At 44.9% G+C, this 144,179-nt stretch overlaps 2 protein-coding genes across 2 annotated transcripts in view; both read right to left on the bottom strand.

Annotated features, from left to right (window-relative positions):
• LOC134585806 (amine sulfotransferase-like) overlaps window positions 1–28,072 on the bottom strand; it is a 117,277-nt gene extending 89,205 nt beyond the window's left edge. Inside the window, exons 1-2 of the mRNA XM_063441275.1 lie at window positions 28,031–28,072; window positions 27,767–27,938 (exon numbers count right to left, since the gene is read on the bottom strand). Coding sequence (XP_063297345.1) covers window positions 27,767–27,926 — 160 coding nt within the window. The 5' untranslated portion in view covers window positions 27,927–27,938; window positions 28,031–28,072. The remainder of the gene's footprint in view (window positions 1–27,766; window positions 27,939–28,030) is intronic.
• A 37,605-nt stretch (window positions 28,073–65,677) lies between these two features.
• Window positions 65,678–124,185, bottom strand: LOC134587237 (amine sulfotransferase-like). Its single transcript, XM_063443495.1, has 6 exons — window positions 124,021–124,185; window positions 113,174–113,382; window positions 95,966–96,092; window positions 82,238–82,332; window positions 81,018–81,198; window positions 65,678–65,904 (listed from the first exon to the last, which is right to left on the bottom strand). The coding sequence occupies exons 1-6, from the start codon at window positions 124,178–124,180 to the stop codon at window positions 65,780–65,782; spliced, it is 897 nt and encodes a 298-aa protein (XP_063299565.1). The 5' UTR covers window positions 124,181–124,185; the 3' UTR covers window positions 65,678–65,779.
• Between the last annotated feature and the right edge of the window lie 19,994 nt (window positions 124,186–144,179).

Here is a 144,179-nt window from a genome sequence, read left to right as displayed (position 1 = left end):
TGCTCCATTGCTTTGCCAGGCAAAGCTTCCCACGAGGCATGGGCGTCCGCAGGAATTTTTCCGGGGGGGAGGAGGGGGAGGGGGGCATAATTGTGACATGACATCCATGCTTGGTCCCTTTTTCACAGTGTTCCCTGATCTGTAGGTTGCTACACTATGCCTCACTTCCCTGATCTATAGGCTCTCTCTGCACCCCCAATGTCTCACTTACCTGATCTGTAGGCTCTCTGCCCCCCCGCCTCACTTACCTGATCTGTAGGCTCTCTCTGCCCTCACCCATGCCTCACTTACTTGATCTGTAGGCTCTCTCTGCCCTCCCCCATGCCTCACTTACTTGATCTGTAGGCTGTCTCTGCCCCCCCTGCCTCACTTCGCTGATCTATAGGCTCTCTCCTCCATGCCTCACTTACCTGATCTGTAGGCTGTCTCTGGCTGCATGTGCTGTTCCTCTGCGGATTCAGTCAGTAGAGAGAAGCTGGGATAATATGTAGCTTCCTATCCCTGTCTCTCTACACACAACACCACCTACTGGCCGGTGCTTATATTGCCATGTATTTTCAATCTCACACGAAAAATAGCAGAACAAGCTGAAAAATTCAGGGGAGGGCAAGTGCCCCCCCCTTGACCCTCCTGCGGATGCCCATGCCGCGAGGTGGGCCTTTTGGACATGGCACGGGGCACTGCTTACATGTGCTGATCTGGCCCGCTGGGCTTGCACTTGAAGCAGAAAAATAGGGATAAGATCCTCCTGCCACTGGAGGAAGATCCCCCTCCCCCTCTCTTGGTCGGAAAGGACAGTAAGGAGTCCGAGAAGGACAGGGAGGAATTCCGCTATCGGAAAATTCCTGAGATGTTTGGAAATTGGTTACAGGTGTTTTTTCTATCCTGGCTAGCATCGTTGGGGTGAAGTCTCCCCAGTAATGCTCTGCGTTGTTCTGCTATCAGGACACTATTTGGAATGCTTGTCGTAACTATGAAGGGCTGGGTTGGTGGAGGTACGACAAACAATATCGCCGGCAGCTGGCGGTGCAACCCTTGTTGTCCTGGGACCAGATGGACATCGGCCTCTGGCTTTCAATCATGACTCACCAGGCGCCTCTGCAGGGCGCTTTTTCATCTTTCGACGTGGCGGTTCACATGGTACGGGCTGCGGGCCTGGTGGGGCCTTGCTGGCAAAGGCGGATGTGGAATCGGCTTTCTGGCTGCTTCCGGTGCACCCGAATGGTCCCCATCTCCTGGGTTGTACCTTTGACGGACAGTTTTCTGTGGATATGTGCCTTCGTATGGGTTGCTCCCTATCCTGTTTCATTTGAGTTCTTTAGCACTTTCCTGGAGTGGGTGGTGCAGGGGTCGGTTCCCTTCTGCACTGCCTAGATGGCTTCTTGTGTGTGGGGTCGGCGGATTCGCACATCTGCGCTCTGCTGCTGCGGGTTCTGGGGGACGTGTTTCAGTGTTTCGGTGTTCTGTTGGCACATGAGAAAACCGTGGGTCCAGTTACCTGCCTTAGTTTCCTTGGCATTGGGCTATCTTCCGTGGCTGGGGAATGTCCGTTACCCCTGACTAGGGTTCAAGACCTCCGGTGGGAAGTGTTGCTGGCTTTGGGGCAACGTGCGATTCAGCTGTACTGATTTGACCATGGGGCTGTTGGGGATTCCTTCTTGGCCTCCTATAATAGTAGAATGTACTGACAGGCCATGGAGGCCACTAACACTGACTTCCGCCTGTTTACCGTTGCATCAGGCTCAGGAGGTTTTGAGACCATTTGGGCTCTCATTGGTGGGCTGACTCTTGGCTAGTAGACTGGCAACCGGCAGGGCACTCTCGGATTCTGGCTGTCCTGGATCTCATACCCATTCTGGTGGCATTGGAGGCGTGGGGTCAACAGGTGGGTAGTTTTCCATTGCAACAATCTGACGGTGGTGCGGGCTGTCAATCAATTGACCGCATCCTCTGCCCTGGTGGTACGCATGCTGCAGTGCCTAGTTCTGCTCTGTTTGAATCTTAATGTGTCTGGTAGGGCGGGGCATATCACAGGGGTTCACGTTGTAATGTCCGATGCTCTCTCTCGTTTGCAATGGAATGTACTTCAGGCAGTGGCTCCGCAGGCCGAATTGGAGGGCATCACATGCCCGGTGGAGATGTTGTTATTTGGTCTGGTGGACTGCTGGAGCTAGTCTGTGGGTCGGTCACTGCGGCCACGTGGGCCCGCTACATTAAGGTGTGGAGTGATGGGTAGGAGCGTTCCCTCGTTTCCATGTTTCGTCCGCTTGCCTACAGAGTTTGTTACATCTCTTAAGGGCGTGGAAGTCTGCGGGATTGTCCCCCTCTGCAATTTCTTTGCGTTTTGCAAGGCTCAGCTTCCTGTTCAAGTTACGGTTGTCAGCCGGTGGGGAAGTGCTTTTTAGGATGTTGTTGGCTGAGCAGGCCGGATTTACATCAGGATTCGCCGCTCAAAGATTGTTTTCTTTGGGTAAGGGTAAGTGGGTCTGATTGGGGGCGGCTCCGGCATTTGTCCCATTTTTTCCTTCTGTTCCTTCAGCCCAGCTTTTTTTTTGGTCCAAGAGGATGGAAGCTTACTCTGCCATTTCCAACTCATAAGGGTGTTCCACTTGGGGCTCAAATTCCTGGGTATTGATAGCAGGGAGTTCGGTGGGCATTCATTCCGTATTGGGGCGGCTACGGAGGCCTCTAGGCTTGGCATGCCGGTGCAAGTGATTCTGAGATTCGTGAGGTGAGTCAGGGCGTTATGTTCCTTATGTTTGCCCTGTTGTTTTCTCTCCGCAGATTCGGTTCTACCCCCAGAATATGGATCATGGGATGGATATTGGGCCAGGAGGCGTGCGGCGGTCCAGCCTAGGGGGCGAGTGTTTGGGTCTTACGCCTTCTGCAGCGGAGGTTCGGTGGTTTGGCACCAGAGGCATGAGGTGGTTGCGGCTCCTCCCCAACCTGGTTCAGCTGTCCTGCCTCCTGGGGGGTTCCAAGTGTCCTTGTCATCCATCTGGGGGGGATGACCTGAGTTCGTTGCCCGTTTGGGATTTAGTGTTGGCCGTTAAATGGAACATGGCATGCATTCTAGTTTTCTTCCCAGATGTCGGCCTGGTCTGGTCCAAAGTTATCGCCTGTTATTTCAGGCAGCGCACTCAGCAATCTGAGTGCCATGGTGCGCTGCCGTCGGAAACAGGAGGGTTTTTAGATTTGTTTTAGGTGTTCGGGGGATTCCAATTCGCCATTGGGTTTTTGAGTGGGATGCTTCAAATCTATTTTGGGGGATGAGGTGCGCTTGGCGGTGGTCAGGCTCGACCTTTTTAATCTCGCCCTGCAGAAAGCGGTGGTACAGGCCGTGGGTGGTTTTGGTCGGGTCCCCCGCTGATTTTAGGCGTAAAACAGCGGGGTTGTGGCCGGGGCTATGTCCATGCCAATAAAATTTGAGGCGGTTATGTCAATATGTGGAATGAGGTGGTCAAGTTTCAGGTCTCAACCTCCCCTGCTCTAAAGGGTTAACCTTAGGTTACCTGTTATGACGTGCCCACCGAGCGAAGAAAAGGTTGGCTGGTGGTAAGCATTGGAAGGAAAAGGAGTTTATGCCGAGAGGGAAAGTGAGAAGAAGTGGTGCATAGGCTCATGGTCAGAATATCGGCAAGGACGGTTGGGTTATACTGTATGACTCTATGTGTTAACTTATTTGTAAATTATGGTTATTTATGTTTGGCTTATATCAAGTAAAGCTAAAGATTAAAATTAATTATGGATGTGTTATACAGTGTTTGTCATATGTTATAATAAATGCTGTGGGGCCTGTCTCATTCATACTATGTTGTCTGTCATTATTTGGGTGGTAATTGGGTTAGTTCTATGTTGGTATGCTGCATCACGATTCCCCACTACGTACATACATGGCAACTTTATACATTTTTGGTTTAGTGGTAGTGTGATTATACTAGTTCAGCTTAGTTGTAGTTTTATTTGGCCTTTTTTGGGGCTGAAAAAAGAAGATTTTAGAAGAAAAAAAGACATCAAATGGTAAGTTTTTCTTTTTCTTTTTAAAGGTATCTAGCTTATGGTCCCCCTTCATTATTTTTAGGATGAGGGGGGTAGGTAGGGGTTATTTTTTGGGGGAGAGGGTGGTGATGGGTTAAATGTTTATTTAGGTCCCCTCCCTCATTCTTATTTAGGGCCCCCACCCACTGCTTAGTCTTATTTAGGGACCCCACCCACCACTCAGGGGTGGGGACCGGGGGGGGGTTGGACAGTAGGTACCCCCCCATTGTTATGTAGGGCCCCCACTCGCCGTTTAGGGGTGGAGGACGGGGGGAGGACAGTAGGTTCCCGTCCCCCCCGTCATTGTTATTTAAGGCCCCCTAACTGAGTACTGCCATTTCCATTATCCCTGCTCTGAACTGAGTACTACCGTTCCCATTATCCCTGCACTGACTGAGTACTACCATTACCATTATCCCTGCACTGAGTACTACCACTCCCATTATCCCTGCACTGAGTACTGCCATTCCCATTATCCCTGCTCTGCACTGAGTACTACCATTCCCATTATCCCTGCACTGACTGAGTACTACCCCTCCCATTATCCCTACACTGACTAAGTACTACCACTCCCATTATCCCTGCCATTCCCATTATCCCTGCTCTGCACGGAGTACTACCATTCCCATTATCCCTGCACTGACTGAGTACTACCATTCCCATTAGCCCTGCACTAACCGAGTACTGCCATTCCCATTATCCCTGCTCTGCACTGAGTACTACCATTCCCATTATCCCTGCACTGACTGAGTACTACCACTCCCATTATCCCTGCACTTACTAAGTACTACCACTCCCATTATCCCTGCACTGAGTACTGCCATTCCCATTATCCCTGCTCTGCACGGAGTATTACTGTGGTGGAATCTCGGTAAAAATAAATTTAGTAGGCCGAGATTACCACGTGGCATGTGTACGTGCATATGCTGACGTATCGATCAGTTGGTTGCACGAGGCAAGATACGATCAGTAGTGTACGGAGCATGTGCAAGAATACAGGATGTAGTATTCCCCTCCTCCATTGTGCTGGACAAGCCATGCGGTCAAGCAGGAAGTTAATTCTTATTTGTATTGATTGGTCAAGAGAATGTGCGGGTGGAGCTTAATATGGGAGGAGTTATGTGCCTATATAAGGAGCCTGCACTATTGTCCGGGGCTCAGAACTTGCTGTATTTTGGTGACGTTAGTCCCTCTGAGTCCCGATCGGTGATCCAATAAAGAATCTCTTCCTTCCTGAAGAAACCTGTGTCCATCTCTCTGTGCTTCGCTTCCGTCACTTTCTCCGGTATCATTTGGTGCATTGGCCGGGAAGCTCATCGTTCAACGGTAGCTGAGAGGCAGAGGCGTGAGACGGTCTATCTTTGCCCACGTTCTCTACGGCTGCACCCCTGAACTTCTGCGTGGACCTCCCTTCGTCTCGGCGCCACTGGTCTGTTGTCCAGGAGATCATCGGCCTCTACGTAAGAAGTGCTGGGGTGTCCCCGTCGATGAGTGTGAACTCAGGTTCAGGAACGAGGAGGTAAGACAACTGCTGTTTTAGACGGCAGACCCACTAGGGGTATACCGATTGTGCGGTAGGCCCATAAGGGGTTATTTGTGTATGGAATCTGCCCCCTCTGTCGGAGGGAAGGAGCGAAGGCGCACCGCTCAATCGAACGCTCTTTAGTAAGACCGTTTGATTTGGTTAGTCAGGCGGGGTCCTGTGTAAATAGCCCTAGCCGGACACCGGTGTCTTGTCTAGACTAGCGTTCTAGGGTGTATATTACGTTCGCTAGGTCGGAGGGACCGGGAGACTAAGCGGCGCCTGTGTAAATTCGGTTCGCTAGCTCTCAACCTATCTTGGCTAAGTGGGAAGGCGTGTAAATTTGGAACCCACTAGATTTTTGATAGTAATCGACTAAGAGGCGCCTGTGTAAATTCGGTCCTCTAGCTCGCTATATGTGGTGCTTGGGCAGTGTGGCTAACCAAAACGGGTGTACATAGTTTTAGGTAGTCCATTCAAGGTACTGGCCAATAGTTTAGTTGGGAATTGTAAATGTGATAAAGATTGTTAGTAAAGTGTATATCTTGTTAGATAGCGCGAGCTCAGCCGTCTAGCGAGAGTGTTAATAGTGTGTTGCTGTATCATAGTGCACGGTACCATAACCCTGTATATTTACTGACACTGTATATAAGTACTAATCATTGTCGTCTATTGCATGTTTAACACCATAACCACTAATAATTGTATTGTGACCTTAAATTGTGCTTTGACCTATGCTAACCGTACTGTAACCGCTATTTGTAAAAGACGATGTTACTGGGGTGTGTTATAGACGGGTAATTCGTATATAGAGAATTATAGCGTGGGTGACTGTATAGTTTCGCCAAAGGGCATAATATTGATTATCTAGTGACTGGTGTAACAGCTGTGTGTGTACGGGAATTCCCTGAGTGTTTATTGTGTTATTGTGTACGTTTCACTTGGTAACCGTACCACGTGGTGCTGTTGCCAGAGGAAACGGGTGTGACTGTTGAATAGTACGCGTGCATAGTATTCGTTGTCAACGACGTTCCATTGATAAGTATGGGCGCGTCACAGTCAACGATTCCGGATCCCTTAGGTTGTATGGTGAAGAATTTTAAAAAGGGATTCAAAACATGTGATTTTGGGGTTAAAATGTCTCCTGTACGTTTGGTCACTTTGTGTACTAGGGAGTGGCCTACTTTGGTTGCGGCATGGCCGCCACGTGGCAGTTTGGATCCAACTCTGGTACAGCGCTTACACGTGGCTGTATCGGGTAGGCCTGAACTTTACGGGCAGTTTCCTTATATTGATTGTTGGAGACAGGCCGTAAATGACTCGCCAAAATGGATTCAGACATGCCACGAGGAGCAATGTCGCCTCATGGTGGCTAGGACTTGTTTGTCCACTAGGACTGGTGTTAGGCCCATTTTGGACACGCCCCCTGAGTCCGAGATCCCTTTGCCGCCCCCTTACTTTCCTTTAAGAGGAAGTGACGCAAATGCAGGAAGTCCTGCACCCCTTCCCTCATTGCCCTCATCCACTTCCGCTTCCTCCTCCAGTACAGAATCCACCCCCTCTCGTACTAAATCTCCCCTTCCGGAACCAGAGCCAACCCCCATTAGATCCGAATATCCTGATTTGGCGCCACTTCAGACTTCCGGTCAAGCTTCTTCTAGCTCGGCTCGAAGTGTTTTATTTACTAATTTTTCCCAAAACCAAGCTCCCACATCCTCATGTTTTATTACCCCCCGACTGGAACCTCTAACTGACGCCCCTCCATGTAGCCCCATACTAACCCGACAACTGACCGGTACCCAACAATTAAAACATTATCAGATGCCTCTTCGTCTGAATCCCGGGTCAGCCTATATTGATGCCGCAGGTCAAATGGCACATGCTGACCCAGTCTTCGTATATGTCCCGTTCACGACAACCGATCTCTTGAATTGGAAGACCCACAATTCCTCGTATACTGAGAAACCACAAGCTATGACTGATCTGTTCACCTCGATAGTTCAGACACATAACCCGACATGGGCTGATTGCCAGCAGTTATTAATGACTTTGTTTAACAATGAGGAAAGGACAAGGATTAACCAAGCGGCCATTAAAGCGCTAGAGGATAAAACCCGTGCTTTGAATCAAGCCAATCCATCAGCATGGGCCGCGACACATTAACCTAACACCGATCCCGACTGGAATGTTAATGGCGCAGATATGGTCCAACTTAAAGCCTATAGAGACGCTATAATTGCTGGCATGAAAGCTGGAGGAAAGAAAGCCATTAATATGTCGAAGACAGTTGAGGTGATTCAGAAAAGTGATGAAGCGCCCAGTGTCTTTTATGACCGATTATTGGAGGCATACCGCTTGTATACCCCCTTTAATCCGGAAGACGCAGATAATTCCCGAATGGTGAACTCCGCCTTTGTCAGCCAAGCTTACGGAGATATTAAGCGCAAGCTACAGAAGTTAGAAGGGTTTGCAGGTATGTCTATTACCCAACTAATGGAGGTAGCGAATAAAGTATACATGAACAGGGAAACAGAAAGTAAGAAAGAGGAAGAGCGCAAGATGCGTAGAAAGGCAGATATGCTAGCGGTAGCAATCGCAGGCGTAGATAGACGGGGCCCAGATAGAGGCGATAGTAGATGGAATAGGGAGCCTTTGAGTAGGAATCAGTGCGCGTATTGCAAGGAAGAAGGGCATTGGAGGAACGAGTGTCCACAAAGAGAGCAGTACGAGAGAGACCAACCCAGGGCAGGTTATGGAAACTTTAGAGGCAGAGCGAGAGGTAGAGGAGACCCCGGAGGGAGTAATGGTAATAGAGGGAGCAATGGGAACAGAGGAAGTGTTAGGGAAGATAGGTATTTCCCAGCAGCGCAAAGGTCCCGCGATAGAGAAGGCAGGGACTTTGTAGGATTGGCTGACACGGTCATGGAGGACTATTGATACCGACCGGGCTCCATCCCCCTTGGTCGAGCGGAGCCTATGGTCGATGTATCAATAGGGGGAAAAAGGAGTGCGTTCATGATCGACACTGGTGCTGAACATTCAGTGGTGACTAATCTAGTTGCTCCTCCATCTGGAAGGACTATTACTGTAATAGGAGCAACTGGAAGAAGTGCTGAAAAAACGGTTCTTAAAAGTCGACTCTGTACATTGGGAGGCCACGTAGTAAAACATCAATTCCTTTATATGCCTGAATGTCCAGTCCAATTGCTGGGACGTGATATGCTATCTAAATTACAAGCGCAGATTACGTTCCTACCAAATGGAACAACATCCTTAAAGTTTAATGGACCTTCAGGTATTATGACATTATCCGTACCAAAGGAAGAAGAGTGGCGACTCTATACAGCGTTGACTAGCCAAAACCCTAGGAGTGATGAGTCCTTATTCAACATACCAGGAGTTTGGGCAGAGAACAACCCACCAGGACTGGCCCGCAATATTCCACCTATTAAAATCGAACTAAAACTTGGGGTTTATCCAGTGAGCCTAAGACAATATCACATCCCGCAGAAGGCTAAGAAGAACATCCAATCTTATCTGGATAAGTTCATACGGTATGGTATCCTAAAATTCTGTACTTCCCCCTGGAACACCCCATTGCTGCCTGTTCAAAAGCCCGGTACAGATGAGTATCGACCTGTGCAGGACTTGAGAGCAGTCAATGATGCGGTTGTTAGTATACATCCAGTTGTGCCCAATCCATATAACCTGCTTGCTTTAATTCCGGGCGGGGCTACTTACTTTACAGTCTTAGACCTCAAAGATGCCTTCTTTTGCCTCCGAATTGCCGCAGAAAGTCAATGTATTTTCGCTTTCCAATGGGAGAACGCTGTAACGGGCTCAAAACGCCAAATGACCTGGACAAGACTGCCCCAAGGGTTTAAAAATTCACCTACCCTATTTGGTTCAGCTCTAAGTCAAGATCTACTGGATTTCGAGTCCATCCCAGGAGAGTGTGTATTGTTACAATATGTAGATGACTTGTTGATAGCAGCAGTTACAAAAGAAATATGTCAGCAAGCAACGCACGATCTACTACACATTCTCTGGAAGGCAGGATACAAGGTGTCTAGAAAGAAGGCTCAGTTGTGTTTGCCAACTGTCAAATATCTGGGATTCCATATCTCTGAAGGTCAAAGAATTATGGGGCCAGAGAGAAAAGAAGCTGTGTGCCAAATACCGATACCCAAGAATAGAAGACAAGTGCGAGAATTCTTGGGGGCAGCAGGCTTCTGTAGGATATGGATTCCCAGCTACGCGATACTGGCAAAACCTCTGTATGCAGCTATCAAAGGTACAGAGCACGACCCCTTCTTATGGACTCAAGAACAGCAAACGGCATTTGAAGATGTGAAGAAGGCTTTGATGAGTGCCCCAGCATTAGGTCTACCTGATCACACACGACCATTCTACCTGTATGTACATGAGCAAAGAAGAATGGCTGTGGGAGTATTGACACAGTACTTGGGATCATGGCAAAGACCTGTTGCCTACATGTCTAAGCAACTGGATGCAGTGGCCAGCGGACTTCCACCTTGTCTAAGAGCCGTAGCTAGAAAAGCAGACCTGGTGGGTCAAGGAAAGTAGGGCGCCCCCTAGTGAATATCTGTACATATATACAAGGAATAAAATATAACTTTTAATAGTTGCTGCATAAAAAATGCTAATGGTAGGGACCCAGATACAAAACAAAAATAATAATGATTACAAAAAAAGTGAACACAATACACCAATTAACAGAAACAAAACAAAAGAAAATAGTTTGGGAGGATATCAATCGATGTGAGAGCGTTCAGGATGGGGATGAAGTATCCTAAGGTGATGACCTAAGGGTTACTGGGCGAATGAAACGCTCCCCCAAACCTACTAAATATCTCACGAATTTGAAACAACGGGGACCCTACTTATATGCTAATACCCCACTTTGAACTGGTACCCCCTTAGTGTCATCGGACGAACCCCCCTGTGCCCCAGCCGGGATTGTATCCCACGGTTGGCACTCCATGCATCCGAAGCAGTCCCCTCTTAATAGAGGACCTGTTTGACAGGAGGTTTATCTCAGGTCCCTAATACCCCGATTTTTTTCGGGTCCGTACTCTTAAACTTACCAAGGCACTGTCACCTGGTAGTAGCCCTTAGTTCGATGTATATACAAGTGGATTCTCCACATGTATGGTTAATACACACATGCTAAGGGCATAGAAGGGGTTAATAGGGTCCGGCGAATCTCATTAGCATAACACGTCATCAAGGGGCGTGATTGGCCCGTTCTCGATCCGTCTGGGCGCAAAATTGTGGAACACGCCCACTTCTGTGACGTAGTTTTGTGGGGATACTTAAGGAGCTCCCGTTGCTCATTTCTCGTTTAGCCTCAGAAGAAGGCGCTAGCATTGGCGCCGAAACACGTGTCAGGCAGGCAGTTAGGGAGGATATGTGACGAGTCTATTCGTATGGATGATTAGTTAGCAAGTTAAGCAATACTGATTAGGTCTTCTATAGAGATACAGAGGTTTTCTCTCGACAAAGAGGGGTGGCGTCAGGGGGACTGAGGGGGTGCATTGAGCGAGTGGTGATTACTAGTCCAAAGATCCAGCAGGTCGGCTAGTCTATACCTGGTCTACTATAGCACTGCAGGCCAACCATTGAGTGCTCTCTGCACACCGAGCCTTGTTCCCGTAGCCATTTTCTCATTATTTGTATCATCTCCAGACAGAGGGGTGACGATGGGGGGACGGTTGAGGGGTATTGAGTAATTTTTTCTAAGACACAACTGCACGGCTGTTAGTTAATGCCTTCTAGCGCTGTTTGCATAATTGTGGCTGCTCTCTCCTCACTTAATCCGTTCCCTTAACCCCAGTGGTATTGCTCTCATAACTGTATCATTTTTTCGATACACTGGTATCATCCAGAATAGGACTAACTATATGATACACTAATCTCTTATGTTACCTTTTTTTGTTGCCAAGTTCCCTTTTTTCATGGACAAATTACAGTTTGCCACGATAAACGCAGGGTTAACAACACGATTAAACAGAGAGTAACCAGTGTATTCGTGAGATATTTAGTAGGTTTGGGGGAGCGTTTCATTCGCCCAGTAACCCTTAGGTCATCACCTTAGGATACTTCATCCCCATCCTGAACGCTCTCACATCGATTGATATCCTCCCAAACTATTTTCTTTTTGTTTTGTTTCTGTTAATTGGTGTATTGTGTTCACTTTTTTTGTAATCATTATTATTTTTGTTTTGTATCTGGGTCCCTACCATTAGCATTTTTTATGCAGCAACTATTAAAAGTTATATTTTATTCCTTGTATATATGTACAGATATTCACTAGGGGGCGCCCTACTTTCCTTGACCCACCAGGTCTGCTTTTCTATTTATACAATTTTGTAAGGGTTAACCCCTAATTTGGTCGCCCCAGGACACACTACTAGTTGCTTCCCAGTTTGGGTATCCAACTTACTTTTTCTTTATTACCCACAAGGTTTCAATACCTACCTGTGTCCTATAATATAATTTAACTCAGATCTTGGTGTGTGTGGTTCTCTTAAGTAATGGCTAACTTTTTGAACCAACTTAAAGATCCAAACCAATGGTGCCTTGACGCCGAAAATGTTTTTACAGATAAAGAGAGTGTTTTTCTCTCCCAGGACACTAGCATTGAATCTAAATTCAGACTTGTATCCAATGCTTGTAAACAGCAAATTAGACTGGGTTGGGAAATTTCCTCTATCCACAACTATCTTAACAAATCTATGATTCCCAGAGGTCTTAGAGTCCAAGTCCTGCCTAATATGCAAATGGAGGATGCTGCCCTCCTAAAGGAATGGGAGGATGCAGCTAATCTATGCTCCCGTACTTTCATGAACATTATCTGTAGATTTGAGAGCCAAAGATTGGAACTCATAAATAACAATGTTAAGGAAGCAGTTGAGGCTGTACAAAAACACAAAGATGATCCAACCTTTGACTCACAAGAATTAAAACTACAGCAGAATTTGAATAAGTACAAAGACACTATTAAAAATCGGAAGCATAAAAAGTTCATAAGGGACAATCTAGACTATAAGAATGGTAGAGTCTACAGAAAATTTAACAGAAAGAACATACGTACAGACTCAGACCAGTACTCAACATCAGAGTACGAGACTTCTGACACAGACACTGACGGCTCAAACACGAGTTCTACACCCTCCAATGTCACTCAAACAAGAGGCATCCTAAAAAAAGGGGTGGCTTTTTTAGGCCAAAACCCCCGAGAGGGGGAACCCCAAGCACAGTACAGACAAACCCGATACAGGGGGAGGTCACGCAAACGCTATTAAACTCCAGTAATAAAGTCATCAATTTCTCAGATGAGGCACTCACTGAAACCCAGGTCCAGGTTCTCACAAAGGGGTTATCCTTTGTCCCGGTTCCTCTATTCAACAAGTTTGAATGGATAAAGGATATCCACCTCTTTGGGCGGAGATTGGCCCTCCACAAATTTTTCTTTATCGAAAAAGAGAAAAAAGCCAGAGACCTGGGTTTTAGTATGAGGGAATATCAGTGCCTCAGTGATCTAGTATCTTTACTAGATGAGAATGATGGCCCTGAGTTGCTACCTTATACCGACCTACGAACCAAGAGTAAATTCACCCCGAACATTAGGGACTATAAGAACATTGACATGTTCGTCGAGTCGACTTGTAAAATGATACAAGACTTAAAATTGGATACCCTCCAACTTCGACCACACAGCAACCTTTCAAGACGTGAATGGCAAGCCCTCTGTGAACTACAGGCAAATGACGACATCGTCATCAAGCCGGCAGACAAGGGGGGAAATATAGTGGTACAAAACAAAACACAGTATGTACAAATGGCCCAAAATATACTTAAGGACAGTACCACCTATAAACACCTACCCTCTGACCCTTCGGCCAAATTTCTATTAACACTCAAAAATCTCCTGGATAAGGCATTCGATGATGGAATCCTAGGAAAAGATGAATATTCGTATATATACGTAAAGTGCCCCACTGTGTCCACCTTTTACTGTCTACCGAAGGTGCATAAACAATATGAAGTCTTGTCTGCTAGACCCATTGTGTCGGGATCTAACAACCTAACATGTAAAGCTAGTGTCTATATAGACAAGATCCTTCGCCCCTTTGTAGAAAAACTACCCTCCCATCTCAGGGACACTAAGGACACCTTGAAATGTCTAGCCTCCACCAGCCTTCCAGAGAATGCCATCCTATGCAGCCTGGACGTAGAGGCACTCTATTCATCTATCCCCCATTCCTTAGGGTTAAGACACACCAAGCACTACTTGGAAACACGCGGTCCTAGACACCAGGGCCACACCTCCTTTGTAATAGACCTGCTACAGTTTGTCCTGACCCATAACTTTTTCCTGTTCAATGGTCAATACTACCACCAGGTGCAGGGCACAGCTATGGGGACATCTTGTGCCCCATCGTATGCCAACCTGCACCTGGGGTGGTGGGAGGAGTATATGGTCTTTAATAACTCAAATATAGAGCACACTAAGTTCATCTTTATGTGGAAACGCTATATAGATGACGTGCTAGTGGTATGGACAGGCACGAGGGAACAGTTCACGGCCTTCGTAGAGACCTTGAACTCCAATGACCTTAACCTGAAGTTTACGATGGAGATAGGTGGGTCCTCCTTGAACTTCCTCGATTGCACGTTCACAACCACATCAAAACAAACCATTGAGACGACTCTGTTCAGGAAACCCACCTCAACTAACACTATGTTGAGGTGGGAGAGCCATCACCCTACCACTGAAGAGAGGCATCCCTACGGGACAGTACCTCCGGCTCAGGAGAAATTGTTCTAACGTGGAGGAATTTACCATCCAAGCCAAACTCCTCAAACAAAGATTTAAAGAAAGAGGCTATCCCAACCGTTGTCTAAAGCAAGCGTATCAAAGGGCCTTGAATAGTGATAGACTGGAACTCCTTAACGACAAATTGACACCTGCCGCACAAACGCCAATTCGTTGCATCGCGAATTTCGATTCAGGTTGGAACCAGGCCAAAAAGATACTAGGCAGGTTCTGGCCACTCATATCACAGGACCCCCACTTCAAAGGGATAGTCACCCCCTACGTATCCCTAACAGCACGTAGAGGCAGAAATCTAAAAGAGACATTAGTGCCCAGCCATCTATCCTCCAAGAAATCTGGACATAACTGGCTTTCTCTACAGGGTACCTACAAGTGTGGCAAATGTGTAGCATGCAACTACATTTGCAAAGACTCCAAACACCTTATGGACGCAAATGATCAGGTGGTCTGTAACATTAAACAATTTTTTAATTGCAGCACCAAAGGCATAGTTTACCTCCTGACCTGTGAACAGAGGCGGCTCTCTAATTAGGCGGTTTAGGCGACCGCCTAAGGCCTCGCGCTGGCGGGGGCCTCGCGGCCGCCTAAACCGCCTGTTGTCAGAGTGTGTCAGGTCCTCAGTCAGTGACCGAGGACCTGACACCAGGAGGGGGCCCGGCGGCTTGCCCCCCCCTCCTGGCTGCCAGGCCGGCCACCGCAGACACTGGTCTGCAGCTCCGCAGTGTGCAGAGCTGCAGACCATGTGACTCGCGAGAATTGGCCAATCAGAGCGTTGCCGCGGGTTACCACGGCAACGCTCTGAAATCTCGCGAGATTACACGGTCTGCAGCTCTGCGGAGCTGCAGACCAGGAGCAGTGGTCACCGGACCACCAGGGAGCCCACTGGACCACCAGGGAAAGGTAGGCTCTCCCTCCCCATCACCCCCCACCACACTTAGGCTCACCCCCACCACCATCACCCCACCCTCACCATCACCCCCCACCACCCTCAGCCTCACCCCCCACCACCATCACCCACCATCACCACCCACCACCATCACCCCCCACCACCCTCAGCTTCACCCCCCACCACCATCACCCCTACCAGCCTCACCCCCAACCACCCTCACCCCCACCACCATCACCCTCAGCCTCACCCCCACCACCATCACCCCCACCACCCTCAGCATTACCCCCACCACCCTCAGCCTCACCCCCACCACCCTCAGCCTCACCCCCACCACCCCCACCACCCTCAGCCTCACCCCCACCACCATCACCCCCACCACCCTCAGCCTCACCCCCACCACCATCACCCCCACCACCCTCAGCCTCACCCCCACCACCATCACCCCCACCACCCTCAGCCTCACCCCCATGACCATCACCCCCACCACCCTCAGCCTCACCCCACCACCATCACCCCCACCACCCTCAGCTTCACCCCCACCACCATCACCCCCACCACCCTCAGCTTCACCCCCCACCACCATCACCCCCACTACCCTCAGCTTCACCCCCACCACCATCACCCCTCCCCTCCCCACCCTCACCATCACCCCCCACCACCTTCAGCCTCACCCCCCACCACCTTCACCCACCATCACCACCCACCACCATCACCCCCCACCACCCTCACCATCACCCCTCCCCACCATCACCCCCACCACCCTCAGCCTCACCCCCACCACCCTCAGCTACACCCACCACCACCATCAGCTTCACCCCCCCACCACCGTCACCATCACCCCCCACCACCCTCAGCCTCACCCCCCACCACCATCACCCACCATCACCATCACCACCCTCAGCCTCACCCCCCACCACCCTCAGCCTCACCCACCACCACCGTCACCATCACCCCCCACCACCGTCACCATCACCCCCACCACCCTCACCATCACGCCTCACCTCCACCACCCTCACCACTACCCCTTCACCCTCAGCCTCACCCCCACCACCCTCAGCCTCACCATCCCCCATAGCCCCCCACCACCCTCAGCCTCACCTCCCACCACCCTCAGCTTCACCCCTTACCACCCTCAGCTTCACCACCCACCTCCCACCACCCTCAACATCACCCCCCTCAGCCTCACCCCTCACCACCCTCAGCATTACCCCCCACCACCCTCAGCATCACCACCCTCAGCATAACCCTCCGTCACCACCCTCAGCCTCCCCCACTCACCATCACCCCCTCCTTCTCACATCACCCCCCTCTCACTCTCACATTACCCCCTCTCACTCTCACATCACCCCCTCTCACTCTCACATTACCCCCCTCTCACTCTCACATTACCCCCTCTCACTCTCACATTACCCCCTCTCACTCTCACATTAGCCCCCCCACTCTCACATTAGCCCCCCTCACTCTCACATTACCCCCTCACTCTCACATTAACCCCCCTCACTCTCGCATTACCCCCCTCACTCTCACATTAACCCCTCACTCTCACATTAACCCCCTCACTCTCACATTACCCCCTCACTCTCACATTAACCCCCTCACTCTCACATTACCCCCCTCACTCTCACATTACCCCCTCTCACTCTCACATTAACCCCTCACTCTCACATTAACCCCCTCACTCTCACATTACCCCCTCACTCTCACATTAACCCCCTCACTCTCACATTACCCCCCTCACTCTCACATTACCCCCTCTCACTCTCACATTACTATCACCCCCCGCTCCCTCTCACATTACCATCACCCCCCGCTCCCTCTCACATTAACATCACCCCCCGCTCCCTCTCACATTAACATCACCCCCCGCTCCCTCTCACATTAACATCACCCCCCGCTCCCTCTCACATTAACATCACCCCCCCGATCCCTCTCACATTACCATCACCCCCCGCTCCCTCTCACATTAACATCAACCCCCCGCTCCCTTTCACCCTCACCCCCCGCTCCCTCTCACCATCACACCCCCCGCTCCCTCTCACCATCAGCTACCCCATACACATAGGGTCTCAGACAAAAACGCAAACATGCTCACAGAGACATACATTCGCACACACAAGGATACTCTCTGTCAGACACACTCTCAGGCACATACACAGGTAGACAGTGCATCAATGTGTATATGTGACACTTTTTAGTTAGTGGGGCCTCATGTTTGCGTTTCGCCTAAGGCCTCATAAAGTCTAGAGCCGCCTCTGCCTGTGAATGTGGCCTAAAATATGTGGGCAAAACGATCCGCCCATTTAAAAGGCGTATTATGGAGCACATTCATTCTGTGAAAAATATGAGGGATACACCCGTGTCGAGACACATCAGGAACCAACATTCGGGAGACCCTAAGGGAGTTAGGTTCGCTGGGATTGAGCGAGTGACTTTAGGTCATAGAGGCGGTGATTTGGACAATACTCTACTTAAAAGAGAGTGTTATTGGATCTACAGGTTTAAAACCTTGGCCCCTAACGGTCTAAATGAGGGATTTACATTCACTCCCTTCATTGAGAAATAATCACACCAAGATTCTAAAAATATGATTATATTACATATGTACATAATTTCCTTAGGGACTGTATATACTTTCGTTACTCCTCACCCTATTTATCCTAGTTCATTTCTCCGTTTATTCATTTAATTTTATTTTATTTTATCTTAATTTATTTATTTCACTCATTATTATTATTTGTTTCATCCCACTTTATTCTCCTAATTGGTGTCACTGTCATTTATTATTTTTTTCATGTCTAATTTGCAACAACGGGGACCCTACTTATATGCTAATACCCCACTTTGAACTGGTACCCCCTTAGTGTCATCGGACGAACCCCCCTGTGCCCCAGCCGGGATTGTATCCCACGGTTGGCACTCCATGCATCCGAAGCAGTCCCCTCTTAATAGAGGACCTGTTTGACAGGAGGTTTATCTCAGGTCCCTAATACCCCGATTTTTTTTGGGTCCGTACTCTTAAACTTACCAAGGCACTGTCACCTGGTAGTAGCCCTTAGTTCGATGTATATACAAGTGGATTCTCCACATGTATGGTTAATACACACATGCTAAGGGCATAGAAGGGGTTAATAGGGTCCGGCGAATCTCATTAGCATAACACGTCATCAAGGGGCGTGATTGGCCCGTTCTCGATCAGTCTGGGCGCAAAATTGTGGAACACGCCCACTTCTGTGACGTAGTTTTGTGGGGATACTTAAGGAGCTCCCGTTGCTCATTTCTCGTTTAGCCTCAGAAGAAGGCGCTAGCATTGGCGCCGAAACACGTGTCAGGCAGGCAGTTAGGGAGGATATGTGACGAGTCTATTCGTATGGATGATTAGTTAGCAAGTTAAGCAATACTGATTAGGTCTTCTATAGAGATACAGAGGTTTTCTCTCGACAAAGAGGGGTGGCGTCAGGGGGACTGAGGGGGTGCATTGAGCGAGTGGTGATTACTAGTCCAAAGATCCAGCAGGTCGGCTAGTCTATACCTGGTCTACTATAGCACTGCAGGCCAACCATTGAGTGCTCTCTGCACACCGAGCCTTGTTCCCGTAGCCATTTTCTCATTATTTGTATCATCTCCAGACAGAGGGGTGACGATGGGGGGACGGTTGAGGGGTATTGAGTAATTTTTTCTAAGACACAACTGCACGGCTGTTAGTTAATGCCTTCTAGCGCTGTTTGCATAATTGTGGCTGCTCTCTCCTCACTTAATCCGTTCCCTTAACCCCAGTGGTATTGCTCTCATAACTGTATCATTTTTTCGATACACTGGTATCATCCAGAATAGGACTAACTATATGATACACTAATCTCTTATGTTACCTTTTTTTGTTGCCAAGTTCCCTTTTTTCATGGACAAATTACAGTTTGCCACGATAAACGCATGGTTAACAACACGATTAAACAGAGAGTAACCAGTGTATTCGTGAGATATTTAGTAGGTTTGGGGGAGCGTTTCATTCGCCCAGTAACCCTTAGGTCATCACCTTAGGATACTTCATCCCCATCCTGAACGCTCTCACATCGATTGATATCCTCCCAAACTATTTTCTTTTTGTTTTGTTTCTGTTAATTGGTGTATTGTGTTCACTTTTTTTGTAATCATTATTATTTTTGTTTTGTATCTGGGTCCCTACCATTAGCATTTTTTATGCAGCAACTATTAAAAGTTATATTTTATTCCTTGTATATATGTACAGATATTCACTAGGGGGCGCCCTACTTTCCTTGACCCACCAGGTCTGCTTTTCTATTTATACAATTTTGTAAGGGTTAACCCCTAATTTGGTCGCCCCAGGACACACTACTAGTTGCTTCCCAGTTTGGGTATCCAACTTACTTTTTCTTTAAGAGCCGTAGCTGCAGCCGCCCTGCTAGTAGCTGAAGCCGATAAACTCACTCTGGGTCAAGAACTTTATGTACGAGTCCCACATGCAGTACAGACGTTGTTGGATTACAAAGGAAATCATTGGTTTAGTAACAGCCGTATGACCAAGTATCAAGCAATGTTGTGTGAAAACCCAAGAGTGCATTTAGAGACTGTAAACACCTTAAATCCAGCTACCCTTTTGCCACAACCTACTGAAAGTCAACATGATTGTTTGGAAGTAATGGATGAAGTATTTTCAAGTAGACCAGATCTTCGTGATTTTCCCATCCAGAACCCCGATGTTCAATATTATACCGACGGCAGTAGTTATGTGAAAGAAGGGATCCGCTATGCAGGATATGCAGTAACAACAATAGACAAGGTGATAGAAGCTCGGCCACTGGCGAAAGGAACATCAGCACAAAAGGCAGAATTGATAGCACTGACACGAGCGTTACAATTGGCTGAAGGTTTAAGAGTGAACATCTACACGGACTCCAAGTATGCGTTTTTAACCACTCATGCCCACGGAGCTTTGTATAAAGAAAGAGGACTATTGAATTCAGAAGGCAAAGAAATCAAGTACGCAGCTGAAATCCTACAACTATTGGAAGCAGTGTGGGAGCCGAAAGAAGTCGGTATCATACATTGTCGAGCGCATCTGAGAGGAGATGGTGATGTAACCAAAGGAAATCGGATGGCAGTTAGTGCAGCTAAGCGTGCCGCTGAATCGGGAAGACAGGAGTATGTGGGGCATATAGCTGCTCTTATACCAACTCCAGTCTCAATGGACTCCAGTTTATACAGCTCAAGAAGAGGAGTGGTTAAAGACTGAACCTGGAAAGTATTTGGAGAACAAATGGTATCAGTTAGAAGATGGAAGAATAGTCATTCCAGCATCACTAGCGGTAGAAATTGTCCAAAACTATCACAACGGGACACATTCTGGGAGAGACAGCACAGAAGAATCTCTCAGAAAACATTTCTACATACCAAGATTGTCCAACTTGACTCAGGCCATTGTACGAAGATGTGTAACGTGTGCTAAAAATAATGCAAGACAAGGACCAGTAAAGCCACCAGGAGTCCAGTTTATGGGGGACTCCCCATGTCCGATTTACAAATTGACTATACAGTGATGCCTAAATCGGGTGGACATCGTTACCTGTTGGTAATTGTGTGCACCTATTCAGGCTGGGTAGAAGCATGTCCTACTCGTACAGAGAAAGCAGGAGAAGTTGTGAGATTCCTGTTACGAGAAATAATACCCCGATATGGACTACCCTGCTCTATAGGATCGGACAATGGTCCAGCTTTTGTTCATCAGTGCCTACAACAACTGACTCATATGCTTGGTATAAAGTGGAGGCTTCATACGGCATATAGACCCCAGAGTTCTGGTAAGGTAGAGAGAATGAATAGAACTATTAAGAATCAGTTGGCTAAAATGTGTCAGGAAACCCAACTTAAGTGGAACGTTCTCTTACCCATAGCTCTATTGCGAATCCGCAGTACCCCTACCAGAAGGATGGGCCTCTCTCCTTTTGAAATCATGTATGGGCGACCACCTCCCGTACTTGGTAACTTAAGGGGGGACTTGAGTCAGTTGGGAGAAGGAATTACCCGGCAGCAGGTTGTAGAGTTGGGTAAGACTATGGAGGAGGTACAGAAATGGGTACAAGATAGATTACCTGTGAATATTTATCCCCCAGTTCATAGTTACCACCCAGGAGACCAAGTGTGGATTAAAGAGTGGAATAATGTACCGTTAGGGCCCAAGTGGAGAGGTCCTTATGTTGTTCTTTTGTCTACCCCTACAGCGATAAAAGTAGCCGAAGTGACTCCGTGGATACATCACTCCAGGGTTAAACCAGCAGCAGTCGATTCTTGGCAAGTTACAGCAGATCCAGAGAATCCCTGCAAGATCCGGTTAAAACGCACGACTCAGTCGGAGTAACGAGGAACTTTGTGGATTACAAAATTTTATTGTTTCAGGGATTTGGTGCGTGAGTGAGAGGGCCATAATAAAGCCTGTCCGCCCACCGACGTATAGTATATAAGCCAGGGAAAGTCTCGAAGGGACTCCTGTGAAGACGAGCAGAACTCCATTCCCTGCAGCCCTTACATCCTGGAAGCTGAGGTGCCTTCGCACGGACGAAGACTGAGGATGACGACGAAAGATGTGTTCTTGATAATGTTTATTTATGTGTATTTTTATATTCAGGAAGGTAGAGGTACCGACACTCCTAGCTGTGAGGTATGCATTAAGACTACAAGAACAGGTAACCATATTTCCCAAACCCTAATTTGGCATTCACAATACGAGTGTAAAGGAGATGTATCAAGATGTAGATACCTAAATATAGAATATAGTGTGTGCCATTTAGGAGTAGGAGAACCTAAGTGCTTCAGTCCGGAGTATCAACCTCGTACAATTTGGTTGACTCTCAGGAATGGAGATCCTCAGGGGACCCTAATTAACAAGACAGTATTAGAATCCGTACATTCTTCGGGTGTTCTGCTATTTGATGCGTGTAAGGCGATATCAAGTGGTAGAAAGCCGTGGAATGTATGTGGGGATCTTAGATGGGAGAGGACGTATGGGTCTAACGATAAATATATTTGTCCCAGTAGTAAAAATAAATATGTGAGTCCTAGATGCCCAAATAGAGATTATAACTTTTGCCCATATTGGTCTTGTGTGGGGTGGGCAACTTGGGGACAGACAGTAGACAAGGACATGATAGTGACTAAGTTGCCTACCAGCCCATATTGTAAGTCTATGGAATGCAATCCAGTCCATATACTTATAAATAACCCCGACAAGTTCTTAGACAAGTATGGTAATTTATTTGGGTTTCAAATATATGGGACGGGTTTAGATCCTGGGACAGTATTGTTTATAGGGATAGAGACTGATACGGTATCCTCCCAAACTCATCAAGTATACCATTCCTTTTACGAAGAGATGAGCATAGATAATAAGATCCCCCATAATGCTAAAAACCTGTTCATTGATTTAGCCGAAAGTATTGCCGGTAGTCTTAATGTTACCAACTGCTATGTGTGTGGAGGTACTAACATGGGAGACCAATGGCCTTGGGAAGCAAAGGAGGTAATGTCCGGTTCTGAGGCAGTTGACCAATTAATATCTACACAAGCCGATTATCATATGAGTGTTAGAGGTAAATCTGAGTGGAGATTAAAGACCTCCATCATAGGTTATGTTTGCATAGCAAGGAAAGGAATGATGTATAATACTTCTGTAGGAGAATTAACTTGTCTAGGGCAAAAAGCTTATGATGATGATACAAAGAATACAACTTGGTGGTCGGCTTCAAATGTCTCAGAACCATCTAACCCGTTTGCTAGATACGCCAATTTAAAGGATGTGTGGTTTGATCTATCCATCACATCTACCTAGAGAGCCCCAGCAAATTTGTACTGGATCTGTGGTAAGAAAGCCTATTCGGAGTTGCCACAGGACTGGGAAGGGGCATGTGTGTTGGGTATGCTCAAACCATCCTTCTTCTTGTTACCTATTGAAACAGGTGAGACTTTAGGTGTTAAAGTGTATGATGTGAATCATAGAAAGAAAAGGGGACCCATAGAGATAGGCGCCTGGGAAGATCATGAATGGCCTCCCCAGCGTATTATAGATTATTATGGGCCAGCCACGTGGGCAGAAGATGGTACCTTTGGTTATAGAACCCCTATTTATATGCTCAACCGTATTATAAGATTACAGGCGGTGGTTGAGATTATTACTAATGAGACATCACAAGCGCTCAATCTTCTAGCGAAGCATAATACCAGGATGAGGACAGCAGTCTACCAAAATAGATTAGCCTTGGATTACCTTTTGGCAGTAGAGGGAGGTGTATGTGGGAAGTTTAACCTGAGCAATTGCTGTCTTCAAATAGATGACGAAGGGCAAGCAATAGCTGAGCTTACTAGCTATATGGTTAAACTAGCGCATGTGCCTACTCAGGTATGGAAAGGGTATAATCCAAGCAGTTGGTTTGGTAGCTGGTATGAGTGGTTTGGAGGGCTTAAGGCAGTGGTAGGTGGAGTCTGATTTTAATGTTGTGTCTACTCCTGCCGTGTCTTATACCCTTGGTAGTTAGGTCTGTGCAAAGCCTGATAGAAAATATAGCAGAGAGGAAGGCTGCTGCACAGATAATGGCAATTTATAAATATGAGGCTCTAGATCAGGGAGAACCAATGCAGGAAGATGAGTGTTATAGATTCACATCATAAGTTAAGTCTGGTTTGGTTCAAGGTAACTTGCGGTGTATGCAAACTAAGGTTAAGTGATGCCTCAAGTAATTGTGAAATATCAAGAGGCATCAAAGGGGGGAATGTGGTGGAATCTCTGTAAAAATAAATTTAGTAGGCCGAGATTACCACGTGGCATGTGTACGTGCATATGCTGACGTATCGATCAGTTGGTTGCACGAGGCAAGATACGATCAGTAGTGTACGGAGCATGTGCAAGAATACAGGATGTAGTATTCCCCTCCTCCATTGTGCTGGACAAGCCATGCGGTCAAGCAGGAAGTTAATTCTTATTTGTATTGATTGGTCAAGAGAATGTGCGGGTGGAGCTTAATATGTTATGTGCCTATATAAGGAGCCTGCACTATTGTCCGGGGCTCAGAACTTGCTGTATTTTGGTGACGTTAGTCCCTCTGAGTCCCGATCGGTGATCCAATAAAGAATCTCTTCCTTCCTGAAGAAACCTGTGTCCATCTCTCTGTGCTTCGCTTCCATCAGTTTCTCCGGTATCACTACCATTCCCATTATCCCTGCACTGACTGAGTACTACCATTCCCATTATCCCTGCACTAACCGAGTACTGCCATTCCCATTATCCCTGCTCTGCACTGAGTACTACCATTCCCATTATCCCTGCACTGACTGAGTACTACCATTCCCATTATCCCTGCACTGACTGAGTACTGCCAGTCCCATTATTTCTCGCCGCTCAGCAGTCAATGCGGCATCTATGTATACTATGTCTATGGCTCACGTGCTGCACTGGCCAATCATTAGTAGGTGTAATGGCTACCCAGGGTAGTGAGGGGTATCTGCCATTGGCGACGTCCTTCCTCCGGGCAAGATGCTGGGCTGTAGGAGAGAGGTGAAATCCCATCCGCTGGATCCCTGGAGCATTAGAAAGGCAGAGCTCTGAAAAGAGCTATTGATTAAGCTACAAATTCCCTTTCAACAACGAGACAAGACTACGTGTTGAGGGTCAAGAAGAACTGTCTAAAACTTTATTTTCCTTGGGACTAGTCCATATGGTCATTACATTAACATTGCTGTGAAAACTCAATAAAATTACAAACAGTCAAATCATAGCAGGCAACATACAGTGACTTATTATAACACAATGGCATATTTTCAAAGAGGTGAGGGAGACAATAATTAACAGAACATATCTCACATGCCTGCAGAATTAGCAATATGCAAATGAACCAGTCTTGCTATTCAGGTAGTGCATATTGCTGTTGCTACCAACAGAAGGCACTAGACAAGCTCCATAGCCAAATCCACCTAGTTGGTAGCAAACCTCAGCAGTACAGGAGAGCAGGCAATACATCCCAGGGCCCATAGTCACATGGCAGGAGGCTGGCAATCAGTCTTCTTCAATGCCCAGTGGCGAGGCTGGTTCTGCCACAGTAGGCATGGCTGTGATGGCTTCTAAGGGCACACGAGCCAAACGCTTGTTGATTGGCTGCCCTTCAGCCTTTTAAAACGTGCCATTAAATCGGCGAACACCGAACTCCAACCCGAAAATACACTGAAATGTCCGTGTTCGGGTCCAGGGTCCAAAAAACATAATGTTTGGTACGAACCCGAATTTTTCAGTTCGGGTTCACTCAACTCTAGTAGACGGTAGTAGGTTACTGTAGCTGGTATTCTTTATTGCTAATCTGTCTGCTGTTTTTCCTGAACAAAATTATATATAATAAGTGTGGGTGAAAGAGGTGAATTATGATTGAAGAGGCATATAGCTCAAATTCTAGGTTTTGTAGTGGTTTTATTTTGGTCACAATTTGTACAGTTGCTTTCATCCTTAATGGGTTAAACATGTGGTGAAATGCACAAGTACAATAATAAATACTACACAGTTGAGAAAACAGATAATAAACAACATAATAATAACGCAATGAACTATTCATACAAGAGTTTGGGAAGACAAACACTAGCAGGAACATGTCTTGTACCTGCATAAGCCACAATATGCAAATTAAGGAGTCTTGCTATTAAGTCAAGGCACGTAACTGTTGCAACCAACAGGCGGCACTGCACACAAATGTTGCAGACTAATTTAAAAGCAGCAGGTGGCACTGCACAAGCCCAACAGCCAGACACAAGATAACACATGACATTCCCCATATAATATTGCAATATTATAAAGTGTCAGAGATATGATTCCAGTGATGGTGACTACTGTCACATTTCATATACTATGTTTTTTAGTGGATCACTTCTCTTGAAGCTTGGCTTTCAGAGCACTCTGATTGGTGGGGTTACTAGCCAGCAAATCAGAGCACTCTTACTAAAATTACATTGGACATTTTCCCACAAAATGGGACAGCTGACATAGCGTTGGAAAGCCTATATAAAGGCTTTCCCCACTATAAAATCTCACTGCGACAAGCTCTTGTGGGGCATAGATGGATTAATATTATTGCATCAGGTTTTTTTTTTGTTGTTGTTTTTTTTTATTCATTAGTTGCATGAATTATGCATTTTAATTTGGCCTTTTTGGGGTCTGAAGAACAGAAGAAGAAAGAATACTTTTAATGGTAAGTAGGGTAGGGACATTTATTTTTATGGGGCTGGCAAGGGGATTGCGGATTCTTCAGACACTTAGGAGGGGAAGGGTGTGGAGGGTGGAGCCACTTGTTTAATAATAAGAGCCTCCATTCACCACCCATGGGGGGATTGGAGGTCACTAGCACCTCCCACAAATATAATTACTAGGGCCACAACCTGTCATCCACCAATCAATGGGGGACATTAAGCACTCCACCTGAATATTATGATTAAGGCCACCACCCACTGTCTCTAGGTCCCCCATGTATATTATAATAGCCCGCACCAACTGACCATGGGTGGGGGTAGGGTAGGACATAAGTATGTCTCCCCATTTTTTTTTAAAAGTATTTCCCACTCGCCAGACACAGGTGGGGTGGGGGTGGACAGTGATCTGTCCACCCCTATTATTTATTTTTAAACCCTCCCACCCAATGCCCACCGAGGGGACAATGGCTCTCCAGTTGCTAGTTTTAAATATTTTAAATGTTTTAAAGTAATCTGGTTGTCTCAGTAATCCCCATAGTCATTCAATTAATTAATTTATGTATTTTTTTTTAATGTAGTGCTTGCTAGCCAGCCATCACATAATTAACCATTGCATTGCCAAGGGTTATTTACTTATTTTCCCGATGCTGGTGCTGTCAGTGGGCAAGTAGTACTTTAAATGATCATTTGCCTTCATGAAAGTAAGTGTACGATAATTTGCAAGTGTGCATTCTGCTGGATGCATTCGGCTATGAATTCCATTAAAACCAATGTTTTGTGAATCTTCCAAATCCTATACAAGTATAGCACCAATTTTAATATGGACACCAAGGCAAACACTATTTTTGAGTCAAAATGCTAACTGTTCCCAACTACTGACAAAACAATTTTTATGTTCTCACTCGGCATCTCTGTGGGATAGATGTCAGACTTTGACAATTTAAATAACAATGCGAGCAAATTATGGACTCATATGGTTGAAAAGATATGCAGTTAGTAATACATACAAATATATACATACATACAAACACACACTTACATATCCTAATATAAATATATAATAGATATTTACAAATTCAACACACACACACACACACATATATATATATATATACACACACACATATATATACATTAATAATTACATTATCAGCTGTAATCACAAGGGTCCTGATGTCAGTACATTTCATTTTGTATGTCTGTCTGACTTTGGATATATATTTACCTGACTTTGGAAAAGTCACCAAGAAAACATCGCTGTCTCTGATTTCAAGATGCTCCAGAGAATCTATCATTTCAGGTGTTGTATATTCATTGTGAAAATATATTCCCTTATATTGAAATACATTGGGATTAGCATAATCATTAAGCTCTTCCAGGGACATTTTCTAGCACACCTTAAAAGAAAGAAAAACAATCAAATTTAACAACAATTTATGTTGAATAGTTTTGAATAAACATGAGAATTATTAAAATTTTCATGGAGTACCTCTTTTCTACAATTCCTGTTCTGAATATAAGCAGGTCAGAGCAATTTCAATTTGACATCAGGAAAAGCACAAGGGCTTTTTATATGTAAAGAAAACCTGTGCCAATATCTGTGCCAAACATTGTGTAGCTTCTGGGTTTTGGACTATGCACTTTGGATATCATGACTATTATTTTATAGACTTAGCTGAACTTTTGTTTAGTAAAAGATCTGTGAAATGAATCACACTTAGATGTCCATTTATGCCAAGGTCATACATGTTGCTGGGGGTATTAGGGCCAGAAGCCCCAAATGTTTTATTGTTATTTTTAAATATATTTCAGACGTGTACCTGCCTGGTATTTTTTTGAATTTTTTTTCTTGTGCCTCTGTGATTCAGGCCTTGGTACTCTTGTCATCATGAATATCTCCTGAAATGTACTAAGTGTATCTATATTTCTTATGAAACTCCCCGTGTCTAATTTCAATTCTGTTATTTGATATATTGCATTGATTACATCTTCACAGAATTTGTTTATGGGTGTGTATTGCCACCATAAATTGATCAAATTGCCTTCATTAACTTTGAATTTCCAGCATCTATCTGATGATTCAGAAAAAAAATTCTTTAGACGTTACAGTGTTAGGTACCATCTATTTGAGAGTTTGAATTGTGTTTCAGCAAGGTTTAGACTATGGGTCATCAACCTGGTCCCTACCGCCCACTAGTGGGTGTTTCAGGATTCCAGGTGGGCGGTAGGGATTTCGGCGGCTAAATCCAAATCCTCTTTTTGAGAGGATTTCTCCTTTTTAGAGTGGGCGGGCGCAAGCGACTTGGGGGCGCAAAATTTCAGTGACTTTCAAGCACTCCCTCCTGCCAGGCCACCTTCTGGACCCCCCGGCATGGCAGAGTTTTAATCCGAGGCTGCGAGGGAGCTCTAACCTCTCTGCTCTGCTCACTCGCACAATGTTTGCTGATGCCGTGGGAGCCGGAATATGACGTCATATTCCGGCTCCTGGCATCAGCAGACAGCCCGCGAGGGAGCAGGGCAGAGAGGTTAGAGCTCCCTCACCACCTCGGATTAGAACTCTGCCGCCCACCGAAGTGAAGCCCCACTAGACCCCAGGGACAGATCCACACCAGCTCTCCAAGTAGGGAGGCTGGGTGGACATTTAATATTAATAAATGTCTGTAAATGTATGTGTGAGTGTGTTTGTCTGTGAGTGTGTGTGTGTCTGTAAGTGTATGTGTGAGTGTGTGTTTGTGAGCAGAGTACTTGTAGAATAGAATAAAGAAGGAGCAGAGTATTTGTAGAATAGGAGAAAGAAGGAGCAGAGTATTTGTAGAATAGGAGAAAGTAGGAGTAGAGTACTTGTAAAAAAAGGTGAAAGATGGAAAAGGAGAGAATTGTTGTTGGCTAATAATAGTAAGTGGGCTACCTAGCTCAGCCTTCCTACTGGGAATTGCTAAAGGTGGGGAGGGTAATTGAGGAGGGAGAGGAGGGGAGCTGATGCACAGATGAGAAATCATATTATGAGCAAACAGAGACATCATCTGAATATCACCGAAAGAGGAGACCTTCATTTGTTCCTTACAAAAATCGAACCAGATATCAAATATTTAGTCTCGCAGCATCAACCTCAAGGATCTCATTAATCACTAGTAAAGGTGATTTCAATTTACTTTTTACTGTTTTCTCATTAAACTTTATAAAGTTAAAAACATTATAAACATGCATAAAGTAGAAATAAAAAGAAAAATGTACGTACATTTATTTTTTTTAAAACACCCTCCTTTCTAAAAAATATTCTGCACTTGCGCGAAAACTGGTGGGCGGTAAGGACATTTTTCCCATCAAGAAAGATGCATTAGTGGGCGGTAGGTAGAAAAAGGTTGACTACCACTGTTGTAAACTGTACATACTTATAGTATACTATTAATACAAAACTGCTGATAAAAAGATATTAAACTCTCTCTCAATCTCTTTGAAATTGGTATACCCCAGATCCTATAGAGTAAGATTCTTGACGTTGTGATGACTTGCGACACATTGAAGTTTATGAAGTAAGATTCCCCAAAAATAATTATCTAAGAAGATTATATATAGAATATATTTAAATACTCCATTCTCAAAGGCGGCCATATGGGGCCACTTTAATGATGAATTAGATTTTAAGTGACTACATTCCTTGAAGGAAAACATATTATTTGCCCTTTAAGTATCGTAAAAGGTTGAATACTGATTATCAGAAAAATATGGCTTAATGATATATAGGATAATTAAACTTAGGATATAGAATTCTCTAAATATGCACCTTCACAACATTTTATTGTTTTATATCTAAAATTAAACTTAATTTAAATTCTAAGTAAGTTAGAACTAGAGTTGAGCAGACACCTGGATGTTCGGGTCCGGCGGATTCGGCCGAAGTTCGAAAAAAAGTCCGGGTTCGGGATCGAACTTGACCCCGAATTTGACCCCGAACCCCATTGAACTCAATGGAGACCCAAACTTTTGGGCACAAAAAATGAATCTAAAAAAGTCCTGGAAAGGGCTAGAGAGCTGCAAAAGGAAGTAAAATGGGGGTAAGAGTAGGACAAGTGCCCTGTAAACAAAATTAAAAATACAGGTGAGCCATGAAATAGCACTAGACGGAATCTTTGATTTTAGCTTTGGAAGAACATAAATCAGAATTATCCATTTGAGAGAGGGTTGGAGTGCAGAGTATTCTCTTTCATTGTTCAAACTGAGCTCAACTCCTGATGCATGGAGAAAATGCCTTCACAAGCCTTTGCTATTGTGTACATAGTTTATAAGTGACCCATAGGTTGAGGAGGCGGTGACCGTGGAGGTGTAGGTGGAAGCGGCGGTGGAGGAGGAGGTAGCCAACTCTGTTTTTTTTTGTTTTTTTTATTGGGGTAACCCCCAAAATATTGGGACATATAAAAAAAGAAACATTTGCGGCCTGCGGTGCATTTCTTGCAGTCCTGATGCATGGAGAAATGCTCAACTCCTGATGCATGGAGAAAAGGGCTTCACAAGCCTCTGCTATTGCGTACATAGTTTATACTAAGTGACCCATAGGTTGAGGAGGAGGTGACCGTGGTGGTGTAGGTGGAAGCGGCGGTGGAGGAGGAGATAGCCAACACTGTTTTTTATTTTTTTGTTTTTTTTATTGGGGTAGCCCCCAAAAATATATATGGGTAGTTTTTCAGGAATTTCTGCACCACCAAATTCAGCACATGCGCCAGTCAAGGGATGTGCGTCAAACAGGCTAGGCACAGAGCTGCTACGAGATTTTGCCCATTATCGCACACCACCAGGCTTGAGAATCAGTTGCAACAACCACGCATCGGTCGGTTGTTCCATGCCCGTCCACAGCTCCTGCGCGTTGTGGGGTTTTCCTCCCAAACCTATGAGTTTTAAAACAGCTTGCTGTTTCCCCCTGGCTGTGCTGAAGTTGGTGGTGAAGGTGTTACGCTGACCGGATGAGGAGGAGGAAGCGGAGCAGGAGGCAACAGGAGGCAAAGCTGTGTACTCAAATAAAGATTGTCAAACGTTGTATCCTGGAACTGTGTCCCATCCAGTTACTAGGGAAATGGGTCTGACCTATTCTAATCAAAGGGGATAACCATCGGTTACCCAGGTCCCGCTTCAATTGGTGGCAAGCGGCAGGATTCCATGTCCCTACAGCGCTCTAAAGCGACCTACACTGCAGGACTTGTGTGTAGTCAGAGGAATAATGCCTGGTGGGTGTAACAAGGCCGAATTGACTGCTGCGCTCATGGAGGACGACCAGGCACGCAGTGCGACAACGAACCCCAGCCAGGGGCCGGGGATGAGGAGGAAGTGTGCAAGGAGGTGGAACGGCGCCTGGCATATTACCGAGAGCCACCCTCAGAGGATTGTCAGCAGGATTGTCAGCAGAACGTTTTTGGAGGTGCAAGCCTATGTCCTTGCCAATAGACAGAGGGCGACCTCCATGAACCCAGATGAAGGAAGAAGGGAGCAGAGGGTCCTGGGAAGCACAACCGCCCTGGCCCACAAGCTACCATACAATGCCTTCAAAGAGTTAAAGGAAGAAGAAGAAGGCATCGATGACTTTTTACAAGACTTTGAGTGCCAGTGCCTACTCCAAGACGTGGACCCCAGCGACTTGGTCACCATCCTGGCCAGCAAACTAGTGGGGAAGGCAGCAGATATTTACCGGGCTGTACCAGAAGAGAAGATCAGAAACTATCCCTTTATTACACAAATCCTCCTGGCCCAGTATGCGGTCACCCCCGAGCAATACCGCAGAAAGTTTAGGGAGATCCGGAAAGGGGAAAAGGACTCCCATGTGGTGTGGGCATGCCGCATCACAAGGGCCACCCAGAACTGGCTCAACTCCCATCAAGCCAAGTTCCCGGAGGAGATCACCCAGCTCGTCATGTTAGAGCACTTTTTCAATGGACTCCCCAACGACATGGCTGGTGAGAGACCGCCAGCCCCAGACCCATTAAGTATTGGTAAGAGCTGCTGAAGCTAGCTCACGATATCCCCTTGGCAGGGCCAAACAGCGTCTCGGCTCACTCACAGCTTCTTCTGGCCAGGCATCTCTCAGGATCTGAGGCAGTACTGCCAGATGTCTGCCAGAGAGTGGGGAAGAGAAGGGACCGGCACAGGGCCCCCCTCCATCCCCTACCTATTAGTGAAGATCCGTTCGGCAGAGTAGCTATCGACATTATAGTTGCGCAGGCACTTTGGTGACTCTAGAGAATCTCGGGCCAATCGCACGTCCCCGTAACGGCGACTTTGCATTTGGATGTCTGCCCTATCAACTTTCAATGCCACTTTCTGCGCCTACCATGGTGACCATGGGTAACTGGGAATCAGGGATCGATTCCGGCGAGGCAACCTGAGAAACGGCTACCACATCCAAGGAAGGCAGCAGGCGTGCAAATTACCCACTCCCGACGAGGGGAGGTAGTGACGACAAATAACAATACAGGACTCTTTAGAGGCCCTGTAATTGTAATGAGTCAACTTGAAATCCTTTAACTATGATCAATTGGAGGGCAAGTGTGGTGCAGAGCGACTGACCCATGCGTACTGCAGCTGAAACTCCACTATCGCCTGCTGCTCGCACAGTCTCTCAAGCATGTGCAAGGTGGAGTTCCACCTTGTGGGCACGTCGCATATGAGGCGGTGAGTGGGAAGGCCGAAGTTACGCTGCAGCGCAGACAGGCGAGCAGCAGCAGGGTGAGAACGCCGAAAGCGCGCACAGCCGCTACAGTGAATGTCACATCCTGTTCCAAGTTGTGGAACAGTCGGGTGATGGTTTCTGGTCGTCCGACTGCCGCCCAGACAGTGTCTGGGTCCCGGTCACCGGACTGCGAAACTTCAAATGGCTTGTTAAATCTGGTAAGAACCCGAACTCTGCAGCTCGGGTTCGCTCAACTCTATTATGGATCCTTTGATCGCTCCATCTGTTACTTGGATAACTGGTAATTCTCGAGCTAATACATGCCGACGAGCGCTAGGGGACGGCCGCTCCGCTTTTGCACACTGCTCACTCTTAAGCTGTGCTGGTGCCTCTGTGCGACCAGCGCCTCTTCCTCCAAACTGCACATGTCACTCGCATTACCTTGAGTCCATGTGGGGTCTAGGACTTAATCATCCTCCACATCATCTTCCACCCACTCCTCAACCCTGCCCTCCTTGCCGGTCTGCACACTTCAGAAAGCCAAAGCAGTTGGCACCTGTGTTTTTCCAGCATGTAAACTCTGCAAAGGACATATGGGAATTGTTTTAGAATTGTATCCAGGCAACAGTTTTCCATATAAACTGACCTCTCAGTTTGACTTGTGAGGGTATTGCCCCCAAATTACAATATTGTTATATTGGTATTTGACGGTTCTATTTGACTGTCAGATATGAAGTGCAGGTCGCAAATGTATATTTAGCACCCAAAAATGTTTTAATTGATCAAACAACGCTGTAACCACAGTATTTGACAGTTCTATTCGACTGTCAGATATAAAGTGCACCGCAGGACGCAAATGTACTATTTAGCATTAGCACCCAAAACAATTTGAATTTTTAAAAGTGCGCTGTAAGCACAGTATTTGACAGTTCTATGTAACTCTCAGATATGAAGTGCATATCCCAAATGTATTTTTTATCACCCAAAACTATAAGACTTTTTCAAAGTGCGCTGTAAGCAGGGCCGGCGCGTCCATAAGGCGTGCCAGAGGAGGGGGGCGCAAAAATCCAAATCCCCTGCCTCTGGCTGGAGACTCGGATTTGTAATCTCACCTCTCTCCCTGCAGCCAGCACACAGGAGCAGGGCAGTGAAGTCAGCCGTCCTCCTCTGATGATGTCAGAAGGGGGCAGGACTTCTACTGCTCCCAGACTCCCCAGCGGTCCTGACTGCAGCTCCAGCCTCCAGTGCAGCCCGTCCCAGCTGACCAGCAGGGGTAAGGCTCTCCCCTCCCTGGCCCAAGGTAAGCCCCTGGGAGGGGGAGGGGGAGGGGGAGGGGTAGGGGGTGGGGGAAGAACTTTTAGTATTTTTATTTTTTTTAAATCAAAACTTTTTTTGCAGCCCTTTTCTACAGCCCCTGCCCCACCATACTCCCCCTGCCCCCACCATACTCCCCTGCCACCTCTATAGCACCTGCCCCCACCATACTACCCCTGCCACCTCTATAGCCCCTGCCCCACCATACTGCCCCTGCCCCCTCTACAGCCCCTGCCCCTCCAAACTGCCCCACCATACTACCCCTGCCCCCTTTACAGCCCCTCTATAGCGCCTGCCCCACCATAGTGCCCCTGCCCCCTCTACTGCCCCATGTGCCCCTCTACAGCACTTCTATTTCCCTCTATAGCCCTTGCCCCCACAATACTGCCCCCTTTACAGCCCCTCTATAGCCCCTACCCCACCATACTGCCCCTGCCCCCTCTATGCCCCTGCCCCACCATAATTCCCCTGCCCCCTCTACAGCCCCTCTATGCCCCTGCCCCACCGTATAGCCCCTGCCCCACCATACTACCCCTGCCCCCTCTACAGCCCCTGCCCCACCAAACTGCCCCACCATACTACCCCTGCCCCTTAACAGCCCCTCTAAAGCCTCTGCCCCACCATACTGCCCATGCGCCCCCTATACAGCCCATGCCCCCCTCTACAGCCCCTGTCCCCACTATACTGCCCATGCCCCCCCTCTATTGCTTTTGTGCCCCCCTCTTTATCCCCTGTGCCTCCTCTATTTCCCTCTACAGACCCTGCCCCCTGCCTCTGCCCCCCTTTCACACGCCTCTACTGCCCCTGTCTCCCCCTCTACTTCCCCTACCCGCCTCAACAGCCCCTGTCCCCCCCTCTACTTCCCATTTACCCCCTACCATACTGTCCCTGTAACACCACTTTATTGCCTCAGTGTCCCTCGTTACAGCCTGTGCCCACACCATACTGCCCCTGTGTCCCCCGCTACTGCCCCTGTTTCCCACCATACTGCCCGTTTCCAACCACATTGCCCCTTTGCTCCCACCACAGCCCCTATACTCCCTTCTACAGCCCCTAACTCCCTTACTTCACATCCCTTCCACTCCCTTTTACACCCCATAACTCCAGTACAGCCCCTATTCCCTTACTACAGTCCTTACCCCCACTACAGCCCCTCTCTCCCAATTGCTGCCCATATCCTCCACACTACAGCCCCTGTTCCCACTTGCAGCCATCAACCTACTTCAGTCCCTAACCCCCTACTACAGCCCCAATTCCCCACTACATTTCATAAGCCCCCAATTACAGCCCCTAACTCTCAACTACAGCCCCTGTCCCCCTACTACAGCCCCTAACTCCTCAATTAGAGCCCCTATTACCCCACTAAAACTCACTACCACCCCCCACCCAAGATTAGGTTCTGGATCTGCCCCTGCTCTGTATACCTGTATACCTGTCTGCATGTCTCTGTATGACTATGTCTGTCTGTGTATGAAAGTGTATGTATGTCTGTGTCTGTATGTCTCTATATGACTGTGTCCGTGTGTTTCTGAATGTCACTGTATGTCTGTGTCTGTAGGTCTCTGTATGACCGTATCCATATGCCTCTGTATTCCTTGTTCTGTATATCTTTGTGTGACTGTCTGTGTATATATGTCCCTGCATGCCTGTGTAAGTATGTCTCTGCATGCCTGTATGTATCTGTATGCCTTGTTCTGTATGTCTCTATATGCCTGCATCTTCATGTCTCTGGATGTCTGTGTTTGTATAACTGTGTCTTTATTTATCTATATGCCAGTGTCTGTATGTCTCTGTGTGTGTGTCTGTATGACTGTATGTCTGTGTACCTGTATGTGTTGATTGTATGACTGTGTGCCTGTATGGCTGTGTTTGTTTGATTGTGTGCCTGCATATTTCTGTGACTATGTGCCTGTATGTGTGTGTAGCTATATATCTATGTCTATATGGCTTGGGAGGGAAAAGTTACACAAAGGAGCCTGAGGGGAAGAGGGACACACAATAAAAACAGGCTGAGGGGAGAGACCAACAGAAAAGGGCTGTGGGAAAGAAAGACAGACAAAGGGGCTGGGGGGGGCTAACCCCTGTCACTAACCCCTGTCACTACCCCTCTAACCCCCTAACCCCTGTCACTACCCTCTAACCCCTGTCACTACCCCTCTAACCCCTGCCACTACCCCTCTAACCCCTGTCACTACCCCCCAACCCCTGTCACTACCCCCTAACCCCTGTCACTACCCCCTAACCCCTGTCACTACCCCCTTAATCCCTGTCACTACCCCTCTAACCCCTTTCACTCGCCCTCTAACCCCTTTCACTACCCCTCTAAACCCTTTCACTACCCCTCTAACCCCTTTCACTACCCCTCTAACCCCTGTCACTACCCCTCTACCTCCCTAACCCCTGTCACTACCCCTCTAACCCCCTAACCCCTGTCACTACCCCCCTAACCCCCGTCACTACCCCCTAACCCCCGTCACTACCCCCCTAACCCCATCACTACCCCCTCTACCCCGTCACTACCCCCCTTAACCCCTGTCCCCTGTCCCCTGTCACACCACTCTACCCCCCTAACCCCTGTCACTGCCCCTTTACCCCCCTAACCCATGTCACTGCCTCTCCAACCCCCTTAACCCCTGTTACTGCCCATCCACTCCCCCACCCCCTGTCACTGCCCCTCTACCCCAACCCCTGTCATTACCCCTCTATCCCCCTAACCCGTCACTACCCCTCTACCACCCCTAACCCCTGTTACTACCCCCTAACCCCTGTCACTAACCGTCTACCCCCGCTACCTCCTGTCACTGCCCCTCCACCCCCCCACCTCCTGTCCCTCTACCCCCCCAACCCCTGTTGCTGCCCCTCCACCCTCCTAACCCCTGTCGCCCACACAGTGCACCCCTCACAATCATACACACTGTACCCCACACAAACTGAATCCCTCACAATTACACAAACTGTACCCCTTACAATTACATACACTGTACCCCTCACAATCACACACACTGCACCCTTCACAATTACACCACACTGTACCCCTCGCAATCACGCACCCCTTACACGCTGCACCGCTCACAATCACACACACTGCACAGCTCAGCTCACAATCATACATACACTGCACCTACGTATACTTGTATTTGTGTGTGTGTATGTATATGTGTGTGTGTGTGTGTATATAAAAATACATATACACGCGGCGTGTGTGTTTGTGCTTTAGGGTGCACACCCTAATGCAACAGGCTGCGCACGCCTATGAGCCTAATGCTTGCTCTTATGAGATTAATCCACTTACTTGGGAAATACATCCTTCCTGGGACTCTCTGCAAGTCAAGGCTAAATAGGGCCCTGGAATGAGGCACCTGTGACAGGGAGGGGTGCAAAACCAAGGAGTTGGCCAGGACTCCAAAATATATAAACAAATCCAAGAGGGCTGCACTCACCTGAACACAGGGTGCTGCTGGGGCCAAAATATACAAAATACAGAATCCAGCGCACTCGCTTATTCACTAAACAATGATTTCAAATCTTAGAGAGTGTAGTAGTTTTATTTAAAAACACCTCACCTAGGCAAAAAATAATGGGGGTTTAGTATATATATATATATACACACTCCTTGCTATTTGTGTACCATATAATGATCTATCTCCCCTTCCCGCCATCCGGCCTGACCCATGTGGTGGAAGCAGGGATTTGTTGAGATAATGACATTATATCTCAGCTGGAATGTTGTGAGAATATTTTTTTTTCTTTCCTGTTTATGAAGCCATTGAGGGGATCTGAGGATCTAAGGATGCACAGCTTGATATACGATAGAAATGTCAAATAAAATTGTCACAATGAATTTCAGAGGTCTAAATACCCCCCAAAAGAGAGGCTGCCTATATAAACTTTTAACAGAACACATTGGGTTCTTAAATGGAAGAAACTCTGGAACTTTTACAAATACCCTAATGTTTATTCAGCCAATCTAGTTGGACAAAAAAAAAGAGGGGTGGACATTGTGGTTTCAGATAAAGTTAAAGTGGAGGTGGTCCATCAAGTCCTAGATGATAATGTTTGTTTTTTTCAGATTGTAATTGTTAACCTAAATGATATCTTATACACACTAGTGAATATTTATGCCCCAAACAAATCACCACTGAAATTTCTTAAAATTTCTGAAAAAAAGATAAAGTGGATTCTATAAATTGTGGCAGATGGATTATTGGCGGGGATCTTAACTCTGTAGTCAATACTAAGTTAGATAGAAATAGTAACTAAAAAACACCCAATAAGGATACAACTAGCCATTCAGAGATGGAGATTTATGAGTTTTTTGAAAAAAAATTCTCTTTTTGATTGTTGGTGAGTAGTGATGTCCCGAACGGTTCGCTGGCGAATAGTTCCTGGTGAACATAGCGTGTTCGCTTTCGCCACGGATGGCGAACATATGCGATGTTCGGTCCGCCCCCTATTCGTCATCATTGAGTAAACTTTGACCCTGTACCTCACAGTCAGCAGACACATTCCAGCCAATCAGCAGCAGACCCTCCCTCCCAGACCCTCCCACCTCCTAGACAGCATACAATTTAGATTAACTCTGAAGCTGCATTCATTTTCTTTTTTTTTTATTATTATTATTTTTTTTTGTGTGTGTTTATTATACATTATCCTCCATAGCCAGTAACCTGTGTTTATTATACATTATCCCCCCATAGCCAGTAACCTGTGTTTATTATACATTATCCCCCCATAGCCAGTAACCTGTGTTTATTATACATTATCCTCCCATAGCCAGTGGCAGTGGCAGATGGATTATTGGCGGGGATCTTAACTCTGTAGTCAATACTAAGTTAGATAGAAATAGTAACTAAAAAACACCCAATAAGGATACAACTAGCCATTCAGAGATGGAGATTTATGAGTTTTTTGAAAAAAAATTCTCTTTTTGATTGTTGGTGAGTAGTGATGTCCCGAACGGTTCGCTGGCGAATAGTTCCTGGTGAACATAGCGTGTTCGCTTTCGCCACGGATGGCGAACATATGCGATGTTCGGTCCGCCCCCTATTCGTCATCATTGAGTAAACTTTGACCCTGTACCTCACAGTCAGCAGACACATTCCAGCCAATCAGCAGCAGACCCTCCCTCCCAGACCCTCCCACCTCCTAGACAGCATACAATTTAGATTAACTCTGAAGCTGCATTCATTTTCTTTTTTTTCTTTTTTTTTATTATTATTATTTTTTTTTGTGTGTGTTTATTATACATTATCCTCCATAGCCAGTAACCTGTGTTTATTATACATTATCCCCCCATAGCCAGTAACCTGTGTTTATTATACATTATCCCCCCATAGCCAGTAACCTGTGTTTATTATACATTATCCCCCCATAGCCAGTAACCTTTGTTTATTATACATTATCCCCCATAGCCAGTAACCTGTGTTAATTATACATTATCCCTCCATAGCCAGTAACCTGTGTTTATTATACATTATCCCCTCATAGCCAGTAACCTGTGCTTATTATACATTATCCTCCCATAGCCAGTAACCTGTGTTTCTTATACATTATCCCCCCATAGCCAGTAACCTGTGTTTATTATACATTATCCTCCCATAGCCAGTAACCTGTGTTTATTATACATTATCCCCCATAGCCAGTAACCTGTGCTTATTATACATTATCTCCCCCATAGCCAGTAACCTGTGTTTATTATACATTATCCCTCCATATCCAGTAACCTGTGCGTATTATACATTATCCTCCCATAGCCAGTAACCTGTGTTTCTTATACATTATCCCCCATAGCCAGTAACCTGTGCTTATTATACATTATCCTCCCATAGCCAGTAACCTGTGTTTATTATACATTATCCCTCCCATAGCCAGTAACCTGTGTTTATTATACATTATCCCCCCATAGCCAGTAACCTGTGTTTATTATACATTATCCCCCATAGCCAGTAACCTGTGTTTATTATACATTATCCTCCCCATAGCCAGTAACCTGTGTTTATTATACATTATCCTCCCATAGCCAGTAACCTGTGTTTATTATACATTATCCTCCCATAGCCAGGATCCTGTGTTTATTATACATTATACTCCCATAGCCAGTAACTTGTGTTTATTATACATTATCCTCCCATAGCCAGTAACCTGTGTTTATTATACATTATCCTCCCATAGCCAGTAACCTGTGTTTATTATACATTATCCTCCCATAGCCAGTAACCTGTGCTTATTATACATTATCCTCCCATAGCCAGTAACCTGTGTTTATTATACATTATCCCCCATAGTCATTTATCGTTGGACCCAGGGCCGGCGTGTCTATCAGGAGGGAAGCTCTCCCTTCTGCCGGCCACCATCTGGACCCCAGCGCGGCAGTGCTGTGATAAGGCGCGGCGAGGGAGCTCTAATCTCGCCGCTCTGCTCCCTCACGCACTGTCTGCTGATGACGCGGGAGCCGGAATATGACGTCATATTCCGGCTCCCGCGGTTTCAGCAGACAGCCCGCGAGGGAGCAGAGCGGTGAGATTAGAGCTCCCTCGCCGCGCCTGATCACAGCACTGCTGCACGCTGCCCAGCAGCCCCACTGGACCACAGGGAATGTAGGGAGGCTTGGTGGAAATTTTTTTATTTATTAAAATAATTAGTGAATGTATGTCATGTGTCTGTCTGTGTGTGAGTGTCTGTATCTGTGAGTGACAGTGTGTGTGTCTGTGAGTGACAGCGTGTGTGTCTGTGAGTGACAGAGTCTGTCTGTGAGTGACTGAGTGTGTGTGTGAGTGAGTGCGTCTGTGTGTGTCTGTGAGTGATTGTATGAGTGTGTGTGCATGTGAGTGTATGAGTGTGTCTGTCAGTGTATGATGAGTGTGTGTCTGTCAAATCAGTGAGAGTATGTTTGTCATTGAGTCTGTGTGTCTGTCAATGAGTGTCAATCAGTGTGGGTCTGTCAGTGTCAATGAATGAGTGTGTGTCAGATCAATGAGTCTGTGTCTGTCAGTGACGTCTGTGTGTTTGTCATTGAGTGTGTGACTGTCAGTGTGTACAGAGTGTAGCGGAGCGGAGCGCGGTACAGGAGCTTCTGTTTCCTGAACCTGGCCAGACTGACAGGAGGTGCTCACAGAGAGAGCACTCCCTGTCAGTCCGGCCGGGTACAGAAAACTGAACCTCCTTTAGGGGATCTGCTCTGCTCGGCAATGCAACAATAGAGGTAGGAGGCACACCAGGAAGAGGAGTGTGACCACTAAAGGGGTGTGGGGTGCACCAAGGGACAGGGAGGGAATGGGAGAGAAACACCAAGAGACAGGGAAAAGAGGGGGGAGAGGAGAAGAACACTAAGGGACAGGGAAGGGACCACTAATGGTCGGGGAGGGGAGAGGGGCTGGTTAAGAGGCACATAGGTGAAGATTTTTTTTTGGGGGGGGGGGGGGCGGAAAAATGCATCTTCGCCTATGTACCTAAAAATCCAAGCACCGGCCCTGGTTGGACCTAGGCAGCATGATGTCTTAGGCTGGCCCAGAGAGTGAGTGAGTAAATAATAAATCATATTATTCACCTACAGAAATTGCTGAAGTCTTTTCTAACTATTATAAGAAACTTTATAATCTTAAAAATAACGAGCCTCCCAAAGATAACATTAGAAACTATCTGAACAATCTAGTAATTCCTAAAGTTAATAATGAAGATCTTCAGAGATGAAATGAACCCTTTCTGAATGTGAAATTAAAAACATAATTTTAAACCTGAAACCATCCTGGCCCTGACGGTTACTCTGCTTTATTTTATAAAAAAAAATTCAGGACATTATAACTCCTCTTTTATTAAAGACATTTAAAAATGTCACCACTAAAGGCATTCCAGATAAGATGCTACAAGCCTTTATTTCCCCTCTTAAAAAACGGAAAAGATCCTTCCATACCTTGCAATTATAGACCTATATCGTTGATCAATCCCAAAATTATAGCCAACAGATGAAAATCAATAATCCCCAAAATTATTCATACTGACCAATCTGGATTCTTCATGGACAGAAATCCGATAGACAATACCCGTAAGATTATAAACATACTGCATAGATCTGGTCAACTCAAAGATGGAATTGCGTTATTAGTCTTAGATGCCAAAAAGGCATTTGACAGAGTCAGCTGGAACTTCTTAGATTTGGTTCTAGATAGCTTTGGTCTGACTGGCTCTGTCAACAATAGCATAATGTCCTTATACACTAATACAACTGCCAAGGTGGTCGGACCCCTTTTTGAATCAAATTGGTTTACAATTTCCAATGGGACTCGTCAGGATTGCCCTTTGGCAATGAGATACAGGGTATTCAATCTGGGTACTTTGTAAAATTTGTAAAATCTGGGAAATTGTAAAATATCTTTATATGCGGATGATGTCATCCTTTCCATGACAAATCCTTCCCGCTCTGTTGGGGCCCTGCTATTAACAATCGATTCTTTTAGAAAATATTCCAACTATAAAATGAATATCACAAAATCTCAAATTATGACTAAAGGACTAACTAATGAAGCTTTGGCCGATTTAAAAACACATTTCCAATTTGACTGGAATAAGCCCTATATTGATTATATCTATCCTATATTAAAATTACTCAACAATTATATGATATGGTTGATATAAATTACTTAGACATGCTTAAAACACTCTCAAATTATCTTACTTCTCGTAAAGGACTAGAAATATCATGGCTTGGCCATATCAGTGTTTTAAATGCCTATGTACTACCTAAAATTCTGTATTTATTTAGAACTATCCCTTTCAGGGTGGATTATAAAATATTGGCCAAATACATAAAGATGTTTGGGGAATATGTTTGGATGGGTAAAAAACCCAGAATAGCATATAATATTCTCAGCAAAAACAAAAAAGAAGGAGGGGTATCCAATCCAGATATATACCTCCTTCACGAGGCCTCAATGCTAGCTCACTGTCAGGGTACCTGTAGTATCTACCTCAGAGGAGGTGAGAGACTTAGACGTTTATCCTCCCAGAGGGGTTGTTTCTTCCGTTCCTCGCGGTTCTCTCGGCCATTTACAAGCCGACCGCGAGGGATCCACTTCCTTATATGACGCGACGCTCAGTAGTCGACGTCATGACGCCAACCCGGGTCGACCTGTCAGTCAAGTCCCGAGCACTAATCAGGACTCGTCGGGGGCGTGATTACCCACTAGAATCAAGGTATAAAGTAAGGCTTTCGGCATCTGCTCATTGCCCTGTCGTGGTTCTAGCCTGTCTAGTCACTCAGTGCTCTTGTATTCTAGTTGTCTCTTTGGTTCTGACCCGGCTTGTTTGTACTACCCTGTTTATCTCTGTTACCCTTTGACTCGGCTTGTCTCTCGCTTACCTGTCCTCTCGTTCCCTCGACCTCGGCTTGTTCCTAGACCATTCTCTACTTACTCCTTACGTTAAGTCCGGCCATTCTAAGGTCCGGTATACGTACCTACCACCTGTTTGTACTCTGCGTGTTGGATCCCTGTCCCGATCCTGACATTACGACAGGGCCAATGGATCCTGCAGGTACAAACACTCAGGTTGGTCCTTCTGACTCTAGGTTCGACGCCATGGATCACAGAATGGACCAGATGGCTCTAGCACTACAGGCGTTACTATCTCGTTCTGGTAATCAACCAGAGGAGATGTGTAATACTTCTATCTCTCCTGTGAGTTCAGGTCTAGAGGTAGCCACTGTAGGTGCTTCTTCCCGTATCACTCCACCTGTACGTTATGGTGGCTCTCCAGAGAAGTGTCGTGGTTTCTTAAACCAAATAGGTATCCATTTCGAATTACAACCCCGCTCCTATCCTACAGATAGGGCGAAGGTTGGATTTATTATCACATTACTTGTTGAGAAAGCTTTGAGATGGGCCAATCCATTGTGGGAAAATGATAATCCGTTAGTATATAATTATAATGCCTTTGTAGCTGCTTTCAGAAGAACTTTTGACCCTCCAGGTAGAAAGGTCAATGCAGCTAGATTACTGTTGCGCCTTAGACAAGAAAACCGAACACTTGTGGATTATGCACTAGAGTTCAGGTCCTTGGCGGCAGAGGTTAAGTGGAATGAACAGGCTTATATAGATGTATTTTTAAACGGGTTATCAGACATAATCCTTGACGAGGTTGCTACTAGAGAGCTTCCTGAAAATTTGGAGGATTTAATTTATTTTATTTCTCGCATTGACGAACGTTTAAGAGAGAGGCAGAACACTCGAGAGAGAAACCGTAGACCTTCCTTTAAACTAGCTCCTTCATTTCAAAGTTCTGAATCCACAACCTCACTTTTTCCAGAACCTATGCAGATAGGCAATACTCGCCTCTCAGAAGAGGAGAGACAGTACAGGAGAAGGGAGGGGTTGTGTATGTACTGTGGAGTCAGAGGTCATTTACGCCTAAATTGTCCTAATCGCTCGGGAAACGCTCGCACCTAAGTTTCTCTAGAGGACAGGCCTTGGGTGTTTCTATTTTGTCCTCTAATCTTAATTATAAAGATCACAGGCTTCTGCTACCCGTTTCTTTAACTTGGGAGAAGGGAGTACTAGAGACTATGGCATTGATAGATTCCGGAGCTGCTGAGAGCTTTATCGACCAAGTTTTTGTTACCAAACACGCTATCCCATCCCAGTTAAGGGAGACACCCTTGGCCGTTGAGGCCATAGATGGTAGACCTTTAGTTGAGCCTGTTATTTTCCATGAAACCATACCCGTTAAATTAACTGTTGGTATCTTACACGAGGAAGACATATCTTTATTGCTTATTTCTTCTCCTTCTGTTCCCATAGTCCTGGGGTACCCTTGGTTAAAAAAACATAACCCTATTATTGATTGGGAATTAGGGGAGATAATCTCATGGGGTCAGGGTTGTCAGGACAGGTGCTTACGGACAGTGTCACCGCTTTGCGCAGTTAACACACCGATTAATTCTACCTACTCTACAGAGGTACAAATACCGCCCCTGTACCTGGATTTAAAGGCAGTATTTGACAAAAAGAATGCTGATACTTTACCTCCACACAGGTCTTTTGATTGTAAGATTAATCTACTACCTGGTACTATGCCCCCCAGGGGTAATGTATATCCTTTGTCCACTAAAGAGAACTTAGTCTTAGAGGAGTATATTCGTGAGAACCTTGAAAAAGGATTCATTAGGAGATCCTCCTCTCCTGCCTGGTCTGGGTTTTTTTTTTGTTAAAAAGAAGGATGGTACACTAAGACCTTAGTAAAGAAAATGTTACTTGCGCTTTCTCCTTAATCCCTATGTATATTTAGACAAATGGAGGTCATTTAGTTGCTCCAATGGCCATTGGAGGTAAGGCCCGCCTGCCAACGTCAAGGCAGACCCCCCTAAGCGGGTCCTAACACTGACCCTTCAGCCTGCTTCCTTGAGCTTCTGGCAAAAATATCTCTAATGAGACAGAAAGGGGTATTTTTTATATACACCCCTATACTTATTAACCCTTAATAGGGAACACATGGGATGGGCATCAGCATTGTAACCAGGCTGTGTGATACAAAGTAAATACAAATACAAAAAGAGAAGTCCTGCGCTTAGTCCCATGCTGGACCAGCTGCAATGACTACAATACACATCAGCCCCAATATATAGTAAAAACCAAAGTAAAGAAAATGTTACTTGCGCTTTCTCCTTAATCCCTATGTATATTTAGACAAATGGAGGTCATTTAGTTGCTCCAATGGCCATTGGAGGTAAGGCCCGCCTGCCAACGTCAAGGCAGACCCCCCTAAGCGGGTCCTAACACTGACCCTTCAGCCTGCTTCCTTGAGCTTCTGGCAAAAATATCTCTAATGAGACAGAAAGGGGTATTTTTTATATACACCCCTATACTTATTAACCCTTAATAGGGAACACATGGGATGGGCAGCAGCATTGTAACCAGGCTGTGTGATACAAAGTAAATACAAATACAAAAAGAGAAGTCCTGCGCTTAGTCCCATGCTGGACCAGCTGCAATGACTACAATACACATCAGCCCCAATATATAGTAAAAACCAAAGTAAAGAAAATGTTACTTGCGCTTTCTCCTTAATCCCTATGTATATTTAGACAAATGGAGGTCATTTAGTTGCTCCAATGGCCATTGGAGGTAAGGCCCGCCTGCCAACGTCAAGGCAGACCCCCCTAAGCGGGTCCTAACACTGACCCTTCAGCCTGCTTCCTTGAGCTTCTGGCAAAAATATCTCTAATGAGACAGAAAGGGGTATTTTTTATATACACCCCTATACTTATTAACCCTTAATAGGGAACACATGGGATGGGCAGCAGCATTGTAACCAGGCTGTGTGATACAAAGTAAATACAAATACAAAAAGAGAAGTCCTGCGCTTAGTCCCATGCTGGACCAGCTGCAATGACTACAATACACATCAGCCCCAATATATAGTAAAAACCAAAGTAAAGAAAATGTTACTTGCGCTTTCTCCTTAATCCCTATGTATATTTAGACAAATGGAGGTCATTTAGTTGCTCCAATGGCCAGGACTTCTCTTTTTGTATTTGTATTTACTTTGTATCACACAGCCTGGTTACAATGCTGCTGCCCATCCCATGTGTTCCCTATTAAGGGTTAATAAGTATAGGGGTGTATATAAAAAATACCCCTTTCTGTCTCATTAGAGATATTTTTGCCAGAAGCTCAAGGAAGCAGGCTGAAGGGTCAGTGTTAGGACCCGCTTAGGGGGGTCTGCCTTGACGTTGGCAGGCGGGCCTTACCTCCAATGGCCATTGGAGCAACTAAATGACCTCCATTTGTCTAAATATACATAGGGATTAAGGAGAAAGCGCAAGTAACATTTTCTTTACTTTGGTTTTTACTATATATTGGGGCTGATGTGTATTGTAGTCATTGCAGCTGGTCCAGCATGACACTAAGACCTTGCATTGATTATCGAGGTTTGAACAAAATAACCATTAGAAATGCCTACCCAATTCCTTTGATTACCGAGCTCTTTGATCGTCTAAAAGGCTCCAAGATTTTCACCAAGTTAGATCTCAGAGGGGCGTATAACTTGGTGAGAATTCAGCAGGGACACGAGTGGATGACGGCGTTCAATACCCGTTATGGGCACTATGAATACACAGTAATGCCTTTTGGCCTCTGTAATGCACCGGCAGTATTTCAGGACCTGATCAATGAAGTTCTTAGGGAATTTCAACATGACTGCGTTATTGTATATCTGGATGATATACTTATACACTCTAGAGAGATTGAGACTCACCACAGACAAGTCAGAAGGGTATTGCGCAAGCTTCTTCAACATGGCCTGTACTGCAAATTGGAGAAATGCAGCTTTGACCAATCCCAGATAAACTTTCTTGGTTATGTGATTTCTGGGGAAGGGTTTAAGATGGACCCGGATAAGCTCCAGTCCATTTTGGATTGGCCTTTACCCAGGGGCCTCAAGGCCATTCAGAGGTTTATTGGATTCTCCAACTATTATAGGCGCTTCATTAAGGGTTACTCTTCAATTATAGCTCCTATTACCAATATGACCAGACAGGGGGCTGACACTAAGAACTGGTCTACTGAAGCCCTTCTTGCCTTCAAAACACTCAAGGAACTGTTTGCTTCTGCACCAATTTTAGTTCACCCTGATACGACTCTGCCTTTCCTACTCGAGGTAGACGCCTCAGAGACAGGTATAGGTGCTATCCTGTCCCAAAGGTTAGGTGTGGATAAGCCCTTACATCCATGTGTTTTTGTTTCCAAGAAACTATCAGGTCCTGAGAGCAGATATGACATTGGTGACAGGGAACTACTAGCAGTTATCATGGCTTTAAAGGAGTGGAGACATTTATTGGAGGGCACCTTACATCCTGTTACTATTTTGACAGACCACAAGAACCTGTCCTATATTGGGGAGGCCAAGCGCTTGTCCTCCAGGCAAGCTCGTTGGTCTTTATTCCTCACGCATTTCAATTACGTGCTCACTTATAGACCTGGTTCTAAGAATTCTAAAGCCGATGCTTTGTCTCGACAATATGAACCTTCTGCGATATCTGAGCCGGTTTTGTCTTCTATAGTACCCAGGTGCAATATTATCGCCAACACGAGTCTTAAGATTCACTCTCCGTTGCTTGGTCAGATCATGAAGTTGCAGCATCTGGCGCCTAGACAGACTCCTGGGGCAAGGCATTTCGTTCCTCCTGAACTCCAACTGGAACTCTTACAGTGTTTTCACAACAGTAAGGCGGCTGGGCTTCCGGGTATTCGCAAGACATGTTCCTTGATCTCTAAATATTTCTGGTGGCCTTCTTTACGGAAGGATATTAGGGATTTCATCGGAGCATGTGAGGTCTGTATGAAGACTAAGCAACCTCATACACTTCCATGTGGGTTGTTACATCCCTTGAACATTCCAGAGAGACCATGGTCCTGTTTGGCTATGGACTTCATTGTAGATTTGCCTGTTTCTAAAAAACAGACTGTGATCCTCACGGTGGTTGATAGGTTTACTAAGATGGCTCATTTCGTGCCCTTAACTAAACTCCCGACTTCTCCTGAATTGGCGGAGATATTCGCGAGAGAGATTTTTCGCTTACATGGGATACCTTCCGAAATTGTTTCCGATAGAGGTTCCCAATTTGTTTCACGTTTTTGGAGATCCTTCTGTTCTCAACTAGGCATCAAATTGAATTTTTCTTCTGCCTATCACCCTCAGTCTAACGGAGCTGCTGAACGTACCAATCAAAAGATTGAACAATATTTGCGTTGTTTTGTTTCTGAACACCAGGACGATTGGGTCGGTTTGATTCCTTGGGCGGAGTTTGCCCACAATAATCTCGTTTGTGATTCTACTCGTTCCAGTCCCTTCTCCATGAATTATGGCTTTCATCCTTCCATTCTTCCCTCGGTTTCTCCTTCCCAAGGGGTACCGTCGGTTGATGTTCATGTTGCAAATTTGAGGAAGTTGTGGGATCAGACTCGACAAATTCTCCTACATAATTCCATGTTGTTCAAGAAACACGCTGATAAGCACAGAAGGGCGGCTCCGGTTTTTGTTCCAGGTGATAGGGTATGGTTGAGTACTAGAAACATTCGTTTGAAGGTTCCTTCTATGAAATTCGCTCCTCGTTACATTGGCCCTTACAGGGTTCTGACTCGAATTAACCCAGTTGCGTATCGTCTAGCTCTTCCAGCTGCCTTACGCATTCCTAACTCCTTTCATGTTTCTTTACTGAAACCGCTAGTCTGTAACAGATTTTCCTCCACTATATCCTCTCCTCGCTCTGTTCAGGTTGAGGGTCAGGAGGAGTATGAAATCAACTCCATCATCAATTCTCGAATCTCCCGGGGGAAGTTACAATATCTTATTGACTGGAAGGGATATGGTCCTGAGGAGAGGACTTGGGTACCTCAGGAGGATGTACATGCTCCTCGCCTCCGCAGGGCTTTTCACTCCCGTTTTCCATCTCGTCCCGGTTCCTTCCGCCCGGTGGGCGTTTCTGAGAGGGGGGGTACTGTCAGGGTACCTGTAGTCTCTACCTCAGAGGAGGTGAGAGACTTAGACGTTTATCCTCCCAGAGGGGTTGTTTCTTCCGTTCCTCGCGGTTCTCTCGGCCATTTACAAGCCGACCGCGAGGGATCCACTTCCTTATATGACGCGACGCTCAGTAGTCGACGTCATGACGCCAACCCGGGTCGACCTGTCAGTCAAGTCCCGAGCACTAATCAGGACTCGTCGGGGACGTGATTACCCTCTAGAATCAAGGTATAAAGTAAGGCTTTCGGCATCTGCTCATTGCCCTGTCGTGGTTCTAGCCTGTCTAGTCACTAAGTGCTCTTGTATTCTAGTTGTCTCTTTGGTTCTGACCCGGCTTGTTTGTACTACCCTGTTTATCTCTGTTACCCTTTGACTCGGCTTGTCTCTCGCTTACCTGTCCTCTCGTTCCCTCGACCTCGGCTTGTTCCTAGACCATTCTCTACTTACTCCTTACGTTAAGTCCAGCCATTCTAAGGTCCGGTATATGTACCTACCACCTGTTTGTACTCTGCGTGTTGGATCCCTGTCCCGATCCTGACACTCACAATATTTCCTATCTAAACTCAATTTCAAAACTTACTGATTTGTATCTTTTTGAAAAAACAGAGATGAGATTATATAACATACTTCATATATTTTGGACGAACCTCCTTTTGATTACATTTAAAATTTCTGAGAACCTGATCGTGAAGATATAGCAGTTACACTGATAAAACTAGAGAAAAGATTTGGTCTAATTAACAGTATATCCTTAGGAGCCCCAATTGAGATACTTTCCTACGATATAATTGACTTAAATATTATACAATGGAATCTAGGGCTATCCTTATTAGACATAGTAGTGGACGGAGCTGTCATTCCCTTTGCACAATTACAAGGAAAGTTCGGTCTTCCTAATAACGAGGTTTTCTCTTCTTAAGAATGAAAAATTACTTGATAAGTTGGAGTATTATTCCGACCCATTGGTTCGATGACCTTTTTAAAAATTACATTGTTAAAAAAAAGAAGTTAACATCTTAGATTCTGAAATGTTTTCATTCACACTTCCGTGGAGAAGGATAAGGCACTCCCCATAATAAAAAGGGAATCTGACTTAGACTCCCACTTTCCCTGGGAAGTATGGCTGTCTGGGATTAAAAGCCTCTCTCAAAATATTCATTGTACCTCTATCTTAGAATTACATTACAAAATCATCTACATATGGTATTTAGTTCCCACTGGACTTAAATTTTTTTGTAAACAATGCCTCTGATATGTGTTGGAGATGCCAAGCGGAGCAAGGAAATATTTTACATATATGGTGGGAATGTACTAACCTAGATCTGCTTAAATCTCAAATAAATTCATGTTTGCTGTCTTTTTTTTTGTATACAAAACTTTCTCCACATATGTTCTTATGGTATATTGATTACCCCAATTGTCAAAAAAGCCATGACTACTTAATAATACACATACTGTTCGCAAAAAAATTGGCGTTAGCACGTAATTGGAAATCATCCTTCTTAAATTGAGGAAATATATGTAATCAAATCACATACCAATATATACCAATATGAAATGGAACAAAGTTTTTATTTTGAGGTAGACTCAATTGAGAAATTTGAAGAATGGTGGCACCCCTGGAAGAAATATTTGGACCACCTAAAGTTGACAACAGACTGATCGCTTTTGGTTGGACCCAAGCCTTTGCCCCACAATGGCTTCATACCCATCTATTTATTTATTAAAACATTTTTTGTAAGACTGGGATGTAAGAATGAATGTTTCTATATTTGTACACCCAAGGCATAAATATCATAAACAATTGTGCTTCTGATACTATATTGTATACCTTTAAATTTCTGTATTTGAAATCTGTCCTTAGAAGGGTAATTATTAAGAAATTGTAAACGATGAAATTTCCAATAGAAAACAAAAAAAAAGAAGAAAAAAAAATACATTTAAACACACAAAATCCCCACAAAAGTTACATCCCCTGATAGCCCCAATCTGGATGACCAATATATCCAAAAATCACCCAGATCGGTTCAGGGGTTCAGGAATTTGCTGGAAGTCCTAATTTAACCAACCGCACGCATGGTTCTATGCCCAATAATAGTTTCACAGTTTCAGAGGTAGCGGTTGGTTTATTTAGGAAGTCTAAAAACCTGTAACGCTCAATTGTTGATAAGATGGAAACAACTGCAGATTTCTGAGTTTGATAACGTTTATTACTTTAAATAAAAAGATAATCAAAATGAACTGTCTCTTTAATTCCTGGCAGGTTATAACCAGCAGCGGTGTTTGAAGTTGTTTTAGGATAAGGTAATTTTAACACAACCAGCGAGAAGTTCCAAAGTAGGATGCAGATAAGTAGGTGTTGGAATTAAGATTATGAGTTGATGTGGAGCAGATAGCGAACCACTTAGATTTAGGATGGTTATATATTAAGGTTGAGCCAATCTGGTTTACTTAACTTATGAAGGAGTGATGATCCAAATTGGTGATGGAGATTCCAGAGAGAATCGAGGTTGCAGCAGGCAAGAGAATATCCAAAAACAGTCCGAGGTCGTAGGAGAGGAGAAGGAGGGTAAATGATTAAACAGTCCGGGTCCGATACACAGTAGAAGTAATTATTCAGTTTGAAGTTCGCGGGAGCTTTCGAGTTGATCAAGCACTGTGGTGTTGACGCGGACTCTCTATGAACCCTGGGAACGACCACGTCATAGGAGGGGGAGTGGCCGCGCTCCGAGAACCCGGAAGTCCACGGTTAGCGAATGCCGGAAGGTCTGACAGAACCCCCCTCATAAGAAGCAGCCACCGGATGCTGTCAACGAGGTCTGGATGGGTAGCGAGCATGGTACGCGTTGATAAGTCGACGAGCGTGCACCGCGGAGGACGACACCCATGAGTCTTCGTCAACTCCGTAGCCCTTCCACCGGACAAGATATTGTAAGGAACCACGATGGATTCGTGAATCGAGAATCCTCTGAACCTCGTATTCCTCTTCACCTTGTACCAGAATGGGATCAGGAGTGGTATGAACATCCCTCATGAAAGGGTCGGAGTGGTGTGGTTTAAGCAACGACACATGGAAGACTGGATGCAGCTTCATGGTAGGTGGAAGTTTCAATCTAACCACGTTTTCGTTGATGAGTGACAATATACGAAAAGGCCCAAGGAAGAGTGAACTTAGTTTCTTTGAGGGACGGTTGGTAACAATGTTTTTTGAAGAGAGCCATACTAGATCACCAACCTTGTAAGTAGGGGAAGGTCGTCTACCAGTATCGAAAAACTTTTTCTGAGCAGATGATGCATTTTTAAGGTTATCACGTAACCTGAGGAAGAGGGCAGACATGAACGAGTTATGGTTGGAGACGTATGGATTAGAAGAAGGAAGTCCTTGATCGGGGAATGAAGAAGGATGGAATCCAAAATTTGAGAAGAATGGAGTCATTTTGCTACTAGAGTGTACCGAGTTGTTGTATGAGAACTCTGCCATTGGTAACCACGTGATCCAATCATCTTGTAAATGAGAGCAATAACATCGCAAGTATTGTTCAAGACATTGGTTAACTCTCTCTGTTTGTCCGTTGGTTTGAGGATGATAGGCTGAAGATAATTTACGTTGAATGTTGAGGGAGGAACACATCTCATTCCAGAATTTGGAGGTGAACTGTGTTCCTCTGTCTGATATGATTTCTTCAGGAAGACCATGAAGTTTCACGATGTTGTTGATGAATACTTTTGCAAGTTCAGATGAAGAGGGTAATTTCTTTAAAGGAATAAAATGGGACATCTTGGTGAAACGGTCTACCACTACCAGAATGGTGGTATGATGTTGCGAAGGAGGGAGTTCTACCAAGAAATCCATTGAGATGGACTGCCAAGGTCTTTCTGGAACAGGTAGGCTCAGTAATTGACCGAATGGTGGATGATGGTCAGATTTTGATCTCAGACAGGTTGGACAGTTTTTGACATAAGATTCTATGGTTCTGTCCTGGCGAGGCCACCAGTAATATCTTTTAGACAGCTCAAGTGTTTTTCTTGTACCAGGATGACCAGCCAGAGGGGAATCATGAATCAAGGAGAGTATTTTATTCCTAAACAAGGGAGGAATGTATAACCTGTCTTTGAAGTAGTACAAACCGTCCTTTTTTGATAGATTGCCTTGTTTGGGAAGTTCAAGATCTTCTTCCTTGAGATGTTTAATATCATCAGTTAATGACGAAATAATACCTATGATTTTAGGAGGTTGAGTTTCGTTTGCAGGAAGATCTTGGTGAATTCTGGACAGGGCATCTGCCTTTTTATTTCTGGATCCAGGTCTGTAGATGATTTGAAAATTGAAACGGGAAAAGAAAAGATTCCAGCGTACTTGTCTGGCAGAGAGTGTTTTGTTGGAATGAAGATATTCAAGGTTCCTATGGTCGGTATAAACAATTACAGGAGTGCGTGTGTCTTCAAGTATGTGACGCCAGTTTTCGAATGCAGCTTTAATACTTAATAATTCTTTTTCTCCTACAGGATAATTTCGTTCAGCAGGAGACAAGGATCGTGAAAAAAAAGCTACTGGATGGAGAGGATCTTGAGGCGTTTGGTGTTGAGAGAGGACAGCCCCGATAGCTGTATCAGAAGCATCCGTTTCCATGACGTAGAGAAAAGCAGGATTAGGTAGTTGAAGAATGGGTGCACTTGTGAATCTCCGTTTTAATTCATCAAAGGCTGCTTGAGCCTCTTCGTTCCAAGCAAAGGACCGTTTACTGCTATTGAGCAGGTTGAGGGGATGAGCAACCTTGGAGTAGTTTTTAATGAACTTCCTATAGAAGTTGGCAAATCCCAGAAAACGTTGTAAGTCTTTAGTATTAGTAGGAGTAGACCAGTTGACAATGCAATCTATTTTGGAGGTATCCATACTTATTGAATGAGGGGAGATAACATATCCCAAAAAAGTGATTTCATTGACTTCAAATATACATTTTTCTGGTTTTGCGTATAATTTGTGTGTTCTTAATCTGGATAGTACCCATCTCACGTGTTTTCTGTGTTCTTCAAGGTTGTTGGAGTAGATGAGAATATCATCTAAGTAAATGATGACACAAACGTCTAGGAGATCTCGGAAGATATCGTTAATGAAATGCTGAAAGGTTGCAGGGGCGTTACATAGCCCGAAGGGCATGACAAGATATTCGTAAAGACCATATCGGGTTCTGAACGCCGTTTTCCATTCATCATTGGCTTTGATTCTAACAAGGTTATATGCCCCACGAAGGTCAAGTTTAGTGTAGATGGTAGCTGTTCTTAATCTTTCGATCAGTTCATTGATCAGGGGAAGAGGGTAACGATTCTTGATAGTTATTTTATTTAAAGACCTGTAATCGATGATTGGCCGAATAGTCTGGTCCTTGTTTCTTACAAAAAACATGCTGGAAGCGGCTGGTGAACAGGAAGGTCTAATGAACCCCTTCCGGAGGTTTTCATCTAGGTATTCCTTGAGGGTTTTTAGCTCTGATTCAGAGAGGGGATAAATATGTCCAAAAGGGATAGGAGCACCAGGAACAAGGTCAATCGGACAATCATAGGGTCGATGAGGAGGAAGTGTCTCTGCTTCCTTTTTACTGAACACATCAGCGAACTCCGAATAGCTGGAAGGTATAGTGGATTCCCTAGTAACATGCAAAATGGGGATGTGTTGTAGACATGTTTTCTGGCAATATGCAGAGTTAAACGTGAGAGAGAAAGGAGCCCAGGTAATAAGTGGGTTGTGAGTCCGTAACCAGTCTATCCCTAATATTATAGGATAAAGAGGAGAATTTATGACATCAAAAATAAGAAATTCAGAATGGACATAATTAGTAGTAGTCCTTAAAGGGACAGTTTCAAGGCGAATGGGCCCCGAGGAGATTAAGGAGCCATCAATAACTCTGACAGAAACGGAATTACGTTTTTGAACACAAGGAATTTTATTTTTTGTAACAAAGGATGAGTCCAGGAACACCCCATTAGCACCGGAATCAATAATGGCCTTAGTCGTAATTCTTTCTTTGTCCCACTGTAATATGAGAGAGACAGAGGAGAAATGAGAGGTTGGTTTAGAAGGAAGTACACTCATTATAGTCGTGGTAGAACCATGCTTACCGCCTCTTGGACGTTTCAATAGGGGACAGTCTGGGACCACATGTTCTTGCGAAGCACAGTACATGCAGAGGTTCAGTTGTCTTCTTCTGGTTCTCTCTTCTGGAGTAAGAGAACTTCTCACAACCCCTATTTCCATAGGTTCAGCGGGAGTTATAGGTTTCTCCGGTGCCTTTGAAGAGGTGAAGGGTTTTTTCCATAGAGAGCTAGTGAGTGCTTTCTCAGCTTTTCTTTCCCTAAGTCTTCTGTCGATACTGATTGACAGTTGAATAAGTGTATTTAGTGTAGTAGGTAGTTCAGTTCTGGAGAGCTCATCTTTGACAGCTTCAGATAACCCAATACGGAACTGGTTACGTAGAGTTATGTCATTCCACTGAGTTTCAGGTGCCCATCGTTTGAATTCAGCAATGTAATCTTCAACAGGCCGGTTTCTTTGCTGCAGTGTTCTAATGGTTAAATCGGCAGTCGCTTGTTTGTTTGGGTCTTCGTAAAGGAGAGACATGGCTTCAAAGAATTCATCCAGAGAATCCAATATGGGATCATCATTCTCAAGAAAGGAATGAGCCCAGGCCATGGGTTCACCTCTCAAAAATGAAATAACAGAACAAACTTTAGATCTTTCTGTGGGATATGATCGGGGTTTTAATGCAATCAACAACTTGCAGGAATTGATGAACTCTCGGTATTGGGACCTGTCTCCAGAGAATTTTTCGGGGTTGGAGACAGCAGGGTCACTAGCCGAGTGTGTAACTGTGTGAGGAGTATGGGTTTGCAAGTCCCTTACATAAGTAAGGATTCTTTCATTGGTGATCTGTAGATCTTGCATGCCTTGAGTGAGAGTATCCACCCTTTGGTTTAATCTGGTGATTTCAGAAGTGAGATCTGCTGTATCCATTAATTAGGCTTGATCAATCTGTAACGCTCAATTGTTGATAAGATGGAAACAACTGCAGATTTCTGAGTTTGATAACGTTTATTACTTTAAATAAAAAGATAATCAAAATGAACTGTCTCTTTAATTCCTGGCAGGTTATAACCAGCAGCGGTGTTTGAAGTTGTTTTAGGATAAGGTAATTTTAACACAACCAGCGAGAAGTTCCAAAGTAGGATGCAGATAAGTAGGTGTTGGAATTAAGATTATGAGTTGATGTGGAGCAGATAGCGAACCACTTAGATTTAGGATGGTTATATATTAAGGTTGAGCCAATCTGGTTTACTTAACTTATGAAGGAGTGATGATCCAAATTGGTGATGGAGATTCCAGAGAGAATCGAGGTTGCAGCAGGCAAGAGAATATCCAAAAACAGTCCGAGGTCGTAGGAGAGGAGAAGGAGGGTAAATGATTAAACAGTCCGGGTCCGATACACAGTAGAAGTAATTATTCAGTTTGAAGTTCGCGGGAGCTTTCGAGTTGATCAAGCACTGTGGTGTTGACGCGGACTCTCTATGAACCCTGGGAACGACCACGTCATAGGAGGGGGAGTGGCCGCGCTCCGAGAACCCGGAAGTCCACGGTTAGCGAATGCCGGAAGGTCTGACAAAACCAAACAAATTCATGAACTGTTCCCCTGGCTCATAGGTAGCGTTTGTTCCCCTAATTCGTGGGAACAAAACTGCCAAATAACACTCTCTTGGCTGGTCGGTGAAAAGAAGCAGGCGTTCGCGAAGTTGACCAGCATTCATGAAGTCGAGTGTCCGATTTTAGTTCCAGACACTCAACAACCAAGTCCCTCTGCCTCTTTTCATGCGAACAAGATGGCCACCATTTTCTCCAACACGTGGCGTTCGGCTATACAAACAGCGGCCACACAGGGAGAGCACTTAATCCTGCGGTTTTCTTTGTAGATAATAAGCCAGGGGGTGGTCGGTGTTCGGTAGTTTTATCTACCGAACGAGAAAAATCTAATTTAATGAACCAAACAGGGTAGTTTCTTCACAGTGGGTAAATTAGGTGTTTGGGCCAAGTGTAAAAATATACCTCAAGAACAAATGTTACCACTCAAGACCCTGCTTGTAATGGATAATGCTCCTGCTCACACTTCACGCTTGAAGGACGAATTGATGGTGGAGTTTGGTTTTATTACTGTGAAGTGGTTGCCACCCAATACAACTCCTCTTATCCAGCCATGAACCAGCAAGTTATTTCAAACTTCAAGAAGCTTTACACCAAAGTACTGTTTCAAAGGTGCTTTGTAGTGACCTCAAACACAGAGCTAACCATTAGAGAGTTCTGTAAGAATCATTTTTATATCCTCCATTGCATACACCCCATAGACAAAGCATGGGGGGAGGGGGAGTGTGTATCTTACAGGACCATGAACTCAGCCTGGAGGAAATTGTGGTCAGAGGCTGTCCTTTCAGGGTTTTAATCACAGTGGACCAGTGCGAAGGGGACAATGTGTGCATTCTGGTTCAATGCTCTTCCAGGGCAGATCGTATGTAAAGTGAGCTGATTGTGGTGTGGTGTTTTGTGTAAAAAGATTGGCTTCAGTTGTGCTATGTTTGTGGTATAATTTGTGTGGCTAGGGGCTGAAGAGAGTGCGGGAATGTGTGTGTATGGGAAGCATAGTATGTATGGGGATGTAGCAAGTGCATGCATAGGGGCTCTAGTGTATGTGTGTATAGGTGATGTAGTGTATAGAGAGTGTGTTTGTTTAGTAAATGCAGTGTGTATGTTTGCGTACAGGGGATTCAGTGTGTGCATAAGGGATCCAGAGTAATGCCTCTGATATGTGTTGGAGATGCCAAGCTGAGAAAGGAAATCTTTTACATATACAGTTGCAAGAAAAAGTATGCTTTATGCAAGTCAACAATTCTTAATCGTAGGTCTTCTGAGAGCTCTTTTGTGCGAGGCATCATTCTCATCTCATTGATTGGACTCCAGTTGGCTGACATCTCAGTCCAATTAGCTCTTGGAGATGTCATTAGTCTAGGGGTTCACATACTTTTTCCACCTGCACTGTGAATGTTTACATGGTGTGTTCAATAAAAACATGGCAACATTTCATTCTTTGTGTGTTATTAAAGCAGACTGTGATTGTCTATTGTTGTGACTTAGATGATGATCAGATCACATTTTATGACCAATTTGTGCAGAAATCCATATCATTCCAAAGGGTTCACATACTTTTTCTTGCAACTGTATGGTGGGAATGTGCTAACCTAGATCCGCTTAAAAATCTCAAATAAATTCATGTTTGCTGTATCTTTTTTCGTATACAAAACTTTCTACACATATGTTCTTATGGAATATTGATTACCCCAATTGATTACCCCAAAAAAGCCATGACTACTTAATAATGCACATACTGTTGGCAAAAGAAAATTGGTGTTAGCACGTAATTGGAAATCATCCTTCTTAAGTTGGGGAAATATATGTAATCAAATCACATACCAATATGAAATGGAACAAAGTTTTTATTTTGAGGTAGACTCATTTGAGAAATTTGAAGAATGGTGGCACCCCTGGAAGAAATATTTGGATCACCTAAAGTTGACAACAGATTTAATGAACCAAACAGGGTAGTTTCTTCACAGTGGGTAAATGAGGTGTTTGGGCCAAGTGTAAAAATATACCTCAAGAACAAATGTTACCACTCAAGGCCCTTATTGTAATGGATAATGCTCCTGCTCACGCTCCACGCTTGAAGGACGAATTGATGGTGGAATTTAGTTTTATTACTGTGAAGTATTTGCCCCCCAATACAACTCCTCTTATCCAGCCACGAACCAGCAAGTTATTTCAAACTTCAAGAAGCTTTACACCAAAGTACTGTTTCAAAGGTGCTTTGAAGTGACCTCAAACACAGAGCTAGCCATTAGAGAGTTCTGTAAGAATCATTTTCATATCCTCCATAGCATACACCTCATAGACAAAGCATGGGGGGGGGGGGGGGGGGGAAGGTGTATCTTACAGGACCATGAACTCAGCCTGGAAGAAATTGTGGTCAGAGGCTGTCCTTTCATGGTTTTGACCGGGATGTTCCTGTTGTTGATGATATAGTGTCTCTGGGAAAGTCGATGGGCTTGGAGGTGAATGATAAGGAGGTGGAGAAGTTAATGGAGAATCAGAAGACTGAACTAACCGTAGAAGAATTCCAAGACCTTCAGAGGGAAGCAGCACCAGACGGCATCTGAGGAATTGTCTTCAGTGGAGGAGGAGGGACTGATCACTGACATGTTTGTGAAATGGGTGCAATGTTATGTTGAAAAATATCACTGTTGTAAGTCATACTACTAAAATTTTCAATGATAATGTATCTCTTTAGACAAATTAAAAAAAAGGCAAAAGCAAGTCACAATTTATTTTTATTTTTTTGTGAAGAAAAGGTCCATTGAGTCCCAACCAGAAGAACAGTATCACAGCACACCGGGAGAGGCTGGTGCGCTGCGTTCACTCACCAGACACCACATGGATTTTGGCATTGTGGGAGTGGGGGCCGCGCCAAACCCTCCTCCCAGCCGCCAGCTTACACTGCACTCTCTCCTTGCCCACCAACCCCTGCAGCCATTCCATGTGGGTTGCGACATACAGGGGAAGGCAGGCATGCCCTGTCTGCCTTTATGATATGATTTTTTTTTTTTTGTATTTCTTTTTTTTTTTTTTCTCAATCTTTCTTTTATTGAGGTATGCAGGATGGGGTACAGAAAGTAAAAGGGGAAATGTACGAGTAATACACAGCATAGGGATAGTACAACGTTAATTTTGAAAAATTACATTTCCTGGACAATAATACCTCTTTTTTATTTTTTGTGTCAGGTGAGTAGCTCAAGTTATATCTATTCGTTAATATGCAGGTGTAACTTGTCACCCTAGCTAGTCAAGATGTGAGTGTGTGTTCTGTGTTACAAGAAGTGTACAGAGTGTGTCGTCGCTTAGTTAATTGTAGAAGGAGATGCCTAAACAGACAGGCTGCACTAATAGCGAAAGATTACTCAAGCTGTTTTGGTCGCTAGCGTCACGCAACAAATGGAGCAGGCTAAATGCTGAACATAATACAGGCATACAAATCTAGTTAACACAGGTAGTGCTTCAAACATTGCTAAAGTCAGGCCTAGTGTCTAACGGTTAGGACATAGGCTACGTACATAGCTTGTCTTAGCTGATAGTCTAGTTAACACTTTCTTGTAGACGGGAGCTTAAGACATATCAGCGGTATGGACAGTGAGAGTCTAATAGCGTTATACAAGAAGAGGCAAATACATATTGCTTAGGCATTATACTGCTCACAGTTTATCAAATGATAGTTTGCACGATGGAGTCCGGTATTGCCTCCGCAGTGAGGTCTGCAGGGTTAACGTGCATGCAGTCTGTTTTGCTTAGCCTATGCCGGCTCTGAGTGCTGGATGGACGGGCCAAACTTCGTGGTCGGATTGATGCCTCTGTGAGACGTCCTTCCCGACAGATCTTGGGGAGATGCTTAGTCCATGTCTGCTGCTGGTGAGGGGCTGTGGTCGTCGAGTGTGGAAGGGGTGTGAGGGCGGACGGGTCTCCCCGTGGCCCCAGGCTCCGTGTGGGGTCCGCATCCTGGCTCCACGAACTCGGGTGCTACAAGAGGCCCAGTTCTTCCCTGTGAGGGCGCTTCGGAGAGCTCTGGTGTTGCGTCGCCGCCAGCGGCGGTTAGGCTTCCGGCGATGTGGCTGATGCTGTGGAGTTATCCTCCTGGTGACCCCTGGCCTGGGTGGGCAGTCAGTGCTCAACTTTAGCGTTAAAGGGTATGTAGTGACCTTAGTAGGCCCGTTCTGCCTCTGTTTCCCCGGTCCACATGCTGTACCTCCGTATTGCACGCGAGGTGTTGCAAAGAGTCTGTCCAGCTTTTCCAGAAATTGTTGAAAGATTAGATCCAGGCTTGAGGCTTGTACGGCTATGGGTTCTGTAAGGCAAGGGGCTTCTGCAGTAGTGCTAGGCCCGGAGCCCAGGCCCGTGTGGGCAGATGCTATCCGTGTGGCCATGTGTGTCGCTTCGGTGGGGACCGGGATAACCCCCGCCGGTCCATAGGGGGGGGGAACGGGGTTTCCAGCTTTGCCTTGCCGCGTTTGTCTGCAGTGGGAGAGCGGCCGTCTCTCCCACTACCACCATGCTTGTAGGCCGCGAACCTGCGTGGGTCGGGTCCGGAACGCAGAGCCACTTGCGTGGTACCAGCATGTCGGGCCCGATGTCCTCTATCGCTTGGGAGCACCGGGTCATCGGTTTGCTGCCTCCGGTTAACGAGAATCGGCTTTAGGTAAGTTGAAGCGCGGGAGCAACACCGACATGCGTCTGCTCCCCTCCGCAGTCAGGCCCCGCCCCCTTTATGATATGATTTTTTTAACAAAATGGATCTTGAACAACCTTCTCGAATGGATTAAGTTTGAGTTTCCATGCTCTCCATTTACTCACTGTACTACACTATATGTTATATTTTCCCTATATACATACAGGAGTAAGTGTATGTATGTATATATTACAGCGCTCCACTGTATTTGCTGGTGGTGGCTTGATTTGCATGATAATGTGTTGAGATACTTACACTTGTGTGGTAGCTGCAGATATAGTTTTATAGAAAACCCAAATAGAGCAACTAAGAGGGGATTCTTGCACTTCAGGTATGTTAGATATCTTTGCAAAAAAAAAAAAAACAGAAAAGGAGTACCTTACTAACTTGACCAGAGAACCCCAAAGGAACTTTTAAAGTAAAGATAATTTATATTTCTTACCTTGCTTCTCCAGTGCACAGGGTTAAAAGATGATGGCACCGCCCCGTGTTGAACTGCACTTGCTGGTATAGACGCTCTCCAGGGCTTTAAATTTGAGTTTTGCCACCAAAAACAAACCATACTTTATATTTCATAAAATCACCTTCCATTGATTGTTGATACCGTTTTGTTAAACTAAACCAAGAGTCTCTACTACCCTTAATAAATTTGTGTACCTGTTGAGTGAGTCCTCGTCTTGCTTCTGCTGCTCTCTTTTGCATGCACTGGCATGTGCCATAGTTGATTTGATATTCTTCTCATAAATGAGTTTTGTACTTTGCACTATATGAACATAGTTGTAACGGATCGCCTGGCACCCCGACTTGGTACCTCCGTTAATGGATGCTCCTAGTGCTTCCTGAGGACTCCAAGCACTCTGGCAGACACCACAATCACCGAACCGATGCAGCATATGAACCTTCTCAAGCATAGGAATGCTGTAGACCGTTGAATAGGAACCATACGAATAGGCTTGCACTCCTAGCAGTCAACTGGAACAGCATACAATAAATCCTCCCCCCAATAATGAGACGACACATCACTTTGAGCGTTAAGCAGGAACTCTCGACTGGCTCATCCAGCCTGGCTTTTATTCACAAACAGGTACATACAGGACACTCCCAGGGGGAGGATGAAATTGACCAATCACATGGATGTACCTCCCACACATTTCCTCCCCTTAGATTAACACTTAACCCAATTATACAGTACACACTTTTCCCCAATTCCTGGATGTACCCCAAAAACAGGGGGTACACCTTTAAATCCAGCATCGCTGGATAGCCCTTATTCAGGGGGACAACATACTCAAAACTCAAGTCATTCGGATGAATGGCTCGGCAGACATGGGTCTCCAAAGATTTGACCGACCGCATGGGCAAAGTATCCGAAAATAGTTCCATGCATTTTGGCCCTGCGGTCGGTCACAAACAAGGGAACGAAACAGACGAATTGCTGGTGTCATAGAGACCAAGGGGGACCCGCATGAATCCCCTAGCTCGTGAGTTTCTTTCTACCGAACGGCGGGCCGTTCGGTAGTTTCCCCACGAAATCCCGGAAGTCTGGAGGTCTCAGCGGTGTTTGCCTAGTCGAGTGTCCGATTTTAGTTCCAGACGCTCGACGGCAAAACACCGCTGTTCGGTAGTTTAAGATGGCCGCCGCCACGTGTTCGGCTCCCGAATGGCGGCCACCCAGAGGACACAGACCACACTGCACTGATTGCCAATTACCCGTTTGCAACATTGGCTCAGATGCACAGGTACATAGTCTGACACACAAGCAGATACACAGATACATACACTGACTACATACAGATAAGCAGGCACATACACTGACAGACATACTGACACACAGGTACATATATTGACACACACAGACACATACACTGGTAGACGTACTGACAGACACACAGGCTTATATACAGACATACTGACACACACACTGATCAACATACTGACACACATACACTGACAGAAATACTGACACCCACACACAGGCACATACACTGACCGAGATACTGACACACACACACACACACACACACACACTGACAGACACACTGACACCCATATACACTGAGAAATACTGACACACATCCAGGCACATATACTGACACACACAGACACATACAGAGACTGACACATGCATGCACATGCACTGACAGACATACTGACACACACACAGACATACTGACACACACACAAATATTTTGACACACAGACAGACCTACTGACACACACAGATATATTGACACACAGACAAACAGACATACTGACACACAGACACACAGACACACAGACAAACAGACATACTGACACACAGACATACTGACACACAGACAAACAGACATATACAGACACACAGACAGATATATTGACACACAGACAAACAGACATACTGACACACAGACATACTGACACACAGACATACTGACACACATGTAAAATGTACATTTTTAAACCCACCCTCCAGTTTCCTACCTTTTGCTGGAGGGTGGATTCTATGGGGTCCAGTGTGGTGCCTGAGGATGATGGGAGTGAGGATCCCCCATCCTCACTCCCTCCCAGCTGGCTGCCGGAAAGCAAGGGGCCCGGTCGTGGGGGGAAAGAGCGCCCGACCGGGCCCCTGCTGATACAAGCCCTCCGGGTGGCCCTAAGTGCATGGGCCACCCGGTGGGACTCAGAGGACGGGGGAAAATTTTTTACATCATTTTTTTTTTTAAATCTAATTACATGTTTCTCCCCCCTCCCTGCTTACCTTGTCCAGGGAGGGGGGAGATTCCATGATCCCTGGTGGTCCGGTGGGGGGCCCCCGGCTCCCCTTTACCGCAGAGGGGGCCCAGGCAGCACACAGCTTCTCTTCTCTCCTCTGTTCCAATAACTCTCGCGAGACCCGCGGAGCGTTGCCATGGCAACCGGGTCTCGCGAGAGTTATTACAAGAGAGAAGAAGCTGTGTGCTGCCTGGGCCCCCTCTGCGGTAACAGGGAGCCGGGGGCCCGCGGCTGCACACATAGATAGAGATATTCGCTATCTATGTGTGCAGGGAGGGAAAGTGGGGCCCAGGACTGCCAGAGCAGTCCGGGCCCCCCAGGGCCGCCGGGCCCGTGACAACTGTCACGGTTGTCACCCCCTGATGGCGGCCCTGCTCAGGAGACTTCGCTGAACACAAATATTAGTGTTTCAAAACAGTAAAACGTATCACAACAATTATATCGTCAGTGTAAGTGACACCCCAATCAAAATTCAACAACAAAAAACGTTGTTGAAGCACATTTATTAAAGATTTAGGAAGTATGTCATTTATTAATTATTTTAAAGTTTGGCGAGTACTGAATTAAGTTTAGTTTTATTTATCTGAAATGTTATTAATAACAAATGTTCACCAGTTAGATGGACAGACTGCTTAATAATTCAATTTGATTCTTCAGTATCCCAAGTAAACTTGATTGGCAGATCTTTCATTTTATCTTCAAACACCTGATCAAACATTTCACTCTGTGCCACTGTCATGACATTTTTCCAGTCCCCAACGACTCCTGTAAAGAGACATACACTTGGCAGTGATTTAAAGTAGTCATGATGCCAGCATTGTATAGCATTTTGCTTTGAATTGCATCACATATGGAGATTAACCCCTGTATGGCCAGAGGTGTAACTCCACCTCTGGCAGCATCATTGATGTGTCTGTCAGCATTACTGTTGATCCAGCACACAGAAGTAGTGTCACACCTAGGACTAAGGATAACGTCCAATCGGACCTTAGAATGGCTGGACTGAATGTAACAAAGGGTAGTCAAAATACTTGCCGACGTCAGGGATACAGAAAGAGACACAACGATGAGGAAAAGTCAAGGATACCAGAAATCAGGGAAGTCAAATGAAGCCAAAGTCAAATACCAGAAATATAAAGACCAGGAACACTCTCTCAGATAACAAGCTAAGGGAAACCACGACAGGGCACTGATCAAAAGGTAATTTGGGTTTAAATAACCCTCATAGAGCTGTAATTGGCTATATGTGACCTCTGATCCCAAAACGTGCATGCACGTCTATGATGTGACGTCGCACGCACGTAAGCGTCATCTTTGATATGTGCAAAGGGTATTTCTTTATTATAAATGGAACCGCAGCGGCCGGCGTCTCTGTTAACACCGCACACACACACCAGGGACCAAGATGGAAGAAGATCAGGTTTTGATCTGCCACGGGTAAGATGAGTGTTATTTCTGTCGGCGTGACTGCTGTTTTTCAGTGTTTCAGTGCGGTCATGCCGACAGAAACCCGCGGCACTGTGACAGTGTCAATACTCATCTGGATCAAGGGTTCCAGGCTGGCTAATGTCAATTCTGTGCAACTTTCATTGCACAGAATGTCAGTCGTGGGCTGGAAGTGGTCAGACGATACTCTCAACCAATGAGTGGCAACCATTGCAGCTTTCCAGCTTCTGCTGTAAGAACACCAGTATTTTTTTTTGAGTGCTCAGCATAATAATATGAATAATTATTTTTCATGTCAATATGTACACATAGCACATTTATTTAATGGGCACCTGCCATGCCTAAAATGAAAGCACAATGTATTATCTATACATTGTGTTAGCAGCAGGGCTCAATCCTTCAAGAACACGTGGCAACAGTGTGGTGGTTTCCATTGGAACTCCCTGGCCGGCACTGCTAGTGCTGGCTAGCAAATATTTAAAAGGAGTAACTGATGTTATTCTGTTCAGATGCCTGGTTAGACAGTGTGTTGGCATAGTTGAGGTTTGGACAAATTACCAAATCTCCATGATGCTGACACACTGTCTAGCCGGCATCTGAACAGAATAACGGCAGTCACTTTTTCTATAATAACTAGGAAGTCTTATGGTTCCCCATTGATCCCCTCACTGGTCTCTCCCTGCAAGGAGTTTTTTCTTTCTCCTAGTCTATTTAGTTTATTAATATAAATATTCTTATATTGTGTTTTTTTTTATCTTTATTTACGATTTTAATGAATGTATATTTAAGTTATACACATACTTTTTATGTTTGTCTTGTTTTGTTTAATTTACTGTATGTATATTGTGATAACTAATAAAAATTATTGATCTAATAATAAAATGTGAGGAGCAAGGATGAATTGGAGGTGGGTGTTACAGGAATGTAACATTCACCTCTCTAATGACATTGAGATAGGGGAGAGGGGGTCAGGTTAGTAGTGACAGATTCCTTTAACCCCTTAAGGACACATGACATGTCTGACATGTCAGGATTCCCTTTTATTCCAGAAGTTTGGTCCTTAAGGGGTTAAAGAGTGTATATCTGTTAATTCGATAGATTACAAAAAAATCTAAATTTACGTGCAAATTAATGCATTTCAAATCTAGAAAACAATATTTTTAAATATGTTCGATTCATATGTGATATTTTGCCTTATTAATGTGCTTCAGTTCTTTCTATGTAACATATATCTCAAACATATGTCAAATTACATATATAGTCATGGGAAAAAGTACACTGACTTTGAATTCTATGGTTTTACTTATCAGAATATAATAACAATCATCTGTTTGTTATCAGGTCTTAAAATTAGGTCAATACAAACTTAGATGAACAATAACACATGACATATTACACAGTGTCATGATTTATTTAACACAAATAAAGTCAAAATGATGAAACTATGTGTGCCCAACTAAGTACACTTTATGATTCAATAGCTTGTAGAACCACCTTCAGCAGCAATAACTTGAAGTAATTATTTTTTATATAACTTTATCAGTCTCTCACATTGTTGTGGAGGATTTTTGTCCCACTCTTTCTTACAACGTTGCTTCAGTTCATTAACCCCTTAAGACCGCAGCCAAATGTACAAGTTGTGATCCAAAAAAAACGTAAACAAAACCTGGCATTTGCGCTACATGTCTGTCCAACCGTAATTCACCTCTTTCATATTAAATGCACCCACACTTATTATATATCATTTTATTCAGGGGAAACAGGGCTTTCGTTTAACATCAAATATTTAGGTATGGAACATAATTTAATATGAAAAAAATATTACAAAAATGAGAGAAAATAAGATTTTTTTACATTTTTTTAGTTCTACGTGACATTCTAACTGTGAATGTCATAATACTGTTTGCTTTTACTGCAATAAAATACACATATTTGTATTCAGCGATGTCTCACGTGTAAAACAGTACCCCCTATGTACAGGTTTTATGGTGTTTTGGGAAGTTACAGGGTCAAATATAGCATGTTACATATTTCAGTTTTTTCACATTGAAATTCGCCAGATTGGTTACGTTACCTTTGAGACCATATGGTAGCCCAGAAATAAGAATTACCCCCATGATGGCATACCATTTGCAAAAGTAGACAACCCAAGGTATTGCAAATGGAGTATGTCCAGTCTTTTTTAGTAGCCACTTGGTCACAAACACTGGCCAAAGTTAGTGTTAATATTTGAAAATGCAAAAAACTAATTTGAACGCAAATTTTGGCCAGTGTTTGTGACTAAGTGGCTACTAAAAAAAAAACATACCCTATTTGCAATACCCTGGGTTGTCTACTATTGCAAATGGTATGCCATCATGGAGATAATTTTCATTCCTGGGCTACCATACGGTCTCAAAGGCAACCTGGCGAATTTTAATGTGAAAAAACTGAAACGCAAACCTTATATTTGACTCTGTAACTTTTGAAAACACCATAAAACCTGTACATGAGGGGTACTGTTATACTCAGGAGACTTCGCTGAACACAAATATTAGTGTTTCAAAACAGTAAAACGTATCACAACAATTATATAGTCAGTGTAAGTGCCATTTGTGTGTGAAAAATGCAAAAAATGTCACTGTCACTGACGATATCGTCGTTGTAATATATTTTACTGTTTTGAAACACTAATATTTGTGTTCAGCGAAGTCTTCCGAGTAAAACAGTACCCCCCATGTACAGGTTTTATGGTGTCTTGGAAAGTTATAGGGTTAAATATAGTGCTAGCAAATTAAATTCCCTATAGTTTCAGCATGGGTTGTCAGGCAGGTCCCGCTAATTGTAATTAATAAAATGACCTAATTATGTAAAATTATTACATAAATATATGCGTAGAATTATTATATATATAGGTGTGTATATATATATATATGTGTGCATATATATGTATGTAATTTTTTTTATTATTTTTATTTATATATAGGTATATATTTAGTGATATATACGTATATACTTATGTATATAGATATATATATTATATATCGTTCTATATATATTCGTTCTACATGTATTTTGATATCAATATATATATATTAATTTTAAAATACAGTTAGAACGAAATTTCGCATGTTTATATATTTTTTATCTATTTATTTTGTATTATTTTTTTAATTTTTTTTAACGTATTTATATATTTATTTATTTTTTATTATATATAAATATATATATATAATAAAAATTATATATATATTTAATCAATATCATTGTACGTGTATTTTGATATTAATATATATATATATAATTATGTATATATTAATATTAAAATACATGTAGACAGTGTATATGTGTATATGTGTATATATATACTTAGATCATATATATAATAAATATATATATGATCTAAGTATATATAATCTTATTTTTACACTGTTTTAACGGATTTTATTTGAATTTCAGACAGCAGGGGGAGTACCTGTCATTACAGGCACTCCCCCTGCTGGCACTGCCTTGGACGGCTATGCCGTCCATGTGATCGCGGGGTCCTCGCAAGGACCTCGCGATCACATGGCCCTGGGGGGCCGAAGAGGATGGAGGGGGACTCCCTGGGCTCCCAGGTAAGTCCCCCATACCGCGATCGCCGGCGTGGGATCGCCGGCGACCGGGTAAGTACATAAGACCGCAGGACGTTCTATGCCGCCCTGCGGATTTTAGAGCCATCTAAATAAGGACGGCATAGTACGTCCTGCGGTCTTAAGGGGTTAAGGTTTCCTGGCATTTGTTTATGCACAGCTCTCTTAATGTCCCGCCATAGCATTTCAATCAGGTTGAAGTCTGGACTGTGACTTGGCCATTGCAACATCTTCTTTTCTTCTTAAGCCATTATGTTGTAGATTTGCTGGTGTGCTTGAGATCATTGTCCTGTTTATTGACCCAATTTCAGCAAAGCTTTAGCTGTCGGATTATTGGCCTCAGATTTCACTCCAGAATACTTTAGTGTACAGAGGAATTCATGGTCATCTCAATGACTGCAAGGTTACAAGGTCCTGTGGCTGCAAAACAAACCCAAATCATCACCCCTTTACCCCAGTGCTTAAAAGATGGCATTAAGGTGTTTTCTCCAATATGGTTGGCTTTGCGTTGCGCCTTATGACCAAACCTCCACTTTGGCCCTGTCTGTCCAAAATACATTGTTCCAGAATTCTTGTTTTTTGTTCAGATGTAGACATGTCTAATTCGTTTCGTTCCGAATGTCAATTCGGACGAAATTCTGGAAATTCGGACATTCGGATACCTCCGAATAGCTGAATTGCCGAATTACCGAAGTTCCGAAATTGCCGAATTTCCGAAGTGTCGAAGTGCCGAAGTTCCAAAGCACAGTATAGCCGAAGTACCTACCCAGTGGAAGAATAAAGAATGTTACACTGTATACAAGTTTAAATAAAAAGTAGGGGGGCGGAGTCTGACCGCCGAGCTCTGCGGTCGCAACTAGCGTGAGCTCCGGACCCGCGGGCAGAATCGGGGATCAAATCGACGGCTGCCAAGCCAACACTCACCCAAGGGTGCAACACCCACGTCGGGGGTGCCCCGCCGAACCCGCTGATACCTCCCCGGGACCGATCCGAGCAGGAATCGCGGAGATCCAAATGCGGCCTACTGGAGCTGCAGCAGAGGGGAGGCGGCCGCTCTCCTCGGCACTGCAACCTACACACGACCGTGCTGCAATCTACCCCCCCCCCTCTGGACCGGCGGGGGATATTCCGGTCCCCACAGGATGCACAAACCTGATGGAACAGCAAGCGGTATGGTACCAGAGCACAAAAGGGCAACTGACCCACGAAGGTTAGCCAAAATGGCCGACCAGCATCCAAAAAGACAGCGGAGCATCCAGGCGAACAGACACGTGTCCACTGCGAAACTCTTCGACCAGCTCTGCACAATCCTCAGGAGAGCACTATACAGCAGGAGAGCAGCCCACCGACAAGCTTACTTAACAGTGGCTTCGTGGATCCGTCCAGCAGCAAAGCGCAGCCACTACAACCAGGCTCCACGAGCTCCCAAGATGGCCGCTTGTAGCAACACACATCGCCGGGCTCTGAAACAGGGCAAAACACTAAACCCACCAGGTACAAGCCTCTATGCTCACACAAAAGGAGTCATGAAGGTGAACCAAGCGACGCACACACATCTCCAGCCTGAAGGGAACCCTGGTGGCCAGCGCAACATGAAGCCCATCTTCCCATCCGAAACCACAATACGTGTAGCCACGTGGGCCCACAACATGGGGGGCACCGCTAGATCGGTCCTTCAGAAAGGAGACACCAGACCCTATGTCCGCACTGCCGGGACTAGCTACCTAGATGCACGGTACCTACCAACACTGGGCATAGGCTGAATTTTATTAAAGACACGGAGGCTCCTATTATGCATATCTCTTTCTTTATTTCCTCAGCAGCAAAGATAGAGGAATATAAATATTATCAAAAATGAAAGAAAAAACTGTACAGGCATAACGAGTAGCCAATCACATAACAGAGGAAGTAGCTATATAAGTCCTGTGTCTCCCACAATCCCCCTCTTTCTTTGCTGCTTCCTCAGACAGCTAAGTATTTTACTTGAGCTCTCCTACTCATTGCATTTTGTTTACTTGTGATTCATGTTTTGCTTATGCTTGTTTCATTATTGTCGTTTTTATTTATTGTTGATTACTATCTAGTACCTACATCGTTGGTGTATTGGGGGTTTCCCCTAGGGGCTTTGCCCGCCGCCGCGGGCTGTTTTCCCTCATACCGCCCCTGTTGCCGCTTCTCGGCGCTATCTCAGCCGCGTGCCCCCTTTCTCTGTGGACGCGACTGAGTGTGCTCGTTTTCCACTCTCGCGGGCTGCCCACGCGGGTGGGTGCACGCGCCCCTTCCCCCGCCTGGAGCCGGTCCACGGGCACACCCTGACACGTGCGGCGGCCATTTTGGGCGATCATTCGTTTCACCCTGCTGTGCCGGGCGGTCGGTCCCTTCCTACGGGTCCCCTTGCTACACCAACGATCAGGTTTAGCCATTTTTCTGTTCTACTGGGTTAATCAACCCATTTTTTTCTAGTATTCAATTTTGCTTCTGTTGTACCTCACTATGCAGGATTGCAAAGATGGGCCTACTGTCCCTTCTGGGGATTTTACGATAGATAATCCCGAGGGCGCTATGGCCTCTCAGGAACTCCAGGCCTTGTTGGAAGCTACTATGGCTTCTTCCCTTGAAAAGGCTATTGCCTCCGCTATGGGGACTGTCTCATCCTCCTTTGCCCAGTCACTTCAGTCTGTGCTCTTGCCTTCTATGGCTGCCCCTAACCCCCTGGGTGCGGGGTCCCCTTCCCCTGCCCTGACTGTGCCGGGTGCCCGTAAGGCGAAGGCAAAGGCTAGACATCTCGGGTCCCACTCCTCGATGCAGGCTTTGCCTGTCATGACTGACACGCCTTTGGCGGTCGCAGATAGCGCGCATCCCACGCGCACAAGAGCCCCTGGCCGGGCTAAAAAGGCTAGATTGTGGAAACGGGCTAGAGCCCTGGATGATGGGTCGGATACCGACCGGAGTGTGGACAATGATTCCGATGTTATGGAATATGACTCCTATGGGGAGGACGAGTCTGGCGAGGATCAACCCCTTACGGGTGTCACCCCTTCGGGGTCCTCTGCCGTCCCCCGTAGAAAAGTGCCTGACCCCGCTGGGGATAATGATAAAGGGCTTTTAGACCCACAGGGGAACCCCCTGTTTGACCCGGACGACCTGCGTCACCCGCGGTCTGCCGAATGGGTCCCTCCGGACCATATCGCCCAGTATGTGGCTAAGAGGATTCGCACACCTCTGTCAAAGGAAGGCCGCAATAAATTGCGTGCCGAATGCCCACGACCCTCCCTCCCTGGCGCTGCCTGTAAGACCCCTGAAGTGGACCCTCAAATTGCCCAATTTCTTAATAAATCTGGGTGGAAGCCTAAAAAGGGTCTTGATCACTCACTAAAAGGGTGCCAGGATAAAATTCTGGATACGCTGGGCCCCCTGTCTAAACTGTACGAGCTCCTCGAGGCAGCCCGTAATGGCGACTCAGTTCTAGATATGGACGTGGCCATCGGGTGGGTCCAGCGAGCTATATGCCTTGTGGGGAATGCCAACACGGCTATGTCTTCCGAGAGACGCAAGGCTATTCTCTTGAAAATAGACCCTAAACTGGCTGCTATGACCGTAGCTGAACCTGACTCAGCCGATGAGGGGATGTTGTTCGGCACATCCTTTGTGAAGGACATGGGGTCCTATGTAAAAACCTTTACGGCTATTGACAAGGCGCAAGCTAATATGAAGCGCGTCTTCGCGCCCAAGGTTTTCGGTGGGGCCGGGCGTAGCAGGAACCGTCCTCCCGGCCGTGGTTTCCGTGGCTCATTCAGGGCCAACAGAGGTTCCTTTTTCCCCTCTCGTGGGCTCCAGGACCCGAAAACGCCTCCTTTCTTCCCGGCCAGAGGGAGATCGTGGGGCTCTAGATACCCCCGTGGTGGGTCGTCGGGCAGACGCCCTTATGGTGAGTACCCCTTCTTCCCTTCTCGATCAGGTTCGGGTGGCGGGGAGGCTAGCCTTATTTTACCCAAGGTGGGCAGTTATTACCTCAGATGCTTGGGTTCTGCAATGCGTAAAGGGTTACCAACTAGATTTTGTTTCCCTGCCTGTCCAAACGTATACCCCCAGGGAGTTGTCCCTCCCACGGGAGCAGGACGCGATGATCTCCGCGGAAGTCGCGGAGATGTTCTCAAAGGGCGCCATCGAAGAATTGCCGTTCGCCACTCCAGGCTTTACGAGCAATCTCTTCCTTGTACCCAAGAAAGGGGGCGGTGTCCGCCCAGTGATAAACCTTCGCCCTCTCAACGCCTTCCTACGCTACCAACATTTCCAGATGGAAGGCATCCATTGTCTCAGAGACCTCCTGAGACTGTCGGATTGGATGGCCAAATTGGACCTGAAGGATGCATACTTCACGGTTCCAATAGCGATAGAATCCAGGGACTACTTGCACTTCACCTGGCACGGACGGCGTTGGCGTTTTACATGCCTTCCGTTCGGCCTCTCCTCGGCTCCTTGGTGTTTCACCAAGGTTATGAAGCCGGTGGTGTCGTTCCTCCGTACCCGAGGGGTTCGACTAATTATTTACCTGGACGACATCCTGATCATGTCACAGTCGTTGGAATGCCTGAAGTTGCATTTAGACTGGACGATCAACCTCTTACAGAACCTAGGTTTTCTGGTAAACTGGGACAAGTCGGTCCTGACACCCGCCCAGTCTATGGAGTTCCTGGGGTTCCAGGTGGATTCCGTGCGGCAGTTCCTGTACTTGCCAGAATCCAAGATAAAAGCCATCCAGAAGGAGCTCCGTCGAGCTCTTCGCGCTTCGGACTTGTCAGTCCGGCAGTTGGCGAGGATCATCGGCCTACTGGCCTCCTCCATTCAGGCGATATTCCCAGGCCCCTTACATTACCGGGCTCTCCAACGGCTCAAGGGGTCACACCTACGTTCGGGTCGATCATACGAATCCCGACTTTGTCTGGACGAGGAGTCCAGAGACGAGCTGGTATGGTGGTTGGCACACATGGAAGCCTGGAACGGAAAAGCAATTTTCGGTTCCGTTCCGGACGTGGTCATAGAATCAGATGCCAGCTTGCACGGCTGGGGGGCTCGTTGTGGCGACATCTCCACGGGGGGCAGATGGTCCGACGCAGAGAAGTCGTTACACATCAACTGCCTGGAACTCCTGGCGGGGGCCTTTGCGATTTGCAGCCTTACCCCTGGAAAGGCGAACTGTTGTGTTCTCCTCAAATTGGACAACGTATCGGCAGTCCGATACATAAATCACTTGGGCGGAACCAAGTCCAAAATGTTGGCTCTGCTGGCGAAGGACTTTTGGCAGTTCTGCCTCCTAAACAACGTCTCGGTGACGGCGGAACATATTCCGGGTCTGGACAATTCAGGTGCGGATTGGAACTCCAGACATTTGAGAGACTCGGGAGACTGGCATTTGCACGCCTCGGTCTTCCAAAGCCTAAACAGGCTGTGGGGTCGGTTCGAGATGGACCTGTTCGCATCTCGACTGAACACTCAGTTACCGAGGTTCTTCAGTTGGAGACCGGACCCGGCGGCAGTGGCGACGGATGCCTTTCTTCAAGAATGGCCTCCAGGCCACCTGTATGCCTTTCCCCCATTCAACATGATCGCTCGTACGATCTCGAAGCTGGTTCGTCACGACTGTTGTCTGACCCTGATCACCCCTCTGTGGAGATCACGGCCGTGGTTCCCTCGTCTGATGGAGTTGTCCATAGACTTCCCTCGTCTGTTGCCGAACTTCCAGGACCTCCTTCTGGATCCGGATGGGAACTCGCACGAATTGGTGCTCCAGCACCAATTGCCCCTGGTAGCATGGTTCCTTTCAGGGGACGCTGGCTTGTCCCTGACGTTCCACAGTCGACTCTCTTGCTCCTCGATAACGCCTGGGCTCCGGGCACACGATCAGCTTACCGAGCTGCATGGAAGTCTTGGTCTGATTGGTGCATGGAACGGGCAGTGGATCCCATATCTGCCCCTCTCCATTTGATACTGGGGTTTCTTACAGCCCTGTTCGACTCAGGCAAGGCGTACAGGACTATCAATGTTTTTCGATCGGCCATATCGGCCGGTCATGGTGGGTTGGAAGGTGTACCCATCGGCAAACATCCTTTTGTATGCCGTCTTCTCAAGGGTATTCGCTTCGTCCGTCCGCCTAGGTCGCGGTTTTCGACATTTTGGGACGTCAACATTGTGTTGCGTTTTCTGTCGGATTGGTACCCTAACCAGGACTTGACTCTTAAACAACTATCCTCCAAGATGGTTATGCTGTTTTGCCTGGTCTCTTGTAAGAGAGTCTCCGATGTTAGGGCTCTTGACTGGGGTGCCTTTGTGTTTACGCCGGATGGCGTTACTTTCACCATATCTAGGAGAACTAAGTCGGCGTCCAAATCCTTCGTATATCCTAGATTCCCGTTGTGTCCGGCGCTCTGCCCGGTGGATTGTTTGAAGGCCTATCTAGAGGCTACACGTGCGGTGCGCTCATCTGAACGCCATCCCCTATTCATTTCGTTTAAGGCTCCTCATCGCCCAGTATCGACTCCGACGCTGGCGCGTTGGATTCGTTGGCTTTTATCCCTAGCGGGTATAGACACATCTGTCTTTACGCCTCATTCTGTAAGGGGTGCTATGGCCTCGAAGGCATCCAAAGTTGGTTGCCGCCTAGAGGACATCATGCGCGCAGCGGACTGGTCCCGAGAGTCGACCTTCAGAGACTTCTATTTCAGACCAATTGAACACGTCGCATCTCAGGTGATAGCACAGCTTTAAACTTGCATAATAGGAGCCTCCGTGTCTTTAATAAAATTCCTAGATTTTACTAGTAACATGACGTAAAGTCATGATTTTATTAAAGACACGGAGGCGAGTATTATTCCCTCCCACCCTCCCGGTGTGGATTTGGGATTGGAGATGCTTCGATGCAATACGAGTACGTGGGCAATTGGGTCTGTATTGAGTTCATGTTTTTTGTACTGTGTAGTTTTTATCATGCTTAGATGATTTGACAGTTTTATATTGATTTCTAATCATGTATATATATTCTATTTCAGCATCATGTTTCATGTAGATCCCTCACGTTTATGTTTGGTAAGTCTACAGTTTGAGTTTGGAAATTACCATATTTTTCTATCTTTTTTAGCTTGAAGTTCTCGTTTTGTTTCCCGTTTCCTGTTTGGATCAAGTGGGACATCGTTTATCTTACCTGGTCTTCGGTTGCGCAAGAAAGAGGGGGATTGTGGGAGACACAGGACTTATATAGCTACTTCCTCTGTTATGTGATTGGCTACTCGTTATGCCTGTACAGTTTTTTCTTTCATTTTTGATAATATTTATATTCCTCTATCTTTGCTGCTGAGGAAATAAAGAAAGAGATATGCATAATACTCGCCTCCGTGTCTTTAATAAAATCATGACTTTACGTCATGTTACTAGTAAAATCTAGGAATTGCCTAACACGCTGCCCCAAAGGTATTCCCGACCTGGACTGTTACGAACTCTCGCTACAGAGGAATACCCAGTCTCAGACATCTCCCACAGGTCAACCGCGGACTATGCCTCCCTTCCACCACAGTCTTTGGATGACAACGCCGGGTCTATCACTAAGCGTTATCCTCACCCCCAACCTATGCCCACTATGGGACTAAACATGACAAAGAATACTGTAGTCTAACATTCTATAATTTGTATGTATGTTTGGTCACCACTGGCAATCTGCCCTCACTTAAATGTGCCTGAATTCAGTTAATTGCCTATGATGCAGCCTACCCTAGCGTAGATAGACCACCATGCTCAGATAGGCGAAGCGACCATACTTCGTATCTGCAACAGGGTCCAACGTGGCAATCAACATGGTGTTTAGCATGTGTGGAGAGCTAACGTGACAATCTGCCTCAAACTGTCTAGCGTATCATACAGTAGTTTCCTGCTACCCATATAGATGACACTAACTTAGCACTGTTAAACGATGTTAAACGATGTGTAGCTTACTTTACTCTAGAAATCTCACTATTTAGCAATGCTAGTTACAATCATATCTTATTACTATAATCTAAAGTTTCCTCGACCTAACATGTATATCCTCGGCAAGTAACGTCATGATTGTCGATCTTTGTAGCGTGTACCTTGCCTGCCACTTAGGGACCCCACCTAAAAATGTTAGTTAACTGCTCAGTCTAACCCATAATGCCTTTCTGTTTATATGCTATGCTTACATGCCTGTATTGTTCGTGTTATAAAAAAAAAAAAATGTGCTGCCTACACTGTAAAATGATATCAAGAGTGTGCAGAAGCTGTCGTGGCTCTGCATGCCGGTTGTAAACCTGTGCACATACAAAAATAAAGAATTTAAAAAAAAAAAAAAAGTTTAAATAAAAAGTATACAAACATAGCCAGGATTCAGCTGTAAGCATTTGCATAACTTACACCAATCAAGTAACACATTCATATAAAATGTAAGTTACTTAGCCAGTCAATGGAATGACAGGGATGAATAAGTAGATAACTACCTAATTCCCATGGTATTAGGGAGCTATCTACTAAAAGGCTGAAATACCTAAATTGGTCTTTCAGCCAAATTTACTAATACTAAGTAAAGATTACTTAGTATTAATAAATTATGTCTCTACTCGCTATACAGCGAGTAGGGGCATGTCTAGTAAACAGTGAGCAACCTATGGCTGCTCACTGTAAAAAAACAAAACACACGTGTCCCCCCCTCCAGTATCCCCACCCGTGCCGCGCGAGTGGGGGCTTCTAACCTGTAGGGTTATTGGTATTTAGGGCCCCCACCCACCGCTGAGGGTATAGCGAGTAGGGGCAGAATTTACTAATACTAAGTCATTTTTACTTAGTATTAGTAAATTTGGCTGAAAGACAAATTTAGGTCTTTCAGCCTTTTGGTAAATAACTCCCTAATACCGTGGGAATTAGGGAGTTATCTACTAAGCGGCTGCAAGAGAAGTGCCGAAGTGCCGAGCCGAACCAAAAATTTTCCCCATGCACATCCCTATTCAGATGCAACTTTGAAAAACTTAAGCCATGATGCCATGTTATTTTTAGAGAGAAAAGGCTTTCTCCTGACAACCCTTCCAAACAAGCCACACTTGTTCAGTCTTTTTCTAATTGTACTGTCATGAACTTTAACATTTAACATGCTAATTGAAGCCTGTAGAGTCGGAGATGTAGATTTTTTGCAATTTCTCTGAGCATTGCATGGTCTGAACTTGGGGTATATTTACCGGGACGGCCACACCTGGGAAGAGTGGCAACTTTCTTCAATGTTTTCCACTTTTGCATAATCATGCTCACTGTAGAATGATGGACTTTAAGTTGTTTGGATGGCTTTATAACCCTTCCCAACAATCGCTTCTCTAAGATCAATGCTGATGTCTTTCCTCCTTGGCATTGTGTTAACATACACCTGAATGCTCCAGACCAGCAAACTGCTAAAACGTTTTATAGAGATGGTCACACTTGCTGGTGATCAATTAATCAACAAAATTGGTTTAGCAGCAACTGTCTGCTACTTAACCTCTTAATTTATATGGAAGCAGTAAGGGTGTGCTGAGTTTTTCACACATGGCTTCTCCTTTTTGGCTTAATTTTTGTTAAAATAATCATAAAGGCTGCTAAGGAACAGATGATTGTCCTGATATTATTATTATTATCATCGCCATTTATATAGCGCCAACAGATTCCGTAGCGCTTTACAATATTATTAGAGGGGGGATTTAATAGGACAATCCCAAGAAAACTTACAGGAACAATAGGTTGAAGAGGGCCCTGCTCAAACGAGCTTACAGTCTACAGGAGGTGCGGAATAAAACACATTAGGATAGGAAATAGCAATCAAATAAGGTGGGAGTGAAGCAGAGCTGGAGGAGAGAGTAGAGTGCTGCCCTTTAGGAGAGAGCAAGAGACAGGTATGTGAGGTAGAAGTTAGTCTGGGAGGCCATAAGCTTTCCTAAAGAAATTAGTTTTAAGGCACTTCTTAAATGATTGAAAACTAGGGTAGAGTCTGATGGCAGTAGGCTGGCTATTCCATAGTAAGGGAGCCGCCCACGTGAAGTCCTGCAAGCGCGAGTTGGCTGTATGGGTGCGATCAGCGGACAGGAGAAGGTCACGGGCAGAGAGGAGAGACCGAGAAAGGGGCATACCTATGGATCTGTGAGGAGATATAAGAAGGGCTAAAATTGTTCAGTGTTTTATATGTATGGGTTAGCACTTTGAATTGACTCCTATAGAATACAGGAAGCCAATGTAAGGACTGACAGAGGGGTGAGGTGTGAGAAGGCTGACTAGAAAGGAAAATGAGTCTGGCGGCAGCATTCATTACGGACTGTTTTCTCTAAGGAGTCCCACAGGGTGGACCATGCATTTAGGGCCACCTGGCGAGCTTGTACCACCAGGGGCCCTTTCAAGCACTGTGGCCTTTTAACAGCGCGACCGGGCCCCCTGCTTTTTGGCAGTATGGGAGGAAGTGACAGCCGCGAGAGGAGCTGCGTGGGAGGGGGCAGGAGTCGCTGCAAAGAAGGAGGAGGCAGCAGTGAGGATGGAGGCCCCTCACTCCCATTGCACCACACTGGACCCAGGGAAGCCACCCGCCAGCAAAAGGTAGGAAACTGGAGGGTGGGTATAAAAGGTCAATTTTACGTATGTCTGTCTGTTTGTGTGTTAGTATGTCTGTGTGTGTGTGTGTGTGTGTGTCAGTATGTCTGTTTTTTTGTGTCAGTGTGTGTGTCTGTCTGTGTGCGTGTTCTTGTAAAAGATTTTAGTCAGTTTATATGTATGCATCTTGCTCTTATGTTGAGTGAACATTTGCAGTACCTTTACGAAGAAAATGTCCTTTACTTTGGTCAAGAAGGTCTTCTGCTATAAATGTATAGTTTGCCAATGGATCATGCCTCATATTTCTAAATGTTGATTTTTCCACAATAGTAGCCAATGCTTCATCATCAAGTTTCTTGTTCACAAAACTGCAAATTTTCATTATCGCTGATCGCAGATCCTTTGAAAAGAGAAATTTAGATGCTATTGAAACTTTCTGCTTTGTATTGAAAAGAATCACAGACAAATGCAAATACACCAAATAATAATATACACAAAAATAATAATAAAAACATATATTACATTAAAGGGGCACTATAAGCACAATAACCACTATAGCCATCTGTAGTTTTTTTCAATAGTTCGACACTTTCCAGGGCCCTGAGGCATTTGAGGTCTTTCCCGTGTTCTCCCTCTATCTGACCCTCTCAGTGAATTATATGAAAAGTTCCATAAACTTAATATTGCTCAATGCTCAAGTCTAACTATGGAAATAATTGCTACAAAATTGGAACAAGCTGGATATAATAACATCCCTTATTAGGGAAGGTAGCAGATATGGGAATAGGACTACTCTACAAAGAGATAATTAATTGATTTGATTAGATATTATTGGTGAAATGCAATAACTATTACTGGGACAAAGAAGGAATAAAATGTAAAAACAAAAAGCAACAACTTATTACAGAAAGGATTTGAATATCACAAACATTTACACCGGTTACTGGAAATTAGCTACACTAAATTATTGCATGTGTACTATCATAGTGGTCAAAATGTATTTATTAATCGAGTTGTTTTAGGCTGGGTTCATGTGAATAAAGTATGTGTTTATCTAGAAATGCTAAAGAAACACTGCAGGCACTATAAGCACTTAATCTTAATGAAGTTGTTATGGTACCTTCTGGTCCTTAAGCTCTGATCAACAGCTTAAGCCCAAAGTGCTCACAACAGTGCCCATGACTGGATTCCAAGTAAGAAAAATCCATTAGAAATGTATGTACAAGCTGGTGCCCAGCAAAGCTCCCATATTGAATCTGGGACCAGAGAAGGCAGAGGGACCTGTAGGACAGGCCCTGTCGGGAGCACTTTGGGGTTGAACTTTTCATAAGTAGTTTAACCACTTAAAATAAGACTGCATTCAGGACCTCCAGACACCATACGAATATAGATTAAAAAGTCATTATAGTGCCCAGAGTGTTTCTTTAATAATTGCTTACCTTTTTCATTTCTTCAAATGTCATAAAAAGTATATCAAAATCCTCCTTATTGGTGTACCAGCCTCTAACATGATCAAACCAAGAACCAATCATCACTATAAGGGAAAGGTTAAACAAGTGGCATATTAAATATTCTTTGTTGTTATTAATTATTAATTATTATTATTATATCTAGAACTTCTTCATGCCACTCCAGCAGCCAATGAGCTACATAAATCAAGCAACATTTCCACTTAAAACCAGCTCATATTTTACCCATAATGAAATAAAACTTATCACTCCAAGGCGAAGCAGCTGCCATTGCATTTGACGATCACCAATGAGAAGACAAAATGTTTCCATAATGCACCATATACTAACTAATCTAAAAATAATTATTCACCGTTGCATAATTAGTATAAATGTTTTGGATTTGCCTTACATATTTCTATATATAATGTTGCCATGTTGCATTCAATGTTAGCTTATTTTTTTGTTTGGTAGCTGGGGAGAGAGGGTGGGATGGGAGGGATAGAGCTGGGATTCCATAGAATGGGAAATATTAGTTAAGAGTCTTAAAATATTCCACATCAAGGTCTCATATAAAAGAAGGAATGTTATGAACTTAAACAAAGCAGGCATCAGATAGAAGCTGTAAGCTAGCAGCAATTAATGAATGTTGGTAGTCAAACTATTTTAAAAAAAATAGGTGGCTCCGATAGTGATAATAAATTATATGTGGAAACTAGAGAAAAGCATCATTTTTGCATGTGTTATACTCATCCACAGTCAATCAACTTCTAGGAAATTATAATTGTTGTATTCTCCTTTGTTCCATTGAGCAATTGTTATAAATATTTACAAACACACAAACTTAAGATTTGCACTCAAACTCCCACTACACCTGGGCAGCAACTATGGCAACATTATTAATCAGTCAAATTACATAGAACAGATGCAAAAACAAAAAAAGCGTTACCTGCTCACTATCCCAAATCTCTATGCACATTTAAATAACAAGAGGCTTTTAGTACCAATACAAGGGCAATCAAAGACAAGAATGCACGGCTGACTTCTTTGGGGCAAGTTCAAATACAATTAAATGGAATACAAATAAAACCTGCATGGAATCCGTGAGACACAAACATTAACTCTAAGAGAGACTCTGTCAACTCCACACTATGCCGGGATGGTGTTTTGTTTTTTATTTTTAAAATGGTTTAAAGTTCCCCAGACCTAAATATGAATCAGGGAATCTGAGCAACTAGTCCTCTCTTTCTCTGCTGTATGTGGGGTAATGGAGACAAGGAGAAGTCAGACAGGGTCCGGGTGAATGTACTTATCGTTTCCCTCATCCCATAGCTTCAGAGGTGGAAAGGGATAGTAAAGGTGGTATAGGAAGTTCCCAAACCCCTAGTAATAACAGAACATTGTGTTGACTTCTCTTACCAACATGTATGGATGTAACGGGGAATGTGATGCAAATAAGAATAACGGAGATTACCCCAAATATCCCCCAATAAAGACAGACACCATATTTGGATGAAACAGGCCACAACATTTATTAAAGGACCACTATAGGCACCCAGACCACTTCAGCTCAATGAAGTGGTCTGGGTGCCAGGTCCCTCTAGTTTTAACCTTGCAGCTGAAAACATAGCAGTTTCAGAGAAACATAGCAGTTTCAGAGAAACTGCTTTGTTTCACTGAGGGTTAATCCTGCCTCTAGTGGCTGTCTCACTGACAGCCGCTAGAGGCGCTTCCGCAATTCTCACTGTGAAAATCACAGTGAGAAGACGCTGGCCATCCATAGGAACGCATTGAGTAATACTTTCATATGGGCTGTTTGAATGCGCACGCAGCTCATGCCGCGCATGCGCATTCAGATCTGACGTCGGCGGGGGTGGAGAGTTCCCCAGCACAGAAGGAGCCCGGTGCTGGAGAAAGGTAAGTGGCTGAAGGGGATTTAACCCCTTCATCGCAGCGGGAGGGGGGCCCTGAGGGTGGGGGGGACTTAATGACCCTATAGTGCCAGGAAAACGAGTGTTTTCCTGGCACTATAGTGCTCCTTTAAACCTAAGACTATACGACTCATCCAACATTTATTAGCTTTATCATTTAATTATAACCAGAGAAAAATACATAAATAATCCATAACTTAACATATAATTATTAACACCTAGTGTCCTACAGACTTTAGCTTACATAGACGTCCTTGCCAATGAAAGAGACCACATGCCTATGCACCAACTGGCCCACAGGGTTCTTGCCTCCCCCCTCATCCAAACTAAATTCCCTTGATACCTCACCTTGTCCAAATCCTGACACTCCAAAACCTATTGGCAAGGACACGCCCCCCACCACAACCCTGCTGTTTTAAGCCTAAAATCAGTGGGAGGCCCCACCCAAACCACTCAAGGCCTGTTCCACTGCTTCCTGGGTGGCAAGATTAAAAAGATTGAGCCCGACCTCCATGAGGTAAACTCCATCACCCCGAAACAAATTAGCTGCCTCCCATTCGAACACCCTGTGGCAAATCGCTTTAACCCCCAAGATCAACTTAGAGACCCTCCTATTTAGTTTTATAAGGCAGTGTTCGATGGCTCTCTGATTATGGGCCTGCTGCCAGTAGTTACGGGAAATGACCTCCGAACAAATGAGTCGCACGTCAGAAAACAGAACTAAGAACTCCAAGTCCCTCTTCATAGCACCTGCCAACCCCCATATAGGCATTGTCCCAAGATCATTACCCCCACCCCCCTCCCCCCAGGTGGATAACTAGAATGCTTGGAGCCCCAAGAAGGCAGGATAGCTGAACTAACTCCGGGAGGAGCCGAACCCATTTCATACCTCTGGCGCCAAACAAACGGACCTTTTCAGAAGGCGTAAAACCCATGTGCGAAGAGAAACATCAATTCAGGAGGTGGGCAGGACAAACATATGAGACAAAACGCCCAGATTCCGACCTCCCGATCCTCTAAACCGCTTGCACCGGCATACCAAGCCGAAAAAAATGCTCACAATTTTGCTCGCTGTCAATTCCCAGTACCTCCAGCCCTGAGCGAAAGAGCCGAATAAATTGGAAATGAGAAAGGAAGCTTCCATCCGTACGCACTAAAAGAGGGCCGGTGGATACCGGGCACAGCTCACAGTACTCCCTAAAGGAAGAAACGGGGCAAAGAGCCGAACCCGGGACTGCACCTAAGTGAACCCACTTACCCTTCCCGAAGATATCCATCTTCGGGCGTCGTATCTTTAATGCGATATGATCTGCAGCGCACTGAACATCGGCAAACAACACCCCACCACTGCAGTGCCTACTAGGGCTCACCAATTCCCCAATGCGCGTAGCCCCAAAGAATGCCAGGGAATAGGCCAAAGTGAATAGACGGGCCTCAAAAACTGAGTAACCTGAGGGAGCACCCCCATACAATCTTGTCAGGAGCACAGCAGAGACTGGTCTTCTCACGTCCGTGGAAGCAAACCGCCGCCTCAAGCCTTTTAAGCGCCTGGCACATTATGAATGCCTTGGTAGAATCTTCCCACCCACGTAGCATGAACAGGAAGCTAAGACCCAAAAAACGTGAGGAGATCACAGAGGGGGACTTACCCGCGGACTCCCAGTGATCCAAGAGCTGCAAAAGCCCTGTGAGGCGGGCAGCCAGGGTACCAAAACCACCCTGATCATGCTCCCATTTGTCCCATTCACACCACAACTTAGTGTATGGAGTCCATGTGGCCTGGAGACTGTACAATGGATCATGGGGTTCTCCTTGTCCATGCTTAGTGTCACTAGTAGCGTTCCTTCTGTGGTGTTGGGTACCTGTTGTCATCAGCGCAGTAGTCACCGCCTGGAGGTTCCCCCTGGTGATGGGTGGCTCTTAGGGTGTCTCCGACGTGGTGGGTGAGTCTGCTTATATATGTTGGTCCGGGCCTCTGGGTCAGCACCTGAAGCATGAAGTTAAGGAAAAAATTTGGAAGGGAGATTTTGTTGAGATTTTCTTCTTCTGCCAATGGAGGAGGCACCTCCTTGCACACAACAAGGAATCAGAGAAAGACAATGAAAAATACAGTTACCGAAAGATCCCCAAGTCTTATGAAAATTGATTTGCGGCTTTTCCATGCTTGCTAGTGTCATTGGTGAAAAGGCGACACCATTTGGAATGCTTGTCATACCTATGGCGGGCTGGTGGAAGTATGATGTGCTATTTTGTCAGCGTTTAGCGGTGCCCCCTCAAATTCCTGGGACCAGATAAATATTGGCCTCTGGCTCTCCATTAGGACCAGCCCGGTGCCATAGCAGGGTGGTTTCTTGTCATTTTTTGGGGCGATGGGGAGGATTCTACGCCTCACCGGCCACGCAACAGACGCCAGGCTGTTGTTGGAAATTGAATGACAGTCATTGCAAATGGGGAGCCTGGTGCCATTTCAAGCATGAATGTTCCATAGGCAGGGGTGCTCATCCAGTCTCCTGGTGTTTCAAGCTGGGAAAAAGCTAGCGAGAAAGAGCATCTGGAGTCTAAGGGCAACGACGCCAGTGGTCGTAAGCACGATGTGCCCGTGGCACGCCAACGTCCTGTTGGACGACTTTGAGAACGGTTTCACCCCTTCGCTGCTGGTTCAGAACCTTCAGTTGGTACGGGATTTCCTGCATGTAATTCAGGAGAAGCTTGGCAAGTGGGTGTCTCTGGGTCGCATGGCGGATCCCTTTAGCAACCCCCCTCTACCAGACTTGCTGGTCTCCCCCCTGGGCATGGTGCCCAAAAAGGATCAAGGAAAATACTGTTTGATTCATCATTTGTCGTACTCTCGCGGGGGATTTGTGAATGAGGACATCGCTTTGCAAGTCTGACGGGTCCTTTAACGTGGCAGTCGGCATGGTCAGGGCCACAGACTGTTTGCTGCCGGTGCATCCAGAATGTCATCATCTTCTGGGTTGTGTTTTTGAAGACATGTACTATGTGGATATGTGCCTCCCGATGGGCGGTTCCATATCCTGTTTCTACTTTGAGTGCTTTAGCACATTCTTGGAGTGGGTGGTTAGGAGGGAGGCCGAGAATGACTTCCTTTGTGTGGGTCCTGCCGATTCGCCCACCTGTGCACTGCTCCTGCGGGTTTTGGGGGATGTTTTTTGACACTTTGGCGTCCCATTGGCCCCTGACAATACGGTGGATCCGGTCACGTGACACAGCTTCTTGGGCATCGTTATTGATTCTGTGGCAGGGGAATGCTGTTTTGCCCTCCGATAAGGGTCAAGGCTTACAGCGTGAAGTGTCTCTGGCCCTAGGGCTGCGTAAGAGTCAACTGCGGAGCCTGCAGTCACTGCTGGGTAAGCTGAATTTCACCTGTTGGATCCCCTGTTCACCTGTTGGGCCCCCTCTCTCTCCTCCCCCAGCCAGAGGCCCAGAATGAGAGGAGGGGGCACCAAAAAGGAAGGGGGTCCAACAGGGAAGACTAGGAAGACACCAAAGTGAGGATGAGCGGGGGGGAATGATAGCCAGAAGCAGTGGGAGGAGAGTGGGACCCCCTGGCCTCCCTCGTCCCCAGAGGACATACCAGAACCCGGAGAGGGCCCCCTCCACCCCCCAATTGCCGCACAGCCGTTCCCCGCGTGGCCATACATGTGCCCTTGTCCACTTAGCTGTGCTATCTCCCCAGGGCCTGATATCTAGCAACAGCTTGCAATAATGTACACCAGTTGAGGTTTGTCTATAGGGGTTCTAAGGACAGGGACTCAAAAGATAATTGCTGCAACAAAATTATATAATATTCATTACAGGGAGAGGTGTAATTAAAACCATGTAGCTTGGCAATTAGTCTATACCAGGGTAGGCAACCTTCAGTACTCCAGATGTTGTGGACTACATCTCCCATTATGCTCTTACAGCCATAATGCTGGCAAAGCATTAAGGAAGATGTAGTCCACAATTTCTGGAGTGCCAACAGTTGCCAACTGTGATCTATACCCTTCTTCACAATCTGTGTACAGAAAGATAACATAATGGGGCGTGTCTTGGCCACCATCTTAGATGGCCACGTTTTAGAGAGGCTCCTGGACAAGGGGGGCAATTTCATTCACAAAGTGCTAATTTCACTGTGATGGATAAATTTTACTTATAAATACTAATAGCTGATGACAGTCTTGACATGGAGAAGCAAAGGAAAAACGAAAAATCCGCACCTGCAATGAAGAAATCGGGAGCAGGAGCTGCTGGGGTGAGTAAGGGTGCCCAGGCTCACTCCCCTGCCTCCAAGCCTGGCTCGCGGCTTGTTTCGCCGCTTAAAATCTCGTTGGTGGCGCCGGGGAAATCCCTCCCCACCTCCCTCCCGGTCTCCCATGCTAAATCGTATGCTTGTGCGGCCGCGACCCGCTCGCGGCATCCAGAGAGCGGCGGGACCGCGGCCGCACTAGCCGACACCTCTGTGTGCGGCTCAGAGTGCTCCGAGCACTCAGCATGCTCGGAGCACAAAGCTGTGTCTCCCGCGAGCGGCAAGGACCACCCAGCAAGCCGCTCGCGGTCTCAGCATAGAGCAGCCCGGTCACTCACTTACAAAAGTGACCGGGCTGCAAGTAAAGGGGAGGGTAGTGTGAGGTCTCGCTCCCCATCGGGATCCTCGGCCTCCAGGTTGTCGGTCCCGGTGGGGGGGGGCTCTGCTATCCGACCCCAAACTTTTAAAGGCACAGTAAGGGCTATGGAAAGCCCAGAGGTCAATAATATGGAAATAGGAGCTGCAATGCTCCAAACAAGCACTTTCTCTGCACTACCACAGAGAAAGGATCATGATGCCACAACAAAGATGGCTGCCAGACCAGACATTGTATATTCCACTCCCAAGATGGCCACTGCCACCTCCAATATGGCTACCACCACATTTATGGCTGCGACTTACAATCCTAATATGCCACCTGAATTGGCGGATGATCTGCCACCATCAGCTGGCATGATAATACAACTCATTAAAGATTTGAGAGTCGATCTGAAAAACGACTTTAAGAAGGACTTTGACACTTTATATGGAGCCATGGAGGGCATTAATCAGCGGACGGAAATAATAGAGAATAGATTGCACTCTCAAGAGCAATCTCACCTGGACTTGGTTGAAACTGTAAAAGAGCTTAAGAAGCAAGTACACCAACAAGCGGAAAAGTTAGCGGACGCCGAGGATAGAAGTAGGCGTAATAACCTAAGGATTAGGGGGATCCCTGAAAATATAGACTCTCTGGAATTACAAAGTTATTTCCAGGCAATGGTGAAGTCAGCTCTACCAACTGCCAAAATTACGGATCTGCTATTGGACCGCATCCATAGATTGCCTAAACCCGGTAATGCGCCTGCGGCTGCACCCAAAGATGTGATAGTGAGATTTCACTATTACCACATTAAAGAGGAATTTCTGGGTGCAGTACGCACGTCAGGTCTCACGGGGGACTACAGCGGTATGAAGGTCTTCCAAGACTTCTCTGCCCAAACAATGAGGCGACGCAGAGAATTTCAACTTTTTACCGCGGATCTAAGACGAAGAGGGATAAGATATAGATGGGGATTCCCGGTCAAAGTCCTTTTCCGCATGGATGGCAGGAACTTTATCATCACGTCGCCTGAGGAAGGAATGGAACTCTTCCAATCCATGAATAGAAGTCAGGTATCGCCTCATAGACTCTCGCCATCTACTCCTCTGCAGGCCAGCAAGAGAAGCAAATCGGACACTTCCTGAGTTTCCAGTTCATAGAGCTACAGTCTTCATTTTCCACGGTCGCAAATCGTTCGACACTTCAAGTTAAGATGTTCTTCCTATCTTCACTAAGGATTTTCTTTTTATATATACACGTTTATTTTCATGATTTTTTTTTTTTTTTCTCTATTGATTTTTATGGCTTGGTTCTGAGAAAACTTTATCTCTGCAACAGGCTTTCGAGTCCTGCTCCAGTCTGGAGATTTAGCGGGATTACTTTGAATTTTGACTTGTTTCTCCTGGTTATGACTGCCCTTAGAATTTGCGCACCAATGATTATATGATATGCGACTTAACGGTTTCTATCAGAAACCGATTGGACCACTTAAATCTTTCCAAATTTTTACATTCAATATTATTTTATGGTCCCTTGGTTTTTTTTACACATCATTTCGTATTTAATTGTATTATTTTTTTATTGTTCTGTGATTTTTTTTTTATTTTTTTTTTTAAATTTTTAAAATATTTTTTTTTTTTTGTTTGTTTATTTATATTGCTCCCCTTGTATCCAGCAGCCTTCTCTCCCCCCAACCTGGGCCTAATACCCTGAGATGGAGAAACTTTTTTTGCTCTCCCTCATGGCCCTTTTTCACTGTTTGTTTGTTTCCCCTGATAGGGGTATATACCCAAGTTTTTTGTACCCCGTTGATATTTTTATTTTTCTATTTTCTTTGATCATCCATCCTTTAAAATTTGGTAGAAATGTTTCCAGACCACGAATCACAGAAATGCCTCATACAAAAATGCATATTATGTGGCATCAGCGACTTGCACAAATTTGTTTATTTATTCCTGTACACACATGTACACATCTTGAGTTTGTTGTGACGTTATTGTTGGATGTTTCTTTATTGGAAGGCGGCTGTTCGGACTCTCACAAAGTTGAATATTCCTTTACTCTTTATCAAGCATTGCTGTTCCATAAATTATGGTTTTAAAATATATGTCATTTAATGTGAGAGGCCTGAACACCGCCCACAAAAGACGCTTACTATTCAAAGAAGCAAAATCCAACAAATCAGATGTCATCTGTGTACAGGAAACGCATTTTAAAAATGATAAAACACATAAGATTATGTCAAAGCTTTTCCCAGTCCAATATCATAGCACTTATAAATCCAAGTCTAGAGGTACATCGATTTTCTTCCACAGGAATGTAGCATGTTCAACGAACAAAGTAATGATGGATGATGACGGGAGGTATTTAATATGGATAGGTTCACTTAACACTATTGAATATACCATAGTGAACGTGTATTTTCCCAACACCGGTCAGTTGCAGTTCTTTAGGAAATTGATGGACTTAGTGGGTGAGAATGTGAGAGGCAGCTTGGTAATGTGTGGCGATACGAATTTTGTTATGGACGGTGAATTGGATAACGCTAGGGAAGACAATGATCAACAACATAGAGGAGACAGTGACAGATTAGCTAACAAATGTTCCAGATACATGATTGAATGTGGTTTATATGATTCCTGGAGACTGATGCATGAGAATGAAAGAGATTTTACGTATTATTCTGTATCTAAAAATATGTATTCCAGGCTGGACAGGTTTATGGTCCAGAGCGCTTTAATCCCGCACATCTTGAAATCTGATATCTTAGACATTAACTGGTCTGACCATGCTCCAATCATAATGCATATTGACGAAATTGTTTCCTCAGCCCCGAATAGATCCTGGAAGTTAGGCGATTATTTATTAAACGATGTTGTAAACAGATCATTGGCGGAGAAAGCCTTGAGCGATTACTTTTTGGAAAATGCCTCACCAGAGGTTCCTGGCGAGGTGTCTTGGAATGCGCATAAGGCTGTATTAAGAGGTCATTTTATTTCTAGAGCGTCTCACCTGAAGAAACTTAATAGCAATAATTTAAGAACATTGGAAAAAGAATTGTACAATTTGAATCAGGCTAATAAATTTGGTCCCTCGTCTTCCCTATCAGCAATGATAGGAGAAATTAAGACTAAAATTAACAAAATTAATTTAGATCGTACATCTCTTATGGTGAGACGTCTCAGGAAAACATTTTACTTAAAAGGCAACAGGGCCTCTACTCTTTTGGCATCCAAACTCCGGCATGTGAATGCACAATCAAAAATAGCGTATTTACTTGATGATCAGGGGCGAAAAGTGTTTCATCCTACTAAAATCAGTGACATGTTTGCAGAGTATTATAGTAAACTTTATAATTTAGAATGTGATTCGAACCTTACCCAGCCTTCTGCAACAACCATTGATAAATTTTTAGACAGAGTGACATTGCCTCGGCTGTCTCTAGGACACTTAGAAAGCTTAGAATGTGAAATATCAGCGAAAGAGATAGCTGAGGCGATCAAACTTATGCCATCCGGAAAAGCCCCTGGTCCCGATGGATTCACTATTTTATATTATAAAACTTTTCAAGAAATTTTAATTCCCCATATGACCAAATTATTCAATTCCTATAAGTCCGGGGGAACGATGCCAGAGGAGTCCTTGTGCGCACGAATAGTCACCTTGCCAAAACCGGGAAAAACTCCTGATAGATGCCACAATTTTAGACCCATTTCCCTAATCAATAATGACTCAAAGATTTATTCTAAAGTTCTCGCAAATAGATTAACCAACTTAATCCCATTGCTAATAAATAAGGATCAAGTGGGTTTTGTAAAGGATAGACAGGCGCCTGACGGGACTAGAAGATTCATAAACTTGATTCAGCACATCAATATGACCAAAACGCCTTCATTGCTTCTATCTCTAGACGCAGAGAAGGCGTTTGACAGGATACATTGGGGATATTTATGGAGAACGTTAGAAAGATTCAACATACCATCATCTTTTATCACAGCAATTAAGGCGCTATATTGTGCACCTTCCGCCCATGTCTCAGCTTCCGATTTCACATCTAAAACGTTTTCTCTAACCAATGGAACGAGACAGGGGTGCCCTTTATCTCCAATTCTATTTGTTTTAGCAATAGAACCCCTGGCTGAACTAATTAGAACAACCCCACAAATTGCAGGAATTGTTGTTAAAGAATCCGCTCACAAAATTGGCCTGTTTGCAGATGACATAATTCTAGCTGTCAAACACCCAAAAGAATCTTTGAGCCACCTAAAAGACATTTTAACTCAATTTGGCGAGGTATCGTACTACAAATTAAATGAGTCTAAGTCTCAGGCCCTCCCATTTCATTTAAAAAATTCGGAAACCATTGCCCTTAAGAAATTATATTTATTTGATTGGAGAGCTGACTACATGGAATACCTTGGCATTAATTTATGCAAAAATTTGGTAAATATGCATAATCACAACTTGAGGAAAGCATGGTCGGACCTACAAAAGGAGATGGAGAGATGGGGCGGAATGGAACTTTCCTGGCTGGGGAGGGTCGCATCTGTTAAAATGACGATACTACCAAAAATTCTATATTTTTTTAGGACCATCCCTTTGTCCATCCCATTATCATTTTTTAATAAAGTTCATTCGACAATGATGAAGTTCATCTGGGGGAATAAGCCTGCTCGTGTGAAGCTCACTTCCTTGCAGCACCACAAATCGAATGGCGGTATCGGTGTTCCCGATGTCCGCAAATATTATTTCGCCACTAACGCTGCAGTGGCTGTGAGATTTAATAATCAGGTTGATAAACCCAGATGGATGGAAATAGAAGAATCAAAAATCTTACCGGTTAGATTGTCAGAATTACCCTGGTTAAATTCTAAGACAAGACCTGGAATTACAAAGTTATTTTTATCCACCAAGACTACACTTAAGGCCTGGGATATTGTTTTTAAAAATGATCATTCTCCCAGCTTATATAGAGCAATGCCTATTGAGTTATTGAAAGATTATATCCCATCCTTAAAAATAGAACTGTTGAAGGAATGCTCTATAACTAATCTTGACAATTTTTTTCACGGCAATGCTATTCTTTCTTTGGAAAAATTGAAACTTAAGTATGGATTAACGAATGTATGTGAGTTGGATTGTAAGGTAATCATTGACAAATTGAAAGAACTATATAAGGTACCTGAAACAGATAAAAACTATAAAACGCTTGAGATGTCTCCATTAGAGAAAGCTTTTTTATGCAGCCCCACTAGTAAAGGCATGATATCCTTATGCTACTCGTTTTATAACGCCAAGCCCCTAGTTAAATTAAAACACATGTTGTCATGGGAGACGGAGTTGGGTGCCCAGTACGATCTAGAAGAATGGTTCGGTTTTTTTAAAGCTTTAAAAGGTATTTCGTATTGCACCGACCACTTTGAAAATCATTATAAAATTTTATATCGTTGGTACCTGGCCCCGTCTAGATTGCACAACATGAATAATATGTATTCTGACCGGTGTTGGAGGGATTGTGGGGGTGTGGGCAATATGGCCCATATTTGGTGGTTCTGTCCTAAATTAACTAAATATTGGAAATTGATTCACGACCTAATTATTAAAGTGGACAGGACCATTAGCATTTTAACCTCGGAACTAGCCTTATTTAAAAAACTCCCGGAGTCCATTAATAGATCGGACAAAATAATCATAGGTCACATTTTGATCGCTGCTACATCCTGTTTACCTAGACATTGGAAGTCCCAAGATGTGCCATCTCTCAGGGAAGTTTTTAATTTGATTCTAGAAAACAAGGCACACGAATTATCCCATAGAGCTCATATGCGTGGTTTCCCAATATTAAAATATAATTGGGATAAGTGGGAAGAAAAAATCAAAGCAGCATATGGTCTTTGACATATTGTTATTAAAGTGCATTGATGTAAAAACATATTTTTTTTTAATTTATTTTTTTGCCATACACTGTTATGCCTATTTTAATACTGGATGGTTATTCTCTTCCATTTCCAAGTTCCCCTTCCCTTCCTACCCCCAAATACAATGTTTATATTCTTGTTGTTATACAAATATGTAAAACTTTAATAAAAATTATTTGAAAAGAAAGATAACATAATATAAATATTTATGGCTTCTCGAGCTCCCTAGCATATTTAGGAAATACGCATGGGATGCATAATTCAGCCTTTTGAACCCCCACATCTGTGTGTGTTTTCCTAATCTCCATTTATTTATTTATTTGAAGTTTAAAAAAAAAAAAAAAAAAAAATACATTTTAACATTGTCACTGCTCATAAAATGTAACAAATAGTAAAAGCTATTGGAAAAATTAGTGCATGTCCACCAAAGAGTGAAATTAGCAGTCTTCCTTCGATCAAGTGCGTTCTTGATCAAAATTAATTAAAGGGACACTGTAGGCACCCAGAACACTTCAGCTCATTAAAGTGGTCTGGGTGCTGTGTCCCTTTTGCACTTAGTGCTGCAATGTTAAACATTGCAGTTCCAGAGAACTTCAATGTTTACATTGCAGCACTAAATTTTCCCTCGGTGGCTGTCTATCAGACAGCCACTAGAGGGCTTCTGGAATCGTAATGGACTTTTGGTCCGTTATCTGACTCTGGGCGTCCTCACGCTCTGCATGAGGACATCCAGCATCAGATTTTTCCCTATAGGAAAGCATTGAAGGAGGGGAGCTTTGACCCAGCGCCAAGGGACCTCGGTGCAGGGATCAGGTAAGCAAATAGAAGGTTTTTAACACTTTAGTTACCGGTGAGGGGGGAGGCAGAGGGATCGGTAGTGCCAGGAATACAGCTTTGTATTCCTGACACTACAGTATGCCTTGAACAATCTGACCATCCCATGAATTTAAATGTACACTCCAATGTTACAAATAAATGGATTTATTAAGTTGGAGTGTTTATCCTTTTGGGTTGAATATGAGGGAACAGGAAAACTTCCTGGAGGTCTGACTGACAGCCAGGAGGGTTACATCAAGGTCATGTAAAAAAGTGCCAAAGAATCTTTGAATCAGCGCTTTTATAAAACTCAGGGCATAGCCAGTCAACCCCTAAATCATTTCAAAGAAAATGTAGCCAATTGTGTATCAAAACACGTTTAAAACAACCCCAAACTTTCTATTCATTAGTAAATGCATGCCAATCAAGGAATACTAAGATTACCTTTGCCAGAAATAAAGAGATCAATGAAATGTTCCCAGCTATCTGGATTTTGTACATTCACCATCATTCTATAGAAATGGTAGTAAGACACCAAAATGTCCTTTGGATTCCTGTATACATAGATAATCTGCAAGTGTAGAAAACATTATTTTAGTATTCTAGTAATTTAGTGATCTAAAACCTAAACACCAGAAAATGTATTAAACTAATCTAGCATATACATTATGTAGTGCCTTTCATTTATAACATTTGAAAGTGCAACATATTTTAACTGACACAGAAATGAATGAAACATAAAAGGCAGACATTTGCTCATCGCATATATATGGTTATAAAACCCCTGAATAAGCTTTGGTGCAACTATTTACCTTCAGAAGTCATATAAATAGATGAATGGTGTCTATGTGTAGTTAAATAGTAGTCTATGTAGTGATAATGTAGTGGTTATGGTACTATTAGGCTGCGTGAGCTGTCTTCCAGTTCTGGTAGGGGATGCAAGTCCCACCCCCATTTTCTAACCCAGCACTAGGTTCCCCCCTCTTATTATAAATATTAGAGCCTTACCTGCCAGCATTGGACAATAGCCCCCCTTACAATTTAAAGTATTCGCCAATGGCTGCCCAGTCACTCATTTTAATTCTTTAGCATATATGCCCCCACCTACAACGTGCCAAGTGGGGCTATATAGAGGTAAAAAAAACCTCCATTATAGGAATATTGACCAGAGAAAGTTATTTTATTATTATTTTTGTTTTACTATTTTAATGTGGCAGCTGCCTAGCAAGCTCTGGATAGTCATTACATAATTAAAACTGACTTCACCAAGAGTTTATTTTTTGCACCCTTGCTGCTAGTGCTGCCAGCGGGTAAAGAGTTCTTCAAATTATCAGTTCACTTGGGGGGGGGGGGGGGGGGGGGGGGGGGGGCAACGGGGGCAATTGCCCCCCCGAGAAAATAGTGCAGTTGCCAAGGGTTGAGCTACCTCATTAGGGGCTCGATCGAGTGCTGCAGCCCTTTGGCAGACCGGGCCCCTTTAAAGTTGCAGGGAGTGCTGGGAGGAAGTGACTGTTACTTCCTACCAGCATACAGGCCGCGCAGGCTGAGAACATATAGGATGCAGCTGGGAGAGAAGGAGGAGAGCTCTGCAGCTTCATACTCCAGCTTCAGACTCCCATCTGGATCAGCCAGCACCAGGAAGTCACCTCCCTGCAACCAAAAGGTATTGAAGCAGGGGTGGGGGTACTTAACATTATGCAAGCTGCAATTTGTGTAAGTGTCTGTGTGTATGTTTAGGTATGTGTGCATCTGTGAGTGTCAGTGTGTATCTGTGTGTGCCAGTGTGTATCTGTGAGTGTCAGTGAGTGTCTGTGTGTATCTGTGAGTGTATGTGTGTATGTTTAGGTATGTGTACATCTGTGTGTGCCAGAGTGTATCTGTGAGTGTCAGTGAGTGTCTGTGTGTATGTTTAGGTATGTGTACATCTGTGTGTGCCAACGTGTGTATCTATGTGTCAGTGTGTTTATGTGCAGGTATTTGTGTGTATATGTGTATCTATGTGTAGGTATGTGTATCTGTGTGTGTGTGTATCTGTGTGTGCACCTGTGTAGGTATAGGTTTGTATCTGTGGGTGTGCCAGTGTATGTGTCTGAAGGTATGTTTATCTGTGTGTGTGTGTGTTATTGTGTTTCCATATAACTGTGTGTGGCCGCATATGTGTACAGCCTCCTACCCCCTAAACAAGAGTCCCGTATTTTTCCGATGCAGCCCTTTTCACTCCCCTCTAGCCCACTTCAGTGCCCCTCCCGAGATTTGGTTCTGGATCCGCCCCTGACATGACATCCCGTAATAATGGTCCTTGACTCCCATGTGACCCTAAGCCACTCCTTTTTCTTGATGATGCTGACGAACATCCCAAACGTAAAAGCAGTTCCGCTAGAACTTGGAAGGAACTGGTGCAAACAGTGTCAAATCATATTAAGAGGCTGCAAGGGATAGAGAAATAAACTGGTAAAACCTGGACATTATAATACCTTCATAATGCATTATTAGGCATAATATCATATTGAAATATAAACTGAATAATATTGTAATAGAATCTTTAAATTAAGCGAATACACGGTAGTATCATAAAGACTGTATAATAACTTTGTGAGAAACAAACGAGGGAGGGTGCAACATACCTGTATCAGGTGGGATAATACTTGCCACCGTGTCCTTAATTTCCATCATGAAATTAATAAAATCTGGTAATTTTGTTAAAGGACACAGAGGCTCATATTATGCTAGTTCAAAGCTGTGAAACGACCACATCAGAAAAATGTGAAATTGTACGAGAATAAAGTTCTCTAAACATCGATTAATGTGACCAGTCAGCAGCCTAGTGGAGGTCTTCTAATCTGCATCCCCTGAGTTGTTTAAGTGTGTGGTCTTCATTCCTCAGCCAATTTTCGAAAAGTTGGACAACAAGTTCCACATCCTATAATGAGGAGTATTTAGGTTGAGGTGGGCGTACAAATCTGATGCCGCAAAGGAGACGACACACCAAGAGATGTTTACCTGCCGGGAAGCCATCCAATCCATGGTGGCCTACAGAAATAGCCAATCGGTATACATTTATTGTACTATATGCTGAGCCATGGTCAAATAGCGAAGTAAGGAACCTCAAAACATGACTCACATGTGCAGATATGGGATCCACGTTTTGTTCCATGCACCAACTATTCCATGAATTCCAGGCATTGAGGTAGGATTTTCGTGTTCCTGGAGCCCAAGCTTCTGCCAGGAGGTCAAGAGTTGACTGTGGAACATTTGGGACAAAGTCGAGTCCCCGGAGAGGAGACATGCCAGTAACCTAAAGTGCCCCGGTAATAGAAAGGAGTGTGAGTTCCCGCTGGGGTCCAGCAAGAGTTCTGGTGAGGTAGGGAGTAATCTCAGATAGTCTATCTCCATCTCCAGAAAGGAGATATGAGTATCAGGGAGGTCTGGTAGTGTCCGAGCAATCAGGGAGAAGGGAGGAAAAGCGTAATGATGAGTGTTCGAGGAAAGCTTCTGATGCCAAAGCTTCTGGCTCTGGTCTCCAACTGAAGAACTTCGGCAGTTGGGAGTTCAACCGTGATGCAAAAAGGTCAATATCAAGAGGGCCTCACAACAACTGCAGTTGCAATTGCTGACATCCCACAGATATCTGGAGTTCCACCGCCACTATGTTGGACATCCCAGGAATGTATTCCGCTTGAACCAAGATATTGCGATCTAGGTAGAATTGCCAGAATTATTTTGCCAGTCCTGCCAAGACTGTATACCTCGTACCCCCGAGGTGGTTGATGTAATGAACTGCTGATATCATGTACATAGGTAAAAGGAAATCCCTAGGCGACTCAGTGAGACAGCTACTAGAGGCTGGATTAACCCTCAGTGAAACATAGCAGTTTCTCTGAAACTATGTTTTCAGCTGCAGAGTTAAAACTAGAGGGACCTGGCACCCAGACCACTTCATTGAGCTGAAGTGATCTGAGTGCCTATAGTGGTCCTTTAACTGTATGTGTATCTGCATGCACTGGCGCACATACTGTGGTCGCAGGAGTCGGAGACCTGCGACCCCTGTAACCAGATGCCCGCCGCCATGTGTTGAAGCCCCAACCCGCGCAGAGTAAGCTCTGGGGGGAGGGCCCAACAGATCAATTTTCACACCGGGACCCCGTGGATCGTGTGTACGCCACTGGGGTGTATCTCCACGAATGGGTCTTTTGAAGCCAGAGACTGTACCTCCGTTGCTACCAAGGACCGGTAGTGTGTAGAGGAAACAATTTGGTTGGGTAGAAACATTTGAATAGGGTATTGTACAAAATCTATGGGATAAAGCAGGACATTTTGCAGGACCCAAGTGTCTGAAGTTAACATGCACCAGGCATTTATAAAATGGCCTAATCTGTCCTCCACAATTGATATTAAAGAAAGATGGGACGGAAGTGAACCTACCATAAGGGCATCAGCCATAGGAGGAACCTATGGCTCCACGTTGGCTTAGGTTCAGGAATCTGGAATGGTTAATAGATGGAGCCTCTAGAACTCCGGTACGAGCCCCGGGAGGAACGGCCAGACACACGGCCCTGATATCTGCTGGCCCTGCCAAAAACTCTTTGGGAGTATACCTTTTTCATATTGGCATGCGCCTTATCAAGTGCGGTAAAAGTCCCCACAAAGTTGTCTCCAAAAAGGAGGTCTTTTACCTTTGGCCCAGGGTCAGATAAAGCCAATTTGGGCTAGATTTTTATAAGGATAGAGAAAAAAATACCTTGGAGGAATGAAGGGGATAGAAGGCACAGAACCGTTCCTCCTAAACTCTCTCCAAAGGTATACCCACACTGGTATATGTAACTCATGAGGCACAGAATGGTAGTATAGTGTATATATTCAAAAAATCTGTATTAGTCTATAAACTCGTGTGAACAGAAAACAAAAAAACGTGCAAGTGATTTAAAAAAGATAGAATCTCTGTATCCTAATATAAGTTTATATATCCCTGAATAATTCTGAATACGTAGGTAAGAGAGCAATTAAACAGGTACATTAATAGTCAAATGACTAAGGTTTGGAACTAAGAGCAAATGGAAATAGCAGGTATGTAAAGTATTCAAAGGGTAAGGGTCTCCAAATATAATAAGAAGGGGAACTAGGAATACTATGAACTAATGGGTGTATATATATACCAAAAAATACTTATAAATATATGTATAAATATATATACATATAATATCTTACATCCACGGGCATCTAGGTATGGAGGTATACGTGTAGGATCTGACCCCTCGGTGTTAGCTGCTGGCAATGGAGCTGAATAGCAGGAGGGAGAAAAAAGGGCTACCTATACCGATTGTGAAATTATTAGATTGGAATCCTTTTTATCACAGCATATAGAGGTATTATCCTTCCAGGTGTATAGAATGCACTTAGACCCCAGGAGGAAAAACGTCTAGCTGTTTCCAATGTAGTTAAATATTCGTATGGGTAGCGCTCCCTCACATTACAGGTATACAGTGCCCCTAATAAGACATGTCTCCCAGATATATTGAAAGCTCACCCTGTCTATGTAGTAGTTCAGGTGACAGCAGGGTAGGAAGGATAGTCAGAGCCAAATGAGACTCTTCACTGACTTAGAGTAACCAGCTCTGAATAGAGATCTTAATTTATGAAACAAAGGAGAGCCCCCCCTGCAGCTTGTCCTAATGAGAGAATAGTGTATCAAGTTATATGAGTTAATATCAACAGACTACCTAGAAAAGGATGCTGTAAAAAAAAAAAATCGAATAGGTAAACTTCCCGTCCAACAGATGATCCTATAAACCCAAAACAAGTTGTTAGTATGAAACCCACTGCCTAAATTTGTTCCAAACGAAATTTAGAAGTAGAAGTGTTAGAGGCTACATGAGGTATCTAACCTCGCTAAAATAACGGATAGCGTCTAAACTCGATGCGCGTTTCAGCGCTCCCTGGCGCCTTTTTCAAGAGTGACCCTTGCAGGGTATCTGCCAGGCCTTATAAGGGAGTAAAGAATCCGAAAATGAAAAAAACAAGGCCTTTCTTGGCCTTCCACCTTGTTTTGCCCATAAATTGGGTGATATTCAGGTCTACATCTGGGGTGACACATGCCAAATCAGGGATCGTGGGCGCGCAGGAACTCTGCCTGAAGTTTGTTCCGTGCCACTTTGTCAAGTGGCTTCCTGATATGCACACCAATATATTTTGCCACGTGCTCCAATGGATACTACTCAGAAGATCTCAGATGTTGCAGGGTATACGGATCAAAAAGTAGTTCGCCCTGAGGTTTAAGGAGGGTGGAGTCATCCACACCATCTTTAATGTCGGTCCCAGTCACAGTAAAAGTACCATGGTCAGGAAAGAGCTTTCCCGAATTGTAAGAGTCCTCATCATTGGACTCGCTCAGTGCCTCCTCTTGTTCCGACTCAGATTTGGATGATTCAATTACGGCTTTTGCCTTTTTCCAATTACTCACCGATTTTGCCCGGTGGGTGGCTCTTTGTTGTGGTTCAACCACATCATCTTTGATAGGAAGTTCATTGTTCAACTGTATATTTTTGGAGGCATCCTCGTCCAGGTGACAAGATTTCTTAGTGGCTTTGCGCCCACCGGTATTCACTGGTTTACGCTCTATGGGGTTAGGAGAAATGTGGGGAGATGTGCACCGGGTGGACCTATTGGCATGGGGGATAGTTTGGGACAGAGTGCCCGACATTGTCCCCGTAGCAGAATAAATGGCTTGAGTGGCTGACTTAGCCATAGTAACGTCGAGGAGGGAATGAAGCTCTTCTGACTTCAACTGCTCCCATGACTCCTCAAACTGGTTTGGTTAGGGGATCTGGGTCTAACTTGGGGTGTAAGGTGACTAGTGAAACCAATAGAAAAACCAATAGTGGTAGTTTCCAATTCCCTCTGTGACTGCATGATACAGCTAATAAGAAATTATTAACAATACACCCAAAAAAGGGAAAAAAAGGGTAGCCTGAAAATTAGTGCAGTGCACTAATCAGGGCTATAAGGTCTATACACCCTGTTCCAAATTATTATGCAAATTATATTTTTCTCATTTACCTAAATAATTGATGTAAATAACAGTCAGCATAATTCTCATGTTATCAACTATTAAGAGTACAATTCAAATTTTACTGAACAAACCTAACGATAACAGTATTTTTTTTAAACATAAACTTACAATGCACTGTTCCAAATTATTATGCACATTAAGTTTCAAAACACTTTATAGGTTGTAAAGAACTGAAAATTGTAATTTGTTGTGTTTGCAGCATATTTACTGAAATCAAAAGCTATTTCAATCAAACATTTTAACTTTTTAAACATTTTAACAGGTCACGTTACATTTTAACATAGGACCCCCTTATTTGATAGCAGCTTCACAAGTCTTGCATCCATTGAACTTGTGAGTTTTTGGACAGTTTCTGCTTGAATCTGTTTGCAAAATGTCAGAATAGCCTCTCATAGCTGCTGTTTGGATGTAAACTGCCTCCCACCCTCATAGATCTTTTGCTTGAGGATGCTCCAAAGGTTCTCAATAGGATTGAGGTCAGGGGAGGATGGAGGCCACACCATGACTTTCTCTCCTTTTATCCCCATAGCAGCCATTGATGCAGAGGTATTCTTTGCAGCATGCATGAAGATGATTTTATTACGGAAAGCATAGTTCTTCCTTCTGTACCAGGAAAGAAAGTGGTCAGTCAGAAACTCCACATACTTTGCAGAGGTCATCTTTACAACTTTGGGGACCCTAAAGGGGCCGACCAGCTCTCTTCCCATGATTTCGGCCCAAAACATGACTCCACCACCGCCTTGCTGACATTGCAGCCTTGTTGGAAGAGAGTGGCCGTCCACCAACCATCCACTACTCCATCCATTTGGACCATCCAGGGTTGCACGGCACTCATCAGTGAACAGGACTGTTTGAAAATTAGTCTTCATGTATTTTTCATGCCCAGTGCAGCCGTTTCTGCTTGTGAGCATTGCTTAGTGGACTCTACACCTTGATGTCCGTGGGACTCCAGAGGCACCAGCAGCTTCAAATATCTGTTTGCTGCTATGTCATGATATTTTAGCAGCTGCTCTCTTGATCCGATGCATGGATCTGGCAGAAATCTTCCTCAATGTGCCTTTATCTGCACGAACCCGTCAGTGCTCTGAATCAGCCACAAATCTCTTAATAGTGCGATGATCACGCTTACGTTTTCGTGAAATATCTAATGTTTTCACACCTCGTCCAAGGCATTGAACTATTTCACTCTTTTCAGCAGCAGAGAGATCCTTTGTCTTCCCCATATTGCATGAAAATGGTGTTCTGCTTAATAATGTGGAACACCCTCCTTTAGTAGTTTTTCCTTAAATTTGGCTCACCTGGCAATCTAATTATCACAGGTGTCCGAGATTGTTTTCAGTGATCAAAAGAGCCCTGAGAAACAATGCCATCCGTGAGTTAAACTGAAAAACAAAATATTTAATCTTTGTGACACTTAAATAGAATTTGCATAATAATTTGGAACAGGGTGTAAGGCACCCATATAAATCAAGTACACATAAACCAATAGGAATAGCAAAAAGAAAAAATCAAATTGCTGCAACCAGGAGATAGTTACTATCACTTACAATTCTAAAATAGGTGTATTTAAAATTTGAATTTTGCAGCAGTGGTACATCTGCTAAACAATGTTATGCAATGAATTAGTAACAATTGCAATGATAACACTCAGATCTTCAATATACACAAACCAAATGGGAGTATATAAGTTGTGTCAATAAGTAAAGAAAATTGTAACAATCCTTAATAACAGGCAAGAACAAGCAGAAGAGTAGTAGTGGAGAGCAGCAGCAAAGAAAGAAGAGTGGCTTATTGTAAAGGAGCATTTATTGTAAAGGAGCATTATTATGGGATGTCATGTTATGGGGTTTATTGTAAAGGAGCATTATTATGGGATGTCATGTTATGTTGTTAACCCTTTGAATGTGAATGCTTGATTTTTTTTTTCTATTAATATTACAGTATTCTTTCTTTGCTGCTGAGGAATAAAAAAAGAGATGAAACATTATATGAGCCTTTGTGTCCTTTTTACAGATTTTCCAAACTCGCCTGAACCATTGTTACCGAATTGATCGGACAGACTGAACCTTGACCACATTTGACTTTAAGAAATATGAGTATTGTCAATGAAATCGGATGTCTGTAGTTTTCACCAGATTTTGTCTGAATGTTTAGTGAATAACCCTGTTAGTGTGTGCATATAAATGATGGATGTATTTGTGCAGACTGCTTGTGTGTTAATTGTGGCGGTCTGCCAAGGTATTACTGCCACGGATATTCTTTTTCCCAATACAAGAACCTAAAATAATCCACAAGGTAAAATAGCACCAATATTCCTAAACCCCACACACGAGCCAAGGCTTAATGCTGGGAGAAGACAGATTTAAAAGCAGTACAAGCATCACATTTATACAGTCAGTCAAATCCTCCTCTGTGCCTGAGAGATAATTGAGTCAGGAACTGTACTAAACTCAATTATCTCCAGGCACAGAAAAAGTAAGTAAAATAAAACACCCCAAAAGTACTCCCAACATACATAGAAGCCCCACAAAAGTCGCAACCCTGAATAGCCTGGATCTGGGCGAACAATGTATTAAAAAATCACCCAGATCCGTTTGGTAGTTTTGGATCGCCATTGCAGGGAAGTTCTGACCGGTCTGCCACGAGGTAGAAGCCCAAAATAGTTCCAGGGAATTTGTGCCAAGAGTCGGTCTCTGTTCATGGGGTTTTGTATGAAAAACACATAAGTTAGAAAAAAGCTGGTTGATGTAGAATGCTCCCCGTGTTCAGTAGTCTCTAACTCCCAAAAGCAGTTTGTGTAGGTAAAATAGAACTGGAACGGTGTTCGCGGGAGTGCCTGGCCAAAAAGAATTCCAGGCACTCAACGATGGTTTAATAGGTCTCTGTGGTGGTCTCCGTTTGGGAACCGAACAGAATAAACTAAATAAAACTGGGACATGAATCCAGACAAACAGAGCCAAATGTGATGGGGTATTCCTTCGCACTGCTCCCTCTTTTGCTTACATCTTCGGCAGACACTGTTGGACCCATTTCAGGTCAACTTGGGGCTGTCTGGACACAAGATAAACTGGTCAAGCTACCAGTTTGGTCTGGCGAGATACATGAATCCTGACGAACAGAAAGAACCGAACGTGATGGGGCATTTCTTCACATAAATGCAGGTGCATATTTGTGTGAAGTTTTAGTGTGCATGTGTGTGTATTTAGTTAGTTTCTATAGGTGTGTTTATGCACTCTCTAAATCTCATCTGCCCCTCTTTATCTCTCTCCATCCCCCTATCATTTATCTCCTCCTCACATGTGTTCCATCCCTCTTGCCCCAATTATGCCCCCAACCCCATAACCCTCCTTTCTACAATAGTTCCCTCGCCTTACTTGTTCCCCTCTTATTTCCCAATTTTTTAATGTTTGTGTAAGGAATAGAAAGCAGTGTGTGTTTCTGTATAAGGTATGTATTGTGTGTTTCTGGTTGTGTGTAAGGGATGCATTGTGTGAATCTGTGTTTGTATGCATAAGGAATGCAAGGTGTGTTTCTGTGTATGTAAGGGATGCAGTGTGTGTGTCTGTAAGGGGTGCATTGTGTTTCAGTGTGTGTGTAAGAGAAGCAGTGTGTGTTTGCATGTGTGTGTAAGGGATGCATTGTGTGTTTGTGTATGTGTGCAAAGGATGCATTGTCTGTGTGTAATGGTTGCATTGTGTGTGTGTGTGTGTAATGGAAGCATTATGTGTTTCTCTGTGTGTAAGGGAAGCATGTTGTGTTTCTGTGTGTGTAGGGATGCTTTGTGTGTTTCTGTGTATGTATAGGGATGCAGTGTGTGTGTGTGTGTGTGTGTGTGTAGTGTGAAGGAGCTCCCTGCCCTGCCCCCTGTCCTATAGTGGTCTCTCCCTCCACTGCCCCTTAGTGGTCAGTGAGCACTTCCTGTCAGTCCGGCCGGGTACAGGAAACAGATTTTCCTGTACCGTAGACCGGAGAGGAACTCTGCCACACTACACAGGGAAGGGGTTGGGGGGAGGGGGTGAGGAGAAAGGGGGGAGAGAAGCAGTGCTGCATTCACCTGAGGCTCTCTATAGAGCGCTCAGGCTGCTGCAGCATTAGAAGGGCCGGCGATGAGGGCGCTGGGCGCCCCCTTCTAAGTGGTGCCCTAGGCGGCTGCTTAGGTCGCCTTATAGGAAGCGCCAGCCCTGACGACACATAGACTTTAAAGCTGGGTTGTGATACAGGGGTTAAAGCGACATGAGTGCAGATAAGACAGGTTTGATAGAACATAGACACCATTCTTGCAGAGGGTCATAAATATCTTATGTGAAGATCACAGAATGAGGGGGGATAAAGAGGGAAAAAAACAAGCGAACAGTGCAGAAGATGGTGTTTAACCCCTTAAGGACCAAACGTCTGGAATAAAAGGGAATCAGGACATGTCACACGTCATGTGTCCTTAAGGGGTTAAACCGTGAGAGCAGTTTAGCCCCTTAAAAGAAAGAGAGCACCCAGGGGCCTCTTGGCATCATAGCATTTTCATTTAGATGAAGTTGTTATGGTAACCAGAATGTTCCTTAAATTTGCTTAAAGGAACACTATAGTGCCAGGAATGCAACATGAATTCCAGAGACCATAGTTGTGAAAACGCGATTTACATATCCTGCCCCCCCAATGGGTGTCCTGGTTTTTATTTCCAAAATCTGGTCACCCTGGCTTTACGTGATAATGACTATGCCCCTCCCCTTCATGACACTGCTAAAAAGAGGCCAAGCATGGAGGGCATTACAATTATGCCCCCCCTGCCCCCTAGAAAAATTCCTGCAGAATGGTCCTACTCTAGCAGCCTACTGCCTGCTCTTATGAGATTAATCCACTTCCTTACTAGGACTCTCCGCAGGTCAAGGTTAAATAGGTTCCTGGAAGAGGCACCTGTGACAGGGAGGGGTGGAAAACCAAGGAGTTGGTTTAATTTATATAAACACTAAACAAATTATAAACGCAACACTTTGGTTTTTGCCCCCATTTTTCATGAGCTGAACCCAAATATCTAAGACTTTTTCTATGTACACAAAAGGACTATTTCTCAAATATTGTTCACAAATCTGTCTAAATCTGTGTTAGTGAGCACTTCTGCTTTGCTGAGATAATCCACCCACCTCACAGGTGTGGCATATCAAGATGCTGATTAGACAGCATTATTATTGCACAGTTGTGCCTTAGGCTTGCCACAATAAAAGGCCACTCTAAAAGGGGTCTGAAAACCAGTCAGTATCTGGTGTGACCACCATTTGCCTGACGCAGTGCAGCACATCTCCTTCGCATAGAGTTGATCAGGTTGTTGATTGTGGCCTGTGGAATTTTGGTCCACTCCTCTTCAATCGCTCGGCGAAGTTGCTGGCTATTGCCAAGATCTGGAACACGCTGTCGTATATGCCGATCCAGAGCATCCCAAACATGCTCCATGGGTGACATGTCCGGTGAATATGCTGGCCATGCAAGAACTGGGATGTTTTCAGCTTCCAGGAATTGTGTACAGATCCTTGCAACATGGGGCCGTGCATTATCATACTGCAACGTGAGGTGATGGTCGTAGATAAATGGCACAACAATGGGCCTCAGGATCTCATCACCAGGGCCAGATTAAGAGCCCAGTGTGCCTGGTGCTGACAATTATGATGGGCCTAATTACAAAATCTTTTCGACCAAAAACACTAAAACAGTCCTACCTCCCAAGCGTCATGTTTCTGATGGAGATGGTGCTGGAGGGAAACTCATAAGATGCAGCTATGCGAAAAAACATACCCTATGCTAATCTCACACTTTCCTCTTTCAAGTAAATCCATACCCCCTAACAGCAGTGTCCAGTAAAGCAGGAAGTCTATGGACGGGGTAAAAGGGTGGGCCACTGACATGAATCACATAACCAGAACTGCCGAAAGGGCCGAACAAAAATGGGGGCATGCCTCCCAGTCCCTTAGTGTCTGTGTCCCCATGTCTCCCAGTGTCCGCATGTCACTAGGACACTAGGAGACATTGGGACACTTGGAGACATAGGGACACTGGGTGACTTTGAGACATGAGGGGACACTGGGAGACATGGGGCACTGAGACACTGTGATACATAGGGGACACTGTGATATATAGGGGACACTGGAGATTTGATAAAGACCTGGGTACAGGTCAAAACATTGCGGTGTCCAATAAACCTGCTTAAATCTATCACAGTGAGTGCCTGAGATTGTTTTTATTTTATACTAGGGGGCACTGTGAGATATTGAGGCAATGTGAGACATGGGGACTCTGGGAGACTAGGGGACACTGAGACACTGGGAGACATAGGGGACACTGGATACTTGATAAAGACCTAGGTACAGGTTGAAACATTGCAGTGTCCAATAAACCTGCTTAAATCTATCACAGTGAGTGCCTGTGAATTTTTATCTTATACTAGTGGACACTGAGACACTGGGAGACATTGGGACACTGAGACACTGGGAGACTAGGAAACACTAGGGACACTGGCACACTACATCTGTAGTGTGCCAGTGTCCCTAGTGTTTCCTAGTCTCCACTGAGAGACACCAGAGACACTGGGAGATCTAGGGACACTGGTTGGGAGACATGTCTCTCAGTGTCCCCATGTTGCCCAGTGTCCCCTAATGTTTGTATCCCCATGTCTCCTAGTGTCCCTTAGAGTCTGTTTCCCCAATGTTTCCCCATTTCACTAGGGGACACTTAGAGACATTGGGACACTGTGAGATATGGGGACACTGAGACACTAGGTGACACTGGGAGAGACATGGGGACACTGAGAGACTAGGGACACAGACACCAGGGACACTGAGAGACACCAGCGACACATAGGGACACAGACACTGGGGACACTGGCTGGGAGACATGGGGACACTGATAGACTAGGGGCCACTAGGAGACATGGTCCACTTTTTACTCAGTGTCCCCATGTCTCCCAATGTCTGTGTCCCCAAGTTTCTCACCGTCCCCATGTCTGTTTTCCCTAGTGTCTCAGTGTCACCAAGTGTCCCTATGTCTCCCAGTGTCCCCAAGTCTCTTACTGTCCCCATCTCTCACAGTTTCCCCTAGTGTCTGTGTCCCCATGTCTCCCTGCAGCCTTTCCCCCCATCCCACACTTACCTGAGCTGTTGGCTGTCTCTACAGGCTCTGAGCTGCTGTCTGGACTCTCTGTGCAGAGCTGCTCCCCCGCGGATCAGGGAGTAGAGAGAGGCACGGAGGGAGATGCTGTAACTTCTTAACCCTGCCTCTCTCTGCATACACAGGGACCCCTACTGGCCGGTGCTCTGGGACAGATTAAGAGCCCAGTGGGCCTGGTGCTGGCAATTATGATGGGCCTAATTACAAAATCTTATTTACCAAAAACACTAAAACAGTCCTACCTCCTAAGCGTCATGTATCTGATGTAGATGGTGCTGGAGGGAAACTCATAGGATGCAGCTATGAGAAAGCAGGAACTCTATGGATGGGGTAAAAGGGCCACATACACAAATCTGCCAAAAGGGGCGAACATTCACAAACAGGGGGGATGTCTGTGTCCCCATGTCTCCCAGTCCCTTAGTGTCTGTGTTCCCATGTCTCCCAGTGTCCCCATGTCACTAGGAGACATTGAGAGACATTGGGACACTGGGAGACATGGGGACACTGAGATACTAGGGAACACGGAGAGACCTGGGGACACTGGGAGATATGAAGAAATGGGGACGCTGGTTGACTTTGGGACACGAGGGGACATGGGGCACTGAGACACTGTGATACATAGGGGACACTGTGATATATAGGGGACACTGGAGATTTGATAAAGATCTGGGTACAGGTCAAAACGTTGCGGTGTCCAATAAACCTGCTTAAATCTATCACAGTGAGTGCCTGAGATTTTTTTCTTCTATACTAGGGGACACTGAGACACTTGGGGGCACTGTGAGACATGGGGACACAGAGACTAGGGGATTCTGAGAGACTAGGGGACACAGACACTATGGACACTGAGAGACTCAAGGGACACTGGGAGACATGGGGCACTGAGACACTCTGATACATAGGGGACACTGTGATATATAGGTGACACTGGAGACTTGATAAAGACCTGGGTACAGGTTGAAACGTTGCGTTGTCCAATAAACCTGCTTAAATCTATCACAGTGAGTGCCTGATATTTTTTCTTTTATACTAGGGGACACTGAGACACTAGGAGACATGGGGACACTGGGAGACATTGAGACACTGGGAGACAAGGGGACTTTGGGAGACTAGAAAACACTGAGACACTAGGGACACTGGCCCACTACAGACATTGAGAGACACCAGGGACACTGGGAGACATGGGGATACAGAAATACTAGGAACACTGGCTGTGAGACATACTGGGAGTGCCCCATGTCTCCCAGGTCTCAAAGTCATCCAGTGCCCCCATGTCTCTCAGTGTCCCCTAGTGTCTCAGTGTCCCCAAGTGTTTGTATCCCCATGTCTCCCAGTGTCCCAATGTCACTAGGACACTTAGAGACATGGGGACACTGAGACACTGGGAGAGACATGGGGACACTGAGAGACATAGGGACACTGAGAGAATAGGGGACTCTGGGAGACTAGGGGACTCTGGGAGACTAGGGGACTCTGGAAAAATAGGGACACAGACGCCAGGGACACTTGGAGACATGGGGACACTGGGAGACATGCGGCCACTGGGTCCCTAATGTCTCAGGGTCCCCATGTTCCCCAGTGTCCCTATGTCTCGCAAGTCTCTCACCGCCCCCATGTCTCGCAGGCTCAGAGCTGCTGTCTGGACTCTCTGTGCAGAGCTGCTCCCCGCGGATCAGTGAGTAGAGAGAGGCAGCGAGGGACATGCTGTAACTTCTCATCCCTGCCTCTCTCCACACAAACAGCGACCCGTACTGGCCGGCCCTGGTATTGCAGAATAATCTCTGTTTATACTGAGACTGACATTTGTATTGCCGCCATTAATGTAATACCGGCACCGGCTAGGCAGCCTCAAATACCTGAGAGATATTTCTGAGAAATACATGGCAACCCTAAGAGTGGTGTGTACATTTTTTTTTTTTTTTTTTTTTAAATCAATGGGCCTATTCCATGGGCTTGAGCTTGGGCCTGGAGCTGCAGCTCCACCATCCCCTATCTTAATCCGGCCCTGCTCATCACGGTATCTCTGCAAATTCAGAATACCATCAATACTGTACAGTGAAAACCGGTATTCATTCGTGAAGAGAACACCTCTCCAAAGTGCCAGACACCATCAAATGGGAGCATTTGCCCACTCAAGTCGGTTACGACGACGAACTGCAGTGAGGTCGAGACCCCGATGAGGACGATGAGCATGCAGATGAGCTTCCCTGAGACTGTTTTTGACAGGTTTTGCAGAAATTCTTTGGTTATGCAAATGAATTGTTGCAGCAGCTGTCTGAGTGGCTGGTGTGGTTGGATGTTGGAGATGCTGGATGTGGTGGTTTTGGGCTGGTGTGGTTACATGTGGTCTGCGGTTGTGAGGCCGGTTGGATGTACTACCAAATTCTCTGAAACGCCTTTGGAGATGGCTTATGGTAGAGAAATGAACATTCAATTCACGGGCAACTGCTCTGGTGGACATTCCTGCAGTCAGCATGCCAATTGCACTCTTCCTCAACACTTGCAACATCTGTGGCATTGTCCTGTGTGATAAAACTGCACATTTTAGTGTGGCCTTTTATTGTGGCCAGCCTAAGGAACACCTCTGCAATAATCATGCTGTCTAATCAGCATCTTGATATGCCACACCTGTGACATGGATGGATTATCTCGGCAAAGGAGAAGTGCTCACTAACACAGATTTAGACAGATTTGTGAACAATATTTGAGATAAATAGTCCTTTTGTGTACATAGAAAAAGTCTTAGATCTTTGAGTTCAGCTCATGAAAAATGGGGGCAAAACGAAAGTGTTGCGTTTATAATTTTGTTCAGTGTCCAGGGCAGTATCTTAACTGTTCCTATAACTGCACTCTTCTACACAGAGATGTCAGATGTATCACTAGGTATCTGCCCCCCCAACGTGAGGGTTAAAGCCCCAAGTGTTCCTTTAACCACTGGGACTTATACTGCATTCACTTTCCACATCATTTTAGCTCCTCTTTCAGCCCTTGAGATTTGTACTGTCCCTTCTTCTTCATGTTATGATTTCACATGTTCCTTCTTCTTCATGTTATGGTGACTGGATATTGCATCATCCACCACTGCAGTCTCCCATTCCTTGTCTACTACCACAATAGTTGGTTGGGCAGTACTTGCTTATCTGTCTGGATATGGAAGCTCCGACCGGGTCTTAGCCCTGGTATACTCAACTACCTTTTGAGGCACCTCCTATGGACTTACGCAGCTCCTGCCCATATTTTGTGCAGATGTTTTGGTACACAATCCCAGCAACTTGGTTGTTCCTCTCAGTGAATGCTGTCCCTCAGTATTAGATAATATAGCTGTCACTGTATTTCAGTATACTCTGAACTGAAAAAAATCAATAAATATTAAAATTTTGTACAAAAACAGGCACACCCTACAAGAAAATATCTCAATCCCTTATTCAAAAGCTTACTTTGCCTCGTCGCTTCCTTGTACCTTTTGGCATTAAATAATAAGGAAGGTGAGATGAAAAAAGTCGGGGATCCGGTCGGGTTTTAAAATCAATATTATAGAGATTAGATTCAATCCATGGAGCTCTGGCCATATTATCAATAGCTTCTGTTCCCTTGCGGTGTCCTTCATTGAGAATGAGACTTAGAATTTGCTGTGTCCAAATGGTTCCTGTACAAGAGCAATTATAAAATACCATAGCTTTCAAATAGTCAGCAAAATTTTACTTTTTGCAGATCCATGTTCTCTGCAATTAGTTTTAATGATGAATCATTTAAAGAAAAGAATGACATACCACAATTTGCATATATAAATACAATATTTAAAGTTCTAAATATTAGCCCTATAGACTTAAAGGACATTTATTGTTTCTTAAAGGAATACTCTAATTAAAAAAAATATCTATCAAGCTCACAGAATGTAATAGTTTTTAAAAAATGATCAATTTTCACTTCGATTTAGTACATTTTACCTAAGTTTGTGCGTACTACAAGTTAATTTTGGCTCAGTACATTCGGCCATGCTACATAGTCACTTTGTATAGTACATTCAGCCTACATTCGGCCATTCTGCATTTTCATTTTGGTTCAGTACATTTTGCCACGCTACAGTTTCACTTTGGTTCTGCCCATATGGCCTATGTTTGGCCATGCTACATTTTCAATTTAATACAGTAGATTTGGCCTACTGTGAGCCATGCTACATAGTCACTGTGGTTTAGTACATTCAGTCTATGTTCTGCCATGCTGCATTTTTAATTTAATACAGTATATTCGGCCTGCGGTGAGCCATGCTACATAGTCACTTTTCTTTAGTACATTTGGCCTACGTTCGACCTTGCTTTCTTTACTTTATTTGAAGCCTTGTTCATCAACACTACCTGTCTATAGGCATTCACATATTTATTATATCATCAGTTTATCCCCAGGTTTTACTTATGTTTACTATATTGCATCCTTAAGTTTTTATTAAACTACCTACTGTTTATCAATTGCTGCTAAATTTACAAGTTTTGGACTACTACAGTGTACTTCAAACTAAACCTCTCATATAATAGTTTTTATCTCTTTCTCCTCTCCCCAGCTTCTCTGTGTCTCTTCCCCTCCCCAGCCACCTTATGTCTCTTTCTCCACTTCCCCATCTCCATCGTGTGACTCTTACCTCAGCCCCTTCTTTGTATTTTTCCCTCCTTCCCCACCCCTCTCTCTCTTTCTCTCCTTTTGTGTATCTTGTTCTCCCCTTTCCTATATGTCTCAGCACCTTGTCTCTTTCTCTCCACTTCCCCACAGCACCTGGTCTCTTTCTCTCTGTGTGTGTCCCTTCAGTCCATCTGGGTGTCTCCCCCCCAGTCCATGAGTTTTGTGGCTGTGGAGCTGGCTGCACAGTACTGTTATGTTTTGCTACTGTATAGCTTTGCCAGAGATACTGCAGCCAGGGGTGGAGCAAGGAATTTTTACTACACAGACAAATATGTATTTTGTTCCCCCTATCTGAACTCCCCCTGAAAATGCATATTCACCTGTGTGTCCCTTAATCCCACTCTTGAATTTCTTACCCCCTTTTGTGTTTCTTGTCTTCTTGTTTGAATGTCTTACCCCCTTTAGTGTATCTTATCCAACTTTTGTCTTACATTCCGCTTTAGTATATCTTAACCACCCATGTTTTCCCTTGTTGTATCTATTTCTTCCCTCCAGCTGCTTTGTGTGTCTCTTGCTCCCTTCCAGCCCCGTTGCGTATTTCTTTCCCCCTAGCACTTGTCTCTTTCTCCCCCACCCTTTTATGCTGCTTTTTCTCCACTTCCCTCGCCTCTCGGTCTCTTCCCCTTCATCAACCCCTTTGTGTGCCTCTTCCCTCTGTCCCTTTTGTGTATCTCTTTCCTCCCTTCCCCACCCCCACTATGTCTCATTTTCCCCATCAGCCCCTTTTGTGTATTTCTCTGTCTCTTTATCCCTCCAGTCCTTAGCACACTTACTCTTTCTACTCACAGCCCCTCTGTCCCACCCTCAGCCACTCTGGGTATGTCCCCCAGCCCATGTTTGTCTCTTTTACCCCTTCCCCAGACCCTGTCTGTCTCTTTTGACCCTTCTATCAAATATCTGTATTTTGTCCCTTCCCCAGTATGACATCCCGCAGCCCCTCTGGGTGTCTCTCCCCCCAAGCCCCTGTCTGTTTCTTTTGCCTTTGCCTCTTCCCCAGCCACTCTGTGGTGTTTTTGTTTTTGTTTTTTGTGTTTCGCCAGTCCTTCTGGGTGTCTTTCCCTCCCAAGCCCCTGTCTGTCTCTTGTCCTGTTCTCAGCCCCTCTGTGTCTCTTTTGTGCGTCTTTCCCCTCACCCCTTTTCTGCATCTTTCTCCCCTTCCCAGCCTCTCTGTGTGTCTCTTCCCCCCCAGCATCTTGTCTCTTTCTTCCCAGCCCCTCTGTCTCTTTGTGTCCCTCCAGCCCCCCTATGTGTCTCATTCCCACCAATCCCCCAGCTCCTCCAAGAGTGTCAGTCCACTTAGCGCCTCCATATGTCTTATCCCCTCAGCCTCTCCACATACCTAATCTTCCCCCAGCCCCTCCATGTGTCTCATTTTTCCCAACCCCTCCATATTCCGCTGTACGCCTGTTATACCTGAGCTGGCTATAGCTCATTTAAATGTGAGTGGAATATATTTATCTTTTTATCACATATATTGTCCCTTACACTCTGTACGATTGGTCTCTTATCTTATGTCTTCCATATAACGAGAACAATCGGACTACTTTAAACAGAGAGGAGACCCCTTCATCAAAAGCACCTTAAAATACATTTATTGCCACAATGCAACTTCTAATCTTTTTGGACTATTTTATATACAATACCAACTACCGTATATACTCGAGTATAAGCCGAGTTTTTCAGCACATTTTTTGTGCTGAAAAACCCCAACTCGGCTTATACTCGAGTCAATAGTCTGTATTATGGCAATTTGCATTGCCATAATACAGACCTCGGCTGTGGGGGCTGCAGAGAGATGTTACTTACCTTTCCTGCAGCTCCTGTCAGCTCTCTCCTCCTCCGCCGGTCCGTTCAGCTCTTCTGTCAGCTCACAGTGTAAATCTCGCGAGAGCCGCGGCTCTCGCGAGATTTACACTGGGAGCTGACCGAGGTGCTGAACGGACCGGCAGAGGAGGAGAGAGCTGACAGGAGCTGCAGGAAGGTAAGTAGCATCTTTCTGCAGCCCCCACAGCCCCCTCCTACACAGTGCCCATCCACTGGACCACCAGGGAAGGAGAGCCCCCCTCCCTGGCCAGCTAGCAAAAAAAAAAATGCATATATATATTAATAATAATAAAAAAAATTAAAATAATAAAAATAATAATTAAATAAATAATAATAATAAAATAAAATAATAAAAAAAAATGTAATGAAACAAAAAAATATTAAAATAATAATTAAAAAATAAAAATGCCCACCCCCCACCAAGGCTCTGCATCACACTCTGCATTACACACACACATACACACACTGCATTCACACACACACACACACTGCACTCATACACACACACAGCACTCATACACACACACTGCATTCATACACACAGCATTCTCATACACACACACTGCACTCATACACACAGCATTCATACACACACACTGCATTCATACACACACACTGCATTCATGCACACACACTGCATTCTCATACACACACACTGCACTCATACACACAACATTCATACACACACTGCATTCATACACACACACTGCACTCATACACACAGCATTCTCATACACACACACTGCACTCATACACAGCATTCTCATACACACACACTGCACTCATACACAGCATTCTCATACACACACACTGCACTCATACACACACACTGCATTCATATACACACTGCATTCATATACACACACTGCACTCATACACACACTGCATTCTCATACACACACACTGCATTCATTATATACACACACTGTAAATAAATATTCAATTAATATAATTTTTTAAGGATCTAATTTTATTTAGAAATTTACTAGTAGCTGCTGCATTTCCCACCATAGTCTTATACTCGAGTCAATAAGTTTTCCCAGTTTTTTGGGGTAAAATTAGGGGCCTCGGCTTATATTCGGGTCGGCTTATACTCGAGTATATACGGTATTCTGTTTGCACTCTTTTTATGTCTCATTTATATGTTTTATAATATCTGTAGTCCACATTGATATATTTTGGCGCAGCCTTGCATTACTGTTGTTTATGCCTATAACTTTAGCTTCAACAAGTGGAATGAAAGAGTGGAGGAGACAAAGAAGAGGGGATTAGGAGTTGATTGTTTTCAAGTCCAGTTATGGATTATGCACGAGACATAAGCCAGTGGGAAGAGACAGTATTTCCTAACAGCAGCTAGTTGGAAGCAGTACTTACATCTAATACATTATCTTACATCCAGCATAGTTTCATGTTTTGAACATTCTTCACTGGGTTGCAGTATAATATTTACCCAAATCTTACCAATCAATTACTTTATTGCTTATCTTCCTAACAAATTGGGAAGAAACTGATTCAGGTGCTGAATCAGTCAAGGTACATGGCTGAAACGATCGTCTGGGGTTGCTGTATCTCTCGTGCAGAGAGAACTTGCTGGCATTTCGGATCTGGACTGCCCGTATGGGTGGGACCAGTCTGATATGTTTCAGAGATGTTCTCTCTGTAATGGCACAAGATGAGCAAAAACAGCTTGAGATATGAGCGGGGACCCACCGAAGGGCAGGCTATTTCAGCTGCTGCCCGTTCTCAGTATACTCTTGCGACCCATTTTTGCTCTCCACAAGGTGCAAGTAGTCCTAATAATGAGGGGGGAGGAGGTGGGGCGCTTTGTTAATTATTTCTATTCTAACACTAGGTGGTATTGATATTTTTTGTCCTATTTTTCAGGCCTACCAGTTCATAAGTTTCAGTACACCACAACAGACTCGCTCTTACTGAGTTTATTATTATTTAGTTTAGCTAATTTTCTTATTTCGGTTTGTCAAATAAAATAAAAATCAAATAAGGGCTTTTTAAATTTTGCTCTTTCATCTGTTGAGTTGATAGTTTCCCAATGTTGGTATGCTTACAAACTAGGGCATTATCTACTAAGCAACTAAAAGATAACAATTAAGAAAAGGGCTTTTTTTCATTTTGTCTGTCAGCTATTCGGAAGATAGCTCCTTAATTTGGTATCCTTACCATCCATCCAGCCACAGATACCACATAGAGACTGGAGATATATCCTCAATCTAACCAGTGATATCATATAAAATATTATCCATCCAGGGATATTATATAAAATCTGGGCAGGGATATCACATAGAGACTATGGATATATCACCTATCCAGGTATAGCACACGGAGACTAGGTATATATCACCTATCCAGCCAGGTATAGCACGTGTAAACTTTTGATAAATCACCTATCCAGCCAGGTGTATCCCAGAGAGACTGGTGGTATTGTGCCACTTTGTCCTGGAGAGGCCTGCTTGCCTTCCTCCTCCCCTGCGACTATGGCTCCAGGGAGATTGTACCCTCTTAAATCAGCATTTGGGCATATTGTATTTTATTATGCTGTGTATGGCCCTTTAAGAACCGTCGGTGGGCACATTGTGACTTTGGAGAGCAATGCCCCTTTAAGACTATGGCCCCTGGAAGAGATTGCCTGTTAAAGACTGTTTTAGCAGATTGTGTAGCCAAATCCATGGAACTGAAATCGGCTACACATTTCAACGAACACCGCTGACCCTTACCTTCTCCTGCACTGAGTTTTCAGCCACAGAGACTAAGTCCCGTTCGAAGATTTGAACGCACATTCGAATGGGACTTAGTCAATTGACCGACCACACAGCCCAAATCTATGGAACTGTTTTGGGCAGGAAAATGTGCCTGCGGTCGGTCACAAAGGACTTCCGACTAACTTTTGAACTAATGGAAGGATCTGCATGATTTTTGAGTATGTTCATATTTCAAGTATGCTGATTAATAATATGTGGTTTATGAAGATTGGATGTGTGGTTTTAAAGTTACAGTACATGTATAAAAACTGTATTTTTCCTGCTTGTGATAATTATGTTAACCCATTGTGTACCATAATTATATCACAGGCAGAGGGGAGGATTTTTTGTATAATTGCTAGGAGTGTTTTCTGTAATGTACATGTGTTATTGGTTGTTCTGTAAAACCCTGTGGGTGGTCCTATGTAGGGAAAACCTGCATAAAAGAAGGCCCTTTGGTGTCAAGTAAATGAGATCCTGTTTGACCCTCAATACGTAGCTTTGTCTCGTTATTGGAGGGAGCTGCTATAATCACACTGGGGATTGCTATGCTCTGCATACTCCCCTGAGTTTGAATCACTTAGCTCTTTTAAGAGCTTGTTCCTGATACGCTCTCCTGGAGGAGAGGTCTTCCCCACACAGTCCTGGAGGACAGAAGCTGATCCAGGGTGGACGGAAGATGGCGAGGCTCCAGTTAAGCTACGGCGGTTGTGGAGTATGCGGTGGTTGTGGTGTCCAGTGCGGTGCTTGTGGTCCTCGGCGCAAGCTGGGAAGCATCCATTAACGGAAGGTTCCGTTACAGGTATATAATTCATCCAGCCAGGGATATCACAGACTGGGCATATATTAATCAACCAGCCAGGGATATCACAGACAGTGTCGTCCTTTTTGCCCACGACAAAATGGTGGGTCCCATCACGTGTCTCTTGGGCATTGATATTGATTCTGTGGCGGTGGAATGCAGTTTGTCCTTGAATAAGATTCTAGGTTTGCGGCGGGCAGTGTCTATGGCCCTAGGGTTGCGTAAGATCTAGCTGTGGAACCTGCAGTTGTTGCTGGGCAAGCTGAATTTCACCTGTAGTATCATGCTGATGGGGCGGGTCTTTAACAGGAGTCTGACTGCGGCGACGTCCGGGATCAACGGACCCTGGCACTTCATTCGGCTGACTCTGCCTCTGCGGGAGGATCTGGCGGTCTGGGACTCCTTCCTGGCTGCCATAATTGGCAAGGTCTCAAACACGGAGCTACACCTCTTTACGGATGCAGTGGCTTTTGTGGGGTTTGGGGCGATTCTGGGCTCTAGTTGGTGTGCTGCCTCTTGGCAGGACAGTTGGCATGTCTCTGGCCTCACTAAGAATCTGGTTTTCCTAGAGCTCTTCCCCATTCTGGTGGCGGTGGAGGTTCGGGGGTCCCGGTTTTGGGATAAAAGGGTTGTTTTTCACAGTGACAATCTGGGAGTGGTTCAAGCTATCAATCGGTTGACGGCCTCCTCCCCTCCAGTAGTTCGCTTGCTTCAGCGGTTTGTGCTCCGATGTTTATGTCTAAACGTGATATTGTAGGGCTGAGCATATATCTGGCGTTCAGTCTCCAGGGCCACATGGAGTCTATACAGTAAGGTGTGGTGTGAATGGGACACAGGAGCATGATCAGGGTGGTTTTGGTACCCTGGCTGCCCGCCTCACAGGGCTTTTGCAGCTGTTGGATCACTGGGAGTCAGTGGGTAAGTCTCCCTCTGCAATCTCCTCACATTTTTGGGGTCTTAGCTTCCTGTTCAAGCTACGGGGATGGGAAGACTCTACCAAGGCGTTTTGGTGTGCCAGGCGCTGAAAGGCTTGAGGCGTCTGATTTCTTCAGCGGATGCAAGAAAGCCAGTCTCCGCTGTGCTATTGACAAGATTGTGTGGAGTGCTTCCTCTGGTCTATTTTTGAGGCCCGTCTATTCGCATTGGCCTATTCCCTGGTATTCTTTGGGGTTATGCGGATTGGGTAATTAGTGTGCCCTAGTAGGCGCTGCAGTGGTGGGGTGTTGTTTGCCGATGTTCAGTGCACTGAGGATCAAATTGCATTTAAGATCCGATGCTCGAAGACGGATGTTTTGGTACATGAGGATGGGAGCTTTCTTTCTCATTTCCAATTTTATTCGGGTCTTTCGTTTGGGGCTGAAGGTCCTGGGGATTGACAGCAAGGAATATTGTGGGCATTTCTTTCAGATTGGTGCTGCCATGGAGGCTTCTAGGCTGGGTATGCCGGCGCAAGCGGTTCAGATGATAGGGAGGTGGGCATCTGGGCGTTTTGTTTCATATGTTCATCCTTCCTGCCTCCTGAATTGATGTTTCTCTCCACAGGTGCAACTCCCCCCAGGGTCTGGGTGATTGGCACTTGTATGTATACTGGGCCAGGAGGCGTGAAGCTGTCTGTCCGGGAGGCGAGCTCTTGGGTTTTCACGCCTTCTGAAGCGGTGGTTCGTTGGTTTGGTATGAAATGGGTTTGGCATCTCCCGGAGCTGGTTCAGCTCTCCCTCCTTCGGGGTGCACCGAGCGTCCTAGTTATTTACCTGGGGGATAATTATCTTGGGACAATGCCTATATGGGGGTTGTCGGATGCTATTAAGAGGGACTTGGCACGCATCTTAGTTCTGTTTCATTTGGTCGGAGGTCATTTCCCGTAACTACTGGCAGCGAGCCCATAGTTAGAGAGCCATGTAGTGATGTTGTATTAAATTAAATAGGAGGGTCTCTAAGTTTGTCTTGGGGGTGAAAGGGATCCTGGTTCGCCACAGGGTGTTCGAAGGGGAGGCGGCAAATTTATTTCGGGGTGATGGCGTGCACCTCACGGAGGTCGGGCTTGACCCTTTTAATCTTGCTATCCAGGAAGCAGTGGAACAGGCCTTGAGTGGTTTGGGTGGGGCCCCTGCTGATTTTAAGCATAAAACTGCGGGGTTGTGGTGGGGGGCGTGTCCTTGCCAATAGGTGTTGGGGGCTATTACACTGAGTGTCAGGATATGGACAAGGTTGGGTCTCAACCTCCCCTCTCTGTATGGTAAACTTTTCAGTTACTTGGACGTGTCTACCGAGCTAAAAGCCGGCTGGTGGTAAACATTAAAAGGAAAAGGAAATTTGGTTTGGACAAGGGGGGTGGTGAGAACCCAGTGGGCAAGTTAGTGCATAGGCACATGGTCTTGTTCATTGGCAAGGACGTGTATTTAAAGTCAGTAGAGCCTATGTGTTCATTTGTATGTTAAGTTATGGATTATTTATGTATTTATCTCTGGTTAGAATTAAATGATAAAGTTAATAAAAGTTGGATGAGTCCTACAGTCTTATGTTTAATAAATGCTGTGGCCTGTTTCATTCAAATTCGGTGTTTGGCGTTATTGGGGGATGTTTGGGGTAGGATCTGTTATTCTTATTTGCTTCACATTCCCCGCTATGTCCATACATGATGCTATCAGCTCGCTGGAGTTGTCCTCTAGCTCTCGATAAAACCATCTGAATGGTTTGACCCAAACTGGGGTTCTTTGAGGCACAGGAGACCCAGTTCATACACTCTGAGCAGCAAATGTGGATGTTACACTTTCCTGAACATCAATTTCATCCTGATTGGCTGACAGCATCACCTGACATGTTAAGCCAATCTTTCAAATATTAATGAAATTAATCAGTGTTAATTTTGTCGACTAACAATTTTAGTCAGATTTTTGTCTACTATAAGTTTTTAGATTTAGTCGACTAAAATAGGACTAAAACTAAAATGGCTTTTTAATCAAAATACTATAACTAAAACTAAATTGAAATTTGTCGCCAAAATAAAGACTGGTGTGTAAGACACAAGGAGGAAGGTTAAACTGGTTCATGGATTGCAGGATAAAACTTACCAGGAAAGGTTAAAGGATCTTAACATGTATAGCTTGGTGGAAAGACGAGACAGGGGGGATATGATAGAAACATTTAAATACATAAAGGGAATCAACACAGTAAAGGAGGAGACTATATTTAAAAGAAGAAAAACTACCACAACAAGAGGACATAGTCTTAAATTAGAGGGACAAAGGTTTAAAAATAATATCAGGAAGTATTACTTTACTGAGAGGGTAGTAGATGCATGGAATAGCCTTCCAGCTGAAGTGGTAGATGTTAACACAGTAAAGGAGTTTAAGCATGCGTGGGATAGGCATAAGGCTATCCTAACTATAAGATAATGCCAGGGACTAATGAAAGTATTTAGAAAACTGGGCAGACTAGATTGGCCGAATGGTTCTTATCTGCCGTCACATTCTATGTTTCTATGTTTCTATGAGAAGAAATGAGACACATGGGGGGCTGAGGGAATGAGACACATGGGAAGCTGGAAGCCACCAAGAGAGTAGAGGCAAAAGAGACAGAGTTTTAAACCTACTGGAGATTCAGTCGACTAAAATCTACTGGAGATTTAGTCAACTAAAACTAAAAGAATTCAGATGACTAAAATACGACTACAGCTAAAATGGCTTTTTAGTCAAAAGACTATGACTAAAATTAATTTGCTGCCAAAATGAACACTAAAATTTATATTGCTAATACAGAACTGGAACTTTCATGTTAGCAAGCAGTGATCAAGGTATGAGTACAGGTGAACAAAGGTCTAATAGCACCATAACCGCTATTTCTCAGCGCAGTTGGTTTTTGCTTTTTGTGTGTATACACAGACCTAATAAACAATATAATATTTGTATGGAAATTTTAAAATACATAAATAGCATAAACATATGCACCAACATAAACACACACACAACCCTAATTAGTCTTTTACTCTTGCATAACTGGCCACAATTAAGTAGTCACAGACTCCAACTCATGCCTGCATAACTAGCCACTGTCACACATAATTATATTACTAAGCACACTCACTCAATTTGCTGGGCTTGTGTACATACATAGGTTGAACACTCCCCAATGTGCTGTTTGTCTATTTTGAAAAGAGGGAAGTGAGGAACGAATCAAGAAATCAATTCTTGATGTGTGTCCCTCTCCCTCCCTCTCTCTCTTCATTTACCTGATTTTGGATAAGTCACCAAAAAAATATCGCTGTCTCTGATTTCAAGATGCTCCAGAGAATCTATCCATTCAGGTGTTGTTAATGCAGTGTTAAAACATATTCCTTTATGGTAAAACAGAGTTGGATTAGCATTGTCATTGAGCTGCTCATGGGCCATTTTTAACACACCTTGAAGTAAACAAGACAAAAAAGTAAACTTAACAAAATTCTATGGTTAATAGTTTTGGCTAAACAATATATAACAGTAATTAGACTGTTCCTGGACTATGCTTTTTAAAAAAATAAAAAATAAACAAAAGATATTTAACATTATCTATGAATAGTTTCTGCTTTATAATACAAAATATGTAAGAAAAAGTGTTTGTTTAGTACCTTTTAATCGCCAATGTCCTTTGCAGAGCAATTTCATTAAAACAAACATGAACATCACAAGGGCTTTTTATATTTAGAAAAGTTAGTATCTCGCCAAATACTGTGTAGAAACTTTTCCATTCCATGACCTTGGGCTATGTATTTTGTATATCTTGGACAGCATTTAAAAAGGTTTCTTGAGTTTTTGGATAATAGCCAGAGGATTTACAATCTGAATTTCAGTTAAAGCAATTAAAATGTTTGGCTTCAGTTTTCAAAGCACGGTTATAAAATAATTCTTACCTAGGAAATGCATACCTAAACAGAAAATTCATTTCTGAAGCATAAGGACTCCTAGAGGACATATTAGACATATTATCACTAACATTTTATTCCCATAAATTTGTTTAAATCAGTTCTATTTCCTCCATATTACAAATGAGTATTTCACAAAGATTGAATATTTCTGAAACATTCAGGTTGACTGTTGTAATTTCACTGAACTTACAACCCAGTCAAAATATTTACTAAGACAAAAGGGGGACTACTTTGTCTCAGTTTTTTTCCTACACTTGACAAAAAAAGGCAGAGCTACTTCTGTCAAGCTTATCATTTCCCCCCAGCCTTCACGAGTGGCGGCTGTTGGGAAATTAAGCTCTTTTTATGAATCCTCACAGAATTCTCCATAGTTCTCAAAGATGCTGAGAGGATCTGAAGAAGAACAGATGGAAAAGGATGGATGGGACTGTGAGGGACAAGTTTTGGTAAGTAAATCTCACTTTTCCCTGTCCCCCATGGCCAACTGACCCCCAGCATCAATTTCACTGTCCGTCATTAAATTATGCAAAAAGCCCAGTCGGTGACAGAGGCCCTTTAAAACAAAATTCCAAATACTCATAGTATTTTCTTTGAACCTGAAGTTTATCAAATAAAATCAAAGCAATTTAGATATAATTTCTTGTGTGTGCAAATTTTGTTCTGTAACAAATACATAGCTTTTGCTATCATTTTGATCACTTCTGACACTTGGATGAAATGTCCATAATTTTCATGTGAACAATTCACAGATTTTACCCAAGTATGTCTTTTTTTAAACTGCTGAAACTTCTAAACACTGCAAAACTTCATGATGTGAAAGCAGCTAAGTCATCTTTTTAAGAGGATTTCTCCTTTTGGGTGGGCTAGCGGGCGCGAGCGGCTCTGCGGGTGCAAATTTTCAGTGACCGTCAGGAGGGAAGTGCTCCCTCCTGCCAGGCCACCTTCTGGACCCCCCGACGTGGCAGAGTTCTAATCCGAGGCTGCGAGGGAGCTCTAACCTCTCTGTTCCCTCGCGCAATGTTTGCTGATGCCGCGGGAGCCGGAATATGACGTCATATTCCATTCCTGCTCCCGGCATCAGCAAACATCGCGCGAGGAGCAGAGAGTTTAGAGCTCCCTCGCCGCGTCTGATTAGCACACAGTCGCCCGCCGAAGTGAAGCCCCACTGGACCCCATGGACAGATAGGGAGGCTGGGTGGACATTTAATATTTATAATTTGTGTTTATATGTGTGTGCCTATAAGTATGTGTGTGTATGTGTCTGTAAGTGTATGTGTGTGTGTGTCTGTAAGTGTATGTGTATGTGTGTCTGTGTTTATGTATGTGTGTCTATAAGTGTGTGTCTATAAGTGTGTGTCTATAAGTGTGTGTGTGTGTGTCTGTAAGTATATGTGTGTCTGTCTGTAAGTGTATGTGTGAGTGTGTATGTTTGTCTGTATGTATGTGTTTCTCTGTGGGTGTGTGTGTCTGTAAGTGTATGTGTGAGTGTTTGTCTGGGGGAGAGTGTGTCTGTAAGTGTATGTTTGTCTGAGTGTGTGTGTGTTTGTCTGTGAGCAGAGTACTTGTAGAATAGAAGAAAGAAGGAGCAGAGTATTTGTAAAAAAAAAGAGAGAAGGCGCAGAGTACTTGTAGAATAGGAGAAAGAAGGAGTAGAGTACTTGTAAAAAAATGAGAAAGAAAAGGAAAAGGAGATAATTGTTGTTGGCTAATAATAGTAAGTGTGCTACCTAGCTCACCCTTCCTACTGGGAATTGCTATAAGAAAGGTTAAAAAATAGAAAAAAGGAAGAAAAAAAAAGTGGGGAGGGGAATTGAGGAGGGGAGCTGATGCACAGATGAGAAATCATATTATGACCAAACAGAGACATCGTCTGAATATCACCGAAAGAGGAGACCTTTGTTCCTTACAAAAATCGAACCAGATATCAAATATTTAGTCTCGCAGCATCAACCTCAAGGATCTCATTAATCACTAGTAAAGGCAATTTCAATTTACTTTATTGCTTTCGCATTAAACTTTATAAAGTTAAAAACATTATAAACATGCATTAAGTAGAAATAAAAAGATAAATGTACGTATATATTTTTTTTTTTAAAACACCCTCCTTTCTAAAAAATAGTCTGCACTTGCGTGAAAACTGGTGGGCGGTAAGGAAATGTTTCCATCAAGAAACATGCATTAGTGGGTGGTAGATAGAAAAAGGTAGACTACCACTGGTCTAGGTCTTCTTGTGAGGAAAAGAAAAAAAAGATTAAGGATGCAAACTTAAATGTGATGCCCTGTCTTTGAAGCTTTTTGCATAAATAGATGGGGTGTGTCAACACTAATCAAAACTTTTTGGGAAGTTTGAAACACAATGCCCTCTGACTGGCTCTGGTGGGACTTGAACCCCTGTCCCTCACATTCTGCCTCCACACTTTGTTCATCATATGCAACTGTGAAGGCTGCTCTCCTAGGATGCTCTAGAAGGTTGCATAAACTTAACTGAATGCTTGTTGTCACATGTTCATCCTCACCTTGTGGTGTCTCTGAGGATAACTACCTTCCAGGCATTGGTGGAGATGCTGGTTGGCAGCCCTGTGCCGATGTGTCTGACTCCTGCGGCATATTGAAAGCCGCTGCGGACGCATACCAATTTATAACCCCACGTCCACCCACAGTATTGACAACGTCAACATGTGTGTGACATCACGCAAAGGACGCGCACGCACTTATTTAAACTCCTTTCTTGCCTTTCCTCATTGCCCTGTTGTGGTTTCCCAGCATTACTCTTCTTCATGCTCCTGACCCTTGTCTGTCTTGACTACAACTTTCAATGCTCTTCTTACCTGCCTGTATTTAATAACATATATTTTGTATTTTTATATTTTGTACCTCTTCTGGTCTCTAGTGTTCTCTTAGTCCTGTTATTTCATAGTTCTATCTTTATGTTAGCCAGGTCACTCTAAGATCTGGTAATAGGCCTCTTCCTATTCCTCTGTCTTTGCCTTTGTTAGGTCGCTGCCTCTCACCTGGCTGAGGATACTCTAGCCAAATCTGACAACCAATAAGTCACATTTTAAAATTTCCCCTGGCCACCCAGAGCTCATGTTTGACATTTCATCTCCTATCCACAGAGACATTCAAAACATATCTATCTATTGGGCCACTGTAAATAAGGAATCATAGTTTGCCCTTTCTGTTTCATTAACCTATCCTGTCCTAGGTTAATGCAACAGGAGGGGCAAACTATTTTTGGGGTTATTCATTTACTCACTATTGTTAGGGTGAGGGAGGATAGGTAGAGACTTTATTTTACAGGGAGGTAGTTGTTTTAGTGGGGCAAGTATAAGTGTTAGTGAACAGTCTGCTGTATGTATGCCTGGAAGAGTCTTCCCATGGTACATACATCTGTGGCAAATGTGAGTTTGTGGCTTACCTGGAAGCTCAGGTTGGAGATCTGTATAAGTGCAACACTGAGGCGGATTGACAACCCTGAAAAGGGCTTACTGCTCAATGAGCTGAGTTTGGTGGGGGCAGTCAGTGTAAGGAGATGAAACAGGGGATATTGATTTATTTAAAACATTTTTTTTTTTTTTTTTACTATGGAGGGCAGACTGTGCATGAACAGTCAATACTACAGTAAATACACTTAAGTAATAAAAAGAAACCACAATTTCCCTACTCCATCATTTATTGGCTGCTGGAAGGTGGCCTTGGACACCATGTGTGTGGACCCCCTATGGGAGAAGATCTGTAACTTAGTTCACCACTGTTCATTGGCAAGCAAAATGCAGGAGTCTGCACATAAACTTTTATCTGTGTGGTATAAGACCCACCAGCCCTATCCAACTTTGTTCCCTCGCAAGATGGTGGATGTTAGAGATGCCAGGACAATCTGTGCACTTTGCTTCATATTGTCAGGGCTTGCCTTAGTTGGGAGTCCGGTATGCAGAGATATATACGCTCACTCTTGCAAATAAACACAGACCAAGTTGACCAATTAAGGAACCACCTGGCCTGTGAGTCTGTGCAGGATATTGCTCCAAGTTGCAGTACAGGCAAGGACACAAGCAGGAGAATCATTGAGGATAAGCCAAAAGTCAGAGGGTGCCAGAAGTCAGAATAAATGATGGTAAGCCAAAGTCAGAAGATGCCAGATGTCAGGACACACGATAAGAATAAGCGAAGTTCATGATCCGCCTGAAAAACACTGGATCACAAACACAGGAACCAGAGTCAATGAACTGACACTGCCCTTAGGGAGAGGCAGTGTCTTATACCTGGCTAATTGGACATCAGCTTCAGGTGGGCTGAGATTGGTAGGAGCAGCCCCAGGTAAAATCCAGCCCCCAGTGCTGGAGACAAGGCAAGGATAAACATGATGCAGAAATAAGAACTGATGTGTGTCCTAGGGGCAAGATAGCAAGACTAGGACACAGATGGACCCCAGTTCAAATCCCCTGTTGGGCACTTCTGGGGCTACCACATCTGGATGTCACAGTGAGAACCGTGACACATATATGGTGGGAGTGTCCCTAAATAACCTACTTCTGGAAAATATATATGAAATATTAAAAGGACCACGCCCTCTGTTTTGGCCAGCATCATTCCTTCTCCACCATACTTCACTGGCAACTTCTGGGTACAAAAAAATAAATAAATGACCGTTTGAATCCTAAACACTGCCAAACATCTGATGCTCTGTCTTTGATAATGGAGGCGCTTGTTCTCAGGACATATTGAGACCTATATGGCAATTTGGGCACAATAGATAACCAATACCAAAACAGTAGGTTTCAGAAGTTTCTGCATAGCCCTTAGCTTTTCATTGTGTCTGATGGAAAGTCTAGTCTTTCTGATAGCAAGAGATAGTCAGTGGAGACACCCTTTTTGTTTTTTTTGTTTATCTCTCATCCTATTTTCTCTTGATCTTCATTTGATTTTGATGTGAACTTATCTTATTTTTTGTTATGATGTATCAACTGGTCTTGATGTGAGATGACACTTACCTTTGAAACTAATTACCAGTATAGTCTCTTTTTCCATGTTTTTTTGTATTTTTTTCCACTTTTATCAAATAGTTTTTCAATTTCTCTGGCCTAATTTATGTTCTAGTGGGGTGCTTTGGAATGCATGTTCGTCTTTGTGACTATGATTAATTGCACGTTCAATAATACAGATACTGGTGTTTTGATACAGTTTGTACTCTCTTGAGAAAGGCTTACAGCAAAAAGATTTTTTTTTATTTTTGGGGGGCGTGCCATGTGCGTAACAACCCCAAAAAATCTGGGGGGGATAGCATTTTTACTCGCCGGGTATATTCTTATTCCGTAAACTAGTAGTTGTTTATCCCATTGTACAGCGCTACGGAATTTGCAGTCGCTATATAAATGATTAAATAATAACATTAAAGGGTCACTACAGGGAAAGGGTTTTACTTACCCGGATACCGCACCGGGATCCTCCTGATTAGAACCACCCCTACCCTTCCCATGAATATTAGAACCACCCCTACCCCTTCCATGCACAAAAGAACCCCACCTACCCCTTCCACGCATATTAACACCCCCCTAACCCCTTCCATGCATATTAGAACCCACCCTACCCCTTCCGTTCATATTAGTACTCCCCTAACCCCTTCCGGGATGCAGTGTAAGGGGTGCATTGAGTGTGTGATGGATGTCAATCTCTCTCCCTCCCTTGTCACTCTTTCTCCCCGTCCCTCCCTCCCTCCCTTGTCACTCTTTCTCCCCGTCCCTCCCTCCCTCCCTTGTCACTCTCTTTCTCCCCGTCCCTCCCTCCCTCCCTCCCTTGTCACTCTCTTTCTCCCCGTCCCTCCCTCCCTCCCTCCCTTGTCACTCTCTTTCTCCCCGTCCCTCCCTCCCTCCCTCCCTTGTCACTCTCTTTCTCCCCGTCCCTCCCTCCCTCCCTCCCTTGTCACTCTCTTTCTCCCCGTCCCTCCCTCCCTCCCTCCCTTGTCACTCTCTTTCTCCCCGTCCCTCCCTCCCTCCCTCCCTTGTCACTCTCTTTCTCCCCGTCCCTCCCTCCCTTGTCACTCTCTTTCTCCCCGTCCCTCCCTCCCTCCCTTGTCACTCTCTTTCTCCCCGTCCCTCCCTCCCTTGTCACTCTCTTTCTCCCCGTCCCTCCCTCCCTTGTCACTCTCTTTCTCCCCGTCCCTCCCTCCCTCCCTTGTCACTCTCTTTCTCCCCGTCCCTCCCTCCCTCCCTCCCTTGTCACTCTCTTTCTCCCCGTCCCTCCCTCCCTCCCTCCCATGTCACTCTCTTTCTCCCCGTCCCTCCCTCCCTCCCTCCCATGTCACTCTCTTTCTCCCCGTCCCTCCCTCCCTCCCATGTCACTCTCTTTCTCCCCGTCCCTCCCTCCCTCCCTTGTCACTCTCTTTCTCCCCGTCCCTCCCTCCCTTGTCACTCTCTTTCTCCCCGTCCCTCCCTCCCTCCCTTGTCACTCTCTTTCTCCCCGTCCCTCCCTCCCTCCCTCCCTCCCTTGTCACTCTCTTTCTCCCCGTCCCTCCCTCCCTCCCTCCCTCCCTTGTCACTCTCTTTCTCCCCGTCCCTCCCTCCCTCCCTCCCTTGTCACTCTCTTTCTCCCCGTCCCTCCCTCCCTCCCTCCCTCCCTTGTCACTCTCTTTCTCCCCGTCCCTCCCTCCCTCCCTCCCTTGTCACTCTCTTTCTCCCCGTCCCTCCCTCCCTCCCTCCCTCCCTCCCTTGTCACTCTCTTTCTCCCCGTCCCTCCCTCCCTCCCTTGTCACTCTCTTTCTCCCCGTCCCTCCCTCCCTCCCTCCCTCCCTTGTCACTCTCTTTCTCCCCGTCCCTCCCTCCCTCCCTTGTCACTCTCTTTCTCCCCGTCCCTCCCTCCCTCCCTCCCTTGTCACTCTCTTTCTCCCCGTCCCTCCCTCCCTCCCTCCCTTGTCACTCTCTTTCTCCCCGTCCCTCCCTCCCTCCCTCCCTCCCTTGTCACTCTCTTTCTCCCCGTCCCTCCCTCCCTCCCTCCCTCCCTTGTCACTCTCTTTCTCCCCGTCCCTCCCTCCCTCCCTCCCTCCCTTGTCACTCTCTTTCTCCCCGTCCCTCCCTCCCTCCCTCCCTTGTCACTCTCTTTCTCCCCGTCCCTCCCTCCCTCCCTCCCTCCCTTGTCACTCTCTTTCTCCCCGTCCCTCCCTCCCTCCCTCCCTCCCTTGTCACTCTCTTTCTCCCCGTCCCTCCCTCCCTCCCTCCCTCCCTTGTCACTCTCTTTCTCCCCGTCCCTCCCTCCCTCCCTCCCTCCCTTGTCACTCTCTTTCTCCCCGTCCCTCCCTCCCTCCCTCCCTCCCTTGTCACTCTCTTTCTCCCCGTCCCTCCCTCCCTCCCTCCCTCCCTTGTCACTCTCTTTCTCCCCGTCCCTCCCTCCCTCCCTCCCTCCCTTGTCACTCTCTTTCTCCCCGTCCCTCCCTCCCTCCCTCCCTCCCTTGTCACTCTCTTTCTCCCCGTCCCTCCCTCCCTCCCTCCCTTGTCACTCTCTTTCTCCCCGTCCCTCCCTCCCTCCCTCCCTTGTCACTCTCTTTCTCCCCGTCCCTCCCTCCCTCCCTCCCTCCCTTGTCACTCTCTTTCTCCCCGTCCCTCCCTCCCTCCCTCCCTCCCTCCCTCCCTTGTCACTCTCTTTCTCCCCGTCCCTCCCTCCCTCCCTCCCTTGTCACTCTCTTTCTCCCCGTCCCTCCCTCCCTCCCTCCCTCCCTTGTCACTCTCTTTCTCCCCGTCCCTCCCTCCCTCCCTCCCTCCCTTGTCACTCTCTTTCTCCCCGTCCCTCCCTCCCTCCCTCCCTCCCTTGTCACTCTCTTTCTCCCCGTCCCTCCCTCCCTCCCTCCCTCCCTTGTCACTCTCTTTCTCCCCGTCCCTCCCTCCCTCCCTCCCTCCCTTGTCACTCTCTTTCTCCCCGTCCCTCCCTCCCTCCCTCCCTCCCTTGTCACTCTTTCTCCCCGTCCCTCCCTCCCTCCCTCCCTCCCTTGTCACTCTCTTTCTCCCCGTCCCTCCCTCCCTCCCTCCCTCCCTTGTCACTCTCTTTCTCCCCGTCCCTCCCTCCCTCCCTCCCTCCCTCCCTTGTCACTCTCTTTCTCCCCGTCCCTCCCTCCCTCCCTCCCTCCCTTGTCACTCTTTCTCCCCGTCCCTCCCTCCCTCCCTCCCTCCCTTGTCACTCTCTTTCTCCCCGTCCCTCCCTCCCTCCCTCCCTCCCTTGTCACTCTCTTTCTCCCCGTCCCTCCCTCCCTCCCTCCCTCCCTTGTCACTCTCTTTCTCCCCGTCCCTCCCTCCCTCCCTCCCTCCCTTGTCACTCTCTTTCTCCCCGTCCCTCCCTCCCTCCCTCCCTTGTCACTCTCTTTCTCCCCGTCCCTCCCTCCCTCCCTCCCTCGTCACTCTCTTTCTCCCCGTCCCTCCCTCCCTCCCTCCCTCCCTTGTCACTCTTTCTCCCCGTCCCTCCCTCCCTCCCTCCCTCGTCACTCTCTCTCCCCGTCCCTCCCTCCCTCCCTCCCTTGTCACTCTCTTTCTCCCCGTCCCTCCCTCCCTCCCTCCCTTGTCACTCTCTTTCTCCCCGTCCCTCCCTCCCTCCCTCCCTTGTCACTCTCTTTCTCCCCGTCCCTCCCTCCCTCCCTTGTCACTCTCTTTCTCCCCGTCCCTCCCTCCCTCCCTCCCTCCCTTGTCACTCTCTTTCTCCCCGTCCCTCCCTCCCTCCCTCCCTTGTCACTCTCTTCCTCCCCGTCCCTCCCTCCCTCCCTCCCTCCCTTGTCACTCTCTTTCTCCCCGTCCCTCCCTCCCTCCCTTGTCACTCTCTTTCTCCCCGTCCCTCCCTCCCTCCCTCCCTTGTCACTCTCTTTCTCCCCGTCCCTCCCTCCCTCCCTCCCTTGTCACTCTCTTTCTCCCCGTCCCTCCCTCCCTCCCTCCCTTGTCACTCTCTTTCTCCCCGTCCCTCCCTCCCTCCCTCCCTTGTCACTCTCTTTCTCCCCCTCCCTTGTCACTCTCTTTCTCCCCGTCCCTCCCTCCCTCCCTTGTCACTCTCTTTCTCCCCGTCCCTCCCTCCCTCCCTTGTCACTCTCTTTCTCCCCGTCCCTCCCTCCCTCCCTTGTCACTCTCTTTCTCCCCCTCCCTCCCTCCCTCCCTTGTCACTCTCTTTCTCCCCCTCCCTCCCTCCCTCCCTCCCCACTCTCTTTCTCCCCCTCCCTCCCTCCCTCCCCACTCTCTTTCTCCCCCTCCCTCCCTCCCTCCCCACTCTCTTTCTCCCCCTCCCTCCCTCCCTCCCTTGTCACTCTCTTTCTCCCCCTCCCTCCCTCCCTCCCCACTCTCTTTCTCCCCCTCCCTCCCTCCCTCCCTTGTCACTCTCTTTCTCCCCGTCCCTCCCTCCCTTGTCACTCTCCTTTTTCTCTTATATAATTTTTCCAGTTTACAGTAAGGGAAAAAAGTATTCAATCCCCTGCTGATTTTGAATGTTTGCCCACTGACAAAGAAATGATCAGTCTATAATTTTAATGTTAGGTGTATTTTAACAGTTGGAGTCAGAATAACAAACAAAAAAAAATCCAGACAATGCATGTCAAAAAAGTTATAAATTGATTTGCATGTCAATGAGTTAAATATGTTTTTAATCCCGTATCAATCACCAAGATTTCTGTATCCCAGGGGTCTGTGATACAGGTAAAGAGCTGCAATTATGAGCCCTCTCTTAAAGGGAGTGCTCTTAATCTCAGCTTATTACCTGTATAAAAGACACCTGTCCACAGAAGCAATCAATCAGATTCAAAACTTTCCACCATGGACAAGACCAAAGAGCTGTCCAAGGATGTCAGGGACAAGATTGTAGACCTACACAAGGCTGGAATGGGCTACAAGACCATCACCAAGCCGCTTGGTGCGATTATTCGCAAATGGAAGAAACACAAAGTAACTGTCAGTCTCCCTTGGTCTGGTGCTCCATGCAAGATCTCACCTCGTGGAGTTTCAATGATCATGAGAATGGTGAGGAATCAGCCTATAACTACACAGGAGGATCTTTTAAATTATCTCAAGGCAGCTGGGACCATAGTCACCAAGAAAACAATTGGTAACACACTACACCGTGAAGGAATTAAATTCTGCAGCGCCCGCAAGGTGGGGTCACCCATCTCAAGAAAGCACATGTACAGGCCTGTCTGAAGTTTGCCAATGAACATCTGAATGATTCAGAGGAGAACTGGGTGAAAGTGTTGTGGTCAGATGAGACCAAAATCAAGCTCTTTGGCATCAACTCAACGTGTTTGGAGGAGGAGGAATGCTGCCTATGACCCCCAAGAACACCATCACCACTGTCAAACAGGGAGGTGGAAATATTATGCTTTGGGGGTGTTTTTCTGCTAAGTAGACAGGACAAATGCATCAAAGAGACAAAAGACAGAGGCATGTACCGTCAAATTTTGGGCGAAAACCTCCTTCCCTCAGCCAGGGCATTGAAAATGGGTCGTGGATGGATATTTAAGCATGACAATGACCCAAAACACACAGCCTAGCCAGTCTCCAGACCTTAATTCCATAGGAAATCTGTGGAGGGAGCTTAAAATTCGAGTTGCCAAACGTCAGCCTCGAAACCTTACTGACTTGGAGAGGATCTGCAAAGAGGGGTGGGACAAAATCCCTCCTAAGATGTGTGCAAACCTGGTGGCCAACTACAAGAAACATCTGACCTCTGCGATTGCCAACAAGGGTTTTGCCACCAAGTACTAAGTCGAAAGTCAAATACTTATTTCACTCATTGACATGCAAATCAATTTATAACTTTTTTGACGTTTTTCTCGATTTTTTTGTTGTTGTTTTAATTCTGTCTCTCACTGTTAAAATACACCTATCATTAAACTTATAGACTGATCAATTCTTTGTCAGTGGGCAAATGTTCAAGATCAGCAGGGGATCAAATACCTTTTTCCCTCACTGTATTTTTGGTATGTAATCCATTATTTTCTTTTGTGTTTCCTTTAATGTTTTTTGATATTCCAGGCTGTGTGGGGTGTTAGACCTCTTATTAGGGGTCTTTAAAATGTGGTTGGATCTACTTATGTTGCTTTAGGAAAAAAAAAAAGGCCCCTCAGAGGGGATAGGATTATATATATATATATATATATATATATATATATATATATATATTTATATTAAGGCCGTTTGGCCTGTATTTGTGGAAAGGGGCTTAAATTAATTCACTCCCATATCGCTTGAGGTCAGCATCAGAATGATTTCCACTTCCGGGTCATCCAGACACCATTTTACCTGATTACTCCATGAGGTTTTCTAAGCTGAGCTGTGTCAGGATTCCAGCCACAGGCTTTTCTGGCCTCCCACCTTCTTTCTTCAATCCATCGCTGTGGATGGTGTCCAAGTGACTCACAAACCGTAAGTCGACCTTCCCGTTACGCCAGGCATCAGTCCCACGGCACCATGCACGGGTCAGGTCCTTACTTTACGGCTGCATTTTGTCTAAGTCTGTTCTAAAACCATTGCATGTTCATGCATATAATGCGTTTAAACCCCCTACCGGTCTTTGGGTGTACTACAGGCTTCTTAGACATTATCGCATTTCATGTACAAACCAACGAACCACTGCATTTTCGCCTGCACACTGACCCCTACCGTTCATTCAGTGTACTACAGGCTTCTCAGACATTATTGCATTTCATGTACAAACCAACGAACCACTGCATTTTCGCCAACACACTGACCCCTACCGGTCATTAAGTGTACTACAGGCTTCTCAGACATTATTGCATGTCATGTACAAAACAAAAAAAAAACACTGCATTTTCACCTACACACTGACCCCTACCGGTTTTTGGTGTACTACAGGCTTCTTAGACATTATCACATTTCATGTACAAATCAACGAACCACTGCATTTTCACCTACACACTGACCGCTATCGGTCATTCGGTGTACTACAGGCTTCTCAGACATTATTGCATTTCATGTACAAAAAAAAAAACCATTGCATTTTCACCTACACACTGACCCCTACCGGTTTTTGGTGTACTACAGGCTTCTTAGACATTATCGCATTTCATGTACAAATCAACAAACCACTGCATTTTCACCTACACACTGACCCCTACCGGTCATTCGGTGTACTACAGGCTTCTCAGACATTATTGCATTTATAGAAACATAGAAACATAAATTGTACATTTCATGTACAAATCAACGAATCACTGCATTTGCGCCTAAACACTGACCCCTATCAGTCATTCGGTGTACTACAGGCTTCTTAGACATTATTGCATTTCATGTACAAACCAACAAACCACTGCATTTTTCACCTACACACTGATCCCTACCAGTCATTAAGTGTACTACATGCTTCTCAGACATTATTGCATTTCATGTACAAACCAACAAACCACTGCATTTGTGCCTACACACTGACCCCTACCGGTCATTTGGTGTACTACAGGCTTCTCGCATTTCATGTACAAACCAACGAAACACTGCATGTTTACCTACATGCTGACCCCTACCAGTCAATCGGTATACTACAGGCTTCTCAGACTTTATTTCACTTCATAAGCAAACAAACTAACTACAGCATTTTCGCTTTTATACTGACTCCTATCTGTCAAACGGTAGGATTGACCCCTTAAGGACACATGACATGTGTGACATGTCATGATTCCCTTTTATTCTAGAAGTTTGGTCCTTAAGGGGTTAAAGGGTATTTTTTACCATACAATCAGCATTTCTGACCCCTACTCGTCAACAGCAAAACTGTCTTCACATGTCATATACAATTTACCAGCCAATATAAATTACACATAAGATTGTTTTAAACATAACCATAAATTAAACGCCAGCACGGGCTTAACTTCAGGTTTAATTCACAATAATTTACATTTCACATCAAGACCAACAGTGGTTCTATCAACACTGCCACCTACAGGTCTGTCAAGTACATTGACAATTTTCATGGGGTTTTACAAACACCAAAACACTGCCACTTATAGGTCAACAGACAAACAACATTTCACATACCAATCAGTATCCAACTACACTGCCACCTATAGGGCACTCGGCAGATCTCCAGTGCACTTGCATTTTGCAACACCATGTTCACTGACCCCTACCATTCAATAAAACATACAACAATTCACATAGCAAGCACTATATCAACATCTGGTATAAATACATATATTATTACACAGTAGCAGACGCATCTGTATATACGTAACTGGTAATATAGTTCACATACATTTTTCACAGCACGCTGCTCACACAACAGACTTTCCCCTGACAAGGGGACATACAACATACAAGGTGGGGACAGACCACTTTTTCACTTGTACATACGGCACTTAGTGGGTTAAGATTGATTCATATTTAACCAGTATGGCTACGATGTTTAATATTTACACATCAGGGCACTTGACTTTTCACATATACTGTACGTATTAAGATAAGCTTGGTCTATGCCATATTTCCTTATGCCATACGGTTTTATCCATTCAGGTTACAGTTACTACTAAAAAACCTATACGGATTGTCAGGTTCAATACCATACTACCAGGTACATACACCTGCTAACGTAGTGATCCATCTCTTACCAATTAGGGTTCTAGGGCCCAAGAGAGGGCCTCACCTGTCACTCCCCTTCTTATTTTCTGGTTACTGTCACCGAGAGGCCAACATCCTGCTACAACGTTCGGTGGCCACACAAAATCCCCTCACACCAAGTATAGATAGAGCCTCTCAAGCCACTTGGCAACTAGCAGGACATCACCAGTCACAAAAAAACACCAAGCCTAATTGTTTCGCCTTACGGCTTAGCTAGCAAGCCAGTACAAGACCCCTGGGTACAAATAATAATTGCAATCTTTATTGTTATTTAAGTATTTCTCAAAAAGATGGTGAAGAATCACCTCTTCCTAGCACCCCAGCTAGAATTGATACACCTTCAAGCAGAGGAGATGTTGCTAGTCCAGCAGCAATCAGATCCTGGACGATCCCACACATTACCACCGACCTAAGGAGGTGACAACTCCCCTACCCTGCCACAGCAAGGAAAGCAGAGTTATTCAAACTCGTCCATACATCAACGGACAACACGGAGGCAGGGGAAGGCCCAGCTACACCAACTCAGGTGACACCCAGGCCATGCTAGCCTCACTCATAAACTCATGAGCCAAAAAATTTATGACAGACTGGCAATCTCGAGTCGGTCACCACAGCCCTCACAAGGCTGTGCCTCACGCTACTGTACAACCAGCACCAACCGAAACTTGGTTACCTGGTACAATCAATTCTTATGACAGACAAGACGTTAACCCTGCACGTATGATCCCAGCACATTGGGGAAGCAAGGAATATATATGTATGATGATGTAACTGTGATGGTCAGATCCAGGGATTCCAGGTAAATCGGGAACTGACCATCCCTTGGTTGGGTTGGCATTTGGTATATGTAGAGATGTTTATTTGTGCAGGTACCCATACAGAAGGGATTTTGTCCCAAACAAATGGATGAGCACTCTCAGGCTCCAGGTACCAGCACCTCTGAACTCCCAGAGACAATTGATGGGTAGTTGCATTGCATATAGACTGTTGCATATATGTTCAAATGGTTCAGGGCACATGAGAAACCATGTGTCCCAATACAACTTACAAATAACGTACTTACCATCTGTACCATCTTACTCACCAATGCATTTTCAACACTACTGACTCATCACCCTTCCAGACTTGTAGTAGATTTACTAAAGCTCTGGAGCTTCAAAGGGCTCCCATACAGGTATCATAAATACACCTTCAAGGAATATAGCATGCCCTCACTTACAGTCAGCACAACAGAACCATTAACTGTAAACACACTCATAGCCAAGATTTGCAGAGGGGTCTTCCAATCTCCACCATTTACAGCATGGCACCAAACACAAACACATTGGTATTGTCACAAGGAAATCTTCCCTTAAACAAAGACTAACCATAGACTTATTGGCACCACACACCTCCGCTACCCTGAGTCTCAACTCCCTCATAACCTCCGAGGAGTTTCCTTACTATACAACACCATTGATCTACCTTTACAGCTATCACTCAAGCATGGGTTGAAGCTTGGTTAAATAAGACCAATATCATCAACGCAGTAAACGCCTACCATCTACCCTACACACTGGCACTTACATGGCATAAAATGGGCAATCCTTTCCCCGCTCAACTTTCAGGCTACAGATTAGCCTACTATCGATATTCGCCGATACTCTGTGCTGGTTATGATAACATATCCAGAGGCCTTACAGTCATACACTATCTAGAAGACTTCTTGTTGACCAAAGATAACATATTTTTCACTAGAAGCCTCATGGCAGCTTAGTCTGGTTGACCACTTGGGCGTCCCAGTACCCCATAAGAAACAGGAGGCCCAGACACTATCATCACATTACTGGGCATACGACTTGAGTCGGCATCCATACATGCAAGTTACCACACGACAAATAGGGAACATTCTCAACTACATCAATCACTACCTCCTGCTTAGTACTTACAACTGCAAGGAACTACAATCCCTACCAGGTTCCTTAATTTTGCCATGCCAATCATACCACAAGACCATGCTTTCACATTCAGAGTACTTTCCCCTTTTTTTCCCACACTTCCAACATGACGATCAGAGGATGTCCTTAGACACCCCAGCAACAGCAGACCTGCACATGGGGGAGGATTTCTTAACCACTTGGCATGGTAAAAGCATGTTCCCTTCCAGGATTGTCTGACACTTCTCCAACCAGATGGTCAGACGTGGCGTCTACCACGGGTTTGGCAGCGATCTACCGGGAACAATTGCTTTGGAGCTGTTGGCCATGGCATCCAGGTTTGGAAATGTTTCCACCACCTCAGCCCCTTTGGGGGATCTACCCCATTGTAGCAGCTGCTGTGGCATGGGGTAAATCATGGTCAGGGTCATCAATCTGTTGTTACTTAGACAACTTAGCACTTGTCATATCATCAACAAACGCCAATACTCATCCATAAGGTCATGATATTTCTGGGGAACTCACTTGGTTGGCCACTTATCAAATTTCTTTTACTTTCATGAACCAGGCGGGGGTATACATCCCTGACGACAATTGTCTCATTTATATTCCAGGCATGTTCATCATACGCTTCCTACAGCTGCCCATACAGTCACGGCCACTCTTTCGTTCCAGAGACAAAAGCATGGATTAGACATACTCATGCTGCATAGCATGCACTATCCCACCTAGCACTTTCGTCCCATACTTGTAGAACGTACACATAACACAGCTTTTCACCTGGCATAAAGAATCTCATTGGAACACGACATAGCTCAACCGGTGTCATAACATTTCTCCTAGGTTTTGCTTCTTTTTGCCACCTTAAACTATCTCACACACCATTAATTATATATTTTACAGGCATTCAACAACACAGGATAACCTATGGCCAAAACTACCATAACTTCATGCTATCATACCAGACAAGAATATACTCAGAGGTTTTCAGGAATCCATTCCCCCACGTTCCTCTCAGAGATTACCAATAGCCATCCAACTTTTCATCCTTATCGGACCTATTAGATCTACAACCATTCAATTATACTACCAAGTCGGCCATTACCAGCCATGCACATTGCCTTTTATGCCTTTCTCAGGCCAGAGAATCCACTACCATCACCACCACTCAGACAGATCATGGTCTTCAACGATCCCACGTACGTAAACACATATCATTACCTATTGGCTCTACCACATTCCGAAACGAGTCAACACGCACCAACAGTAGAGATAACATACTATCCTACCCACAACAAATGGTGTCCACTTGCGGTCCTCGATTCCTACCTTCGAAATCCTTCCAATTAAATACTGTAATGCATTTAAGGAAATGTCTGGTTAATTTGTATATATTTGTTGACTGTATTAAATCTTTGATTATTAATTTTTGCCCTCTTTATTTACAGACCTACCGTATCGTCGGTCTCGGCACACCACAACCAACTTGCTCCCTTTATACTATCCTACGCTTATGCTGGATCCTTACTCCATATACAGCTATTTGTCCCTTACACAGGTATTAAGGCCGTTTGGCCTGTATTTGTGGGAGGGGCTTAAATTAATTCACTCCCCTATATAAGGGACACCCCTTACCTGACTCATATCGCTTGAGGTCAGCATCAGAATGACCCTACCACCCACTCCTCATTTCAACACTCTTTTCTTTCCATTTACTTTACTTTCTTACTCCTTGGTGGGCCCTCTTTATTTACAGGCCTACCAGATCGTCGGTCTCGGCACACCACAACCGACTTGCTCCCTTTATACTATCCTACGCTTATGCTGGATCCTTACTCCATATACGGCTATTTGCCCATTACACAAATATATATATATATATATATATATATATATATATATATTTGTGCTCGGAATTTAATACGTAATGGATAGTGCCTGAGATGAAAGTTGGTTTGTGGTGTGCCGAAAACCAACGTTCGAGTGGGCCTGTAAATAAATGAGGGCAAAGAGAAGTTCAAGGAAAAACACACTTTATTGCATTTAGTACATAACCATAACCAAATTCCTGAAGGCTTAGCGGAGCTTTTTTTTTTTTTTTTTTGTAAATTCTTTATTTTTGGTATGCAGGTAGGTACAACAGTGCCTGTATCGCCACAACAGCATCAGGAGGCTCACTTTTCTTAGTCATAGTCTAACAGTACTGTGGCATGGTGGGTATGCATACATTTTGAAATAAAAAAGGTAACGATAAAGTAAACAAGCTATGAGTAATATGGTTTAAGCTAACTTAGTATAACTAGCTTGAGGCGTCACGGTGATATCAACAGGCTTTTAACTTATGATAAAAAAAAAACAGTGAAATAGGATTCGCTTGCAGTGTTTTTACACCATATATACATAGTAAAGTAAACAAGCTATTTGCGACACTTCGCAAGCTGGATTAGTCATGTGTATAGTCATGATGATGTATCCCCCTGCTTGTGTCTTTAAACAACTATGCTAGTTCTAAGTGTTGTGTGTTGTGTGTTTAGTTGTAAGGAGATTTAACAGAGACCCACAGACCAATGCACAAGTGTGAATATTCTTAATTTGCTGTGAAATTAATCAGAATAGCTAGTGGCTGTAGTTATAGGGGCCTAGTGTTTTTCAGCCGGTATCCAGCATGTTTTGTACATTATCCCGATCCTGGGAGACCGCTTATAGAGAGAATAATAGAGGGTATGGGGTAAGTAACCAACAGACCTAGCTGGGCTCAGAGAGCAAGTAGGGCGGGAGGTAGAGGGAAACAATAAAACATTTCCATTTCTAGCTAATTAAGGCAGATGGAACCTCCCGCAGTCCCGGTACCTCAGCCCCCAGTCACCCTATGCCTTGTATCGGCAGAGTGTAGTCCCTGCCCGTGCTGGGGCATGCCAAGCTTTGAGGTTCAGAAGAGAGGCAGTATGTTTCGGCAATCAGGGCTGAGTCCCTTCTTGGCTTGCACCGTGCCGCTGGTACTGTCGTTGATTAGTTCTGCGGCTTCTCTGTTGGGGTCTTCACCGTGGGTGTGTGTTTCTGCGCTGTCTTGAGCTTGTGGGGTGTGCGGTGTATGGTTCGCCGCCTGGATGGAGTTTCTGCCGCTGGTGTCTTTGAGGACTTTGTCAGGGGACCTCGGGGTTAGCGTTTACCTGATCGTGGGAGGGTGATTGTGCGTCGGCGGTCGGTTTGAGTTGGCATACCATTCATTGGGCAGGTGAGTCTGTATGGGGCTTTAGGGCTTCCTCTTGCTCCCCTTCATGTGGGGTATCCCCCGGTGCACCGATGCTTACTGAGCCGGGTCCTGTCGGTTCGGGTCCAAATCGCCAGGTTGGCCCGTGTTTATATCCAAATTTGCTTGTTTAGGCACAGGAGCTCTTACAGAGTACGACCGTTAAGCTCCACAGCCAGGCTCCGCCCCCCGAAGCTCTCTTTCTGGTCGTGGTATGTATGTATGGTATATGGAGGATTTCAATCGACCCAGTCTCTTGATGATGTGAACCGGGGTGTTTGTACTAGAGGCTGATGAAGCGGCTCCTATGCGGAAGGAGTGACCAGAGAACGAAGCCGGGTTGTAACCCAGTTTTGCCAGTAAGGTTCTGACGTGCGTCGTGAATTTAGCAGTGGTATCTCCCACAGTATCTCCCAAAAGTGAGTACACTCCTCACATTTTTGTAAATATTTTATATATTTTCAGGTGACAACACTGAAGAAATTACACTCTGCTACAATGTAAAGTAGTAAGTGTACAGCCTGTATAACAGTGTAAATATTGGAGTGTAAGCTGGAAACGCTTTTAATGGAGGCACACTGGCCTTTTATGCAAGTTTCCCAACAAGGGCGACACCCAGGTGGACCTTGTTGGGCACAGGGACACAAAGTGAACAAACCAATAAAAACAGTCATACAAAGAGACACTCCCATACACAAACAATAGAATCCCTCCTCTCTGCTTGGGAGATAATTGAATCAG

This window comes from Pelobates fuscus, chromosome 2, assembly GCF_036172605.1.
Source record: "Pelobates fuscus isolate aPelFus1 chromosome 2, aPelFus1.pri, whole genome shotgun sequence".
Lineage (NCBI taxonomy): Eukaryota > Metazoa > Chordata > Amphibia > Anura > Pelobatidae > Pelobates > Pelobates fuscus.
Note: the sequence above shows the minus strand (reverse complement) of the source record. Positions and strands in the feature narration are given on the sequence as shown.

Excerpts from the sequence above, each read along its gene's own strand:
- LOC134587237 (XM_063443495.1), bottom strand. The coding sequence starts at position 124,180 with ATGGCCCATGAGCAGCTCAATGACAATGCTAATCCAACTCTGTTTTAC. Across the intron at positions 113,383-124,020 it reads GGTGACTTATCCAAAATCAG|GAACCATTTGGACACAGCAA; the intron begins GTAAATGAAGAG and ends GCTCTTGTACAG. Across the intron at positions 96,093-113,173 it reads CAAGGAAGCGACGAGGCAAA|ATTATCTATGTATACAGGAA; the intron begins GTAAGCTTTTGA and ends CTACACTTGCAG.